General features: G+C 43.4%; 1 protein-coding gene across 2 annotated transcripts; it reads left to right on the top strand.

Annotated features, from left to right (window-relative positions):
• Positions 1-78,766: 78,766 nt before the first annotated feature.
• On the top strand, positions 78,767-143,619 carry LOC142596545 (transportin-1-like). 2 transcript variants are annotated; one of them, XM_075725730.1, is made up of 23 exons: positions 78,767-78,871; positions 82,759-82,834; positions 103,124-103,273; positions 107,749-107,855; positions 108,963-109,096; positions 111,574-111,655; positions 112,366-112,488; positions 116,184-116,302; positions 120,166-120,226; positions 124,475-124,643; positions 126,763-126,915; positions 128,670-128,895; positions 129,863-130,034; positions 131,552-131,638; positions 132,416-132,523; positions 132,748-132,906; positions 133,598-133,685; positions 134,772-134,870; positions 135,099-135,194; positions 138,014-138,089; positions 138,872-138,971; positions 140,439-140,513; positions 143,512-143,619. In XM_075725730.1, exons 1-23 carry the CDS (start codon positions 78,767-78,769, stop codon positions 143,617-143,619), a joined length of 2,673 nt encoding a protein of 890 aa, XP_075581845.1. The 2 variants fall into 2 exon arrangements, with proteins under 2 accessions (XP_075581845.1, XP_075581846.1); XM_075725731.1 differs by lacking the exon at positions 135,099-135,194.
• Positions 143,620-144,179: the final 560 nt, after the last annotated feature.

The raw sequence follows: 144,179 nt of genomic DNA, 5'->3' as shown, positions 1-144,179 counted from the left end.
ACCTGTCCTAATTCTTCTCCCCACCTCTACGTTCTGCTTTTATAAAAGCATGGCAGGGGGGGATTTTCTCTTCCAGTATTTGAAAAATACTCTTACATTCAATCACTCAATTTATGCACCACTTCTGATCATTCTGATACATTTATGCCCAACATGAAAAATATTATTGGTATCTACAATGATGTAAATGACAAATAAACAGATATTTGAGTCCATCCTATTACTGATGCTGGTGATCAACCTTGGTATTGTTACATACTATGTAACATGAACTTCTTTTTCTTTTTTTTTTCAAGTGAGAACCTGGAACTGTCTTAGCATGTCTTAAATGTCACTTTTCCTAGACTAATTGTATACACGGATGAGTAGAGATAAACACATGTACTCATAAACACAATACCATTTGAAGGAAAAGAACCCCACTAGTAATTTTTCTCCCACTATAGCACAGGTTGGTGCAGACTTCAGTAGTGGCAGATGATATATGAAATATATCAATTTGCATATGACAGCTTCTCTCTTTATTTGAGCAATGGCCCAGTGAAGCTTGCTGAAACATTCAGGATAAAGTTTGTGAAGCCTGTAACGAGATTCTGTTAGGAGAAGCCCTATAGCAAAATTCACAGCAGATTATGTTATGAATATTATCAGCCTCACTGGAAAACATTTTCTTGTCTGCATTGGTTAAACCACATGCTATTAGCACCAGTATCTAAAAACCAGGCTATAGATATCTATAGCATAAATATACTGCTTGTCAATACATATGGTTATTATCTTTTTATCAGTTAAATGAGTATCTGATAAATGCCTTTTCTTAATTAAAAAACATATATATTGCACTTCTAAAGAGTTAATCATAAAATCATTTTTTCTTAACTTACCAGTTATTGAAGCTGGAACGAGTCTTGCCCTAAACTCTCTACCTGCTCTCATGTTGCTAATCGATCTTTCTCTATCTCTCTCTCCCCTCCCCCCTGTGCAGAGGTTGCAGTAAACTTAGAAAACTAGCAGGGACAGTGTTTCAAATTACTTAAGAAAGAGAACAGGAACAATCATTTCGTTCTCTTTTTTTCAGATGAGTACAGTACCTTCAGAAAGAAGGAAGGAAGGGAGGGGAGAGGAAGTTAACAACCCTTTGCTTTCCTGCAAAAAATAAGGAAACAGCAGATAGCAATCTCATTTTCTCCCAAACAAAATGTTTGGAAAAATAAATATAACCAAACCAAAAGGAATTCCTCAAGTATTATATGTGCATTATTGGCTTCATAAAACCTACTTTACAGCTTGTTATGTGCAACTACATTAATGCAATTCAATTTCCCATGTAGTGACTAGGAATAAGACACCCATATCTTATGCAGAACAGTTAGCCATAAGCTTGTACGGATAATGCAGGCTTTTACTTTAAACAAGGAGCGATCATATATGTATACACATCTCTTGTTTCCACAGTGATATAAGTAAAAAGATTCCTAAACCCCCTCTTTACTATGATCACAAGAAAACATCAGATTGGACATTTACAGACCGCTGTCAAATGAAAAGGGGGATAGAGAAGATCACAAATATGGTAAGGATCATAGCTTGATACTGGAGTTGCAGTAACAAGTAATTTATCTCAAAGACTAGCAATATAGAAGGCATCATGATTTAGCCAAACAAAAACTATGTGCTATGTTCTAGGACAGATTTTATACTTTGTTTCTTTCTTTCCCTGTTCAAGTCTCGCAATCGCTAGCCCTTGTTCTCGTGGGCGACTTCAACTTGCCGGACACCTGCTGGAAATACCATACAGCAGAGAGGCAGCAGTCTCAAAAGTTCCTAGAGCATGTGGGGGATAACTTTCTGACACAGCTGGTAAGAGCCTATGAGGGGAGGTGCCTCGCTTGACCTGCTGTTTACAAACAGAGAAGGGCTTGTGAGAAATGTCGAGGTCGGAGGCCGTCTTGGGCTTAGCGACCACAATATGATAGAGTTCTCGATTCTGGGCGATGTAAAGAGGAGGGGCAGCAAAACTGTTACCATGGACTTCCGGAGGGCAGACTTTGGCCTGTTCAGGACACTGGTTGGGAGGCAGTCCTAATGGGCGAAGGGGTCCAGGAAGGCTGGGCCTTCTTCAAGAAGGAAGTCTTAAGGGCGCAGGAGCGGGCTGTCCCTGTGTGCCGTAAGACCAACCGGCGGGCAAAACGACCGGCCTGGCTGAACAGGGAGCTTTTGCGGGGACTCAGGGAAAAAAGGAGAGTCTACCGCCTTTGGAAGAAGGAGCGGGCAACTCAGGAGGAGTACAGGGATCTTGTTAGGTCATGCAGGGAGGAAATTAGAAAGGCAAAAGCCCAGCTAGAACTCAATCTGGCCAATGCTGTAAAAGATAATAAAAAATGCTTTTACAAGTACATTGGCAATAAAAGGAGAGCCAAGGAGGATCTCCATCCTTTGCTGGATGTGGGGGGGAACATTGTCACCAAGGATGAGGAAAAGGCTGAGGTACTTAATGCCTTCTTTGCCTCTGTGTTTAACAGCCAGACCGGTCATCCCCAGGGTATTCAGCCCCCTGAGTTGGAAGACAGGGACAGGGACCAGAATGGAGCCCTCATAGTCCAGGAGGAAGCAGTTAATGACCTGCTATGCCACCTGGACACTCACAAATCTATGGGGTCAGAGGGGATCCACCCGAGAGTACTGAGGGAGCTGGCAGAGGAGCTTGCCAAGCCACTTTCCATCATCTATCAAAAGTCCTGGATAACAGGGGAGGTCCCTGATGACTGGAGGCTTGCCAACGTGACGCCCATCTACAAGAAGGGCTGGAAGGAGGACCCGGGGAACTACAGGCCTGTCAGCCTGACCTCGGTGCCAGGGAAGATTATGGAGAGGTTCATCTTGAGTGATCTCAACGGGCAAGTGCAGGTCAACCAGGGGATCAGGCCCAGCCAGCATGGGTTCATGAAAGGCAGGTCCTGCTTGACCAACCTCATCTCCTTCTATGACCTGGTGACCCGCCTGGTAGATGATGGAAAGGCTGTGGATGTCATCTACCTGGACTTTAGTAAAGCCTTTGACACCGTCTCCCATAATATTCTGCTTGGGAAGCTGGCAGCTCATGGCTTGGACGGGCGTAGTCTTCGCTGGGTAAAAAACTGGTTGGGTGGCCGAGCCCAGAGAGTAGTGGTGAATGGTGTTAAGTCCAATTGGCAGCCGGTCACGAGTGGTGTTCCCCAGGGCTCAGTTTTGGGGCCAGCCTTGTTTAATATCTTTATCGATGATCTAGATGAGGGCATTGAGTGCACCCTGAGTAAGTTTGCAGATGACACCAAACTGGGTGGGAGTGTCGATCTGCTGGAGGGTGGGATGGCCCTGCAGAGGGACCTGGACAGGCTGGACCAATGGGCCGAGGCCAACTGTATGAGGTTCAACAAGGCCAAGTGCCGGGTCCTGCACTTGGGTCACAACAACCCCATGCAACGCTACAGGCTTGGGGAAGGGTGGCTGGAAAGCTGCCTGGCCGAAAAGGACCTGGGGGTGCTGGTCGACAGCCGGCTGAACATGAGCCAGCAGTGTGCCCAGGTGGCCAAGGCAGCCAACAGCATCCTGGCTTGTATCAGGAATAGTGTGGCCAGCAGGAGCAGGGAGGTGATTGTTCCCCTGTACTCGGCGCTGGTGAGGCCGCACCTGGAATCCTGTGTCCAGTTTTGGGCCCCTCAATACAAGAAAGACATTGAGGTGCTGGAGCGTGTCCAGAGAAGGGCAAGGAAGCTGGTGAAGGGTCTGGAGCACAGGGCTGATGGGGAGCGGCTGAGGGAACTGGGGTTGTTTAGCCTGGAGAAGAGGAGGCTGAGGGGAGACCTTATAGCTCTCTGCAACTCCCTGAAAGGAATTTGTAGTGAGGTGGGTGTTGGTCTCTTCTCCCATGTAGTTAGTGATAGGACGAGAGGAAATGGGCTTAAGCTGCGCCAGGGGAGGTATAAGTTGGATATTAGGAAAAATTTCTTCACAGAAAGGGTGGTCAAGAATTGGAACAGGCTGCCCAGAGAGGTGGTGGAGTCCTCATCCCTGGAAGTGTTCAAAAAACGGGTCGATGTGGCACTCTGGGACATGGTTTAGTCTAGTCTACCCTTGATTGGTTTAGTGTGGACTTGGTAGTGTAGGTTAATGGTTGGACTGGATGATCTTAAAGGTCTTTTCCAACCTAAACGATTCTATGATTCTATGATTCTATGAACATATGCAGATGAAATACTCTATAAGCAGCTGGGAGAAGTCTCATGATCGCTAGCCCTTGTTCACGTGCGGACTTGAACCTACCAGATGTCTGCTGGAAATACAATACAGCAGAGAGGACACAGTCTAGGAGGCTCCTGGAGTGTGTGGAAGATAACTGCCTGACACAGCTGGTGAGGGAGCCAACTAGGGAAGGCACCCCGCTGGACCTGTTGTTTGTGAACAGAGAAGGACTGGTGGGAGATGTGATGGTTGGAGGCTGTCTTGGGCACAGCAATCATGACATGATAGTTTTCGATCCCTGGAGAAGTAAGGAGGGTGGTTAGCAGAACTGCTACCTGGGACTTCCGGAGGGCAGACTTTGGCCTGTTTAGGAGCCTGGTTGACAGAGTCCCTTGGGAGGCAGTCCTGAAGGGCAAAGGAGCCCAGGAAGGCTGGACGTTCTTCAAGAAGGAAATCTTAAAAGCACAAGAGAAGGCCGTCCCTATGTGCCAAAAGACGAGCCGGCGGGGAAGAAGACTGGCCTGGCTGAACAGGGAGCTTTGGCTGGAACTCAGGAGAAAAAGGAGAGTTTATGACCTTTGGAAGAAGGGGCAGGCAGATCAGGAGGACTACAAGGATGTTGTGAGGCTGTGCAGGGAGAAAATTAGAAGGGCCAAAGCCCAACTAGAACTTAATCTGGCTACTGCAGTAAAAGATAATAAAACATGTTTCTACAAATACAGTAACAACAAAAAGAGAGCCAAGGAGAATCTCCATCCTTTGTTGAATGCGGGGGGAAACACAGTGACAAAGGATGAGGAAAAGGCTGAGGTGCTTAATGCCTTCTTTGCCTCAGCCTTTAATAGTAAGAGCAATTGTTCTCCAGGTACCCAGCTGTTGTGAATATTTTTTTTTTACAAGGCTTTGATTTATCAGCATGTCCTGGTTTCAGCTGGGATAGAGTTAATTTTCTTCCTAGTAGCTGGCACAGTGCTGTGGTTTGGATTTAGGATGAGAATAACGCTGATCACACACTGATGTTTTAGTTGTTGCTCAGTACTGCTTATGCCAGTCAAGGACTTTTCAGCTTCCCATGCTCTGCCAGGGGCACAAGAAACTGGGAGGGGGCACAGCCAGAATAGTTGATCCAAACTGCCCAAAGGGCTATTCCATACCATATGGCGTCATGGGCAGTATGATCGCTGCTCGGGAACTGGCTGGGTATCAGTCGTCGGGTGGTGAGCAATTGCATTGTGCATCACTTGCTTTGTATATTATTATTACTATCATTTTTATATTGTTATTATTATCATTACTATTTTCCTTTATTTCAATTATTAAACTGTTCTTATCTCACCCCAGGAGTGTTTCTCACTCTTACTCCTCTGATTCTCTCCCCCATCCCATCGGGGTAGGGGGAGTGAGCGAGCGGCTGCGTGGTGCTGAGCTGCTGGCTGGGGCTAAACCATGACACAGCAATTTAGGATTTATTAGTATTTTTGAGATAGATCACAAAATTAGGTTGTATAATTCTTCACAGCACTTAGGCATCAGCCAATTTAACAGAGTGATTCAGTGGCATTTGTTACAATCAAAATAGTGACTTAGTTAAAGGTTCGAGAATGGCAAGGGTGACCCGAAACTTACAGCAGGGTTGCACACACAGATGGGGTTTAAATCAAATCACACACACACACACACACACAGACAGACAGACCGACCAACAAACAGCTCTAAATAAAATCGCACACACCCCGAGGTTAACCTGTGATTAAAATTTCCCTTTTCATGAGTTGCATGAATTACTCATTTTTATGTGCCAGCATTCATCAACGGACGGTCGGTGAACCTCACGAAGTCAGGCCTTTGAGCCCTCACGAAATCATCGATGGACAATCCTTCAATCCTCGTGAAATCTACCCTGAGAGGCGTCCCAGCTCAGGGGGAGATACTGGGTCACACAGCCCGCTGAGGTCCTTGAGAGCTCAAAAGGTCTCCCTTTTGGATCGTTATTTATAGGATCTGGAGATGATTGGCTTTGGTCAGTATTTTACATTCTGGCCACAATTCAGGGAGCAGATGGCCCAGGTGTGACCAGGGAGTGCCTGACACCCAAGTCACTGCACTGGTGACCAAGATAACAGCACAATAGGGCTTATCCTGAGATCTCAGGGTGGCCTGGGGGGCTGCACCACACACCAGTCCCCTGAGCTGGAAGACAGGGACAGAGAGCAGAATGAAGCCCCCATAATCCAAGGGGAAATGGTTAGCGACCTGCTACACCACTTGGACACACACAAGTCTATGGGGCCGGATGGGATCCACCCAAAGGTACCGATGGAGCTGGCAGAAGCGCTCACCAAGCCACTTTCAATCCTTTATCAGCAGTTCTGGCTAAGCGGGGAGGTCCCAGTTGACTGGAGGTTAGCTAATGTGACGCCCATCTACAAGAAGGGCCAGAAGGAGGATGCGGGGAACTACAGGCCTGTCAGCCTGACCTCGGTGCCAGGAAGGGTTATGGAGTGGTTCATCTTGAGTGCCATCACATGGCACGTACAGGCCACCCAGGTGATCAGGCCCAGTCAGCATGGGTTCATGAAAGGCAGGTCCTGCTTGACCAACCTGATCTCCTTCTATGACCTGGTGACACACCCCCTAGTGGATGAGGGACAGGCTGTGGATGTCATCTACCTGGACTTTAGCAAAGCCTTTAACACCATCTCCCACAGCATTCTCCTGGAGAAAATGGCTGCTCATGGCTTGGACGGGTGTACTCTTCATTGGGTAAAAAACTGTCTGGATGGCCGAGCCCAGAGAGTTGTGGTGAATGGAGTTAAGTGCAGTTGGCAACCGGTCACAAGTGGTGTTCCCCAGGGCTCCGTTTTGGGGCCAGTCTTTAATATCTTTATCAACGATCTGGATGAGGGGATTGAATGCACCCTCAGTAAGTTTGCAGATGACACCAAACTGGGTGGGAGTGTCGATCTGCTGGAGGGTGGGATGGCCCTGCAGAGGGACCTGGACAGGCTGGACCAATGGGCCGAGGCCAACTGTATGAGGTTCAACAAGGCCAAGTGCCGGGTCCTGCACTTGGGTCACAACAACCCCATGCAACGCTACAGGCTTGGGGAAGGGTGGCTGGAAAGCTGCCTGGCAGAAAAGGACCTGGGGGTGTTGGTCGACAGCCGGCTGAACATGAGCCAGCAGTGTGCCCAGGTGGCCAAGAAGGCCAACAGCATCCTGGCTTGTATCAGGGATAGTGTGGCCAGCAGGAGCAGGGAGGTGATTGTGCCCCTGTACTCGGCGCTGGTGAGACGAATGCCATGTTGAGTTTTGGGCCCCTCAGTACAAGAAGGACATTGAGGTGCTGGAGCGTGTCCAGAGAAGGGCAAGGAAGCTGGTGAAGGGTCTGGAGCACAGGGCTGATGGGGAGCGGCTGAGGGAACTGGGGTTGTTTAGCCTGGAGAAGAGGAGGCTGAGGGGAGACCTTATCGCTCTCTACAGCTACCTGAAAGGAGGTTGTAGTGAGGTGAGTGTTGGTCTTTTCCCAAGTAACAAGTGATAGGATGAGAGGAAACAGCCTCAAGTTGCACCAGGGGACATTTAGATTGGATATTAGGGAGAATTTCTTCATGGAAAGGGTTGTCAGGCACTGGAACAGGCTGCCCAGGGAAGTGGTTTAGTCCTCATCCCTGGTGGTATTTAAAAGATGTGTAGACGTGGTGCTTAGCAACATGGTTTAGTGGTGGCCTTGGCAGTGTTAGGTTAACGGTTGGACTCAGTGATCTTAAGGTCTTTTCCAACCTAAATGATTCTGTGATTCTATTATTCTATATTTTGACAACCAACAACATATTTTGAGAACTGGCTGGCTGGCTGGAATTATTCTTGAGATAACTTTAGCCCATTGTGCTCCACTGTTGTTTTGTTTACTTGTATGTGTTCCCCTAACTTTATCTGTCATTTGAAGTTCACTTATAGTGAGTAGATGCTCTCTTTTATCCCCACTAATTTTTTTTCTTTCTAATATTCTTGCCAGTAAACACCTTCACGCTGTAGCTTGGGTTGTGTTTTCAGTTAGCCTTGTAATGTGGTACCTAAAACAGTGCTGCTCGAGGAGCAATTCAGTGTTGTGTTCTGTGAAAGACAGTAAATCAAAAGGCGTTTCAGTTGGCCCTCTCCTATAAATTGTGCATCCAGACTTTGCTGTAGGAGCAATAGCTAGATGAATGTTGCTGAAGTAAACGGATTTATTTCTTTAAATCCAGTGTTAATGGGAGGACAAGTTGGTACGCTATCCCATAATTTCTTTTATTGTACAATAATGAGAATTAATAAGCTGCAAACCAAACATAGGAAGTAGCTCTTTGGCACCTGTGTTCCTTCATGCGGTTCCTGATGCTATTTCCAGGAGATATCTAGCAATTATTTGACTGGAGAGGCTTTCATTTTAATATTCAGCAACTAAAAGCTTGATTATGGACATCAGTAGTTGACAGAGCAGCGCAGGTGCTACAAGTGATCTCTGGACTTATAACATCAGTGGTGTTTCCTGGAATGGGTGAAAGCTTAACAGGAGGGTGAATTTTAAAAGCAAAAGAATTCAATGCACTTAGGGTATGTACTGTAAATGAAGTACTTGATACTCCCTTGGGAATGGAGGCCTCAATAAAACAGAGTTCTAGTGCATACCAAGCACAAAGAAAGTAAAGAGGCATGGGAATCCACCAAATTAATGTATTGTGCTGTGGGGTCAGTCTAATAGCTGAAAAAGCTTGATTTGGTTTTGAAATAGTTTTTCTAGTGTCACCACAAGTTCTTAAAGATGATAGAAGCTTCCAGGCTTTTTAAGTTTGTTTTATTTATTTATTTGCCAGGCGTGCCAGGTTAATGAGACCTTGCAGACTGCTATTAGATATAATTTTGTTTCTCTCCATCGGGAACACATTGCAGAAGTTTAGTCGAAAACCTATACTGGATCATTCTTATATAAGTCAGTGAGAGTATGTGATAGTCTGTGTAGTCCTCTATGAAGGACTTCATTGTCATGGATGCCCCTTACTTCTTCAAATAGCAGATTTCACTTTTTTGGGGATTGCAAAGCTAAGCAGCTGGCCACATACATCCATGTGGCAGCTTCACCAGGTTATAAGACTGATATTCTGATTGAAGGAGGCTGTGAGAGCCCCCTACTTCAGCAAGGAGAGCAGGAGATGTAAGGTCTTTGCTAATCCCGCCTCAGGTCCCATTGTCAGTAGCCTTTCCACCACCCAAGTGCTCAGGAGGTACTTAGTTGCCCCATCCAAGGCCAGGTAGAGTAATCTTGCTTCCCAGGGTGCAGCCACTGTAATACTTGACTTGCTCTTACTTCTGCCCATTTCTCCCAACTGCTGCCAGAAAATCACAACCCAAGGAGGAAGAGGCACTGAAACTGTAATTTTCATGCCAGAAAATACTTTGCAAGATCATTGCCTATGCAATTTCTGACTGTGGAGAAATAAAAGCATAGCCAAAATCATTAATATCTAGAGTCATGCAAACCAAGTCACAACAGATGACACTATTTATGATATTTAACCAAGTTTTTAAGGGACAAATTCATCTGTTTTTTCAGAACATATTTCTGGAAGAAGTTTTATCCTGTTTTTTTTCACCTTTTCTTGCTGTGCTGTTACCAAAATGAATCTACAAACACAAATTCAGAAAGGTACAGTCCCAGCCTCAATGTAGATAAGTGAGCAACTTCAAGTGTAAATGCTTCCCCGGTCCAGTAGATAGTCTCTGTAAGGCAGAAGAGTGGCCACGAAAAAAAAGCATATTTGTGGTCATGGTCAGGGTAAGCACTGAGGAGCAGGAAGATTCCACTAGTGCCAGTCTATACGATCAGACTAGGTCTTCAACTAGACTAACATCTATGATGTTAAGGACTTGATTTCTTTTTTTTTCTTTTTTCTTTTTCTTTTGGTTTTTTTTCCTTTTTATTGCAATAGGGAATACATTGTGCTTCATAGGCTCTTTCCAATCATGGCACTCCATGGTCAGCATGCTAAAAAAATTGAGGGGAGGGTTTCAAACAGTAGTCTTTGTGCCACTATCCAGTGTAGATAGGAAAGAACACATAGGTAACTGCAGCAGCAACAGTATTCAACTACATCCTGAGAAAATGAGACCAGAGGCAAAAAACGGAGACATTTACTGGTTTGCTTGATTGCTTCAGGGCAATAACCATATACATCTGAACTGTCTGTGAAAAATATAAGATTAATATCTTCCTTCCGGTCTACAGTATGCCTGTGGCATTTTAACTGAGTAAAAATAATACACTTAGAGACAAAAAAACTGAAGGACACCAAGTTGTTTTCCATAAGTCACACTCTGCTGTGCTTTCCTGGCTTCTTTTCTGCATTGAATGTTTACTGTAGACTGTTCAGGAACAAGCTGGCAGAATAATAATGCGATGAGAGACATGAAGAGCTAAATCTAAAGGACTCCCTTCTGTACTGCAGCATGTGAAGAACATGGCTCTAATTACCAGTATTCAGGAATGTGTTGCAATTTGTTGTATTGCTAGGCATTAAGCCTGCATACATTGTTACACAATAATATATTTCCAGGGGTTTTTTTAATTATTGCAGTCATACTGTATGTATTTCATTTAGTTTCTCAGATTAGAAATTATTAGAATATTAGAAAATATTCTGAAGATTTTACACTACTACCTGTCTTTTATGATCATAATATAATAAGAGTATTCTCATGACTATGTTCTTGTACAGCTAATTTACCACTCTGTCATCTGAATATTTTGATTTTTGAGTCAGGTAATATCTAATCAACACTTTAATGAGCTATTAGCATTTGCAGACTATAACATTTGGACCAACCACATATGTCAACTGTTTGGGGGAGAGAAAAGTGGAATCATAGAATAGAATCATAGAATTGTTTAGGCTGGAAAAGACCTTTAAGATCATCCAGTCCAACCATTAACCTATCATTGCCAAGTCCACCACAAAACCAATTAAGGGTACACTAGACTAAACCATGTACCAAAGTGCCACGTCTACCCATTTTTTGAACGCTTCCAGGGATGGGGACTCCACCACCTCTCTGGGCAGCCTGTTCCAATTCTTGACCACCCTTTCCGTGAAGAAATTTTTCCTAATATCCAATCTAAACCTCCCCTGGCACAGCTTGAGCCCATTTCCTCTCGTCCTATCACTAACTACTTGGGAGAAGAGACCAACACCCACCTCACTACACCCTCCTTTCAGGCAGTTGTAGAGAGTGATAAGGTCTCCCCTCAGCCTCCTCTTCTCTAGGCTAAACAACCCCAGTTCCCTCAGCCGCTCCTCATAAGACCTGTGCTCCAGACCCTTCACCAGCTTCCTTGCCCTTCTCTGGACACGCTCCAGCACCCCAATGTCCTTCTTGTACTGAGGGGCCCAAAACTGGACACAGGATTCCAGGTGCGGCCTCACCAGCACCGAGTACAGGGGGACAATCACCTCCCTGCTCCTGCTGGCCACACTATTCCTGATACAAGCCAGGATGCTGTTGGCCTTCTTGGCCACCTGGGCACACTGCTGGCTCATGGTCAGCCGGCTGTCAACCAACACCCCCAGATCCTTTTCTGCCAGGCAGCTTTCCAGCCACCCTTCCCCAAGCCTGTAGCGTTGCATGGGGTTGTTGTGACCCAAGTGCAGGACCCGGCACTTGGCCTTGTTGAACCTCATACAGTTGGCCTCGGCCCATCGGTCCAGCCTGTCCAGGTCCCTCTGCAGGGCCATCCTACCCTCCAGCAGATCGACACTCCCACCCAGTTTGGTGTCATCTGCAAACTTACTGAGGGTGCACTCAATCCCCTCATCCAGATCGTTGATAAAGATGTTAAACAAGACTGGCCCATGTACTGTAATGTCCATTTAATGTACTCTAACACCTGAAATTACTTAACATGTTTACAAGCTTAGTTTGGGCATGTAGTGTTCTAAAATATGTTGCTTTTCAGAAACTTCAGAAAAATATCAGGAAAAAGCAATTTTTGTATATTTTTCCCTGTGTAGTGATGCTTATTACCTTGTTAGATCTCATAATATGACAGTATTTCTTCTAGAAGCCTGACAGAACAGTTCAAGATGAATTTGAAATTAATATGAATTTATCTAATTTTTTGTCCTGGTTTCGGCTGGGATAGAGTTAATTTTCTTCCTAGCAGCAGGCACAGTGCTGTGTTTTGGATTTAGTAGGAGAAGAATGTTGATAACACACTGATGGTTTAGTTGTTGCTCAGTACTGCTTATGCTAGTCAAGGACTTTTCAGCTTCCCATGCTCTGCCAAGCACACAAGAAGCTGGGAGGGGGCACAGCCAGAATAGTTGATCCAAACTGCCCCAAGGGCTATTCCATACCATATGACGTCATGCTCAGTATATAAACTGGGGGGGGGGTTGGCCGGGGAGCAGCGATCGCTGCTCGGGAACTGTCTGGGTATCGGTTGACGGGTGGTGAGCAATTGCATTGTGCATCACTTGCTTTGGATATTATTATTATTATTATATTGTTACTATTATCATTATTATTTTACTTTATTTCAATTATTAAACTGTTCTTATCTCAACCCAGGAGTGTTTCTCACTCTTACTCCTCCGATTCTCTCCCCCATCCCATCGGGGTAGGGGGAGTGAGCGAGCGGCTGTGTGGTGCTTAGTTGCTGGCTGGGGCTAAACCATGACATTTTTGTAATCAGTCTGCAGTTGCAATCATTTTCATTTTAGTTATTTTAGTCACCAAACCTGGCTAACATAGAGTCTATCTTATATGAAGTAAAATAGTAGTAATGATTTTCGAGATATACTTTTGTCCTTTAGTTTGTGATATTTTTCGAAAGCATTCAGTGTTGGCCAGATTTTGCTACAGTTGAAGTGCTATGGGCACTTCAAAAGGGCCCTTTCTGAGAGCAAAATAAAGATATTGAACACCCACCACTGCTGCTACCAAATATTGCACCTTTGATTTATAGCTGCTAGGCTGTAAAGCCAGGAAAACTCTTGGGAAATCAGTACTTCACATCTGTGTGAATGATGATAAATTGTGTCTCTAAGGCTTTTTTAAACTCTCTGTGCTTCAGAGAAAGAAAGAAAGAAAGAGAGAGAGAGAGAGAGAGAGAGAGAGAGAGAGAGAGTGAGTGACGGATGCGCTTGACCCCTTAACCAAACTAACAGTAGTTTGGTACAGGCTCCAAAGGAGGCAAAGGCCTGAGCTGTAGCCAGGCCAAGAACTCCTCTAGTTTCAATCTCTTCTCTGAAAACCCACAAAGAAACAGTGTGACACAGTAAACATCAATACATATGAGTTTGGAACACCAATCATGCAATTAATGCATAAATAACAGGTGGATTTTCCAAAACTCATTTATCAAAAAACAAAGTTAGTTGTGGGTACGAGGAGTCTCATGCCTACCTTTTCATCGCATGTGATTTGACTATGAGCCACCCACTTTATTCCATAAATACGACAGCCTAAGTGAGCCTTCTTTGAGCTCTCTCTGCTAGGCAGCGTGGCTGCATGGCAGTGATCTCCCCTTGAGCTGGGTGCCTCTCAAGGTTCCTCCTCAAGGCAGAGACACCTTTTACCAATGGCAGAACCTTGGATGAGCCCGATTTGAGCCCCCCCCCTGAAATGCAGCTAGACTGCTGCCAGGTAACTCTCCCCTTGAGCAGGGATGCCTCTCAAGTTTTGAGATTCCTCACCTGAGACTCAGAGATCCTTCCTTGCCCGAGGCAGAGAGATCCCTTACTCCTTGATGTTGAGATCCCTTATTCCTCGATGTTGAGAGATTCCTTGCTGCAACAGACCCTTGGTAAGTGACTAATACCTTGGTTAAACTTTGTAAGTTTTACTAACTCAATTTTCCTTTGTACCTTTCTTCCATGCAGTAATTAATAAGGTGAACCTCGCCATCAAACTTATTCAACTTATTGAATTGGCAAACCCCTGTTACACTTTGTTAAATTCCATCAAATTCATTGAACTCTGACAAATTATTATTTTATCTCAGTAAGATATATTGCTGCTTCTCTCTTTTGAGCGACGTGCATTCCACTCATCTGTGACAGAAAGAAAGAATCATAGTGTATTGGGTTTGTGTGGCAAGGTTTTGGTAGCAGGGGGGCTGCAGGGGTGGTTTCTGTGAGAAGAAGCCAGTTCCAGCTGACTCCAAGACGGACTCGCCACTGGCCAAAGCTGAGCCCATCAGTGACAGTGGTAGCGCCTCTGTGATAACATAGTTAAGAAGGGGTAGAAATTGCTGTGCAACAGCAGCAGGAGTGAGGAGTGAGAATATATGAGGGGAACAACCCTGCAGACACCAAGGTCAGTGAAGAAGGAGGGCAGGAGGTGCTCCAGGCACCAGAGCAGAGATTCCCCTGCAGCCCATGGTGAAGACTATAGTGAAGCAGATTGTCCCCCTGCAGCCCATGGAGGTCCACAGTGGAGCAGATATCCACCTGCAGCCCAGGGAGGACCCCATGCCGGAACAGGTGGATGTGCCCTGAAGGAAGCTGTGACCCCGTGGAGAGCCCATGCTGGAGCAGGCTCCTGGCAGGACCTGTGACCCCGTGCAGAGGACCCAATGCTGGAGCAGTCTGTTCCTGAAAGACTGCAACCCATGGAAAGGACACATTGAAAGGACTCATGCTGGAGCAGTTTGTGAAGGACTGAAGCCTGTGGGAGGGACCCATGTTGGAGAAGTTCATGAAGGAACCTCACACTGGAGCAGGGGAAGAGTGTGAGGAGTCCTCCCCTGAGGAGGAAGGAGCGGCAGAGACGACGTGTGATGAACTGACCCCAACCCCCATTCCCCATCCCCCTGCGCCACTCAGGGGGAGGAGGTAGAGAAAATCGGGAGTGAAGTTGAGCCCAAGAAGAAGGGAGGGGTGGGGGGAAGGTGTTTTGTGATTTGGTTTTATTTCTCATTATCCTACTCTGACCTTTGACTGGCAATAAATTAAATTAATTTCCCCGAGCTGAGTCTGGTTTGGTAATTGCTGAGTGATCTCTCCCTGTCTTTATCTTGACCCATGAGCTTTTCATCACATTTTGTCCCCCTGTCCAGCTGAGGAGGGGGAGTTATGGAGTGTCTTGGTGGGCACCTGGCATCCAGCCAGGGTCAACCCATCACACATAGAATCATAGAATCATAGAATGGTTTGGGTTGGAAGGGACCTTAAATATCATCTTGTTCCATCCCTCTGCCATGGGCAGGGACACCTCCTACTAGATCAGGTTGCTCAAAGCCCCATCCAACCTGGCCTTGAACACTTCCAGGGAGGGGGCATCCACAGCTTCTCTGGGCAACCTGTTCCAGTCTCTCACCACCCTCACAATAAAGAATTTCTTCCTTATGTCTAATCTAAATCTACACTCAGTTTAAAATTGTTACCCCTCGTCCTATCACTACATTCCCTGATAAAGAGTCCCTTCCCACCTTTCCTGTAGGCCCCCTTTCAGTACTGGAAGGCCGCAATAAGGTCTCCTCGCAGCCTTCTCTTCTCCAGGCTGAACAACCCCAACTCTCTCAGCCTGGCCTCATACCGGAGGTGCTCCAGCCCCCTGATCACCTTTGTGGCCCTCCTCTGGACCTGCTCCATGTCTTCCTTGTACTGGGGACCCCAGAACTGGATACAGGGCTCCAGGTGGGGTCTCACGAGAGCGGAGTAGAGGTGGAGAATCACCTCCCTCTTCCTGCTGGCCACACTTGATGCAGCCCAGGATATGGTTGGCTTTCTGTGCTGCAAGTGCATATTGCTGGCTCATATTCAGTTTTTCATCCACCAATACCCTTAAGTCTTTCTCCACAGGTGTTTAGGTTGGTGTTTGGGGGTGTTTGTATCTTTGGTTTGGGTTTGGATTTTCTTGTATTTTGGGGTTTGTTTTGTGCCTTGACACTTGGGAAATACCAGGCAGAGCAAACACTGTACTCCTGCAGTGCTCATTCATTCGATGCTCCCACTGACTGCTGTAAGACTTCCCCATAACTGGAGATAATTGTGTTAGGTCCCACATGTATTAAAGGCTACAGCCAGTAGCCAATGTAAACTAATTGATTGCATGTGACAGAGCATATGGATTGACACATGAGCTCACAGGAGTTCAAAGCAGTTATCAATAAATAAAAAGTGAGCATTAAGACATCTAGCCAAGAATAATTAGGGGAAAAGAAAAGCAGAGCTCTTAGGTCTGTTAGATTTCCTGTATTCTTCAAACAGTTTAAAAGGCTTTTCGTTTTGATCCTTGGGGTTTTTTATTTTAACAAAACAGTTTTGCTGAGACTGCTATTGTTTTGTAGAAAAGCATTTGGTTATAACTTAAAGCACAGGAAAAGTACCCATTTACAGGAAAAACCTCAGACTACACTAGAAGTCTTGACACTGGGATTTCTTTAGCTGTACATTTCCCTTTTGCTCATCAGGGCTGCTCGCTTTGGTTCATACACCAAAAATATACCCTGATACAACACACTGCTGGTGGTCATCCTGTATATGCGTAACACCAGAATATCCCTTCTAAGATGTTATTACTCAGTAAACAGTGTTTCAAGGTTCCTGAATATTTCTGGAGTAATTATGTGTGTGTGTGTTTTTGTAGTGATTGATAACAGGTCTATTTTGGGGGGGGAGTTTTAATTATTTTTTAAAGTCAGTTGAGAGTTTTGACTGGCAACACTTGGTCTTAGGCAACAGTCATTAAAAAGGAGGATGGAAGAACAAAATGGGGCTGAACTGAAGACTGCAGTTACAGCATAAGTATTATCTCTGGACTGTTAGGCTTGCATGATTGTGTGTTGAATTTTTCTGCAATTTTTTTGTCTCCTGTCAGCTACATAGATGAAATGCTGGACATTTTCTCCTCCTGCTTAAGGTAGAGCGTTGGAAATGGACCGCAGCTGGAAGCACCATTCAGAGTGACCCTCTGTATACTGTTTGCTGCCTTTTGCTGTCTCCTTCCAAGAAGAAATCTTTCATGAAAGTTGCTGTTAGGTTGTTGTGGTTTAACCCCAGCCAGCAACTAAGCACCACACAGCCGCTCGCTCACTGCCCCTGCCCCGGTGGGATGGGGGAGAGAATCGGAGGAGTAAGAGTGAGAAACACTCCTGGGTTGAGATAAGAACAGTTTAATAAATGAAATAAAATGAAGTAAAATAATAGTAGTAATAATAACAATTTAATAATAATAGTAATAATAACATACAAAGCAAGTGATGCACAATGCAATTGCTCACCACCCGCCGACGGATACCCAGCCAGTTCCCGAGCAGCGATCGCTGCCCCCCAGCCAACCCCCCCCAGTTTCTATACTGCCCATGATGCCGTATGGTATGGAATGGCCCTTGGGGCAGTTGGGGTCAGCTCTCCTGGCTGTGCCCCCTCCCAGTTTCTTGTGCCCCTGGCAGAGCATGGGAAGCTGAAAAGTCCTTGACTGGCATAAGCAGTACTGAGCAACAACTAAACCATCAGGGTGTTATCAACATTCTTCTCATCCTAAATCCAAAACACAGCACTGTGCCAGCTACTAGGAAGAAAATGAACCCTATGCCAGCTGAAACCAGGACATAGATCCAATTACTTTATGCTGTTCCAAGTCTTCTAACTTAATTGGACTGGTTCATTCTTTCTCACTAATGTATATCACAGTTGGTCCCTTTTCACAGGGACAGATTAGCCCACTAAAGCATCATTAGTGGTGCTGTATGGTTTCCTCCTCACTGGGCTGTCCCTTTGAGAAACTTTCTCAGCAGTGCAAACTCAGTCACACTATTGGGCCTAGATAAAAACATCTGATCATAGTTCCCATTCTTGTGGAAGTTTCAGATCAAGAGAAAATCAAATCCTTTGGCTATAGAAGTTCTCTAGTCTCCACCCTCAGCTGCATAGGCTGCTCCCCAGGCCCTGGCACACTCTTCCTGTATTGCTTTTCTATATAGAGGCAAGACCCAACAACACAGTGGTAAAGTGAATCCAGACATATGCCCTGGACAGAAATTGCAGTGAGCTCCAGTACGTGCCATCTTGGGGAAAGTTCCCTAGAAGCTGAACAGTCAGTCTACATACAGCAGTGTCCTTTTCAGTCTGTCATAAGGCATCTGACAATGAGTAGGTTAATAAACTGGGAGAAAAGAAACCCAAATGAGCTCCTGAATCATCCATTAGCATGGGGATGCCATCACCCAAGCCTGTTGAACCCTTTGCATACATGCTGTTTGTTTTTCTTCTATTTGTCTGAAACCACCTACAATGCAAATATTGTTAGCTTACATGAAAAACATCACCAACTATTTTTCTTGTAATCACTGTTTTTCTCCACATTTACAGAAAATAAAATTATGGATATTAGAAACCTATTTTATACTGCAAAATAACATAACAATAAATCCAGGTTTTCTTTGTCTCCTGAATCAACTGCTGTCGTGGGTTGACCTAGGCTAGCCGCCAAGGTGCCCACCAAGCTGCTCTATGACACCCCCTCCTCAACAGGACAAGGGGACAAAACATGATGAAAAGCTCATGGTTCAAGATAAAGACAGGGAGATCACTCAGCAGTTACCATCATGGGCAAAACAGACTCGACTTGGGGAAATTAATTTATTGACAATCAAATCAGAGTAGGGTAATGAGAAATAAGGACAAATCTAAAAACGCCTTTCCCCCACCCCTCCCTTCTTCCTGGGCTCAACTTCACTCCCTACTCTTCTAACCTCCTCTTCCCAAGTGGTGCAGGGGGGCAGGGAATGGGGGTTGTGGTCAGTTCATCACATGTTGTCTCTCCTGCTCCTTCCTCCTCACACTCTTCCCCTGCTCCAGCGTGGGGTCCCTCCCACAGGACACAGTCCTTCATGAACTGTACCAGCATGGGTCCTTTCCACAGGCTGCAGTCCTGCAGGAACAGACTGCTCCAGCGTGGGTCCCCCACGGGGTCACAGGTCCTGCCAGGAGCCTGCTCCAGCGTGGGCTTCCCACGGGGTCACAGCCTCCTTCGGGCACATCCACCTGCTCCAGCATGGGCCTCCATGGGTGCAGGGGCACAGCTGCCTCACCATGGTCGTCACCACAGGATGCAGGGGAATCTCTGCTCTGGTGCCCGGAGCACCTCCTCCCCTCCTTCTTCACTGACCTTGGTGTCTGCAGGGTTGTTCCTCTCACATATTCTCACTCCTCTCTCCAGCCGCAATTGTGCAGCAGTTTCTCCCCCTTCTTAACTATGTCATCACAGATGCGCTACCACTGTCACTGATGGGCTCAGCTTTGGCCAGCGGCGAGTCCGTCTTGGAGTCAGCTGGCACTGGCTCTATTGGACATGGGGGCAGTTTCTGGTGTCTTCTCACAGAAGCCACCCCTTCAGCCCCCCTGCTACCAAAACCTTGCCATGTGAACCCAATAAAATTGCTTTTTAATAGAAAGTTGTTAGATCACTTATGAAATAGTTCCTTTTTATTATTTTAAAACTTAACATGTTAAAACTTCAGGGTTCTTATACAGGCTTCATCTCCTAAATCATGTGCATTCCCAACTCAAGCTTGAATTTTGATTTTGTGTGCAAGAGGAATATATATTCAGGTTTATGACACATCTCTGCTTAGCCAGTCTGGATGTCTATTTTTCACGGTGCTTGAGCTCACTGAAAAACTGTGGTATTCTGAGGATATTACAGTTTGTGTGTGCAGTAGGAACTCAGACCAATAGAATAGACTATTTCAGTTGGAAGGCACCTACAATGAGCATCTAGTCCAACTGCCTGACCACTTCAGGGCTGACCAAAAGCTAAAGCATGTTGTTAAGGGCATTGTCCAAAGGCCTCAAACACTGACAGGCTTGGGGCATCCACCACCTCTCTAGGAAGCCTGTTCCAGTGTTTGACCACCCTCTCCGTAAAGAAAAGCTTCCTAACGTCCAGTCTGAACCTCCCCTGGTGCAGCCTTGAACCATTCCCCCGCGTCCTGGCACTGGATCCCAGGGAGAAGAGCTCAGCACCTCCCTCTCCACTTCCCCTCCTCAGGAAGCTGGAGAGAGCAATGAGGTCGCCCCTCAGCCTCCTTTTCTCCACTCTAGACAAGCCCAGAGTCCTCAGCCACTCCTCATAGGACATGCCTTCCAGCCCTGTCACCAGCTCTGTTGCCCTCCTCTGGATGCATTCAAGGACCTTCACATCCTTCTTAAATTGTGGGGCCCAGAACTGCACGCAGTACTCAAGGTGAGGCTGCACCAGTGCTGAATACAGCAGGATCATCACCTCTTTTAACCGGCTGGTTATGCTGTGTTTGATGCACCCCAGGATGCAGTTTGCCCTCCTGGCTGCCAGGGCACACTGCTGACTCCTGTTGAGCCTGCTGTCACCCAGCACCCCCAGACCCCTTTCTGCAGGGCTGCTCTCCAGCCACTGCTCTCCCAATCCATACTTGTGCCCAGAGTTACTCTGTCCTAGGTGCAGAATCCGGCATTTGGACTTGTTAAATTTCATCCCATTAATCATTGCCCAATGCTCCAGTCTATCCAGATCCCTCTGCAAAGCCTCCTGTCCCTCAAGAGAGTCAACAGCACCTCCTACAGAATCATAGAATCACAGAATGCTTTGGGTTAGAAGGGACCTTTAGAGGTCATCCAGCCCAACCCCCCTGCAGTGAGCAGGGACAGCTTTAACCAGATCAGGTCACTCAGAGCCCCATCCAACCTGACCTGGAATGTTTCCAGGGATGGGGCCTCCACTATGTCTCTGGGCAACCTGTTCCAGTGCTTTACCACCCTCACTGTAAAAAATTTCTTCTTTATGTCTAGTCTAAATCTATTCTTCTTTAGTTTAAAACCATTACTCCCAGTTTGGTATCATCAGCAAACTTGCTAATGGTGCATTCAACTCCTGCATCCAGATCACTGATAAAAATATTGAACAGGACTGGCCCTAGAACTGAGCCCTGAGGAACATCGCTGGTGACCGGTCACCAGCCAGATGCAGCCCCATTCACTACAACCCTCTGAGCCCTGCCCTTCAGCCAGTTCTTCACTCAGAGCCACGTGAACCTGCTCTTCCCACAGCTGGACAACTTGTCCAGAAGGATGCTGTGAGGAACAGCATCAAAAGCCTTACGAAAATCCAGAAAAACTACATCCACCACCTTCCCTTCATCCACTAGGCTCGTGACCTGATCATAGAAGGAGATCAAATTAGTTAGACAGGACTTTCCCTTTGTGAACCCATGCTGACTGTGCCTGATGATTGCATTGTTCTTTAAATGCCTTTCAATAGCACCCAGTATGATCCTCTCCATAATGTTTCCAGGCACTGAGGTTAGACTAACAGGTACACCTGGCCTTTCCAACTGCTAGCCTAGGCAGAGCCTATGTTGAAAAAGCTAGCTGGATTTATTGAAATGGCTGTTTTTCATGTAAAGTCTACTTTCAGGATGTAACTGAATCAGAAACTGAATGCTGGATACTGGCTATGTCTTGATTTTCTTCATTCTAAGTAAACAGAATGATTCTGGAGTCATGCTGGAAAAACCTGGAGCCTTAAATGTCCCAGATGAGGGAGAGGGAAGGTCCCAGGAGGGGAGTGAGAGGTTTTTGCTAACAACAGAAATAAATGGCAGGATTGTTTGGGGTGGGTCTGATTCTGATTCAGAACCTAGGAAACAGATTCTCCATGGGTGAAAATTGTCATGTAGCAACTTACAACAGCAGGGAATATGCCCTAAATCTGAGCGAAGGAGAACCAGATCAAAATTCAATTTCCACAGTACTGTCTGAATATCTGCAGGATTGATGTAGCTAAAGAAAAATACCAGAATTTTATCTTTAAACCAGATACAAATCAAGTCATTCTGCAAGGGAGGGATTAGCTAAGCTCAGGAAAAAAGAGGGACTCTCCTTGTAAGAGCACATGATTTGGATCTCTTTCCACAGGATGGCATTTTTCAGGAATGTGATTCAGCACAGAATTAAAAAAACACTCAAAAAAGGTGATTTTTTTTTCTTTTTCTCAACAGCTAGAATCACTGACGAGCTCTGTGCCATGCTGAGCAGGATGGGTGGGGGATGAACGGTCATAGTCTTTGACTGACAGCTGCCCACGCTGTGCCAGTTCTTTGCATCTACATCATAGAAAGGCTAAACCGCTCCTTTAGCATGCATAGCCAGGGGTGGAAAGTGGCACATGCTCAGGCATCATGGGAATGCCACCGTGTGTCTGTGTAAAATGAGGGTCCCCCACTCCCTAGCAAGGGACAGTCAGACATTTTCATAACAAATTCAGTTAACCATTTTTGCACTGGCAGATCTAAGAGTATTTGATACTTGAATTTCAGTACTATTTTTTCAAGTCCATATATTTTTCATTATTTATCATGTTTGATTAGTGTTAGTCTTCATTCAGTTCAGAAAAATTAGATTAATCAGATATACCATTCTTATAAATCAGGTTTGGTATCATGTATTAGTTCTTACAAAATCCAAAACAATAATTGTCTTTCAGTAACACATTCATCTGAAAGATATTTCTATAATCTTTAGGTTTATAAACCTTTATTTTATTGGTTTTGGGAGAAGTAAAATTTGGATTTGAACTACCTATCAGTTACTTTCAACATTTTTATTGTGACTAGCAAATAGCACACTCTTAAAACTTCTTTAATTGTGGTGGTGTGCTCCCCCACCTGACCTTTTCCCATAACCCTGCTCAAGCGATAACCACCAGTGGCGGTCGTGATGGATGTGTCTGGTCAGCTCAAAGTGGATTTGGGAGAGACAGATAACAACACAATAGCCAAGGGCTAATTTCTGGCAATATGTCCACCTGACCACAGTGCTGGTCAATGTCCAACTCAAGCCAAATTTGGAAGAAACTAACATCTGCAATCAGTATGCAAATATGACTATCAGTCAATCATCTTACTCTATAAATAGTGGACAGCCCAGGGCCCCTTGAGCTCTCCTGCACAGCAGCAGGCTGCACGCCAGGATCTCCCCTTGAGTAGGGACACCTCTCAAGGTTATTCCTCGAGGTCAAGAGATTCCTTGCCACAACAGATCCTCGGTAAGTGACTAATAGCATGCTAAACTTTGAAGTCTTAGCTAAGTGCTATAAAGGATTGATTGCTCATATATAATCCTTTAGACATAAACCGTTGACCGAGTCTGGGACTAGGATTGGATCCAGCTGCACCTAGACTCCTCTCTGAGGAAGGAGTTTAGAAAGCAAGGGGGTCCTTTCTGAACCTCATAACTCAACAGGAGGGTCTCCCTGACAGTTTTGTCTGACCCTGTCCTCTATGCAGTAAATAACCAAGTGTACCTTGCCATTGAATCTTGTTAAACCACTGTTGCATTTACCATTGAACTTAGTTAACTCACTGGTTTATATCAATATATTGTTGCTTCTCTCTCACTCCATCCGTGACATTAATGCACTAATAAAAAATCAATTCACAGACTATGAAGAAGACATTTTTCTTTTCATTACCCCATGGCTGCCTGTAACATAGATTCTCTTTTCATCTTCTTTGCCAACAGCTGACACTAAACCAGATACATGGAGAGATCAAACACACAGAGATCCTCTGTGTGTTACCACTAATAATTTGCTCCCATAATCCACTAAGCAAACAGTCCTCTTAGTCTCTGGTGTCTCTCATCATTTTCACAAGCTTCATAAAACGCAATGTCACTAAAGGATAAGATTTGAAGCACTTTGCAGTTGCAAGATAGATCACATCCTATTAGAGAATAAAGCAGGAGGGGCAAGAACGAGCTTCCAGTGGCAGACGGAATGAAAAGCCAAGACAGAGGTGCATTGTTTAGGGCAGCTGGGTTGCTTTCATGTGCCTTTCACCACTTACCTGAAGGATATTGGTTACAGCCTGTCACGAGGCCCTAACACACCCCTCAGGGCAGGAAGGGTCCCACAAGCCCATCCCCAAGGACCATGAGCTAGACCTGTACTCTTCTCGCCCACCCTCAAGACAGGGTCAGCATCGTGCTACCGCCCACCCCCAGATCAAAATCTGTCCTGCTGAGTGGGGGGAGGTAGTTACCCAATGCTCCTTGGCATGCCAGAGTGCTTGGAATGATCCCACAAATCCAGCCGTATACAGTAGGAAAAGCCATGTTTGCTCAGGCTCTCAGTTGTATGGTGCTTTTCTTTGCTCAAGCCGGAAAAAGCATGTAAGTAATATAATTTTTTGGTATCCCGGTTACAGACCTAAGTCTCAACAGTTGGTATTTGGTGTGCTTTGTATACTGCTGTCTAAAGCCAAGTCATTTCTTTAGACAAGCTGATCTTTTCCCAGATAACTTAAAGAAAGCAAGTATATTTTAAATACAGTTCTTTTCATTTGAATTGGAGCATTTTTAAAAGTTTCTTTTTTATTCCTGCAGGTTTTTGTCTCTGCTAAAAGTTGTTTTAGTCCTTTTAGGTCTCAGCTGATATTGTTCTGATTTTTCTGAAATCAAACCAGAGATAAACTTGATATATGTGAGGAAAGCATGGGTTTCTGAAGGGCAAATTATGTGATGCATTTTAACAAAAAATGTCTATACTGCTAAATTTCTACATTGCTAGAGCTTTTTGTTTTCATGCAGAATATTTAGGGGTTGAAGTATTTCCCCAGTTATTCCACTCAGCGTTAAGGCTCAGTGTCTGAGATGTAACCAAAGCAGCCACTATGTATTAGCAATGTTGTGCAACCGTTTTTGAGAAGGGAAATGAAAAACAGCACATTCAATTTGAAACTACAGGAGAACTAAATGTCAGCACAAGAGAGGTAAATTGGAATTTAACCGGGACAATAAGGACTTAATCTGTTATTATTGCCCAAAATGCTAATGAGTTTTAGTCAAATCTACAAATCCAGGGTCTCTTATCATCATGCCTGATCACGAATCCCTGCTTCGAGGGATAACCTGTTACTACTAAGGCTTTGGAGTAAATTGTTAACCATTTAAGAAAGAGCTGTTGTAGTGGTCAAAGAGTTTCACAAGAAGCTCCACAAAACAGTGGGGATACTTAATTGTGGCAGTACATTTTCAGAGAAAGATTCAAAGATATATATGTGACACCGTATCTTTAGTAAGGAATAGCAGCAAATGTTCTTAAAAAAGCTTTAAGGTAGTAAAAATCCACTACACCTTCTATTTGTCTTGAACTTCTTATTTATTTTCAGTTCTGATTCACATTTTCTACAGCATCCAAGTTCAAACTAACTGTATATATTACATATGTTCATCATTTTTAATTTGAAAGAAGATTCTTTAGAGAGTTGTTTGATGCTGGTTCTGCATTTACCTCACAGGGCAGGGATAAATTCAAGCTCCCTTTTCCTTCTTCAGCTTGCATATACATGAAAGAACGGTTACAATCTGGCTCTAGTTGTGGGAAGGAATTCTTTACATGGGAGTTTAATTAGGAATAATAAGACATTTTAAACTGTGAAATAGTCTCCTAAAGGCAATGGTGGAAACTCCAATACTTAGGACATTTAAAGGTGACTGGACAAAGCAGTGGAAACTATAATGTAGGAAACAAGCAAGCCATGTGGACAGAAAGGCATTAGGCATGAGCTAATGCTTATTTTCTACATTTACATTTCATTGTATGGACCTGCAGTAGCACAATGCTGCAAGTTGACATCAACTGAGAATTATGACAATCCATAACAGCATGAGTATGCGAGCTCTCCACAGCTGCTGGGGAACCACTGCACAGCTGGGGTTAGTGGGATTGCAAAGATGTCCATCAGGCCACTTTTAGCATTTCTTGTTCGCCATAACTGGACACATCTCTCTCAACACTGGTAGAGCTGCACTTCCATAAAAGCACGTATCTCCTGCAGTCTCTTTCCACTATTGTAAAATGATGAAAAATTAATGTTATACTACATCTGTTCCTCACAAGGGCATTATTTGGGCTTCCAGGAATCTATGTAATGTCAAGGTACTTTGCCTGAAGTCAGCTCTCTTCTATGGGGATTATAGGTGGTGAAAGTTAACTTCAAGAAATGTGTAAGTATACAAAAGCTTAGTAAAACTGATGAAACAACCAGTGTCACTCCCTCTGAATCTGGCTCCTAAATGAACTTTCTGGGTTTCCCAAGAGCACTTTGGCTCAACAACAAAAATGTTGTGCCCCACTTTTCCTCAACTGGAATAGGTGTGCTACTGAAAATACAAGAGGGACAGAGCACAGACTCAGACATCTGTGCAGGAACGTTCCTTTTTAGGGGAAAAGATAGAACTGGTCTGATGCTGTAAGCATGTTGTGAGCCTTCCCATTTTGTTTCCAAACTCCTAGTGAAAGCACAGAAATACAGGAGTTGACCCAGCACTTCAAAGCAAACCAGCATTTGCGCTATATACTATGAAAGTCACTGCTGTTCCTCTGTGAACTGTTAAACATTCATGGGTTGTTGGTGAGAGCCTGTGGTTATTTTTTCTCCCTAATGTGCTCTGGTTATCTAAATATGACCCCTAGTGTTCAACTTGGATGGCAATAATCTAAGAAAATTAAAGCCCTTACTAGGCTTCCCTTAAGAAGAGGGCCATCTTTTCTAGTTATCCCAATATCCTATAAAAAAAAAAAAAAAACCACTAAATTATTCTTGCTTGTGGAGTACAAATTGTTGAAGATACACTGTTTTCAAGGCATAAAACACTGAACAATCACATCCAGGTTTTAGAGATAATTGTTACAGGCAGGGAATAATCTACATTGAAAAATTTTATTGCAACATTATCCCATCTCCAGAAAAAGGAAATATTAAGTAATGAAGTTGCTAATGGTGGAGCATCAGTGGAAGTTGTCATACACTGCTATGCATTACATTACAAGGACAGTGATGAAGACTCTATGGTTGATACAAGAAATGGTGAGATAGGACTTTTTATTTTTGTTTCATTCCTGATGCTGCCACTAATTTTCTGGTATGCTTGTCAACAGGTCATTTAATATCTCTGTTCTTCTGTTTCCTTCTTGACAAAGGGCACAGACACATTTTTTTTGTTTGAAGGTTATGAGGTTTAACAATTGTCTGTAAAGTTGCGTGACATTTTGGATAAAAAGAAAAATAAAATTGAGTTTCCACTTGCTGTTTTTAAACTATGGGACAGGGAAGAAAAAGAATATATGTAATTTATTAGGTTGTCCTGGTTTCAGCTGGGACTGTCGTGGTTTAGCCCCAGCCAGCAACTCAGCACCACGCAGCCGCTCACTCACTGCCCCTGCCCCGGTGGGATGGGGGAGAGAATCAGAGGAGTAAGAGTGAGAAACACTCCTGGGTTGAGATAAGAACAGTTTAATAAATGAAATAAAATGAAGTAAAATAATAGTAGTAATAATAACAATTTAATAATAATAGTAATAATAACATACAAAGCAAGTGATGCACAATGCAATTGCTCACCACCCGCCGACGGATACCCAGACAGTTCCCGAGCAGCGATCGCTGCTCCCCGGCCAACCCCCCCCAGTTTCTATACTGCCCATGACGCCGTATGGTATGGAATAGCCCTTGGGGCAGTTTGGATCAACTGTTCTGGCTGGGCCCCCTCCCAGTTTCTTGTGCCCCTGGCAGAGCATGGGAAGCTGAAAAGTCCTTGACTGGCATAAGCAGTACTGAGCAACAACTAAACCATCAGCGTGTTATCAGCATTCTTCTCCTACTAAATCCAAACCACAGCACTGTGCCTGCTACTAGGAAGAAAATTAACTCTATCCTAGCCAAAACCAGGACAAAAATATACAGCTAGTTTTACAGAGGGGCAAATTCGTTACAATACATTTTCATCTGCAGAAAGGCAAGTGGAAAAAAAAAGAGGAAATGAAGGAGGAAAACAGAGTTCTGGCAGTTTAGGGCACTAAATCTCTACTTTTGGAAAATACCCTTTGTCAAAAGAGCAGGGCATGAAAGGCAGACAGGAGAAGGCCAGGATCAAGTCACCACAGGAACAGAGCCAGGCAATGAATTGCAGAATGGGCTCTCAATTATTCATTGTTACACCCCCCTAATGTTGGAATCTAGCAGCAGCTGGTTCCCCAAAAGTTCAATAGATCTTAAAGGACTGTGAAATTTGGCCCTGACGGGCTTAACATGCAAAGTATTATTTCCACATTTTGCAGAAACAGAAATCAGTGATATCTCTCAGCCTACCACAGAAACTAACTGCATAGAGATTAGATGTTTTTCTTTTTGGTGTGCTATATTTTAACACCATTTTACTATTCTCCTTTACCTAATTAATTCAGAGTTAGAGCTTAAGGATATGGGAAGAAACCTTCCAAAACACAAAATGCAACTCTTCTCCAACATTTTTTAACTGTAGCTTTGCTGGCAGTCAAGAGAGACTAGCAGGGGTTTTGTCCCTTCACTTGTACCCATTCATGTAGTGCAACTTCCCCAGCACAGCTGCACCAGTCACATCTGTAGCACAAACTTCTTGAAGTGTAGGAAGAACAGGACTATTTCTATCAGTGGTGACACTGATTTGTGCTGCTTTGGAGAGTTCATCAAACTCTAGCCTAAATCTCTCTCCTCCAGTTTCCCTTCTGTAGCATTGAAAAAAAATTCTGTAAAAGTGGATGAAGTCTTGAGCAACAGAGAAGAGCCAGGGGCTGCTGATGTGTTAGGAACCAATAGGGAAACACCTGTGAAATGCCTCAAAGGAATTAGGGCTTATTCCTCTAAAAAGGTGACATGGCTAATAGCCCAGCTGAAGTGTCTCTATACCAGTGCATGCAGCATGGGTAACAAGCAGGAGGAGCTGCTAGCTACTGTGCAGCTGGAAAGTTATGAGCTAATTACTATTGCTGAAATGTGGTGGGATAAATCGCATGACTGGAGAGCTGCAATTGATGACTATAAACTGTTCAGGAGGGATAGGCAAAGAAGGAGAGGTGGGGGGGTTACCCTCTATGTAAAAGACTGGATTGACTGCACAGAGCTGTCTTTGAAAACCAGTGATGAACAGGTTGAGAGCTTATGGGTAAAAATTAGGGGCCACACCAACAAAGGAAACATTGTGGTTGGTGTTTGCTATGGGCCCCCTGACTAAGGGGAGCCTGTAGATGAAGCGTTATTACTTCAACTACAGAAAGCATCATGTTTGCAGTCTCTGATCCTGCTGGGGGGACTTATCACCCTAACATCCGCTGGAAAAGCAGCACAGCAAGCTGTAAGCAGTGCGGGAGACTCTTGCAGTGAGTTGAGGATAACTTTTTAATCCAGGGGATAGACAGCCTGTCCTGGTCTTGGCTGGGACAGAGTTAATTTTCTTCCTAGTAGCAGGCACAGTGCTGTGGTTTGGATTTAGGATGAGAAGAATGCTGGTAACACACTGATGGTTTAGTTGTTGCTCAGTACTGCTTATGCCAGTCAAGGACTTTTCAGCTTCCCATGCTCTGCCAGGGGCACAAGAAGCTGGGAGGGGGTACAGCCAGAATAGTTGATCCAAACTGCCCAAAGGGCTATTCCATACCATATGGCGTCATGGGCAGTATACAAACTGGGGGGGTTGGCTGGGGAGCAGCGATCACTGCTCGGGAACTGGCTGGGTATCCGTCGGCGGGTGGTGAGCAATTGCATTGTGCATCACTTGCTTTGGATATTATTATTACTATTATTATTATATTGTTATTATTATCATTACTATTTTACTGTATTCCACTTATTAAACTGTTCTTATCTCAACCCAGGAGTGTTTCTCACTCTTACTCCTCCGATTCTCTCCCCCATCCCACCGGGGCAGGGGGAGTGAGCGAGTGGCTGCGTGGTGCTGAGTTGCTGGCTGGGGTTAAACCATGACACAGCCTCAACCAGAGGAGAAGTGCTACTGGGCCTGTTGCTCACCAACAGGGAAGAACTAATTAGGGATGTCAAGATTGGTGGCAGCTTGGGCTGCAGTGATCATGCTCTGGTGGAATTCAGAATCTTGAGGGATATGGACCAATAGAGTCAGGATGCTGAATGTTAGGAGAGCACTTTCAGTTGTTTAAGGAATTAGGGGATGGGACCCCATGGGAAATTGCCCTCAGGGACAAAGGAGCTGAACAGAGCTGGCAGTTCTTTAAGGATGTTTTTCTTGGAGCGCAAGAGCTCTCGATTCCCATGTGTAAGAAATCAGGCAAGGAAGACAGGAGACCAGCATGGCTGAGTTGAGACCTGCTGGTCAAACTAAAGGGCAAGAGGGAAATGCACAGGCAGTGGAACCATGGATGTGTATCCTGGGAAGAACACAGGGATGCTGCCCAGATGTGTAGGGATGGGATTAAGAAAGCTAAGGCACAGCTGGAGCTGAATTTGGCAAGTGATGTGAACAATAATAATAAGGGCTTTTACAGGTATGTTGTCCAAAAAAGGAAGATTAAAGAAAATGTACCCCCCCAATAAATAAGACAGGAGAGCTGGTGACAACCGATACGGAGAAGGCTGAGGTACTCAACAACTTCTTTGCTTCAGTTTTCAAGGGTAATTTCTATTCCCACATGTCTCGAGTCCCTCAAGACACAGACTGGGGGAACAAAGTCCCTCCCATCATAGGAGAAGATCAGGTCGAGACCGCCTGAGGAACCTGAACATACACAAGTCCATGGGACCTGATGAGATGCATCCCAGAGTCCTGAGGGAATTGCCTGATGTAGTTGCCAAGCCACTCTCCACCATATTTGAAAAGTCATGTCAGTCAGGTGAAGACCCTGGTGACTGAAAGAAGGGGAATGTTGTGCCCATGTTTAAAATGGGTAAAAAGGAGGACCCTGAGAACGACCAACCATTCTGCCTCACCTGTGTGCCTGGGAAGATCATGGAGCAGATCCTCCTGGAAGACATGCTGAAACATATAGAAGGCAGAGAGGCAATTAGAGACAGCCAACATGGCTTCACCAAGGGCAAATTGTGCCTGACTGATCTAGTGGCCTTCTACAATGGAGTGACTGCATCAGTGGACAAGGGAAGAGCTAAGGATGTCATCTACCTGGACTTCTGTAAGGCCATTGACATGGTCCCAGACAACATTCTGGCCACTAAATTGGAGAGATATGGGTTTGATGGATGGACTGTTAGATGGATAAGGAATTGGCTGCATGGCTGTGTCCAAACAGTTACAGTCAAGGGCTCAATGTCCACGTGGAAACCAGTGACAAGCGGTGTCCCTCAAGGGTCCATACTGGGACCAATACTATTCAATATCTTCATCAATGACATAGACAGTGGGATTGAGTGCACCCTCAGCAAGTTTGCGGATGACACCAAGCTGAATGCTGTGGTTGATACTCTAGAGGGAAGGGATGCCATACAGAGGGAACTTGACAGGCTAGAGAGGTGGGCCCGTGTGAACCTCATAAAGTTCAACAAGGCCAAGTGCAAGGTCCTGCACCTAGGATGGGGCAACCCCCAATATCAATACAGGCTGGGGGATGAAGGGATTGAGAGCAGCCCCACAGAGAAGGACTTGGGGATATAGTGGTGGATGAAAAACTGAATATGAGCTGTCAGTGTGTGCTAGGAGCCCAGAAAGCCAACCGTATCCTGGGCTGCATCAAAAGCAGCGTGGCCAGCAGGTCGAGGGAGGTGATTCTGCCCCACTACTCTGCTCTGGTGAGACCTCACCTGGAGCCCTGCGTCCAGCTCTGGGGCCCTCAGCACAAGAAGGACATGGACCTGCTGGAGCGGGTCCAGAGGAGGCCACCAAAATGATCCGAGGGCTGGAGCACCTCTCCTACGAGGCCAGGCTGAGAGAGTTGGGATTTTTCAGCCTGGAGAAGAGAAGGCTGCGAGGAGACCTTAGTGCGGCCTTCCAGTACTTAAAGGGGGCCTACAGGAAAAATGGGAAGGGACTCTTTATCAGGGAATGTAGTGATAGGACAAGGGGTAACAATTTTAAACTGAAAGAGTGTATATTTAGATTAGATATAAGGAAGAAATTCTTTACAGTGAGGGTGGTGAGGCACTGGCACAGGTTGCCCAGAGACATAGTGGAGGCCCCATCCCTGGCAACATCCCAGGCCAGGTTGGATGGGGCTCTGAGCACCCTGATCTGGTTAAAGCTGTCCCTGCTCACTGCAGGGGGTTGGGCTGGATGGGCTCTGAAGGTCCCTTCCAACCCAAAGCATTCTATGATTCTATGATGAGAGATGACTACATGTTATTTCTTTGGAAAATCTGGGAAATCTTTTAAGAGAAATGGCAAAATATGTGATGCATTCATAGAAATTCTGCAGACTATGACCAATTTAAGCAATGGCTTATGTGGTGGGTTGACCTTGGCTGGACACCAGGTGCCCACCCTGCCGCTCTATCACTCCCCCTCCTCAGCTGGACAGGGGGAGAAAAATACCATGAAAGGCTCATGGGTCAAGATAAGGACAGGGAGATCACTCAGCAATTACTGTCATGGGCAAAACAGACTTGGGGAAATTTGTTTAATTTATTGCCAATCAAAACTGAGTAGGGTAATGAGAAATAAAACCAAATCACAAAACACCTTCCCCCCACCCCTCCCTTCTTCCTGGGCTCAACTTCACTCCCAATTTTCTCTACCTCCTCCCCCTGAGCGGTGCAGGGGGACGGGGAATGGGGGTTGTGGTCAGTTCATCACACATTGTCTCTGCCGCTCCTTCCTCCTCACACTCCTCCCCTCCTCCAGCGCGGGTCCCTTCCACGGGAGACAGTCCTTCAGGAACAGACTGCTCCAGCGTGGGTCCCCCACGGGGTCACAGGTCCTGCCAGGAGCCTGCTCCAGCACGGGTTCTCCACAGGGTCACAGCCTCCTTCGGGCACATCCACCTGCTCCCCCATGGGCCTCCATGGGTGCAGGGGCACAGCTGCCTCACCATGGTCGTCACCACAGGATGCAGGGGAATCTCTGCTCCGGTGCCTGGAGCACCTCCTCCCCTCCTCTGCACTGACCTTGGTGTCTGCAGGGTTGTTTCTGTCACAGATTCTCACTCCTTTCTCTAGCTGCAGTTTGTGTCCTGGTGTTTTGGGTTTTGGATTGTTTGGGTTGTTGGGTTTTTTTTTTTTTTTCCTTCTTAAATATGTTATCCCAGAGGCGCTACCACCGTCACTGATTGGCTCGGCCTTGGCCAGTGGCGGGTCCATCTTGGAGCCGGCTGGCATTGGCTCTATCGGACATAGGGGAAGCTTCCAGCAGCTTCTCACAGAAGCCACCCCTGTAGCCCCCCCGCTACCAAAACCTTGCCACACAAACCCAATACAGCTTAAAAAAACCAAAACTCAGCCTAATTTCATAAATCCAGGAGTTACACCCACACCCTAAAAACTAAATATAGATATTTCCCTCAAGTTGGCATTTGATATTTAATACTTTGTAATGAGATGCTAAAAATGGTATTTTTTTTCTATTATTCCTGCAGCACACACATTTTTCAATGCATTGAGTGGAAATAAGTCAATTTATATATTAAGCAAGCAATGAAAAAGGGTACAGTGAAAACATAGAATCTTACAGTCTTTTATGTTCCAACACACACAGTGGCAGGTCTTACTCTAAGGTGCACATAGGTCATTGCTTCTTTGTGAAAAGTGAGTAAAATAAACATGGGTATGTCAGAAGTAATTCTCACAACAATGTACAGGTAAGCTTTTCTGTCTCAGCAGAGGAAACACCTGTGTGGGGTCAGTTGCTGTGGCATCCTTGTGGAGTTGCCTGTCTTCCAGCTGGTGATTCCAGGTGACCAGAGCACAGGTGCTTCAGGGAAGCCTCTCTGCTCACCACAGGCAAGCCACCGCAAAGGGACTGACAGACTCTTTTGAAACTGTTTTTTCTGATATGGCAGGGAAGATTTCTTCAGTGTCCCCTTCCCAAAAATTCAGCCATACTGTTTATGATTTAAACACAGATTCACATTTCTGTATGAATCTTGAGTGAGTATATTTCCTCATTGCCACCATCCTCACAACTACACTTTCCATGTCTGTAGAAAAAGCCAACTTTAATTACAAAACAAATTAATTGTGTTTTTCAGACTCCAACTACCATTTCAAAGTTGTGTCAAGATGTACCATATTGATTTTTTTTTTTTATTAACTGCATATTAATAAATCTGCCTGGGCAACTGGCAGCCTGGCTACAACTACTATCTATGGTGAATAAGACCTTAGCCTCCAGACAAGAGAAACAAAGCGCTGGCCATGAGCCAAATGCTCTTCTCCCCCATCACTGTATGTCATTTGGGTATTGCTGATCTTTTGCTTTCTTTTTCTATTTCATTAGCCTTCTGTCTGACTTCATTGCTGTCTTGCCCTTCATCCTGGAGCCTGTTTTGCAGGTGAGCTTTGTAGTTGCTTGACCTTCAGCCTTGCCTCTAACCACAGCTCCTGCACAAGTTCTTGGAAAGGTGCAAGTTTCTCTGCTTCCTTACTAGGACTCACCCTCACTTATCTTGTGGCTTCTGGAGATCTGTCTTGTCCTAGCATGGCCCCAGTCATTGGCCATGTCTGCCCATATCTAAATAAATATTGTCCCGCAACAGGAAGTGGGTTATGGTGTTACATCTGCCATGCTGAAAATGCTGTAGTGAGGGTTTTCACTTGTTCCTTTTTCTTATGTAAACTTCCAGCTCAAGGTAGCTCAAGGTAGCTAAAGGAGTCAGCTACTAGGGTACCTGATACAATGTGAAGTGAAATGTGAGTGTTGACAGGCCAGGGAATTGTCTGAACAAACAGGTTTTCTAACACACCTCCATACTCTTCAAGGCAGAGTGGGAGTTGAGATGCCTTTCATCACTGTGAAAGTCCTAAAATGGGCAGTAGAAACAGACCCCTTTTTGCTGCAGCAGCTTTATTACCCTTCACTGGCTCTTCTGCTCTTTCAGACATTTTTGGTGTTAAAGAGACTAACAGAGAGAGAAAATAAATTAACAGAGGATGGTAATTCTGGCACCAACTGAACAAAGGCTTTTACTGTGCTATGAGCACAGAAATCTTTCATGTGGTCTCTAGAACAGAATTAATTTCCAAGAGGTTTCTGAAGGCAACCTTGCATCTCAAGTGATTGATCCTCTCATTTTACCTCCTTCCAGCTCTCCCTCACTCAGTTGCACAGATCCTTGTCCATTAAGCAATGGATTCTTAAAACAGAGGGCTGGCTGGCGCAATAAAGTACAATGAAGATAATCTATTGCAGCATTTCATTACAGTGGGTGTAACAGACTGGAGCCCTTATGAATTTGGTCTTCACTGAGTGCCCAAATCTCTCCTCGGAAGAGCACAGCAAGTCCATGCCAGAACAATTTCTGGGCTCAGAATCACATTTACCCATCATGAACCTGATTTGCTTGACTAATGAGATAAGCAGCTAGAGTAAGGGTTAGGCTGAATTTTTCTTTCTTCTTTGGAATAAATAAGAGTTATTATATTTATTTTGGAATAAATGTGTCTTATAAATGTTCAAGGCACATTGACAGACAAAAGGCTCATAAACCCAAAAAGGTCCTATGATTTATTAACAGAGTCTTACCAAGGCAATTTAGTGATGAGAATGGAGTGAAGGATGAAAAGTAAAAGTCTTCCTTTTCTGTTCATCTTGTGTAATGCAAGCATATATACATGAAGAGGAAGAAAAAATTCAAACTGTCTGGCAATCTAATATATCATCGATGTGTCATCGTTTGTTGATATCCCCAGAGAAAGAATTTCGCTATAGCCTGGGTGTTTCAGTGATAAGGAAATAAAATTTGGATTTACTATTCTGGTTATTACAGAGATATCTTTACTATCAGAAGCCAGCTTCCCAAATACCCAACTCCTGAACTGGTGCCTCCTTTTCTCTCACAAACCAGACCTCTTTCTGTTCTTCAGCGCTCTTGTTTGTGATGTCTTTGGACATCACAGGGGGCAGAAATTTTGGGAACTCTTTAGGAAGATGGTTTCCCTGGCATTTTGTTGCTTGTGGGCTGGTTCAGAATTGGCATCTTGAAGTTTCAAAAGACATGGAGAAGAAGCTAGGTATATGTAGAGGAGGTAGAAAGGGGATAGGTATGGGAAAAATGAAATTAAACAAATAAATTTTTAGGTAATTAACTATACCTGTAGCATTAATCAGCCTCTGGTGGCTCATTGTCCTGGTGAAGCAAATATGTGTCCTTTTGTTCTATTAAGTCTATGTAATTATGTACTCCTGCTTCATGGTCTATCTATCTAATTTATTTCCAACCACTTCTTTTCAGATGGGACTTTCCATAGTTGAATGGTTTATAACTTTAAAATTTTCACTCTGATTCTATTCAAAACCTAATCATAGAATCATAGAATGCTTTGGGTTGGAAGGGACCTTCAGAGCCCATCCAGCCCAACCCCCCTGCAGGGAGCAGGGACAGCTTTAACCAGACCAGGGTGCTCAGAACCCCGTCCAACCTGGCCTGGGATGTTGCCAGGGATGGGGCCTCCACCACCTCTCTGGGCAACCTGTGCCAGTGCTTCACCACCCTCACTGTAAACAATTTCTTTCTTATGTCTAGTCTAAATCTATTCTTCTTTAGTTTAAATCCGTTATTCCTTGTCCTGTCACAACGGGCCTTGCTAAAAAGATTGCCCCCATCCTTCCTGTAGGCCCCCTTTAAGTACTGGAAGGCCGCAAGAAGGTCTCCTCGCAGCCTTCTCTTCTCCAGACTGAACAATCCCAACTCTCTCAGCCTGTCCTCGTAGGAGAGGTGCTCCAGCCCTCAGATCATTTTGGTGGCCCTCTTCTGGACCCGCTCCAACAAGTCCATGTCCTTCTTGTGCTGAGGGCTTATCTTTTTTTTAATCTTATCTATCATCAGCTTATCTTTGATTGCTCCAAAGCCTCACATTAATCCTTTAGCACAGGGCCAGTGCAAACTTTTTAAGCAAAGTAGCTGGAAAAAAAGTAAAAGCAATTTGTCTAAAACTGTTTTTACATTCTTATGCTCCAGAGAAACTTCCACAAACAATGCTACATTATCATTTTAAATAATTAACCAGTCAGTATACAGACTTGCTTTGGTTGCCATGTTAATTAACAGATAGCTATAAACTAGAAAAAAATGCTCTTATCAGCATTTGGAATTTCAGCAAGCACTTCCTGATGTTATCAGCACTGCAATTTTCTACCCCAAAATTAATAACTGGAATTATATATCATCTTATGTCACAAAACTATCCTGGAATTCAGGTAAACTGAATCCTGCTCTTTTATTATATTTTCCATAATATTAATTTCCCAAATATATCTAGATGTTTACAGGCTAAATAAACATTGTTTTAAGTGTCTCGGGTACCTGTTGGAAGACTGTTTTTGAAAAACTAGTTGAACTGTTTATCCAAGAAACAAACCACCAAAGCAATCAGTCAGATTTGATAACTCAGATATTATCATACCTAGCAGGAAAATAGCAAACCACTTAAAAAGATAAATTAGTCTTTTTATTGTAATATCTTTATATTTTATCAATAAAATAATGCATATCTCTTATATTAACAAAATGGTGGTTCTTCTCTTTCTTTACATTTTTTTGTTGAATATGTTATCATGTCTCTAAACACTAAAAAGTTAGTTTTTAAAAGTAAATGTCAGCCATTCTATTATTAGGAGTTAGAAGGTATCCAAGCAATTAGGCCAATATGTTTGCATGTATTGGACTAAAACGGGTTAATCTTTAAAAAACTGAAGATATTTCTTATCCTGTGGCCAAACATTCTCTTCACCCACTCAAAAAGTAAAAGAACCAGTAAGTAGGAAAAAAAAATGCTGTATAAGTATGCAATTCTTCAACTGATGAAATGGGACAAGGAGCCCCATTATAAATAAAAGGCCTCAATATTGTTATGTTGCTGTCATCTGTCCTTCCTGATGGGCTACTTTCAGCATTTATTTCATTAATTTGTTACCAGTATAAATCCATTTTTTACAGTTATGAAGGAAGGGGAGCTGTGCCTTTTTGTTTATAGTACAGAATGTTTTCTTAATCATGGCATTAAAAATAGTTTCATGAATGCACAGGAGTACAGGATACAACACAGTGCAATCTGGGTTAGGGTCATCAACAGATTATCTCCAGGTTATAGCAGGATTATGCAATTACCCCTGTGAAATGTAGATGTGTTAAAAATTAAAAATTAATCAGATTTTACAAAAAAATATTATTCAGTCAAGATAACAACTGTTGGCCTACATGTATTTAAGTCATGATGCATTTTAGTGTGGATTTCATATTTCATAGAATCATACAATCGTTTAGGTTGGAAAAGACCTTTAAGATCATCCAGTCCAACCATTAACCTACCATTACCAAGTCCATCACTAAACCAATTAAGGGGAGAGTAGAAATTTCATGTTTCCTGGCTTGGTAGCTGGATTATTTTTAATGAAAGTAAAAACTAGGAATCATTAAGGTTGGAAAGGACCTCTAAGACCATCAGTCCAACCATCAACCCAACACCCCCATGCCCACTAAACCATGTCCCCAAGTGCCACGTCTGCCCATTTTTTGAACCCCTCCAGGGATGGTGACTCCACCACCTCTCTGGGCAGCCTATTCCAATGCTTGACTACCCTTTCCATGAAGAAATTTTTCCTAATATCCAACCCAAACCTCCCCTGGCGCAGCTTGAGCCCATTTCCTCTCGTCCTATTGCTAGCTACTTGGGAGAAGAGACCAACACCCACCTCACTACAAATTCCTTTCAGGGAGTTGTAGAGAGCAATAAGGTCTCCCCTCAGCCTCCTCTTCTCCAGACTAAACAACCCCAGTTCCCTCAGCCGCTCCTCATAAGGCCTGTGCTCCAGACCCTTCACCAGCTTCATTGTCCTTCTCTGAACACGCTCCAGCACCTCAATGTCCTTCTTGTATTGAGGGGCCCAAAACTGGACACAGTATTTGAGGTGCGGCCTCACCAGGGCCAATTATAGGGGGACAATCACTGCCCTGCTCCTGCTGGCCACACTATTCCTGACACAAGCCAGGATGCTGTTGGCCTTCTTGGCCACCTGGGCACACTGCTGACTCATGTTCAGCCAGCTGTCGACCAACACCCCCAGGTCCTTTTCTGTCAGGCAGCTTTGCAGCCACTCTTCCCCAAGCCTGTAGCGCTGCATGGCGTTGTTGTGCCTGAAGTGCAGGACCCGGAGACAGTGTCAAAGGCTTTACTGAAGTCCAGGTAGATGACATCCACAGCCTTTCCTTCATCCACCAGGCAGGTCACCAGGTCATACAAGGAGATCAGGTTGGTCAAGCAGGACCTGCCTTTCATGAACCCATGCTGGCTGGGCCTGATCCCCTGGTTGACCTGCACTTGCCTGTTGAGAGCACTCAATATGAACCGCTCCATAATCTTTCCCGGCACTGAGGTCAGGCTGACAGGCCTGTAGTTCCCCAGATCCTCCTTCCAGCTCTTCTTGTAGATGGGAATCACACTGGCAAGCCTCCAGTCCTCTGGGCCCTCTCCTGTTGTCACGAATGCAGGTTTGTGAATCCTGCAGATTATGTTAATTTATCGTGAATGAGTGACTTTACACAGTTTGATTCAGTAGCAGTTTAGAATTTACTTGCAGCAAATCGCAGGATTTGACCGTAACATTTTAATAGCACTCAGGCATCAGGGATTAACAGAGTGATTAGACAAAATTGATCAAAACAGTGACTTAGTTACAGTTTCCAAGATGGCAAGGTTCACTCTATTACTACGTGGAAGCGCATAAAGGAAAATTCAGTTACACTGAGTTGGAATGATTCACAGAGAGATAGTGTATGCAGGGGATAAGGAGGACCCTCCCGTTGAGTCACGAGGTTCAGAACAGACCCCCTTGCTTTCTAAACTCCTTCTCAGGGAGGAGTCTGGGTACGGCTGGGTCCAATCTTAGTCTCAGACTTGGTCAACAGTTTATAGGAATAAGGATAATGCAGCAGTATAAGACTCGGTTTGAAATTAAATGGTACATCTGCAGACTACTTAAACTGATTCACACCTGCATACACACAGACATGAATACATATATATCTGGTATACCTGTTAAAAATTCCCCTCGAGTTCAGTGAAATACTCACATCAAATGTCTTGGCATTTCTCAGCGGGCGAGGGTTGAGCCTCGAGGAGTGAAGGGTTTCAGCCCAGGCTCCACTGTCGGTCTTCGGCAATGGATCTCTGGTTGTAGCAAACTTTCAGAGTTTGCTGGCTCTGAGAGGCGCCCTGCTCAGAGGGAGGTGCTGGTGCAGCCCGCACCAGTCCAGGAGAGCTCCAAGGGCCTCACTTAGGACTGCTGTTTATAGGATTGTGAGACAATTGGCTTTAATCACCAGTAAATTTCCATCCATATGCAGCCACAGTTTGGGTCGGTAGTTGCTGGGATTCCAGTAACGATGATACCGCTCTGTTTCAAGGCTGTCAGGGGTAGCAGTTTGTTCTCGCTCCCCTTGTTAGCCATAATATGAATATTTTGATAAAGGACAGGACCGCTCCCTGCTTCAGTCATGTAGGAGTTTCTGGTACAATTAAGGGGTGCTTAACTGACCAACTCGCTACACAAAGGCTGCGGCCTGGAATTCCTGAGGTCGTAAAGTGGTTGATGAGAAAGAGGAATAAGGGGGGGATGCACCACCACAGAGGATAAGGGCTAGGCAGCAAAGATGCATCACCCTGGATTTCATCTTGAGTTGGCAACACAAATAGCCAGGGTCTTCCTGGATTTCTCTGTGGATGAATGGATTGAGAGCAGCCCTGTGGAGGACTTGGGGGTACTGGTAGATAAAAAGCTGGACATGAGCCAACAATGTGCGCTTGCAGCCCAGAAAGCCAACCGAATCCTGGGCTGCATGAAAAGCAGCGTGGCCAGCAGGTTGAGGGAGGTGATTCTGCCCCTCTACTCTGCTCTGGTGAGACCTCATCTGGAGTACTGCGTCCAGCTCTGGAGCCCTCAGCACAAGAAGGACATGGACCTGCTGGAGCGGGTCCAGAGGAGGTCACAAAAATGATCCGAGGGCTGGAGCACCTCTCCTACGAGGCCAGGCTGAGAGAGTTGGAGTTTGTGGTGGGTTGATCTTGGCTGGCTGCTAGGTGCCCACCAAACCTCTCTATCACTCCCCCTCCTCAGCAGGACGGGGGGACAAAATAAGATTAAAAAACTCATGGATCAAGATAAAGGCACTTTACTAAAGAAAAGCAAAGACCGTGCACAGAAGCAAAGGAAACAAAAAGGTTTATTCTCTGCTTTCCATCAGCAGGCGATATCCAGCCACTTCCTGGGAAGCAGGGCCTCAGTACACGTAGCAGTTGCTCCAGAAGAGAAACGCCTTAATAACAAATGCCCCCCCCGCCCTTCTCTTAGCTTTTATTGCTGAGCACGATGTCATATGGTATGGAATATCCTTTTCCTCACTTTGGGTCAGCTGTCCTGGCTCTGTCCCCTCCCAACCTCTTGCCCACCCCCAGCCTACTGGCATTTGGGGGTGAGGGGGGCAATGTTGGCAAGACAGCCTTGATGCTGTGGGAGCACTGCTCAGCAGCAGCCCAAACACTGGTGCGTTATCAACACCTTTCCAGCTACCAATACACAGCACAGCGCTATGAGGGCTGCTATGGGGAGAGTTAACTCCATCCCAGCCAGGCCCAATACACTGCTATATCCTAAAGCACTGGCTTGCTAATGGTGATGTGTAAACCTAGTTGAGGTGCAGAGCATACCTGGTGAAGCTGTCTTGGCCCTGAAGAAGCAGCCAGGGTGTCACTGCGTGGTGCTCCTGGGTCTGGCGTGCTGAGGAGCCAGGGCAGAGCTGGCTGCGATGCTGATGCAGGGTCCTGCCTGCCTGGTGAGCCTGGTTGGGTGAGAGTCCTGCCATCACCAGCAGCACAGCTGGCAGGGCAAAGGAGAGGTGGTGACAGGTCTGGGAGGCTGAACACAGTGATCTGTGGAATGCTACTGATTTTTCAAAGAGTGTCTTTGGCTAAAAAGACTTTGGGAAAGGCTGCCTAGAAATTTCAGAGGTTATTATTGGTTTGTGTGATAGCTGGAGGTCCTGCACAGAAAGAATGCACTGTCTGTGGGGTCTAGAGTGATTACCAAATCCTTTAAAAAGGGATCAGGAATAGCTTCTGGATAGTCTGGATACAAGGGACACCCAAGAACACATCTGTATGCGCCCCAGAATGTTCTGATAAAAATTCATATTGTAGTATTCTGCCTAAATTATAGAATTATTTTTCTTTCTCACAACTCTGCTCAAAGAGATGACAACGAATCCTCATCTAGGAAATGAAAAACACCAAATTCCTTTTGTAATCAGGTCAGATAGATTTGTTCTAATTTTGACACAGCTTTGATTTCTGTGTGCCCTCATACTCTATTGTTAAGAAGAAATACAATTACTGATCCATTAGCATACACGGTCCCAAAGTGCTCAGCCACGATGACATAAAAATAGAGAAATTGCTTACTTACATTCCAGAAAGTCATATTTGTAAATAGCTTAATACTAAAAGCCAAAATGATGACATGACAAATGTAAATTGCACAAAGTATAACTATATTATGAAACATCTCAGTGTTACAAATGGGATTAGGTCGCGTTTCTCCTCTGTTTTTAATCTTTTTGTTATGCTTACAGATTTAAAGAAGAAGTTGTATGTGTTTTACAATTACAGCTTAAAATGTGTTACAATATCCAAGTTATATCCAGGTCTAGATAGCCGGGAAAGATGTATAGTAAGTATAAAATTATGACATCATCCCTAACTAACTCTGGCTTCATCAGAAGCATTGGCAACATTCCCACATTTTATATGGTGCTAGGATTTCACTCATTGCCCAATGGAGACCAAAAGGCACCAACTTATTTAATATGGGAATATCCACTTAGATATAATCATGAGCTCAAATATTTAGTAAAATGCTTATGTTTAACTTCAACAAATTATTCCAAAGGAACTCTGGGTGATTACAGTACTGCTGTGACAGCCACCTTTGAAAAATCTAATAGCTTCTCTTGAGCAAGGCATCATCAGTATAATTTAAAAATCATCACTCTTCTCCCCAATAAAAATGGCTGTTGAACACAGTGAATTCAAAGCTGATTTCAAAACAGAAGATAGAATGATGAACATGTTAGGCATGAGAGAAAAAATGATTCTCTCTCTCCCCAAAAAAGAAAGAATAAGTAATTGGACTTGTGTTTACTTAGATATTGGAAATTTATCAAAGGACAAACATCCCTGGAAAGTGTTCCAGTACAAACTGTAAACATTCTTGGTAAGGAGACATGTTTAGAAAGACATTAACTGACCTTTCCTGGACAAAATATCCCGCTGAACTTCTTTAAGAAGTGTAAGTAGAGATAAACCTGAAAAAAATCCTCACAGTTCAAAACAGTCATTAACTGAGCTAAGTTAATTTACAGCATTTGAGGCACTGAGTTTGGCTGAATGGCAGCAGAGCTCTTGCTTTGGCACATATTTCTTCAAGATCCCCAGAGGCATTCTGACTGCTGGCCAGAATCATCCTGGAGATTACTAAAGGCATTTATTGCACAACCTTTCTTATGCTCTCTGTTGCAGTTTGAAAGCAATAATAATTTCACTGCTTGGGACCAAATTGTGGAGTGGAGACTATGCAATGTCCTCTTATTCCTTTTGTGTATCTTTGGGCATGGAAGATTGTTAGTTCTCACCTCCATCTCAAAGGTGGAGGAGTGGGGAGGTGTCGTGGTTTAGCCCCAGCCGGCGACTAAGCACCACGCAGCCGCTCGCTCACCCCCCCTGCCCCGGTGGGATGGGGGAGAGAATTGGAGGAGTAAGAGTGAGAAACACTCCTGGGTTGAGATAAGAACAGTTTCATAATTGAAATAAAGGAAAATAGTAATGATAATAATAACAATAAAATAATAATAATAATGATACACGAAGCAAGTGATGCCCAATGCAATTGCTCACCACCCGCCGACCAATACCCAGCCAGTTCCCGAGCAGCGATCGCTGCTCCCTGGCCAACCCCCCCAGTTTCTATACTGCCCATGACGTCACATGGGATGGAATAGCCCTTGGGGCAGTTTGGATCAACTATTCTGGCTGTGCCTCCTCCCAGTTTCTTGTGCCCCTGGCAGAGCATGGGAAGCTGAAAAGTCCTTGACTGGCATAAGCAGTACTGAGCAACAACTAAACCATCAGTGTGTTATCAACATTCTTCTCATCCTAAATCCAAACCACAGCACTGTGCCTGCTACTAGGAAGAAAATTAACTCTATCCCAGCTGAAACCAGGACAGGAGGACATGGTAGTTGTGGTTCTCTCCCTTCTATCTCTGCAAGCCTGAGCATTGGGAAGGATACTTCCAGAAAGGAACACAGTGGGTCTTGGAGAGGTACTTTGTACTGCACCAGGCACACTTCCTTTGGAGATGTGGAAGCTGAGAAATGTGCCCCATAAGGGATGGAAGTCAGTTTATATCTTTCAATTTTAGCAGCACTGTCTTATTAGATAATGTTTTCATTCACAAAGAGAAAGTCTATACTCTTAATCTATTTTTGTACAAAGCCTGTGGTTCTCTTTCATTGGCCTACAATAAAAGGCTCCCATGATCTTCATCCAGTGCTATTTTCTAGTGTTGGTTGTTGAAAGGAAAAAAACCAGCCACAGCGGGCAGAATTTTATAATTCTGGAATTTTTTTTAATAAAAAATTAATATAAGCAAGAAAATCTTAGACACAGAAATTTCTAGTTTCAGTTTGTTCAAGGCTGTGAAACCCTATTTCTCTTCTCCAAGTTCTTAACAGATTGTCTCCAGTCCCAAGAGGTTCTACATGGAGAAATTCTTCAAGTGCCCCCCATGCTCTGTCATATTCAGATTGTGTATTAGTTTATATTTATCTCCTTTTGTCATAAAGGAATATCAAATTACTTTGGAGCTTATTACTAATCTTGCAGACCTTAGAGTCCGTATCAGTTTCCTGGCATTACTGCAAAAACTTTTTCCCACAAGCTTCTGAATTGACAGATTTCTGCCAACCCTCAAATTTTCTTGCAGCCTGTTTTGTACAGTTCAATATTAAATTTTTAAACACAACATTTTGTTTTTTGCTGTTTTATATTGCTCCCTATATGTCTATGACCAATTATCATGACCACATGGATCATCAGTGGTTTCAGTTTGGAAATCATTTCCCTGAGCTAATAGCAGAGCTTGACAGCCAACACGCCTATTCCATAAGACATGTTGCTTACTAGTGAACATATTTTTCCCAACTGTATTGGGTTTACATGACAAGGTTTGGGGGGGTGGGGGGTGGCTGCAGCAGCTGGGAGAGAGGAGTGAGAATATATGAGGGGAACAGCTCTGCAGACACCAAGGGCATCGAGGAAGGAGGGGAGGAGGTGCTCCAGGTGCTGGAGCAGAGATTCCCCTGCAGCCCCTGGTGCAGCCCATGGTGAGGCAGCTGTGCCCTGCACCCATGGAGGCCCATGGGGGAGCAGAGATCCACCTGCACCCGGGGAGGAGCCCACGCCAGAGCAGGGGATGGGCCCGAAGGAGACTGTGACCCATGGGAAGCCCGCGCTGGAGCAGGCTCCTGGCAGGGCCTGTGGCCCCGTGGGGAGAGGAGCCCATGCTGGAGCAGGTTTGCTGGCAGGACTTGTGACCCCACGGGGGACCCACACTGGAGGAGTTCATGAAGAACTGCAGCCCATGGGAAGGACCCATGCTGGAGCAGTTCATGGAGGACTGTCTCCTGTGGGAGGGACCCCACGCTGGAGCAGGGGAGGAGTGTGAGGAGTCCTCCCCTGAGGAGGAAGGAGCGGCAGAGACGATGTGTGATGAACTGACCGCAACCCCCATTCCCCGTCCCCCTGTGCCGCTTCAGGGGAGGAGGTAGAGAAAATCAGGAGTGAAGTTGAGCCCTGGAAGAAGGGAGGGGTGGGGGGAAGGTGTTTTGTGATTTGGTTTTATTTCTCATTATCCTACTGTGATTTGATTAGTAATAAATTAAACTAATTTCCCCAAGTCGAGTCTGTTTTCCCCATAAGGGTAATTGCTGAGTGATCTCTCCCTGTCCTTATCTCGACCCAGGAGCCTTTTGTTATATTTTCTCTCCCCTGTCCAGCTGAGGAGGGGGACTGATAGAGTGGCAGGGTGGGCACTTGGCATCTAGCCAGGGTCAACCCACTACACAACCTCACTTAAGTCTATCAGTTCTGAGACCTGCGATTTATAACCACAAAATTGAGGACTTCTCATTCTTATCTGTCATCAGTGTTCAGCCATTGTCTTTTCTTGTTTCCAGCGTTGTCCGTTATTTAACAATCACCTTGTAGGCACTGTTTGTATTTACATTTTTGTTCTTCCCTTTCATCACTGAGAGCAGTAAGAGCCATAACACTTGCATGCCATTTGTCCTTCAATGAAGGTGGTTGATGTACATTCTTCTCCCACATAAAGAGCAGTTTAATGAGATTTGAGTGCTGGTTTTGGTAAGAGGCCAGTGAACTAGCAGTATACTGACCTCTTCCTTTAACCTCCTTTTCATTCATTGCATGTTGACATGTGTAAAGCTTAGAGCTAAATATTTAATGATGTTTCCATGATTCCACACCCAAATTTTCACTCACAAGTATCTTTATGCATACAGCAGGCTTACTAAATGTTATTTGATTTCCAAAGTTCATCACGGAAACTGAATATGCAGACATAGATGCACAGCTGTGTACAGGTCCTATGCCTCACCTTCTAGAAATGATCTTTGATTTTACATATTTTGAAGTATCTTTAAAAATATTTCAATAGTTAAGATTAATTTGTTTACTATTTTTCTATAAGTGGTTAAACATGACTTTAAAAAACATACTACATGTTTGGATATTTCTTCACATGTTGGACCATACCTGTGCTGGTATTTCTCATATTTGCAAGATAAAATTCCAGAGGAATACCAGAGTCTTTTAAACTCCATGAAACTGATTTTTAGACCTGGCTTGCATTAAGTAATGGATATAAAAGGGTTAAAGCAGACTACATCTATAAAAATTCTACACTAAATCAAACTATGCTGGAATGTAACAGTTGCTGCCTTCGTGAGCCTCAGTGCTATTTGCTGATGCAGCTCAGTGCAGTTAAACCACCACAAAAGAGACATTTCAAGAGCTCAGTGTTCAAGCATCTCTTGGATGAAATCCATAAAAGAGCAGAGATGAACGGAGTAATAAATCCTGGAGACATATATGCTGGTGCCATGAAATCCTATCCACAGTCACAATTAAACTATCACAGAGGAAGTCTACTAATGTTTTTCCTTTTAATAAAAAAACTAATCACAAAAGCAACAAAGTAAGAGAAGACAGAAATTTTTTATAATGATGATGTTTTATTTCCAGTTATTAATATTTCATAATGGTGAAATATATGACTTCCTTTCTCCCCATAAAAGCTGAAACATAAAAAATATGCCAATAAAGGCCAGGCCCTTTGTCGTGGTTTAGCCCCAGCCAGCAACTCAGCACCACGCAGCCGCTCGCTCACTCTCCCTACCGCAGTGGGATGGGGGAGAGAATCGGAGGAGTAAGAGTGAGAAACACTCCTGGGTTGAGATAAGAACAGTTTAATAATTGAAATAAAATAAAGTAAAATAGTAGCAGTAATAATAACAATATAATAATACCAGTGAAACAAAAATTAGCGGATACTATTCTTCAAAGTCCGAACCTCTCCATAGCAGGAAACGGAGTATTCAGAAAGTTCCCGAAATAAAACTCAATAGCAACAAAGTTACTATGAAGCAGGCATCCTTTATTACAGCGCTGGGCAGCACTGGGGATCATTCCACCATGAGTGCTCCAACGATTTGGCAAACTTCCAAAGATTATATACTATAAAGTCATACACAGTCATAGGATTGCCAAGAATTCATATACATAAACATGAGATTTCCTGGAACTCATTAACATATGCAAATGTCCAAGCTGCATGCGTAGTCATCCTCTTTGGTGGTCTTTAGGGGTCCTCCGGTGGTCTCCGATAGTCTTCCTCACTTGTCCACTAGTTGAACTTTGGGCCTCCTTTGTCCATATATGGTCACTGAGTTAGCTCATCAGTCCTTTGGCCTTGGAATGTTACAAAACCAGTTCCTTGAGTGCTCATCTTGGCGCAGGTGTCCTGAGTCCATGTTATCAGTGCTTTACACAGGAAGCCTAAGGAGCTTGCTCAAGGTCTGTTTTAATTGTGCCAGACAAGGAGTCACCTTCTTCGAAATATCTGTCCTGTTTATCGACTCTGCTCAGCAAATAACTAAAACTGTCTGAGTCAGGGATTGTCAGGGGTTTAGCCCCTTTCACTAGTAATAATAATATCCAAAGCAAGTGATGCACAATGCAGTTGCTCACCACCCGCCAACTGATACCCAGCCAGTTCCCAAGCAGCGATCGCTGCCCCCCGGCCAACCCCCCCAGTTTCTATACTGCCCACGACGCCATATGGGATGGAATGGCCCTTGGGGCAGTTGGGATCAACTGTTCTGGCTGTGCCCCCTCCCAGCTCCTTGTGCCCCTGGCAGAGCATGGGAAGCTGAAAAGTCCTTGACTGGCATAAGCAGTACTCAGCAACAACTAAACCATCAGTGTGTTATCAGCATTCTTCTCATCCTAAATCCAAACCACAGCACTGTGCCTGCTACTAGGAAGAAAATTAACTCTATCCCAGCCAACACCAGGATACCCTTAGAGATTTTATATACAAAGAGGCAAGCCTGAAAGATTCTGCATATATCCACTAATGTACTGGCATTCATAAATTCCATAGGAGTATCTAAGAGCTGGCTGTATATACCTGAACATCTGAAGGCAGCTTATGGCACTGCAGATTGAAGGTTTCTATCTCATTAAAATCTACAGAAGACTTCCAAGCTTAAATAACTAAAAAGTTGCAGCCTGCTTTTTGCAAGGCCATGAGTCATAAAGAGTTGAGGACATGCTTTTCAGGGCTGGGCATAATAATGGACGAATAATTCAGAATTTTGTTTCTATGCTGCTGGCCATCTGTGTGCTTACATTTTCCTGAACATATGCTTTTATAAGAAGTGATACTAGCAATACCATCATAATGTGGAGCATGTTCCTGGTGAAGAGTGCAAGCAAATTTCAGACTTAATTTTGAATGCGTGGTCTGATTTATTCTCCAGTCCCCCAGTCAAAGGGTAGCTTCTGTTGTGTGACAGATACAGGAAGGATTTCAATGTCTGTGCATATAGATTTTAAGATATCTGCACATCGTGGGACTATCTCTTCCCTACAATTTCATAAAGTTATTTCTTCCCAAGAAAAGCAGAGGGATCAGTGGGTTTTGCAGTTGCCTGCTGGTGAGTAGGGCTATTTTATGTGCCAGACTTTCTCTGAGAATCCTGTGGAATGCACTTGCTTCCTCTGGTCGGAGCATGAGATCTTGTGGAAGGGGCATTTTGGTTTGTGAGAGGAAATTCAGAGGAGTCTTTTCCCTTTGCTACAGTTTTGACCCTTTGTACTGAATTTGGTATATCTGGGGAAACACATGGGCCTTTTTCTGCACTATATCCCAGGAAGAACAAGACTCTAACTTGCCAAGACTACCTGGTGGATTCAGTGCAAGATATTTTTAAAGGAGTTTAAGAATTTGAGTTTTACTAGTCTTTTCACGCTTCACTGTATTAATTCACTTCACTGTCTTAAAGTCGCAGGAGCAGGCTGTCCCCATGTGCCGTAAGACAAACCGGCAGGGAAGAAGACCAGCCTGGCTGAACAGGGAGCTTTTGCTGGGACTCAGGGAAAAAAGGAGAGTTTACCACCTTTGGAAGAAGGAGCAGGCAAGTCAAGAAGAGTCCAGGGATCTCATTAGGTCATGCAGGGAGAAAATTAGAAAGGCAAAAGCCCAGCTAGAACTCAATTTGGCCAATGTTGTAAGAGATAATAAAAAATGTTTCTATAAATACATTAACAACAAAAAAAGAGCCAAGGAGAATCTCCATCCTTTAATGGATGCCAGGGGGAACATTGCCACCAAGGATGAGGAAAAGGCTGAGGTACTTAATGCCTTCTTTGCCTCTGCCTTTAATAGCCAGACCAGTCATCCCCAGGGTACTCAGCCCCCTGAGCTGGAAGACAGGGACGGGGAGCAGAATGGAGCCCCCATAATCCAGTAGGAAGCAGTTAATGACCTCCTACGCCACCTGGATGCTCACAAGTCTGTGGGGCCAGATGGGATCCACCCGAGAGTACTGAGGGATCTGGTGGAGGAGCTTGCCAAGCCACTTCCCATCATCTATCAGCAGTCCTGGTTAACAGGTGTGGTGGTGCATCCCCCCCTTATTCCTCTTTCTCATCAACCACTTTACGACCTCAGGAATTCCAGGCCGCAGCCTTTGTGTAGCGAGTTGGTCAGTTAAGCACCCCTTAATTGTACCAGAAACTCCTACATGACTGAAGCAGGGAGCGGTCCTGTCCTTTATCAAAATATTCATATTATGGCTAACAAGGGGAGCGAGAACAAACTGCTACCCCTGACAGCCTTGAAACAGAGCAGTATCATCGTTACTGGAATCCCAGCAACTACCGACCCAAACTGTGGCTGCATATGGATGGAAATTTACTGGTGATTAAAGCCAATCACCTCACAATCCTATAAACAGCAGTCCTAAGTGAGGCCCTTGGAGCTCTCCTGGACTGGTGTGGGCTGCACCAGCACCTCCCTCTGAGCAGGGCGCCTCTCAGAGCCAGCAAACTCTGAAAGTTTGCTACAACCAGAGATCCATTGCTGAAGACCGACAGTGGAGCCTGGGCTGAAACCCTTCACTCCTCGAGGCTCAACCCTCGCCTGCTGAGAAATGCCAAGACATTTGATGTGAGTATTTCACTGAACTCGAGGGGAATTTTTAACAGGTATACCAGATATATATGTATTCATGTCTGTGTGTATGCAGGTGTGAATCAGTTTAAGTAGTCTGCAGATGTATGATTGTCCTGGTTTTGGCTGGGATAGAGTTAATTTTCTTCCTAGCAGCAGGCACAGTGCTGTGTTTTGGATTTAGTAGGAGAAGAATGTTGATAACATGCTGATGTTTTTAGTTGTTGCTCAGTACTGCTTATGCTAGTCAAGGACTTTTTCAGCTTCCCATGCTCTGCCAGGCGCACAAGAAACGGGGAGGGGGCACAGCCAGAACAGTTGATCCCAACTGCCCCAAGGGCTATTCCATACCATACGGCGTCATGCTCAGTATATAAACTGGGGGGGGGTGGCCAGGGAGCAGCGATTGCTGCTCGGGAACTGTCTGGGTATCAGTCGGCGGGTGGTGAGCAATTGCATTGTGCATCACTTGCTTCGTGTATCATTATTATTATTACCATTATTATACTGTTACTATTAGCATTACTATTTTACTTTATTTCAATTATTAAACTGTTCTTATCTCAACCCAGGAGTGTTTCTCACTCTTACTCCTCCACTTCTCTCCCCCATCCCACCAGGGCAGGGGCAGTGAGCGAGCGGCTGCGTGGTGCTGAGTTGCTGGCTGGGGCTAAACCACGACAGATTTAATTTCAAACCGAGTCTTATACTGCTGCATTATCCTTATTCCTATAAACTGTTGACCAAGTCTGAGACTAAGATTGGACCCAGCCGCACCCAGACTCCTCCCTGAGAAGGAGTTTAGAAAGCAAGGGGGTCTGTTCTGAACCTCGTGACTCAACGGGAGGGTCCTCCTTATCCCCTGCATACACTATCTCTCTGTGAATCATTCCAACTCAGTGTAACTGAATTTTCCTTTATGCGCTTCCATGTAGTAATAGAGTGAACCTTGCCATCTTGGAAACTGTAACTAAGTCACTGTTTTGATCAATTTTGTCTAATCACTCTGTTAATCCCTGATGCCTGAGTGCTATTAAAATGTTACAGTCAAATCCTGCGATTTGCTGCAAGTAAATTCTAAACTGCTACTGAATCAAACTGTGTAAAGTCACTCATTCAGAACAAATTGACATAATCAGCAGGATTCACAAACCTGCATTCGTGACAGCCTCATTTTTCATTTTTATGAATTTTGACATGTGTGTCAACCAGCTCCTTTGGAGCCCCTGCAGCTTGCTGCCTCTGCTGCCATTGCTTCCCTTGCTCCCCTGGTGCGAGTATTGCGGGGAGACAAGCCCGGCCTGGGGAGCCTGGCAGTGCCCAGAGGGAAGGGAACCTGTGAGGGGCCTGTTTGTGCCGGTGGGTCTAAGGGACAGGTACTACTGAGGAGGTAAGAGAGCTCCTCATGGGTGGGTATGTGCTGCCCGAGGGGTTGGTGGCCCTTCACACTAGTGCTTCTTTGAGGGACGTGGTGGCAGGTCGGGGGAAAGGGGACTGTGTGTGGGTGCCCCTGAGGGGGGGGGAAATGTCGCCCCCGTCCCCAGGCAGGAGGCAGTGCCTGGGCGTGAAGCCTGTGTGCATGTGTCTCCAGCAGCGAGCCACGCGGAAGCAGGGGGCCGGCAAGGAGAAACGGCCCTGTACATGGGAGCCAGGGAGAGGCCGAGGGCGGGGCCAGGCGGCCATTTCACTGCCGTCTCTATCACATCCGAGGCCACGGACCCCAGACGAGGCCGCCGTTGCCAGGGTGACCGGCCAGTGGCGCCCCCGCCCTCCCCCGCTCGCCGAGCCCCGCCCCCCGCCCTCCCCGCCGGCCAATCGGAGGGGTGGTGGCAGCGGAGCGAGGTTCCCTTTGTTCAGCCATTTCAGGAGCTGGAGCGGGTTCGGGTACGGAGTCGTGGAGGGAGAGGATAGGCTGCTCCCTCGTCATTCCTCTGCTACCGGGTTTTGGGATGGTGTGGGTAGGTGTTTGGGCTGCGATGGGTGGGACGGGACGGGACGGGACGTCGCGCCGCCGCTGGGAAGAGAGTCGTGCAGGCCCCTTCCCCTCCCGCTGTTGCCGCGGGCTCTGTCGCCTCGTGCCGGTGGATGGATGGATCAATAGATGGGTGGGCAGCATGAGGGGTGTCCGGGGCCTGAGGGGTCGCGGTCGGAGGACCGGGCACCTACCCACCCCTCCAGCTCCCTCGGCTCCTCCCGGTGCTACAGCTAGTGCCGTCCCCGCAGCCGGGCCGCAAGCTCTGCCTTTGCATCGAGCCGGAAAGTGAAAGTCGCCTCGGGATATAAGAAAGTGGCCATACTTCCTGCCTTTTTTCTGGGGTGTGTAGGGTCCCTGCTGTCCAGATCTGGCTAGGTGGGATTTCTTTAATTTTTTTTTTCCAAGAAATATTCGAGAGGAGTGAAATCCCGTGTTGGTCTTGTACTTTTGTTTGTTTGCTTGGGGAGGTTGTTAATTTAGGCGCTCAATGGAAATAGCTGATGAAACTTGTAAAGCCTTTGTGGGGTGACTGTACAAAGGGCCTAAACGCTTTTTGGATTGGTATAAATGGATTGCTTAGTCTTTGAGCTCTTTATCTCCTTGCTATGAAGGTAACAATTCCTCTCACTTGAATTTATGCTCAGGACCTGAGAGATCCTCCTACCGTGAGGCTTGTTTGCTATGCGCTCTGGCTGCCACAGGTTCATAACTTGTTTGCTTGCCTTCTTGCATGTCCGAGTAGTCCTTAATGTGGTATTTGAATACTTCACAGATACTGTTCAATCCTTACAACACTCGTTGAACAAAAAGTTCACTTGTGTCCCTTCAGTATGTGAGTAATTAAACAAACAAAAAAAAAAAACGCATGCCCAAAATCATACAAGGAACCTTTGGTAGAATTGGAAACTGAGCCCATATTTCTAATCCAGAGTCTCAGCTACGTTTAAAAATGACAGTATATGGTCTGTTTCTAAAAGTCCTTGCTTTACATCTGCTGTGTGAACTGTAGTTATTTTTGAGTTATATGTGGGAGGATGGAGGAAAGCTGCCCACAATTGGGAAGAATAATTTCTATATGATCATAATTACTTGAGAATGCATCTCTTCAAATTATCTAGAGAGCTTATACTCAAAGCAATATAATACAAAGGGATAACTATCATCCTGCAAAAACAGGGTTAAAAAACAGTTTACTCTCTGTCTTAAAGGAGTGTCCTGGTTTCGGCTGGGATAGAGTTAATTTTCTTCCTAGTAGCAGGCACAGTGCTGTGGTTTGGATTTAGGATGAGAAGAATGTTGATAACACACTGATGGTTTAGTTGTTGCTGAGTACTGCTTATGCCAGTCAAGGACTTTTCAGCTTCCCATGCTCTGCCAGGGGCACAAGAAGCTGGGAGGGGGCACAGCCAGAACAGTTGATCCAAACTGACCAAAGGGCTATTCCATACCATATGATGTCATGCTCAGTATAGAAACTGGGGGGGGGTGGCCGGGGAGCAGCGATTGCTGCTCGGGAACTGTCTGGGTATCGGTCAGTGGGTGGTGAGCAATTGCATTGTGCATCACTTGCTTTTTATATTGTTGTTATTATTATTATCATTATATTATTATTATTATTATTATCATTTTACTTTATTTCAACTCTTAAACTGTTCTTATCTCAACCCAGGAGTGGTTTTTTTACTCTTACTCCTCCGATTCTCTCCCCCATCCCATCGGGGTAGGGGGAGTGAGCGAGCGGCTGCGTGGTGTTTAGTTGCTGGCTGGGGCTAAACCACGACAGTCTTTTTTGGCGCCCAACGTGGGGCTCGAAGGCTTTGAGATAATAACAGATTAACCAGAGTGTATTAAGGAATCTGTCAACAGTTGCTGGTCACGATATTAGTTCATCTGATCTGTACCATGTTCTTTTCTTGGCTGTGCATGTTAAAGCTTGGTGTTGGTCTGTGCGTTGCGCTATGCTCTGCAGTGATTAAGGATGTTTTGCTTGGGAGGTTCCTTATCAAAATCCTGACCTTGAGCATTGTTTTGTATCTGGGTTTTATACACAAGTCATTACTGTACTTCGGGTACCACCTCATGGAGAGAGTTAGCAATTATACCTTTTCCTCGGAGACGTTTGTTGTGGAGGAAATACAGAATGGCACCTTCACTGCCTTCTTCTATAATGCTTTCTCCCTCATTACAGAAAGTTTTCAGTATTTTGAACACCCCTGGGCAGTTAAGATACTTCTATTGATACTTCTTGGGAATATTGTTTCGGTTTTGACAAAGGTTAGTAAGCAATTTAAGAATATCATCCAGAGATCTGCCCCAAGGCTGGATAGTTATGAGTGGCAGGGTGTGTGGGATCGTATGCGCAAGTACCTAGGGCAGTGGGGACCTCCAGTGTTTTGGAACTTCACCCCTGAACAAGTGCAGAATCCTGAAGAGCTAGTAAAGTATTTGGAAGAAGTATGTTGTCACCCTGGCAACTCCAAAGAGACACAACTCATTGCAACATGCTGGGGACTGGCCCATGCTTATAGAGCCCTGTTCAACACTAATCAGTACCCTTAAGGGAAGGAGAGGGTCTCTGGATCGGATGACAAAACAACAGGCACTGTGGCTACTCCAACCACAGCCATGGGCACTGCGGCTACTCCAACCACAGCTACAGGCACTGTGGCTACTCCAACACCCACCACAGGTACTGCAGCTACTCCAACCCCAGTGACAGGCACCGTGGCTAAAACAGAGAATCAACCCGCGCCGGTGTCAGTTGCCCCTATACAGAAGAAAAAATACACAAGAAAATCGGCTCGTTTAGTAAGGGATGAAGATGAACCAGGGCCATCACGAGAACCAGAGGAGGAAGAACCCATAAATGAGATGGTGACCACCCGATCCCTATCCCTGAGTGAGCTGCCAGATATGCGAAAAGATTTCAGTCGTCATCCAGGTGAGCACATCATCACCTGGCTGCTCCGATGCTGGGATAACGGGGCCAGTAGCCTGGATTTAGAGGGTAAGGAAGCCAAGCAGCTGGGATCCCTTTCCAGGGAAGGGGGCATTGACAAAGCAATTGGAAAAGGGGCAAAAACTCTCAGCCTCTGGAGGCGACTCCTGTCAAGCGTGAAGGAAAGGTATCCCTTCAAGGAGGATGTTATATATCGCCCAGGCAAATGGACCACCGTAGAGAAGGGTATCCAGTACTTGAGGGAGTTAGGCGTGCTGGAGGTGATTTATAGTGACCTGGATGATGAGCAGTTACCCAAAGATCCAGATGAAGTCAGGTGCACACGACCCACATGGCGGAAGGTGGTACGGAGCGCACCAGCATCGTATGCCAACTCGTTGGCAATACTGGCCTGGAAAGATGACGAGGCACCAACGGTGGATGAAGTGGCTAGACAACTCCGGGAATATGAAGAAAGTCTCTCTCCCTCCCTACGGGCCTGTGTCTCGGCTGTGGAAAAACTGTCTGAAAAAATGTGCCGAGAGTTCCAACAACTCAGGATCTGTCCTACTCCCCACCTGTACGGACCAGTGTCTCAGCCATTAGGAGTCAACGTCCCTATGCTCAAGAGAGAGGATATAGAGGATACACACCACGGGGCACCCTGTGGTTCTACCTGCGTGACCACGGAGAGGACATGAGGAAGTGGGATGGAAAACCCACCTCGACCCTAGAGGCACGGGGGCGTGAGTTGCAAGGAAAAACTTTTACAAAAGGCGGTTCTCCCAGGAAAATTGCAGCTCCAGTTTCCAGTGAGCAGTTCCCCGGACAGAGAAGGAGGGCTAATTCTACTCCCGATCTTAATCAAGGGACTTTTGATTCACATTTACAAGGAGTGAACAACGAATACTATGACCAATGTTAGAGGGGCCCTGCCTCCAGCCAGGTGGAGGAAAGGGACAACCGGGTTTACTGGACTGTGTTGGATTCGATGGCCTGGAACGTCAGACCCACAGGAGTAGAAGGCTCCAGTGGACACTGGTGCACAGTGTACCCTAATGCCATCAAGCTATAGAGGGGCAGAACCCATCTGTATTTCTGGAGTGACAGGGGGATCCCAACAGCTCACTGTACTGGAGGCCAAAGTGAGCCTAACTGGGAATGAGTGGCAGAAGCACCCCATTGTGACTGGCCCAGACGCTCCGTGCATCCTTGGCATAGACTGCCTCAGGAGAGGGTATTTCAAGGACCCAAAAGGGTACCGGGGGGCTTTTGGTATAGCTGCCTTGGAGACGGAGGAAATGAAACAGCTGTCCACCTTGCCCGGTCTCTCGGAGGACCCTTCTATTGTGGGGTTGCTGAAGGTTGAGGAACAACAGGTGCCCATTGCTACCACAACTGTGCACAGGCGGCAATATCGCAGCAACCGAGACTCCCTGATTCCCATCCATAACCTGATTTGTCGACTGGAGAGCCAGGGAGTGATCAGCAAGACTCGCTCACCCTTTAACAGTCCCATATGGCCAGTGCGAAAGTCTAATGGGGAGTGGAGACTAACAGTGGACTATCGCGGCCTGAACGAAGTTACGCCGCCGCTGAGTGCTGCCGTGCCAGACATGCTAGAACTTCAATACGAACTGGAGTCAAAGGCGGCCAAGTGGTGTGCCACAATTGATATTGCTAATGCATTTTCCTCCATCCCTTTGGCAGCAGAGTGCAGACCCCAGTTTGCTTTTACCTGGAGGGATGTTCAGTACACCTGGAACCGACTGCCCCAGGGGTGGAAGCACAGCCCCACCATTTGCCATGGACTGATCCAGACAGCACTGGAACAGGGTGAAGCTCCAGAACATCTGCAGTACATTGATGACATCATTGTGTGGGGCAATACAGCAGAAGAAGTTTTTGAGAAGGGAAAGAAAATAGTCCAAATCCTTCTGAAGGCTGGTTTTGCCATAAAACAAAGTAAGGTCAAGGGACCTGCACAGGAGATCCAGTTCTTAGGAATAAAATGGCAAGATGGACGTCGTCAGATCCCAATGGATGTGATCAACAAAATAACAGCTATGTCCCCACCAACTAGCAAAAAGGAAACGCAAGCTTTCTTAGGCATTGTGGGTTTTTGGAGAATGCATATTCCAAATTACAGCCAGATCGTAAGCCCTCTCTATCAAGTGACCCGGAAGAAGAATGAATTCAAATGGGGCCCTGAGCAACAACAAGCCTTTGAACAAATTAAACGTGAGATAGTTCATGCAGTAGCCCTTGGGCCAGTCCGGACAGGGCAGGATATTAAAAATGTGCCCTACACTGCAGCCGGGGAGAATGGCCCTACCTGGAGCCTCTGGCAGAAAGCACCAGGGGAGACTCGAGGTCGACCCCGAGGGTTTTGGAGTCGGGGATACAGAGGATCCGAAGCCCGCTATCCTCCAACTGAGAAAGAGATATTGGCAGCATATGAAGGGGTTCGAGCTGCTTCAGAAGTGGTTGGTACTGAAGCACAGCTCCTGCTGGCACCCCGACTGCCGGTGCTGGGCTGGATGTTCAAAGGGAGGGTCTCCTCTACACATCATGCAACTGATGCTACGTGGAGTAAGTGGGTTGCACTGATCACACAATGGGCTCGAATAGGAAACCCCAGTCGCCCAGGAATCTTGGAAGTGATCATGGACTGGCCAGAAGGCAAAAACTTCAGAATATCACCAGAGGAGGGGGTGACACGTGCTGAAGAGGCCCCACTGTATAATAAATTGCCAGAAAATGAGAAGCAATGTGCCCTGTTCACTGATGGGCCCTGTCGTCTTGTGGGAAAGCATCGGAGGTGGAAAGCTGCTGTACGGAGTCCTATACGACAAGTGGCAGAAACTGCTGAAGGAGAAGGGGAGTCGAGTCAGTGTGCAGAGGTGAAAGCCATCCAGCTGGCTTTAGATATTGCTGAATGAGAAAAGTGGCCAGTCCTTTATCTCTGTACTGACTCATGGATGGTGGCAAATGCCCTGTGGGGGTGGCTGCAGCAATGGAAGCAGAGCAACTGGCAGCGCAGAGGCAAACCCATCTGGGCTGCCGCATTGTGGCAAGATATTGCTGCCCGGGTAGAGAACCTGGTTGTAAAAGTACGTCACGTAGGTGCTCATGTACCCAAGAGTTGGGCCACTGAAGAACATCAAAACAACCAGCAGGTGGATCAGGCTGCTAAGATTGAAGTGGCTCAGGTGGATCTGGACTGGCAACATAAGGGTGAATTATTTATAGCTTGGTGGGCCCATGATGCCTCAGGCCATCAAGGAAGGGATGCAACATATAGATGGGCTCGTGATCGAGAGGTGGACTTAACTATGGACAGTATTGCACAGGTTATTCATGAGTGTGAAACATGCGCTGCAATCAAGCAAGCCAAGCCGTTCAAGCCCTTCGGGTATGGTGAACGATGGCTGAAATATAAATATGGGGAGGCCTGGCAGATTGATTCTGTCACACTCCCAGAAACCCGCCAAGGCAAGCGCTATGTGCTCACCATGGTGGAAGCAACCACCGTAGCTGGAAACATATCCTGTGCCCCATGCCACCGCCCAGAACACCATCCTGGGCCTTGAAAAGCAAGTCCTGTGGTGACATGGCACCCCAGAAAGAATTGAGTCAGACAACGGGACTCATTTCTGAAACAACCTCATAGACACCTGGGCCAAAGAGCACGGCATTGAGTGGGTATATCACATCCCTTACCATGCACCAGCCTCCGGGAAAATCGAGCGATACAATGGACTGTTAAAGACTACCCTGAGAGCAATGGGTGCTGGGACATTCAAACATTGGGATACACATTTAGCAAAGGCCACCTGGTTAGTCAACACCAGGGGATCTGCCAATCGAGTTGGCCCTGCCCAATCAACACTTCTACGTACTGTAGAAGGAGATAAAGTCCCTGTAGTGCACATGAAAAATATGCTGGGGAAGACAGTCTGGGTTATTTCCCCCTCTGGCAAAGGCAAACCCATTCGTGGGATTGCTTTTGCTCAAGGACCTGGGTGCACTTGGTGGGTGATGCGGAAGGATGGGGAAGTCCAATGTGTACCTCAAGGGGATTTGATTTTGGGTGAAAATAGTCAATGAACTGAATTGTATGATATTAATTGCTCTATAATCCTGTATGTTATCTCTTAACTGTATGTTAATGTTAAGTATATAGCACTGTATGTTTTGGTTGCTATATGCCACATCAATGGTATTATAGTGAGAATTGCCCAGCTTAAGGAAAATGAACTTTGATGAAACCGTGTTGGAATGAGAACTGGCTTCAGCATGCAACAACTCAACACTGCACACCACCACTCCAGCTCTGAAAGACCGATGAAACCCAAAGTCATGGGCTAAATGAACTCAATGGACATTTTACAGGAATGGGCCATAGACGATGGGAATGATATCTGTGTGTATATATCAAGACAGGATAGGGAAACCGGTGGTGATTAATTAGAACACATTGTAGAGGGGAGGGCCTGTGCATGACGTAGATGGTATAGAATAAGGGGTGATACTGTCCTGGTTTTAGCTGGGATGGAGTTCATTTTCTTCCTAGTAGCAGGCATAGTGCTGTCTTTTGGATTTAGAATGAGAATAACGCTGATAACACACTGATGGTTTAGTTGTTGCTCAGTACTGCTTATGCCAGTCAAGGACTTTTCAGCTTCCCATGCTCTGCCAGGGGCACAAGGAGCTGGGAAGGGGCACAGCCAGAACAGTTGATCCAAACTGCCCCAAGGGCCATTCCATACCTTACAGCGTCATGGGCAGTATGGAAACTGGGGGGGTTGGCCAGGGAGCAATGATCGCTGCTCGGGAACTGTCTGGGTATCGGTCAGTGGGTGGTGAGCAATTGCGTTGTGCATCACTTGCTTTTTATATTGTTATTATTATTATCATTATTATATTGTTTATTATTATCATTTTACTTTATTTCAGTTATTAAACTGTTCTTATCTCAACCCAGGAGTGTTTTTTTTACTCTTACTCCTCCGATTCTCTCCCCCAGCCCATCGGGGTAGGGGGAGTGAGCAAGCGGCTGCGTGGTGCTTAGTTGCTGGCTGGGGCTAAACCACGACAAGGAGGAAGGCGCTTGTTAGAATTAATATTGACTTGTCACAGATGGAGTGAGAGTGTACTTCACTCCTAAGAGAGAAGCAACAATATATTGATATAAACCAGTGAGTTAACTAAGTTCAATGGTAAATGCAACAGTGGTTTAACAAGATTCAATGGCAAGGTACACTTGGTTATTTACTGCATAGAGGACAGGGTCAGACAAAACTGTCAGGGAGACCCTCCTGTTGAGTTATGAGGTTCAGAAAGGACCCCCTTGCTTTCTAAACTCCTTCCTCAGAGAGGAGTCTAGGTGCAGCTGGATCCAATCCTAGTCCCAGACTCGGTCAACGGTTTATGTCTAAAGGATTATATATGAGCAATCAATCCTTTATAGCACTTAGCTAAGACTTCAAAGTTTAGCATGCTATTAGTCACTTACCGAGGATCTGTTGTGGCAAGGAATCTCTTGACCTCGAGGAATAACCTTGAGAGGTGTCCCTACTCAAGGGGAGATCCTGGCGTGCAGCCTGCTGCTGTGCAGGAGAGCTCAAGGGGCCCTGGGCTGTCCACTATTTATAGAGTAAGATGATTGACTGATAGTCATATTTGCATACCAGCAAGACATCTGGGTCCCTGCTCCAGACAGCCCTTGGCTACTATGTTGCCATCTGTCCCCAAAGTCCAGCGTAAGCTGGATGCAGCCATCACGACCCCCACTGGTGGTTACTGCTTACGCAGGGCGGGGGAAGCACACCGCCACGTGACTAAGGACCATTTTTACCATTGGTTATAGGCAGTGACACAGACTTCAGTGACTTCCAAAATTGATATAGATGTAAGCACAGCTGATAAATTGAGCTAAGCATGCCTTGTGAAAGGTGAAAATAACATTAATGATGGGTTTATGAATGTAGGCTTTCATTGGATTATCTGACATACATTTTTCTAGTATGTTTATTTAGATTCCAGTTTAGGAGTGCTTGTATGCAGATATTCAAGATAACAGGTATATGTGCCGAATTTTACGTTCATGGTGTAAATCAGAGCAACCCCAGGGACTGAGCTACCTTATAATCAGGTGGTAGGTACGCACAGAGCTGTCCAGCAGACTGGCAGAGCAGGAGTAGAGTTTAATTCAATCAAGTTTCCTTCCTACTCCTGCTTCTGGCACACCAAGCCACAAAGGAGGGTAGCAGAAGGCCAAGTATAATCGTCCTTCACCAAAGCTGACATTCAGAATCTGTACAGTTTAAAGATCAGGGCTGAAATCAATACTGAGATTTTATTTTTGAAATGTCTCATTGATAGAGATCTCCTTTTTGTAGTGTTCTTGTCACTTTTATATAAAAATTTGGACCACAGGTTTGTGAAACTTGCGCACTGATCAATGCGCTATTGTCAATGGAGTTGTGCTGGTGATATGCAATGGGGAGGATTTTTCTTTGTTTTTTGAAAGGGCTAGGAATGGTTTTTTTCATTATTTTCATGTCTTAATTATGTTGCAACTTTGATTAGTTTTGACCACAGAAATGAATTTTACCAGATAATTCAGTTCCAGATTCTATGAACATTTAAATACATGTAACAGTAGTATGTTTTGATCACCTATTCCACTTCTTTAAACTGTTTCATAGTATTGATTTGGATAGCTTGGATAGGTTTTTGTCATGGTTTAGCCCCAGCCAGCAACTAAGCACCACGCAGCCGCTTGCTCACTCCCCCTACCCCAATGGGATGGGGGAGAGAATCGGAGGAGTGAGAGTGAGAAACACTCCTGGGTTGAGATAAGAACAGTTTAATAATTGAAATAAAATAAAGTAAAATAATAATAATAACAATATAATAATAATAGTAATAATAATATACAAAGCAAGTGATGCACAATGCAGTTGCTCACCACCCGCCAACCGATACCCAGACAGTTCCTGAGCAGTGATCGCTGCTCCCTGGCCAACCCCCCCCAGTTTCTATACTGCCCATGACGCCGTATGGTATGGAATGGCCCTTGGGGCAGTTTGGATCAACTGTTCTGGCTGTGCCCCCTCCCAGCTCCTTGTGCCCCTGGCAGAGCATGGGAAGCTGAAAAGTCCTTGACTGGCATAAGCAGTACTCAGCAACAACTAAACCATCAGTGTGTTATCAGCATTCTTCTCATCCTAAATCCAAACCACAGCACTGTGCCAGCTACTAGGAAGAAAATTAACTCTATCCCAGCCGAAACCAGGACAGTTTTCTATATCTTTTGATAGATTTCATATCTATGTGATAGTTATTAAAAAAAATTTTTTTTTTATATATGTATGTGTAATATGCAGAAGCTATAGGGGCCCAAAATCAGGGCTGCAATTCATAACAATTTTACTTTTAAAATATCTCATTAGTAGAGATACACTTGTGTAGACCCAGTGGTTTAGGGTTTATGTATGTGATCTGTCATATACATGATAAATCAGTGTACATAATTATCTGTTTATGCATGTACATATGGATGCCACAGAATGTGGCATCTTTTAATGATATAGAAATAAACTTCCAAACATCACTTTTAGCCTCCAGAACGTTTTCCTTTCCAAACCAGACTCTGGATTGTAACTTAAACAATTAAAAAATTCACTGTTAATTTCCTGTGTACTGAATGCTTTTGAAATTTTGAGTTTGGGGGGGGGGGGGGTTTTTTGTTTGTTTGTTTAATGAGTCAAATCTGAGATAAGGCCTAAGGTCAAACAAAATTCATGTGTAAATAAAACTTATGCTTTTTAAGCCTTGAGTATAGAATATAAAGTTTCTGTTAAATTATTCCCCTATTTAATAATTTAATTTTATATAGCATTTTGTACAAGCCATTGTGAAATCCCTTAAACATTCAAAATATGCTGATTATGAAGAACCTGCCATTAAGGGCATTTACTTAAGTAATTGATCAATGCTAAATATAAAAGCAGAGGGAAAGGCAAGACAAAACGTTTTTGGCAGAGAATAGAAAATAGTAGGTGAGTAGGTACAAATATGCAAGAAAATTGTTACTCTATTAGAACCCGAAAAGGAAATACTTGTGAAAATGATGGTGAGGTAGCACAGACCAGGGGTTTCCAAACCTTATTAGTGGGTATATGATCATCATTGGTAACTTCTGGCATCCAGGGTCACATGTTTTTCTAACCACACAAAACCAGACCCTTATCTATGGCTCTTCTCCTAGCTTTCCTACTGCATGTTCCCATCTTCCAAGCTAGGATTGCAGTCCAATACTCTCACTCACCTTCCCCATCTATTCATGCACCCACAGAATTTTGCACTTCAGCCGTATCCTTTCCCCTGCACACATCCAAATCATGAATCTTCACTTCCAGCAAGTACGAAGTGGAACCTCAGCTTCCCATGTGTGCATGCCATCACCCTAATCATGGTCTTCCTACTTCACCATGTCTTGGTCTTCTTCCTGTGTCCAAATGGATGCCTGTATTCCAGTCTGTTCTACATCAGTTGAGCTTGAGTCCATTCCTAAAAAACCAAACAAACAAAAACTCACACACATAAGCCAGCCTTAAATTTAAATAAATTGTTTCACACAGGATTTTGCAAATTTATGTATAGGCAAGTTTAAGCTAAACTGGTATAACTTTCTTGTGCAGTCAAGCCCTGAGCTATGTGTTTGGAAATCAGGAGGGACTTCACTGCACTCTATTAGGTGTAATGTAGGTAAGTGGAGTTGGCATAAGAGGTGAAAGCTTCAGTTGTTGAATCAGGTCCATAAGTAGTTAAAAATAAAATCAGGTTTGAATGGACCTTTTGAACAAATGAGAACCAATTGCATTAACAAGAACACTGGAATCATGTAATTACATTCTTCACTCATGTGTGAGAAACTAGTCAGCGCTAGGTTGAAAACACTGGAGTCTGAAGCAGAGATGCTTTTGGAGCCCCATGGAAAAGGAATTAAAGTAAACAAACTGATGAGAGGAAATGATTGGTTTTTAAAAAAAAATAAATCTATGGTTGTTTCATGTTTCTCTCTAACACAGGAGTGTATACACTAGTGCAAATATGTATGTGTTTGTGTGTTATGTCTTCAGATATCTGCTTATCTTAAAATCTTTTAGCCTTTGATATGTAAAAATTGAGTTGGTCATTTGCTCACATTACCAAACATCTTCAGACAGCTTCCCTTCCAAAATTCTCCTCTCTGTAGAAGACTTTCTATAGACTTTCTCTGTTTCTTGACTAAAAACTGGGTAATGCACTGTAATTTCACACAATGTTTTGCTTCTGGAGAATACTCTATTACAGTTGTTCTCTGAGCCAATGAGTACTTGTAATATATTTTACAATTTATGATGATAATATATCTTTCAGTTTAGCAAGGAAGCATATTTTAGGTTAGGCACTGTCCATTTTAGTGATTCTCTTAATTTCTCAGTGATTGCACAGAATCAAAATGGCAAACAAAAATTAAATAAAGCACAACTGGCAGTATTTTCACAGCTTCCTTCATTTGGAGTGTACATTTCAAGGTGTGCTTTGTTTTGTTTGCTACTTATGTTTGCAATCCTCTAAAATGTGGATTGGAAAAGATGATACTGATAAGAGAATTTTATGAGACGGAGGTGAATCTTACATGTAACCACCGCAGAGTTCAGTCTCTCTTTCATTAATAGTTGTACAATGAGTTTGAAAGATGAGATATAGGTTTCTCTTAGATAAGAAAAAAATTAATATAATATATGAAGCTGCATGCTTAAATATTAAACCTTTTTAGAATATGGACTTTTATATCTGTGCATGAGATTCAATGTCTGCTGATTCTCAGATTATTGCTATTGCTTTGTTTCTTTTATGCTAGGTAACAGGGCTAATGGAGTATAGTGAGGCTTTGATAACCTCAGCTCCACTGGGGTGGAACTCTCCTTCTTTTTAAAAAATAAGCAAATAAGATAGCAGAGGCTGCCTTTTGAGGATTTTCTTGTAGGTCTTGCTTTGGATAAGCGTATTTCAGGATGTTTCTAAATTCAGAAGTAATGCAGATTTAATTGGACATAAAGATGATTTAAAACTTTCTTTACCACATTTCTTGAAGCTTTGGAGAAAGAGTATACCCTTGAAAACAAATAACTATCCTAAATTATCTGAGGTCATACAAGTTGAGCTTATACTATGATAGAAATTTTAAAAGTTGGTCTGTGAGTTATTTGTAATCTGAGTTGCTATTTCCACAAATAACAGATGATACTTGGATTTTTACATTAGAACCAAATATTTCTACATGTAGGGAAAAAAATAATAGAAAATAACATTTAGCAATTTGGCAGCAGTAAGAATTAATTTATATTTTTCATCCAGTTTTCTTGATGCTTGTATTGGGTTTGTGTGGCAAGGTTTTGGTAGCGGGGGGGTTACAGGGGAGGCTTCTGTGAGAAGCTGCTAGAAGCTTCCCCTATGTCTGATAGAGCCAGTGCCAGCCGGCTCCAAGACGGACCTGCTGCTGGCCAAGGCCGAGCCAAACAGCGACGGTGGTAGCGCCTCTGGGATAAGGTATTTAAGAAGGGGAAACAAACAAACAAAAAAACCCAACCAAATAAACAAAAAAACCCACGGGGACACAAACTGCAGCTGGAGTGATGAGTGAGAATATATGAGGGGAACAACTCTGCAGCCCCCAAGGTCAGTGCAGAGGAGGGGAGGAGGTGCTCCAGGCACCGGAGCAGAGATTCCCCTGCAGCCCCTGGTGCAGCCCATGGTGAGGCAGCTGTGCCCTGCACCCATGGAGGCCCATGGGGGAGCAGAGATCCACCTGCACCCGGGGAGGAGCCCACGCCAGAGCAGGGGATGGGCCCGAAGGAGGCTGTGACCCATGGGAAGCCCACGCTGGAGCAGGCTCCTGGCAGGGCCTGTGGCCCCGTGGAGAGAGGGGAGCCCATGATGGAGCGGTTTGTTGGCAGGACTTGTGACCCTGTGGGGGACCCATGCTGGAGCAGTCTGCTCCTGAAGGACTGCAGCCCATGGGAAGGACCCACGCTGGAGCAGTTCATGGAGGACTGTCTCCTGTGGGAGTGACCCCACGCTGGAGCAGGAGAAGAGTGTGAGTCGTCCTCCCCCTGAGGAGGAAGGAGCGGCAGAGACGACATGTGATGAACTGACCGCAACCCCCATTCCCCGTCCCCCTGCGCCACTCAGAGGGAGGAGGTAGAGAAAATCAGGAGTGAAGTTGAGCCCTGGAAGAAGGGAGGGGTGGGGGGAAGGTGTTTTGTGATTTGGTTTTATTTCTCATTCCCCTACTCAGTTTTGATTGGCAATAAATTAAACTGATTTTCCCCAAGTCGAGTCTGTTTTGCCCATGACAGTAATTGCTGAGTGATCTCTCCCTGTCATTATCTCGACCCATGAGCTTTTTCTTTATATTTTCTCTCCCCTGTCCAGGTGAAGGGGAGTGATAGAGCAGCTTTGGTGGGCACTTGGCATCCAGCCAGCGGCAACCCATGACAATGTTCTTGTTTGATTTCTGCTATTACCTTTGATAATAATGAAGTGTTAGAATTGAGAGATTTGATGATAAAGTGATAAATAAGGAGGTAAGGGGTACATTTCAGAAGTTACCCAATATAGAAAAATTTGATATCTGTGATAAAACATTACATCTGTCAGAAGAAATTCTAGAAAAGATGCTATAGTATGTGCTTTTGAGCTCTGGAACATCCCTTTCAGCATCTTCTGTGCAGATTACAAGAGATATCTCAAATTCACAGGAAATTCAGCAAAGTGGTCATATACAGTGTAATATTTTCATTGCAATTTAATCCTTGGGACCTCCAGAAGATGATGTTAATTTAAGGTAATAAAATTCATAACACTCTTGTCACAGTATTGTATAGATATGCTAGTTATAAGCATGTGTGGGACTGAACTCTGCTTTCCTCAGTTAGACTTTGAAGTTCAATTTTGAAATTCTGAAGAAATACTTAAACTTAGTGTTGGTATTATTCATACTGAGAAACGTTCATAGAATCATTTAGGTAGGAAAAGACCTTTAAGATTGTCCTGGTTTTGGCTGGGATAGAGTTAATTTTCTTCCTAGTAGCAGGCATAGTGCTGTCTTTTGGATTTAGTAGGAGAAGAATGTTGATAAGACGCTGATGTTTTTAGTTGTTGCTGAGTACTGCTTATGCCAGTCAAGGACTTTTTCAGCTTCCCATGCTCTGCCAGGCGCACAAGAAGCTGGGAGGGGGCACAGCCAGAACAGTTGATCCAAACTGCCCCAAGGGCTATTCCATACCATACGGCGTCATGGGCACTATAGAAACTGGGGGCGGTTGGCCGGGAAGCAGCGATCGCTGCTCGGGAACTGTCTGGGTATCGGTCGGCGGGTGGTGAGCAATTGCATTGTGCATCACTTGCTTTGTATATCATTATTATTATTATCATTATTATACTGTTACTATTAGCATTACTATTTTACTGTATTTCACTTATTAAACTGTTCTTATCTCAACCCAGGAGTGTTTCTCACTCTTACTCCTCCGATTCTCTCCCCCATCCCATTGGGGTAGGGGGAGTGAGCGAGCAGCTGCGTGGTGTTTAGTTGCTGGCTGGGGCTAAACCACAACAAAGATCATCGAGTTCAACTGTAAACCTAATACTGCCAAGTACACCACTAAACCATGTTCCTAAGTGCCACATCTACATGAGTTATAAATACCTCCAGGGATGGGGACTCAACCACCTCCCTGGGCAGCCTGTTCCAATGCTTAACTACCCTTTCTGTGAATTAATTTTTCCTAATATCCTATCTAAAGCTCCCCTGGTGTAACTTGAGGCAGTTTCCTCTTGTCCTATCACTTGCTACTTGGGAGAAGAGACCAACACCCACTTTGCTACAACCTCTTTTCAGGTAGTTGTAGAGAGCAATAAGGTCTCCCCTCAGCCTCCTCTTCTCCAGACTAAACAACCCCAGTTCCCTCAGCCGCTCCCCATCAGCCCTGTGCTCCAGACCCTTCACCAGCTCCGTTGCCCTTCTCTGGACACCCTCCAGCACCTCAATGTCTTTCTTGTACTGAGGGGCCCAGAACTGGACACAGTATTCCAGGTGCGGCCTCACCAGTGCTGAGTACAGGGGCACAATCACCTCCCTGCTCCTGCTGGCCACACTATTCCTGACACAAGCCAGGATGCTGTTGGCCTTCTTGGCCACCTGGGCACACTGCTGGCTCATGTTCAGCCGGCTGTCGACCAACACCCCCAGGTCCTTTTCAGCCAGGCAGCTTTCCAGCCACTCTTCCCCAAGCCTGTAGCGTTGCATGGGGTTGTTGTGACCCAAGTGCAGGACCCGGCACTTGGCCTTGTTGAACCTCATACAGTTGGCCTCGGCCCATCGGTCCAGCCTGTCCAGGTCCCTCTGCAGGGCCATCCTACCCTCCAGCAGATCGACACTCCTACCCAGTTTGGTGTCATCTGCAAACTTACTGAGGGTGCACTCAATCCCCTCATCCAGATCGTTGATAAAGTCATTAAACAGAACTGGCCCAAATACTGCACCCTGGGGAACAAATACCGAGTTGAATATGGCTCATGTGCACCTGACACTAATCTTGGTATGCTTGAAAGAGTTTTAAGCTGGCAAAAAGCACACACTGAATTACAGTGACTCAAGAATAACTCCTGCCTTTGAATACCCACTTACCCCCTTGGAATAGATTTGGCCTGTTATAATGAGTGGGGCTTGTTACCCAGGGCAGTGCATTCCACTTTGACCTCCCAATCCATAGTTATCCTTTATTTTCCATGTCTTACAAAGACATGATATAAGAGATCTAAGTACTCTAGAATTTGGAGAAAGAAGCTTATGTCCTGGTGGGGAGTGATGGGAAGATTATGCTATGTTAGACTTCAGCTGATATATCTGATATCTTCTGTCACAAATTCAGGAGGTGATGATTTTCTCAAACATCCCTCCATTCAGTTTCAGAATGTTTTATGACTGTCACCATTAAGAATATGTACTACCATTTTCATAATTAGCATGTGTGATTACAGTGGGGCAAAGCATTAGCAACACAAGAACTTTCCATTTGGTATCTCTATCTGCAGAAATGAAATCACAGCACATTTGAAGAGATGATGCATCCAAATGTATCCTTGTCCAGAAGATTAGTTGATCAAAGGCATTTTACATCGAGAGATCTTTGCAGGTTTGCATTATGCCTACCACTTGTTCAGTCAGCTGGACTTTTTAATGAATTATAAGAAAAGTGTTTCATCCTATCAAAATAGAATTCAAAGTGTTTGTCGTGGTTTAACCCCAGCCAGCAACTCAGCACCACGCATCCGCTCGCTCACTCCCCCTGCCCCGGTGGGATGGGGGAGAGAATCGGAGGAGTAAGAGTGAGAAACACTCCTGGGTTGAGATAAGAACAGTTTAATAATTGAAACAAAGTAAAATAGTAATGATAATAATAACAATATAATAGTAATAATAATATCCAAAGCAAATGATGCACAATGCAATTGCTCACCACCCGCCGACCGATACCCAGACAGTTCCCGAGCAGCAATCGCTGCTCCCTGGCCAACCCCCCGAGTTTCTATACTGCCCATGACGTCATATGGTATGGAATAGCCCTTGGGGCAGTTTGGATCAACTATTCTGGCTTTGCCCCCTCCCAGTTTCTTGTGCCCCTGTGTCCTGGTTTCGGCTGGGATAGAGTTAATTTTCTTCCTAGCAGCAGGCATAGTGCTGTGTTTTGGATTTAGTAGGAGAAGAATGTTGATAACACGCTGATGTTTTTAGTTGTTGCTGAGTACTGCTTATGCTAGTCAAGGACTTTTTCAGCTTCCCATGCTCTGCCAGGCGCACAAGAAACTGGGAGGGGGCACAGCCAGAATAGTTGATCCAAACTGACCAAAGGGCTATTCCATACCATATGACGTCATGCTCAGTATAGAAACTGGGGGGGGTTGGCCGGGGAGCAGCGACTGCTGCTCGGGAACTGTCTGGGTATCGGTCGTCGGGTGGTGAGCAATTGCATTGTGCATCACTTGCTTTGTATATTATTATTACTATTATTATTATATTGTTATTATTATTATTTTACTTTATTTTATTTCACTTATTAAACTGTTCTTATCTCAACCCAGGAGTGTTTCTCACTCTTACTCCTCCGATTCTCTCCCCCATCCCATCAGGGTAGGGGGAGTGAGCGAGCGGCTGCGTGGTACTGAGTTGCTGGCTGGGACTAAACCACGACACCCTGGCAGAGCATGGGAAGCTGAAAAGTCCTTGACTGGCATAAGCAGTACTGAGCAACAACTAAACCATCAGTGTGTTATCAACATTCTTCTCATCCTAAATCCAAACCACAGCACTATGCCTGCTCCTAGGAAGAAAATTAACTCTATCCCAGCCAAAACCAGGACACCTTGCTGATGATTTCCAAATTGGTGAAAGTTTAATAGGTTTCTGTCTCTGCAGCTGACTGTAACATATGTCTAAATTGAACCCAACAACTGCAATAGACTTGGTTTTCAGTTCTGACTTGTATGTAAGCCTGTGCTATGTGTTGATGCTTATAAACCTAATTTGCATTAAGTCTTAATTAACCATTCTACAAAACATCAAGTGTTTGTGCATGCTGTGGCCCATCATCCATTTTATCTGCAATGGTGTGGTGGTTTTGCACCTTCGTATGTATGGAAACTATATTGCTCTATGTCAAGACTGGAGGCAGCCTGGGCTGCAGTGATCACACATTGGTGGAGTTCGCAGTCCTGAGGGATATGGGACAGGCGAAGAGTAAAGTCAAGACCCTGAATTTTAGGAAAGCAAACTTCCAGCTGTTCAAGGAGTTAGTCAATGGGACCCACTGGGAAACTGCCCTCAGGGACAAGGGAGCAGAACAGAGCTGGCAGAGCTTTAAGGACACTTTCCATAGAGTGCAAGAGCTCTTGATCCCCAGGTGTAAGAAATGAGGAAAGGAAGGCAAGAGATGGGCATGGATGAGTGGAGACCCGCTGGTCAAACTAAAGGGCAAGAAGGAAATGCATAGGCAGTGGAAGCAGGGACAGGTATCCTGGGAAGAGTACAGGGAAGCTGCCCAGTTGTGTAGGGATGGGGTCAGGAAGGCCAAGGTGTGGATGGAGCTGAACTTGGCGAGGGATGCAAAGAATAAGAAGGGCTTCTACAGGTATGTCAGCCAGAAAAGGAAGGTTAAAGAAAGTGTATCCCCACGATGAACATGACCGGCAAACTGGTAACAACGGACGAGGAGAAGGCTAAGGTACTCAACAACTTTTTTGCCTCAGTCTTCACTGGCAGTCTCTCTTCCCACACCTCTCGAGTGGATGGACCTTAAGGCAGGGACTGGGGGAGCAAAGTCCCTCCCACTGTAAGGGAAGATCAGGTTTGAGACCACCTGAACATACACAAGTCCATGGGACCTGATGAGATGCATCCCAGAGTCCTGAGGGAATTGGCTGATGTAGTTGCCAAGCCACTCTCCATGATATTTGAAAATTCATGGCAGTCAGGTGAAATCCCTGCTGACTGGAAGAAGGGGAATGTTGTGCCCATATTTGAAAAGGGAAGAAAGGAGGACCCTGGGAACTACCGCCCTGTCAGCCTCACCTCTGTGCCTGGGAAGTTCATGGAACAGATCCTCCTAGAAGCTATGCTAAGGCACATGGAGGACAGGGAGGTGATTCGAGACAGCCAGCATGGCTTCACCAAGGGCAAGTCCTGCCTGACCAACCTAGTGGCCTTCTGTGATGGAGTGATTACATCAGTGGACAAGGGAAGAGACACAGATGTTGTCTGTCTGGACTTCTGTAAGGCCTTTGACACGGTCCCCCACAACATCCTTCCCTGTAAATTGGAGAGATATGGATTTGATGGGTGGACTGTTCAGTGGATAAGGAATTGACTGGATGGCCGCATCCATAGGGTAGTGGTCAACGGCTCAATGCTTGAATGGAGATTGGTGATGAGTGGTGTCCCTCAGGGGTCCGTATTGGGACCAGTACTGATTAATATGTTCATCAGTGACATAGACAGTAGGATCAAGTGCACCCTCAGCAAGTTTGCAGATGACACCAAGCTGAGTGGTGCAGTTGACACACCTGACGGACAGGATGCCATCCAGAGGGACCTGGACAAGCTCAAGAAGTGGGCCCATGGGAACCTCATGAAGTTCAACAAGGCCATGTGCAAGGTCCTGCACTTGGATCGGGGCAACCCCCAATATCAGTACAGGCTGGGGGATGAAGGGATGGAGAGCAGCCCTGCGGAGAAGGACTTGGGGGTACTGGGGGATGAAAAGCTGGACATGAGCCGGCAATGTGTGCTTGCAGCCCAGAAAGCCAACCGTATCCTGGGCTGCATCAAAAGAAGCGTGGCCAGCAGGTCGAGGGAGGTGATTCTGCCCCTCTACTCTGCTCTGGTGAGACCTCACCTGGAGCCCTGCGTCCAGCTCTGGAGCCCTTAGCACAGGAGAGACATGGACCTGTTGGAGCTGGTCCAGACGAGGGCCACAAAAATGATCAGAGGGCTGGACACCTCTCATATGAGGAAAGGCTGAGAGTGTTGGGGTTGTTCAGCCTGGAGAAGAGAAGGCTGCGGGGAGACCTTATTGGGGCCTTTCAATACATAAAGGGGGCTTATAAGAAAGATGGGGACAGACTTTTTAGCAGGGCCTGTAGCGATAGGACAAGGGGTAATGGTTTTAAAGTAAAAGAGGGTAGGTTCAGACTAGACATAAGGAAGAAATTTTTTACAATGAGGGTGGTGAAGCACTGGAACGGGTTGCCTAGAGAGGCAGTGGAGGCCCCATCCCTGGCAACATTCCAGGCCAGGTTGGTCGGGGCTCTGAGCAACCTGATCTGGTTAAAGCTGTCCCTGCTCACTGCAGGGGGGTTGGGCTAGATGGGCTCTAAAGGTCCCTTCCCACCCAAACCATTCTATGATGATTCTTTCCTCTATTCTGTTTGGATACATGAGGAGCAGAGCTATTCATTAAATAAAGAAGGAACATACTTCTGTCTGAAGAGTGTAATTACAAGCTTTCAGGTTATGCGTACTATTTCATCTGCTCAATGGGATTCCACAGTGCAGGTTTTTATGGACATTATTTGAAAAAATAAATACTGCTCTTCACTTTGGGAACAGAAACCATGAAATTGTGGACAGTGATCCCACAACAATGATGAGCCAGAACAGCTCTCTGTTTCTCACAAGCAACAGTCTAGATTTCCTGAGCAAGTGCATTATCATAACTGTAGGTACTCTCAGAAAAAGTCCATCATCAAGTTGATATTCCATTAAGAGCAAATAATATTACAGATTGATTTGCCTCTAATATTGAAATGTCCAGTGTTCCAGGAAATTTGAGTTCAGCTTCATTACAAGATGTCGTACTATGGGATCAATTGGACATGTACACAATTTCAAGTATGATACGCAACATAAGTCAAAACCAATTATAGAGAAAGTTAACATAATTTCTCTTAGTTTCTTCAGCTTCTTATTCTACTTGTAGACCTACCAGCTGTAGGGAATGATTGAGAATAGGAAATGAAGGTCAGATAACTGTACCCAAATCTGAAATTATATTATCTGAAAGCCCATACATTTGCTGCTTTGAATGTTGCTAACAAATTGCTCCTTACGGACAGAAGAAATTCTTCTATAAAACAAAGTTCTTTTTTAAGATAATCTTAACCATACCAATGAAGCAGATTCTTAGTTTGGTACATTCCACAAAATGTTTTACTTGAGCCCAAGGCTTACCATTGTACATTGGATTATGTTGTATTTGTCTTACATTCCATTAGGTGGATTTCCTGTTGGTACTGTCGTAGTCAGCCTTTTGTCATCCTCTAACATCAAAGAACTCTTAAAAATGTTTTTGTGTCCTTAGTTACCAGAAGAGATCCCGCTCCTGCATATGGGAACTTAATACTATTTGTGCAAATCTTATGATGAAGTCCTGTGTTCAACTTCTGGGGAATATTCTTTACATAATCTCACTTTCAACAGTAAAATTAGTTACTGTTGCATTAGCCAGAAAGTAGTAAGCTTACAGCCTCTTATGGGTAATATTTTAAAATAATTCTCTACAAATATAAAGTAATGTTGAAGTCCCATCTTAAAAATATTTTTATAAAGTTTCCTCAGACTTCTGTTTAAAACAATCCATCAATTTACTTGTGTTCTATCATAATAACTAATCAGTTCTGGAAAAGTAGAAAATTAACTTCATAGATGTTTCAGTCATGGACAGAAAATCCTTTCAGACCATCTTTCCATCTGCCGCCTCAGTAACCTCTCCCATGCTTCACAGGGTCAAACTATCTTCTTCTAAAGACTATTCAAATAAATCATTGTGTAATAAATATTAATCTTGTATCATATGGCTGAACTCAGGAAGACTGCACTAAATATTTTAGAATGGATTATTGTTTGATATGCTGGGTGTGAGGACTACCAGTACTTTTTTAAGTGAAAGCTTAGGGCATGTCTCCAGGCAGAATGTATTGCAAAATAATGCAGTGATAGCTATTCTACATGAGCTCCTTTGCATAGACACAGTTATTCTGTGTTATAACAGCTTTTTTTCTGATTAGCTTAATTCACATCTTTCTCAGCCTGAAATAAGAGTGTTTAGGCAGAATGCTATTATGGAATATCAGTTATTTCCTCTGTGCATACAAACCTTCTATACATAGAGGTACAGAGAGACACTATAAGCAGTCTGCATGGAAACTTGGAAGCCTGGAACTTAGCAATGGATCAGATGATTGATTCCCATTATAAAATACCAATATTACATTGCCTGAACTTTGTGACAAGAAGGAAGGTAGCTCATTAGAATTCTCTCTAAAAGAAAAAAAAATCCAATATTACCAATGTAGTAAAACTAAAGACAGGAAAAAGTTTCTAGATGGTAAAGTGTCTGAAACTGTCTAACAATTCTGAAATTAGGACAAATTTGAGAATTAATTTTGATTAGAGAATAATTATTTGAAACTAGTTTCAAAACTGCTAGCAGTGAGAAGTTGTACTTCCCAAAGGTACAGCTTGGAGGCTATGGCATTTGAGGGATGGGACATCTTCCTACTAGTTCAAATCTCTTTTCTGGCTGGGTGTTGGCAGGGATTTGTACCAGAGTCTCCTATTTCTTTTTTCAGTGCACTGAGACTACTGGAGGGGTGGGGAGGGTATTCTGTTGCTATAAGTCTTCTATTTGTGCTGTCTACATTTGTCTTTTAAGTATTAACTGTCAATTATTATACAGGATGCTGATTAGGAAACAGTTTGTAATACAAGTTCCCGTTAATGTCTGTTTATAATATAATGGAAAACAACTTAACAGGAGAGATTAAAAGACCTAGCACCAAGTACACTGTAATGTGATGGTAAGGATACTTCCAGAAAAAAATTGGGTTCATCACCCTAAGAAGCAGCAAGAATTGAAGTCTGCCTCATGCATTCAGAGCTACTACTCTAACTATTGGATTTTGAATGATAGCAATGCTATATATTTTAGCCATTCCTTTTGTTTCCTTGTATGAAAAATGCCAGAAATGTGTCATTTCAGCCTGATCTAACAGGACATTCTGAGAGAGAAAGGGAAGAGAGTATTGGCAACAAAACCAAAGATAAAAAATTTACTTGTGGGCTCTTTGTGGATACTTGAGTAGAACAAGGCAAGGTTTGTGGAGAGATAAATAAAGATATAGATTAGTTAGCTGGGTTTTTTGATAATCTTTTAATATTATGTACTGTTGTGATACTAGTGGATTCTGGATAGTGTGTAACATTTGAAGCTTGGATAACAGAGAAATCAAAGATTAGCCTCAGCTTTTGTGCAAGACTCCTGTCTTCAGTGAACATTTGTCTTCTTAACATATATAGGTGCAGCGTTTCAAATTTATTTCTGGTGCATTCTACTGATTGAGTGGGATGAACTAGGCCATCATATGTTTTGATGAGTAGCTTTCCTGCTTCTGCCTGGTACTTAGTTTAACACTGATTCCTAATTCTTTTTTACACAAGAAGATTCTTGCTTGAGGGAAACAGGTACTAAGAAACAAAGGATATGGAAAGAAACAATTTTCTCATTTTTTTCTATAATGTTCTTTGCTTTCAATCTGATTTTTTTTCTTGACTCAGTTAAATTATTTTCCCCTCTCCTGCTTCCTCAAAGAATTTAAAGGATTAGAGATGGGTAAGAATAACTTCAAAGTAATGATCAAGAAGAGAAAGTATCCAGCAAGATGAGTGTCATGGTTTAGCCCCAGCCAGCAACTCAGCACCACACAGCCACTTGCTCACTCCCCCTGCCCCGGTGGGATGGGGGAGAGAATTGGAGGAGTAAGAGTGAGAAACACTCCTAGGTTGAGATAAGAACAGTTTAATAAGTGAAATAAAGTAAAATAGTAATGATAATAATAACAATATAATAATGATAATAACAATAATAATAGCCAAAGCAAGTGCTGCACAATGCAGTTGCTCACCACCTGCTGACCGATACCCAGCCAGTCCCCGAGCAGCGATCGCTGCTCCCTGGCCAACCCCCCCAGTTTCTATACTGCCCATGACGCCATATGGTATGGAATAGCCCTTGGGGCAGTTTGGGTCAGCTGGCCTGGCTGTTCCCCCTCCCAGTTTCTTGTGCACCTGGCAGAGCATGGGAAGCTGAAAAGTCCTTGACTGGCATAAGCAGTACTCAGCAACAACTAAACCATCAGGGTGTTATCAACATTCTTCTCATCCTAAATCCAAACCACAGCACTATGCCTGCTACTAGGAAGAAAATTAACTCTATCCCAACTGAAACCAGGACAATAGTCTAGTCTAGTCTAGTCTAGTCTATGCTATATACACAAAAATTGCTAATTTTGACCCGAGATTTCCTCTGATATATTTTGCGGCTAAGCATAAGATATTCAAAGTAGTTTCTTTTCAGTTTCTTTCCCCCCTTCTTGTGTAGTTGGTCCTATTCCCTCTTTACATGTGAAATTGAGAACTTATGAAATCTACCCAGAATTAAACCAAATCACATAGAAGTAAAGCAGACGGCAAAGCAGGTACCACGTTCCTAACTCCTGGGTCTGCATTCGCATCCCCGCTTCTCCTCCGTGGGTGGCAGCCTTCTAGCTCGCTGCCAGGAGCTGCGGGTGCGCGGCCTCAGCTGTCCCGAGGAGGCCGGACTGGGGCTCCGCTTCGCCCCTCGCCTGTCAGGGCTGCTGGAGCTTTCTCTCTGTTTTCGGGTGGTGGGGGGGAGGGGCTGTGGAGGAGGCGCCCCGTTTTCCGCCGCCCGCGATTGAGGGGCTCGTGTTTTGTCGCCCCCAGGCTCCTGACGGTGTGGGACGCACTGGGGAAAGGCTGACGACAGTGCTGGCGGGCCCGAGGCGGCTCGGGCGGGCGGAGGCGTGGCCAGCGCTAGGACCCAGGAGGACGCGAGGCGGCTCTTAGGGCCAGATTGCAAATTCGTCGTGACTCAGTCTGGTCGGTGCGGTGTACAGCGGGTGGCGGCAGGAGCAGGTTAGTGCTGTCCGTCTGTGGGGCCGGGTTTGGCGGGGTGCGTGGGTGAGAGTGGACCGGGTGCCGCGCAGCTAGCTAGCTAGCTTGCTTGCTTGCTTCCTTCCTTCCTCCCTCCCTCCCTCCCTCCGCCCGGGGCCTGCTGCGCCGCTAACCGCGGCTGCTTGTTTGGAGTTTTTCAGCAAGTCAAGATGGAGTATGAGTGGAAGCCCGACGAACAGGGGCTTCAGCAGATCCTGCAGCTGCTCAAGGAGTCCCAGTCCCCGGACACCACTACGCAGAGAGCCGTGCAACAAGTATCCTTGGTCGAGGCCTACGCCGCGCGGGCGGGCAGGCAGAGCAGGGCCGCGGCGGCCCGGGCAGACGCTGGGGAGGCCGGGGGCGCCGAGTGGGGGCAGCGCGGCCACAGGCCGGCGCTGCGGCAGGCGGTGGCGGCCGGGCCTGCCCGGGGAGCCGTCACAGCGAGCGCTGTGGGCCGAGCCTCCGCCGGAGCGGGTGGCCGTGGCGCGGCGTTTGAACCGCTGAGGCGGCCTGTGGGCCGCGGGGCCGCCTTCCCCTGCCGGGAGCCCAGGCACCTGTTGCGAGCCTGGAGCCAAGGTTCGTTTTTTTTTCTTTTTAAAGTCCTGGCTCTGGCGTGGCTGCTTCGGTATCTGCTGCTTTCCCAGGTTACCCCACGCTGGGCCGCTGCCAGCGCCTAGCTCTCAGCTGCGGCGGGAGCGCGGCCCTCGCCGTGGCGGATCCTACGAGAGGGCGGGGGAGGGGGAGCGGGGGGGGGGGTCGCTGCCCGCCGGGCTGAGTTGGCGGTGTGGCACGGGGTACCTGTCGCCCCTGAGGCAAAGCAGGGGTGAGCAAGGGCTTCCTAAGCTAATCCGGCGCTGGGATTCAAGGCGAAAGCCGTAGCTGGTGGGAGGAGTGTCCCCGGTGGAGCCGCTGCCTGCATGCTCTCGTTGGCCTGCTGGTTCTGACACTGTATTTTGCTACGTTGTGAGGATGTTTCTGCTTGCCTAGAATCCTGAGCCTGAAATACTTCTCGTTACAGTCTTTACATTTCACGAGAAGGGGGAAATCTACTGTATGCGGCTTCTTGTGCAGCTTTGCAGTGCATTTTATGTTAGTGTTGTGGATTGTTGGTTTGTTGTTTGGGTGTCATGTTGTAGTGTCTGTCGTTCCCCCCCCCCCCCCAATCTCTCTTGATTGTAATAAGTGATGAAATAGCAAGGTTTTAAGGAATAAAGATTGAGAGAGGAAAATTTTACATTAAGACTAATAGAAGCATAAGTCTTGGAAAAATAAAGCTCTCATCTACTGTCTCCTACTCCTTGAGCTAACTATATAAGTGCTTTAAAATATCTAGAAGTCCTGAAAGGATATCCTCCTATGAAGAATATGAGTTTAGCATCTTGATCCCTTTTTATTTAATACATTTGCTTGAAGGTCTTCACAGAAAGCAACAGAATTCATTTATATAGGTAAGAATATATATATATATATATGTTATTTTAGGAGTTTAGCTTGAAGCCAAATTTGCTTGACTTCTAGGCTTTCCTAACAGATGCAGTCAAACTTTGGAAGGCTTCTGTTCTTATCTGAAAGGTGAAGGTAATTTTCATCTTGTTCTTGCAGCTATGTTTCAGATTCTTAAGATGCTATTGCTTCCTTTAACAAATACGATACAGAAGTGGCTAAATAAAGCATCCTGATAATGCCCCAAACTTAAACAAGTGCTCTTCTTTAGTATTTCAAATACAAAAGTGTTTATAGCGTAGCTTTCATGTAAAATTACATTTTAAAGCTCTGCTCCAAATAATGGCATCCAGTTTGTTTTTTGAAAATAGCAGTGTATGTGCAGGATGGGCAATAGAAATGCTGTCTGTCTTGAAGATGAGTAGAAATTTACTGAACAAAAGTGCTGTTAACTGATGCTTGAAATTCTTCTTAAATGGCAGTGGTAACTCCCTGCTGTGCTGAAATACCTGTGTTTTCAAGGAGGTCCTCATATGTTCTGTAAAGGTTAGATAAGTGGCACATTTTTACCATTGTATTATCAGTTTGGGAAAATGTTCTAATACAACTTGACAGGCCATGTCCTATAATTAAAAAAAAAAAAAAAAAAGTGTTCTTTGAGACTGTTTCCACAAAAAATTGTGATGGCTGTTGTATTGTGGAATGCTACTTAGTAGCATGTCCAAGTAGGATGGTGATTAATGGCTTCAATTTTAAAGTACTTTCAGTCCATAATTCTTTAAATAAGATTATCAGTGTGTTGACTCTCATGCTCTTTATGACACAGTTTTGGCATATTTAGGTGTTTAGAACTCAAATGTAATAAAGTGAGTAGCATAGGTTAGCCAAAACCCTTTGTTAACAAAAGTTATGAATTGGTAAGGCTTTCAAACATTTTACAAATGAAGATATAGATATTTCTTGGAGTAAAAAAGAAAAAGTTAAAGTGGGTGAAGAAATTGATAAGAAAATATGGCCTATAAGCTATTATTTGATTCCTAGACCAACTAGGTGTTTTCTAATTAATTTTCTATTTAATACTGCTCTTTCATTTCTTTCTGCTTGCTTCTGCTGCTGTTTCTTATTTGAACCATTGGAATTCACAGTTGTTAGTAATGTTTGACTGACTATTTTGGTGATTATGTTTCTGAAGCTTGTAGAAGAAGAAAAAAAACTTCTAAATGTGCTACCCTACTTGGCTGTTCCTTAAAGAGCTCTTTGGCATGGCACCTTTGACAACAATCTTTGGATGTGTATTTCTTCATTTCTAGGGGCCATGTAGAATGTTCTGTATTATTTTCACTTGCTGTGACCATCCTTCTGTTTACATTTCATCTCCTGTGTGTTTCACAGCAAAGGAGCTTGTGGCTGTGATAAGTACGCTTTACTCTCTTATTAAGTGGAAAGAGGGCAGGTTTCTCTAGCAAAGTTACTACTTGATGCAAGCAGTCTAAATATCTAAAAATGAAGTTTCTTAAGTTTACGATTGAGACACTGGCTATTGGTCATTGGAAGGGCCATCAATGTCCTAACATAGATACATTTGGCTAAGGTTTAGCAACTTTGAATATTTAGAGATTTAGCTATACAGCAAGTAAAGTAAATGCCTATGAAGCAAATAATCTTCTAAAAATATTTTTTTGTTGAATATCCTGATTGTTTGCCATACTGATGATATCCAGTAGGTTTAGTAACTTAAAGATGACACTGCATGCTTATGACTTAAAATACTGTTGAGCATAATACTAATTAATACCAGGGTGTGAGAACAGGATACAAGGAGGATGTCAGATTACTGTTCTAGCCAAGCAGTGGCAGAATACTTAGAAATTTGAGGCAGAAGTAATGACAAATTTTAGAAAAACAACTACATACTTCTAGCTGTTCAGAAACATAATCATTCTTCCTGCAGTTTCCCAAAGGACATAGTGAAGAGGCTGGTATTGCTAGTAAGATACTTATTCAGAGAGGTGTCACTCTAGAAAATCGGTTTGTGTACAGAAGGATATTTTATTTTTTAAGAGACCATGGATAATCATGAACTTCTTGGTACAAATATCTGGGCATTTACAGTTAAACAGACTCACTGTTGAAAGCTCAGGCTGTGGCTAGTTAGCATCATAAAGTATATGACTAATTAAAGTGAGTAGTTTATCAAAACCATAATAGCTGTTGTATTTTAATGCTGAAATGCTTTTATTTATTGTGGAGAAAAAAGTGATGTATTATGGGATTGTGTCCTTGGATTCCTTAGGTTTGGCTGGCTTCTAAGTGTAAATATTGAAATCTAAAACTCTACAGAGGAAGGTGGGGGGGTTGGTGGTTTTTTGTTTTTGTGGTGTGTGGGTTGGTTTTGTTGTGGGGGTTGTTTTTGGGTGTGGGGTGGTTTTTTTGGGGGGTTTTTTTTGGTTTTTTGCTTTAAAATATTTTTAAGGATCTATTAATTTCTGTCTCTCCCTGGATTCTTTTTTTCAGATTTCAACATAACTAAAAGCTACCGCTTCAGTATGAAAATTACAGAAACTGTTTTCAGATTGTTCATACTCTGTATGTTGTGAGCTTATAGTCACAGCTGTTTGAAATGATGCAGTAGTACATAACTCACTCAATAATCATAGTATCCAGAAAGCTATAAATGCTGTGTGTGAAGATTCAAATTTCCTTAAGTTTCTCTCTTCAGAAACTAGAACAACTCAATCAGTATCCAGATTTCAACAACTACCTGATTTTTGTTCTTACAAAGTTGAAGTCTGAAGGTAAGTTCTTTAGATGTTGACTGTTTTATTCTATTTTTTCTTTTTTTAATTTATTTTATTTAGCTTGAAAGAAATAGGAAGGTGATTTCTGTAGTCGGTTTGCTGGTTGGTTGCTTTCCATAGTCATGTAAAACTCTCTATCCTCTCAGGGGTCTTTGTGGAAAAAGATCTGATAACATGTTGGTGCTTGTAGTTTCAGTCTAGGAATAGATTTCATTCTAAATGTCCTATGAAATCTTCCCAGAAATGTGGGAGCATGATACTTCTATCAGACTATAGCGAAATTGTGAAATAACTTTGCACTTCATGGTGGTGAATCATGACTATACATATTTGTTGTGGTTTAACCCCAGCCAGCAACTAAGCACCACGCAGCTGCTCACTCACTCCCCCTGCTCTGGTGGGATGGGGGAGAGAATCGGAGGAGTAAGAGTGCAAAACACTCCTGGGTTGAGATAAGAACAGTTTAATAATTGAAATAAAGTAAAATAGTAGTAGTAGTAATAATAACAATATAATAATAATAATATACAAAGCAAGTGATGCACAGTGCAATTACCACCCGCCGACGGATACCCAGCCAGTTCCCGAGCAGCGATCGCTGCTTCCCGGCCAACCCCCCCCCCCAGTTTCCATACTGCCCATGACGTCACATGGTATGGAATAGCCCTTGGGGCAGTTTGGATCAACTATTCTGGCTGTGCCCCCTCCCAGTTTCTTGTGCCCCTGGCAGAGCATGGGAAGCTGAAAAGTCCTTGACTGGCATAAGCAGTACTGAGCAACAACTAAAACATCAGCATGTTATCAACATTATTCTCATCCTAAATCCAAACCACAGCACTATGCCATCTGTGATTGTGATCTCCCTAGTAATCAACCCGTTAAATATTTTGAAGATCACGTACTAGAGTTGTCAAAAGACCATGTCTGTCAGAATCTTCATTCTGAAGTCTTAATTCTAATAAAATGTTATTACTTACTGCTGGCTTATTTTTATGGACACTAGTACAAACTGTTTATGGCATACTGTGTAGCCTCATCCAGTTGGTAAATTCAGGCAGTTCCTTACTAATGATCAGGGGGCGTGAAAGACTTTCTTTCCAGTGTACTACAGCTACTGATTTGTGAGGCCTTTGCCAGTGAGAGAGACTTATTTCAGGATTTCTTTTGGCACATCTTCTGTTTGTTTGTACTTAATGTGTTTGTTTTTGGGAGGTTTTGGGTTTTTTTTCCCCCCTAGTGTCCTGCTACCAGTGCTTTTTCTGCCTTCTAGTGCTTCACCTCTGAGTTTTTGAATGTTTACTTTTTTGCACTTTGATTTAGATTTTACTTACATGTGGCCCTGTAACGTTCAAAGCATCAGCAAGAACATTTATACCACGTTTGAACAAGTGTTTTGGTTGTGCTGTCAACTTACTTCAGGAGGAAGAAAAGAGAGGAGGAAGAAAGTATATTTGAAGGCAGGAGTATATCCAAAAGTTTTTGTGTGTTCTGTGTAGGAAATCTCCTGATAATTTTTAAGGCCTTGGGGGAATACCTCAAGTTTGAGAGAGAGAGTGCACTTTTAAGACCTGAATTGGCCAGGATATTACATTTTTGAGCAAGGTACTAGTGTAGATAGAAAGTATTCAATACTTACTTGTATGCTATCATACTTTAATTGTTCATGTGCTTTATACCATTAATAGAAAAATGGAGTAAGTCTGGTAGTGGGATTTGGAGTTTGTACAAAGGATATGGCGAGAGGATTGTTCCATATCTCTCCCCCCCAAATATATTTTCTAACACTGCCTTACTTGCCAATTTCCCTTTCTTCATTCTGTTCACCACTTGAGCTTGAGGTTCTAGATACTGATGTGTGTTTAGTGATGTATCAGAATCTCTTTGCAACAGATCTCCTTAGATTATCCGATAGTCTTTTTTTCCCCTTCTTAATGTTTACATGCATCAGTCTGTCTGGAATGGAATGAAGGGTAGGAGATGCTAACCGTTGTAAAAATGGTTGTTTTAAAGTAGTAAATCTTGGGGGGGAAATTGGGATCTAGCAGGTTGAGGGGGGCAAGCAAGCTGGGGAGAAGTAGCAAGTTAACCTCTAAGAAGAGGTGTTTGGGATCAGACTGCACTGATATCTCTCATAGGTACATCAGGTAGGTCTTTTGTGAGACTTCTGAGAAGCAGTTGTTGCTTCAGAGAAGCTCTTGTCCTGCCTCAGTGACATTTTTAGTCATAATCTTTTGTCCAAGGCAGCTGTTTTTAACTTTTGTATTTCTAGTTCAGGAAACTTGCAGACTACTGAAGGTGCCATAATTTCATAGTACTTTTCATAGTACTTGTCAAGTTCCAAATATCCTGTTACCTTGCTTGGGTAGGACTAATGAGGGATGAGAGAAGACTGTTGGTTGGATTTGCTTTGAATCCAACCAACAGCCCTCTGTTGTCCCTCATTAGTCCTGCCTAAGCAAGGTCAAGAGACCTTTAGAACTGCTATTCAGTAGTTACAATATTCTTGCATCCCCTTTTGGACCAGTAGAGGAAAATGTGATGGACTCATCAGGTGGATAACCGTCTTCAGTACGACTGGGAAAGTATTCTTTCCTCTCCCCTCCTGAAGAGGGTTCTGTTGGCAGTCTGTCCTGCAGCCTTCCCAAGGTTGTTGGCTAGGGGAAAGAGCTGGTGTGTTTACACTGCAGACCAAAGTAGAGATACTCGTACTGTTGGAAGTTCACACTTTTGTTATGGCCATACTGTCCCAGCAGAAGGAGCCATGGAAATAAGCTTCCAATATCACTGACAGCTTATTCAATGGAACTTAAGGTGGTTTGATAGCTAGTGCATGAGAAAGACCTTGATTTGATAGTAGGTGTGACTAACCTTTGATTCAGTTTTTGCCACTGTTGAAACAGCTGCTGAGAAAACTGTACTTAAAGAATCATTTAGGTGACAGCTCCTGAACGTGGAAATTCTGTAACGGTTGATTAAAATGTGTGTTAAATACTCTTATTTTACTGCAGTGGAGGTTATACCAAGTTGCCTGCAGAGGCATAAGACTGGCCAAAGACAAATAACTTTGCAAGCAAAATTTTATTTGCGAGCAAATAACTTTGCTTGCAAAGCTGTCTGTTTCACTGAGGCCTGCCTCTAAGATATCTTATGGGTAGGTTAGGGATTTGCTTTGTTTTAGCACAAGAGGTATTACTTTTCAGTTGCAAAAAGTGTAACTTTGTCATGGTTTAACCCCAGCTGGCAACTAAGCACCACACAGCGGCTCACTCAGTCCCTCCTGGTGGGATGGGGGAGGGAATCAGAAGGGCAAAAGTGAGAAAACTCATGGGTTGAGATAAAGACAGTTTAATAGGGAAAGCAAAAGCCACGCATGCAAGCAAAGCAAAGCAAGGAATTCATTCGCTGCTTCCCATGGGCAGGCAGGTGTTCAGCCATCTCCAGGAAAGCCGGGCTCCATCACGCATAACGGTGACTTGGGAAGACAAACGCCATAACTCTGAATGTACCCCCTTCCTCCTTCTTCCCCCAGCTCTATGTGCTGAGCATGACGTCATATGGTGTGGGACATCCCTTGGGTCAGTTGGGGTCAGCTGTCCCGGCTGTGTCCCCTCCCAACTCCTTGTGCCCCCCAGCCTGCTCGCTGGTGGGGTGGGGTGAGGAGCAGAAAAGGCCTTGACTCTGTGTAAGCCCTGCTCAGCAATAGCTAAAACATCCCTGTGTTACCAACACTGTTTCCAGCACAAATCCAAAACATAGCCCCATACTAGCTACTGGGAAGAAAATTAACTCTGTCCCAGCCAAAACCAGCATAAACCTTTTTCCTCCAGTGTTAGCTTTGTCGGGTTCCTGTGTCTGAATGCTTATGACTTGCTGGATTTAGGTCTGTTGTGTTACTCCTACACGTATATGTGTTGTTTTTTCTGTTTTTAAGCTTCTGTGGGCACTGTTAAGCTGCCAAAACTTGTTAAGCTTGGGTCTTCCTGGAAACAGGTGTTACCCTGCTACAATTTCATCAGTGGAAGTATATGGCCTGGCTTGCAGCTATGACATATGCATGCCCTAGCTTTAAGCACTTCCTTTCTTTAAACTGCTGTGTATTTCTAAAGACAAACCCTGATCTTAAAAATATCACAGACTATAGAAAATATTGAAGAAAGAGCATGCAGTTCTAGAAGTTGGACAGTAGGCAAACTGATGGAATAAAATATGATCCCAAGCCATTAAAGATTGGGGTACAGGTCTCTAGAAAGTACTTCCCAGGAGGCATGGTGCTTGGAGATCTTCCCTAGTTGGGTGAGATGGAGTCCAGATTAACTGAAAAATATCTGAATGGAAGATGGGGTTTTTTTTGTTTGGTTGGTTTTTTTAGTGTCCCCTGAGCTGAGCTCAGAATCCTAAAGGCCTCTCTTCTGCTAATGAGTTGTTTTCTGGAGTGTGTGCATGTTGGTGCCGCTGCTTCTAAGATCACTTCCTTTATTTTATATGTGTGTGGTGGGTTGACCTTGGCTGGCTGCCAGGTGCCCACCAAGCTGCTTATCACTTCCCTTCCTCAACTGGATGGGGGGAGAAAATATGAGGAAAGGCTCATGGGTCAAGATAAGGACAGCAAGATCACTCACCAATTACCATCATAGGCACAACAGACTCAACTCAGGGAAAAATTAATTTAATTTATTGCCAATTAACACCAGAGCAGGATAATAAGAAATAAGAACAAATCTTAAAACATCTTCCCCCCACTCCTTTGTTCTTCCTGGGCTTGACTTCAGTCCTGATTTCTCTACCTCCTCCCCCCAAGTGGCACAGGGGAATGGGGGTTGCGGTTAAACGCTTTCTCTGCTGCTCCTTCCTCATCATGCTCTTCCCCTGCTCCAGCGTGGGGTCCCTCCCATGGGACGCAGTCCTCCACAAACTTCTCCATCGTGAGTCCCTTCCCACGGGTTGCAGTTCTTCATGAACTGCTCCAGCATGGGTCCCCCACAGGGCTGCAGGTCCTGCCGGCAAACCTGCTCCAGCGTAGGCTCCTTTCTCCATGGGGTCACAGGTCCTGCCAGGAGCCTGCTCCAGTGCGGGCTTCCCATGGGGTCACAGCCTCCTTCGGGCACATACACCTCCTCTGGCGTGGGGTCCTCCATGGGCTGCAGGGGCACAGCCTGTCTCACCATGGTCTTCACCACGGGCTGCAGGGGAATCTCTGCTCTTGGTGCCTGGAGCACCTCCCCCCCTCCCTCTGCACTGACCTTGGTGTCTGCAGAGCCGTTCCTCTCGCATATTCTCACGCCTCTCTCTTCCGACTGCTGTTGCCCAGCAGTTTTTCCCCCTTCTTAAATATGTTATCCCAGAGGCACTACCACCATCGCTGATGGGCTTGGCCTTGGCCAGCGGTGGGTCTGTCTTGGAGCCGGCTGGCACTGGCGCTGGCTCTGTCGGACACGGGGGAAGCTTCTGGCATCTTCTCACAGAAGCCACCCCTGTAGCTCGCCTGCTACCAAAGATCTTGACACAAAAACCTACTTCAGGAGGATAATTCTGTCAGTTCCCTTGAACTTTATTATTACTTTTAACCTGGAATTACACCTTGCTTTATCTCATCACAGCATCCTGAACTTTGTGAATGAGAGGTGGATCTGGCATATGCTAATTTATCAAAAGATGGTGGCTATTGTCATTCACCAAGAATACTCTTCAATCTTCAGAAACTCAACTTGTGAGTTAGGGAGCATTGGGTGTGATGACTATCGTAATCTTGCCATAATATTTTGTTGACGCGAGGTTGTATCACCATATGCTGAGATCATGCTGTCTACTTGCATCAGTAGAGACTACTGTGTTGTCTCTTGGTAACATTTCTCTATTGAACTCTAAGGATAAACTAAATTGAGACTTCGTAATCTCTGCAGACTATTCCTACTATGTTTATGCCTGTATCCTTTCCTTGAATGAGGTCTTCGCAACTCTGAGAGAGCAGAAAAGGAAGCTGTCTTTATATGGTGTCAGAATTAACGTGGCATTCTATTTAGCCTAATATGGCCTTCATGTTGGTGGATGTTTTATATTAAAATTGCAAGAACAGAAATGGTGTCAAAGCTTACCACTTCTTAGGTAAGATATGTTATACCTAATGCCTCTCTATGTGGTGAAAAAAGAACAGAACTACTGATGAGAGGATCTATTCTAGTTAAGATTCCAACTGTCCATCCTTACTTTCAAAACATATGTCCTTTTTCAGATCTACCTTTTATCCCTGTTAGACAAGAGACAGAGGACACAGTTAGTTTGCACACAGTTCCTGTAAAGTTTTGAGTTTGACTTCTTTTACCCTGTCCTTTAGGAGTGTTGCTGGGCTCTTGGCAGGACCTAGGCTAAAGGGAACATATATTGAGACAAATGCATGATGTTCCTGATCACTTTCTGCTGGCCCATATAGCCATAGTTATCTATCTTGATGCAGCTATACAAAGTCCTTGTGATCACGATCTTGGATCATGTTTTAGTGACTGATTCTTCACCCAATCCTAACGTGCGAACTCTAGTCTTTGGTTTTACTAGAGTGTTATCTCAGTAGATTGATCATGGCCTGGTGTGAGGCTATCATACTCAAGGATCAGAATCCTCAAGACTAGTCTGAAGGTAGATGAACTGGGATTGAGAATACTGCTTGAGTACTGCCTTTGTCATTAGCTTTAAGGATGGTCTTTTAATTTTATTTCTAAAATGCTTTGGATTTTTAAAACCAATTGAAGATAGAGCAGTGTCTCTGAAACTCTTGATCTTGTTCATATGATGACTTAGTCATTCAGAGTACCTTACTTTGACATAGAATATTGCCATGGAGGGAGGTCCTGTCCCCATCCATCCCTTGCTGGATGTGGGGGGGAACATTGTCACCGAGGACAAGGAAAAGGCTGAGGTACTTAATGCCTTCTTTGCCTCTGTGTTTAACAGCCAGACCAGTCATCCCCAGGGTATTCAGCCCCCTGAGTTGGAAGACAGGGATGGGGACCAGAATGGAGCCCTCATAGTCCAGGAGGAAGCAGTTAATGACCTGCTATGCCACCTGGATGCTCACAAGTCTATGGGGCCGGATGGGATCCACCCGAGAGTACTGAGGGAGCTGGCAGAGGAGCTTGCCAAGCCACTCTCCATCATCTATCAGCAGTCCTGGTTAACAGGGGAGGTCCCTGATGACTGGAGGCTTGCCAACGTGACGCCCATCTACAAGAAGGGCCGGAAGGAGGACCCGGGAAACTACAGGCCTGTCAGCCTGACCTCGGTGCCGGGAAAGATTATGGAGCGGTTCCTATTGAGTGAACTCAAGAGGCAAGTGCAGCTCAACCAGGGGATCAGGCCCAGCCAGCATGGGTTCATGAAAGGCAGGTCCTGCTTGACCAACCTGATCTCCTTGTATGACCTGGTGACCCGCCTGGTAGATGATGGAAAGGCTGTGGATGTCATCTACCTGGACTTTAGCAAAGCCTTTGACACAGTCTCCCATAATATTCTCCTTGGGAAGCTGGCAGCTCATGGCTTGGATGGGTGTAGTCTTTGCTGGGTAAAAAACTGGTTGGGTGGCCGAGCCCAGAGATTTGTGGTGAATGGAGTTCAGTCCAGTTGGCAGCCGGTCACGAGCGGTGTTCCCCAGGGCTCTGATTTGGGGCCAGCCTTGTTTAATGTCTATATCAGTGATCTACATGAGGGGATTGAGTGCACCCTCAGTAAGCTTGCAGATGACACCAAACTGGGTGGGAGTGTCGATCTGCTGGAGGGTAGGATGGCCCTGCAGAGGGACCTGGCGAGGCTGGACCGATGGGCCGAGGCCAACTGTATGAGGTTCAACAAGGCCAAGTGCCGGGTCCTGCACTTGGGTCACAACAACCCCATGCAACGCTCCAGGCTTGGGGAAGAGTGGCTGGAAAGCTGCCTGGCGGAAAAGGACCTGGGGGTGCTGGTCGACAGCCGGCTGAACATGAGCCAGCAGTGTGCCCAGGTGGCCAAGAAGGCCAACAGCATCCTGGCTTGTATCAGGAATGGCGTGGCCAGCAGGAGCAGGGAGGTGATTGTTCCCCCGTACTCAGCACTGGTGAGGCTGCACCTGGAATCCTGTGTCCAGTTTTGGGCCCCTCAATACAAGGAGGACATTGAGGTGCTGGAGCGTGTCCAGAGAAGGGCAACGAAGCTGGTGAAGGGTCTGGAGCACAGGGCTGATGGGGAGCGGCTGAGGGACCTGGAGGTGTTCAGCCTGGAGAAGAGGAAGCTGAGGGGAGACCTTATAGGTTTTATAGGTCGTATAGGGGAAATGGGGTCAAGCTGCGCCAGGAGAGGTTTAGATTGGATATTAGGAAAAATTTCTTCACGGAAAGGGTGGTCAAGCATTGGAACAGGCTGCCCAGAGAGGTGGTGGAGTCCCCATCCCTGGAAGCGTTCAAAAAACGGGCAGAGGTGGCACTTGGGGACATGGTTTAGTGTAGTCTACCCTTGATTGGTTTAGTGTGGACTTGGTAGTGTAGGTTAATGGTTGCACTGGATCACTGGATGATCTTAAAGGTCTTTTCCAACCTAAACGATTCTATGATTCGAAGTTTTTGTTTCAATACAAGTCACCACAGATGGTAAATTATTTTCTGGTAATAATGACACTAACAATTCATATAGCTCAGAAAGCAGAATTTGAAATGGCTTTTTATAAACTATTATTGGGATCCAAAGCAGTCTTTTGGGTTTGATGTGAATGTTTTCTGATGAGCGTTGGAATTTAATTTGATCTGGACAGCAGTTTTCATTAATCTGTTCCATTATGAACTTTCTTGGTGTGTTGGTGTTGAACGATCTTTGAAGCTGAGCAAGAAAAAGATCATTGTGTGAGGTCAGGTGTTGATTAACCAGCTTCCAGTTTAAGGAAGGTATTTTTGAAAAGCAGGATTAATCCTGAGAAGTGGTTCAGGAGCTTTAACTGTTTAACTAAAACAAATACCCCCCTACTACCACCACCCCCAGTACCATCATCCTACATGATGTCATTCTTACATACACTAAAATAACTGCCAAGGAGTGAATCTGATCAGATTACAATTCAGAAGTCAGGTCAGATTAATGTACTCTTACAGTTTAAAATACTGCGTAACATATGTAGTGTCCTACTTAAACAACAGTGAAACTTTTTTTTTCCCTTTGTCCTGGTTTCAGCTGGGATAGAGTTAATTTTCTCCCTAGTAGCAGGCACAGTGCTGTGGTTTGGATTTAGGATGAGAAGAATGTTGATAACACCCTGATGGTTTAGTTGTTGCTGAGTACTGCTTATGCCAGTCAAGGACTTTTCAGCTTCCCATGCTCTGCCAGGGGCACAAGAAACTGGGAGGGGGCACAGCCAGAATAGTTGATCCAAACTGCCCCAAGGGCTATTCCATACCATATGATGTCATGGGCAGTATAGAAACTGGGGGGGGTTGGCCGGGGAGCAGCGATCGCTGCTTGGGAACTGGCTGGGTATCGGTCGGCGGGTGGTGAGCAGTTGCATTGTGCATCACTTGCTTTGTATATTCTTTTATCATCATTATTATTATTTTCCCTTCCTTTTCAGTCCTATTAAACTGTCTTTATCTCAACCCACAAATTTTACGGTTTGGTTTTTTTTTTTCCCTGATTGTCTCCCCAATCCCACTGGGGAGGGGGAGAGTGAGCGAATGGCTGTGTGGTGTTTAGCTGCCTCCTGGGTTAAACTACAACAGTCCTTTTTGCCACTCAAGGTGGGGCACGAAGGGTTTGAGATAACAACAGATCTGACCAGAGCATGTTAAAACAAATTTCTGTTAAGCATTCATTATACTAGTTTAATAGTCACTGGTCACAATGCTGATTCATTTGCTCTCAGAGTTGTTGTGTTTGTCCTCAGAGTTGTGCTATGTAACACCTTACTTGCCATATGCGCTCCCTGTCGTGCTGTTTAATCCAGCTCCCAGAGGTGATAAAGTTATCGCTTTGCTGTATTGTGTAACACTGGCTTATGGTATGATAAAATTATCGGCTCAGCACTGCCATCATTCCCGTACTTCAGGAGCTTTGGGAGTCAGTTCTTGGAAGCTATTAATAATTACACTTTTTACCTCTTCTGCTCGGAGAACCAGTCTATGGGGGAGGTAGAAGGGGACACTTTCCCTTTTTCCTTCAGGCTAGTTACACCAGCTCTTGAGAATTTTGAATATCCTTGGGATGTTCAAACCAGCATCCTCCTACTGCTATGTCTCCTGAATGCAGTTCAGGTCTTGTTTACGGTTAAACAACTATTTAAGAATATCATCCAGAGATCTACCCCCACGATGGGCACTGTGGCTGAACTAGTGAACTAACTTGTGCCCGTATCAGTTGCCGCTATACACAAGAAGAAATACACAAGAAGATGGGCTTGTTTAGTAAGGGATGTAGATGAACCAGGGCCATCATGAGAACAGGAAGAGGCAGAACTCATAAATGAGATGGTAACCACCTGATTTTATCCCCGAGTGAGCTGCGAGATATGGGAAAAGATTTCAGTCATTGTCCAGGTGAGCACATTGTCACCTGGTTGCTCTGATGCTGGGTGTGGTGGGTTTGATCTTGACTGGATGCCAGGTGCCACCAAGCTGCTCTATCACTCCCCTCCTCAGCAGGACAGGTGGGGAGAAAATGAGATGGGGGAAAAAAAATAAAACAAAACCAAAAAAACCCTTGTGGGTCAAGATAAAGGCAGTTTAATTAAAAAAAAAAAAAAAAAAAGCAAAGGCTGTGTGTGGAAGCAAAAAAAAAGGAAAGAAAGATTTTTATTCTCTACTTCCCATCAGCAGGTGATGTCCAGCCACTTCCTGGGAAGCAGGGCTTCAGTACGCATAGCAGTTGCTCTGGAAGACAACTGTAAATAACGAATGTCCCCCCTTCCTCCTCCTTTCTTTTAGTTTTTATTTCTGAGCCGACATCATATGGTATGGAATATCCCTTTGGTTGCTTTCGGTCAGCAGTCCTGGCTCTGTCCCCTCCCAACCTCTTGCCCACCCCCAGCCTACTGGCATTTGGGGGTGAGGGGGGGGAATGTTGGCAAGACAGCCTTGATGCTGTGGGAGCACTGCTCAGCAGCAGCCCAAACACTGGTGCGTTATCAACACCTTTCCAGCTACCAATGCAAAGCACAGCGCTATGAGGGCTGCTATGGGGAGAGTTAACTCCATCCCAGCCAGGCCCAATACACTGGGATAATGGGGCCAGTAGCCTGGGATTAGAAGGTAGGGAAGCCAAGCAGCTGGGATCTCTTTCCAGGGAAGGGGGCATTGACAAAGCAATTGGACAAGGGGCACAAACCCTCAGCCTCTGGATGTGACTTCTGTCAAGCGTGAAGGAAAGGTATCCCTTCAAGGAAGATATGTCACCCAGGCAAGTGGACCACCATGGAGAGAGGTATCCAGTACCTGAGGGAATTAGGTGTGCTGGAGGCGATTTATGGTGACCTGGACAACGAGCAGTTATCCAAAGATCCAGATGAAGTCAGGTGCACATGACCCATGTGGCAGAAGCTTGTACAGAGCACACCATTGTCATATGCCAAGTCGTTGGCAATACTGACCTGGGAAGACAGAGGGAACCAACGGGGGATGAACTGGCTGGCTAACTCCGGCAATACAAAGAAAGTCTCTCTTACTCCCTATGGGCCTGCGTCTCGGCTGTGGAAAAACTGTCCCGAGAGCTCCAGCAACTCAAGGAGGATGTGTCCTACTTTCCACTTGTATGGACAAGTATCTCAGCCATTGGGAGTAAGTGTCCCTCTGCTCAAGAGAGAGGATATAGTGGATACACACCACGGGGCTTTACCTGTGGTTTTACCTGTGTGACCACAGAGAGGACATGAGGAAGGGGGATGGAAAATCTACCTCGACCCTAGAGGCATGGGTGCGTGAGTTGCAAGGAAAAACTATTACAAAAGGCGGTTCTCCCAGGAAAATTGCAGCTCCAGTTTCCAGCGAGCAGTTCCCCAGACAGAGTAAGAGGGCTGATTTTACTTCTGACTTCATTAAAGGGACTTTTGATTTGCATCTAAAACGAGTAACGAATACTATGACCAAGATTAGAGGGGCCCTGCCTCCAGCCAGGTGGAGGAAAGGGACAACCGGATTTACTGGACTGTGTGGATTCGATGGCCAGCCACATCAGACCCACCGGAGTAGAAGGCTCTAGTGGACACCGGTGCACAGTGTACCCTAATGCCATCAAGCCTTAGAGGGGCAGAACCCATCTGTATTTCTGGAGTGACAGGGGGATCCCAACAGCTAACTGTACTGGAAGCTGAAGTGAGCCTAAGTGGGAATGAGTGGCAAAAGCACCCCATTGTGACTGGCCCAGACGCTCCGTGCATCCTTGGCATAGATTACCTCAGGAGAGGGTATTTCAAGGACCCAAAAGGGTACCGGTGGGCTTTTGGGATAGCTGCTTTGGAGACAGAGGAAATTAAACAGCTGCCCACCTTGCCCGGTCTCTCGGAGGACCCTTCGATTGTGGGGTTGCTGAGGGTCGAAGAACAACAGGTGCCCATTGCTACCACAACTGTGCACAGGCAGCAATATCGCAGCAACCGAGACTCCCTGATTCCCATCCATAACCTGATTCGTCGCCTGGAGAGCCAGGGAGTGATCAGCAAGACTCGCTCACCCTTTAACAGTCCCACATGGCCAGTGCGAAAGTCTAATGGGGAGTGGAGACTAACAGTGGACTATCGCGGCCTGAACGAAGTTACGCCGCCGCTGAGTGCTGCCGTGCCAGACATGCTAGAACTTCAATACGAACTGGAGTCAAAGGCAGCCAAGTGGTGTGCCACAATTGATATTGCTAATGCATTTTTCTCCATCCCTTTGGCAGCAGAGTGCAGGCCCCAGTTTGCTTTTACCTGGAGGGGTGTTCAGTACACCTGGAACCGACTGCCCCAGGGGTGGAAGCACAGCCCCACCATTTGCCATGGACTGATCCAGACAGCACTGGAACAGGGTGAAGCTCCAGAACATCTGCAGTACATTGATGACATCATTGTGTGGGGCAATACAGCAGAAGAAGTTTTTGAGAAGGGAAAGAAAATAGTCCAAATCCTTCTGAAGGCTGGTTTTGCCATAAAACAGAGTAAGGTCAAGGGACCTGCACAGGAGATCCAGTTCTTAGGAATAAAATGGCAAGATGGACGTCGTCAGATCCCAATGGATGTGATCAACAAAATAACAGCTATGTCCCCACCAACTAGCAAAAAGGAAACACAAGCTTTCTTAGGCGTTGTGGGTTTTTGGAGAATGCATATTCCAAATTACAGCCAGATCGTAAGCCCTCTCTATCAAGTGACCCGGAAGAAGAACGATTTCAAATGGGGCCCTGAGCAACAACAAGCCTTTGAACAAATTAAACGGGAGATAGTTCATGCAGTAGCCCTTGGGCCAGTCCGGACAGGGCAGGATATTAAAAATGTGCCCTACACTGCAGCCGGGGAGAATGGCCCTACCTGGAGCCTCTGGCAGAAAGCACCAGGGGAGACTCGAGGTCGACCCCTAGGGTTTTGGAGTCGGGGATACAGAGGATCCGAAGCCCGCTCTACTCCAACTGAGAAAGAGATATTGGCAGCGTATGAAGGGGTTCGAGCTGCTTCAGAAGTGGTTGGTACTGAAGCACAGCTCCTGCTGGCACCCCGACTGCCGGTGCTGGGCTGGATGTTCAAAGGGAGGGTCCCCTCTACACATCATGCAACTGATGCTACATGGAGTAAGTGGGTTGCACTGATCACACAACGGGCTCGAATAGGAAACCCCAGTCGCCCAGGAATCTTGGAAGTGATCATGGACTGGCCAGAAGGCAAAAACTTCAGAATATCACCAGAGGAGGGGGTGACACGTGCTGAAGAGGCCCCACTGTATAATAAATTGCCAGAAAATGAGAAGAAATATGCCCTGTTCACTGATGGGCCCTGTCGTCTTGTGGGAAAGCATCGGAGGTGGAAAGCTGCTGTATGGAGTCCTATACGACAAGTGGCAGAAACTGCTGAAGGAGAAGGGGAGTCGAGTCAGTGTGCAGAGGTGAAAGCCATCCAGCTGGCTTTAGATATTGCTGAATGAGAAAAGTGGCCAGTCCTTTATCTCTATACTGACTCATGGATGGTGGGAAATGCCCTGTGGGGGTGGTTGCAGCAATGGAAGCAGAGCAACTGGCAGCGCAGAGGCAAACCAATCTGGGCTGCCGCATTGTGGCAAGATATTGCTGCCCGGGTAGAGAACCTGGTTGTAAAAGTACGTCATGTAGATGCTCACGTACCCAAGAGTCGGGCCACTGAAGAACATCAAAATAACCAGCAGGTGGATCAAGCTGCTTGACTGACGCCCGAAAGCCATTGCCAGAAGGAATGCGGCGACCCAGCCGGAGCTCCCGCACAAACATGCAGCCGTCCAGGTCTGGCTGCAGGGAGTGCCTGAGCCTGTCGCTTGTACCGGAGGGCAGCACAGACAACAGCTGTCTTCAGTGTGACCAGGTGAATGGTCTGCTCAGCCTGGTGGCAGAGCTGAAGGAGGAGGTGGAAAGGCTGAGGAGTATCGGGGAGTGCGAGAGGGAGATAGATTGGTGGAGCCGCACCCTACCATCCCTGGGGCCAAGGCAGCAGGCGGAGGAACCACAAGGAGCGGAGGATCCCCTACCCTCTTGCCACCAAGCAGAAGGAGGGGACCTAAGAGACAGCGGGGAATGGAAACAGGTCCCTGCTCACGGCAGCACGCAAACCCCCTCCCGGCCTCCCTCACCTTCCCAGTTGCCCTTACACAACAGATATGGGGCTCTGGAAGTTGAGGGCCAGGCAAATGAGGATGTAGGTGAAGGTCTGTCCAGGGGCTTGCCTAGGGCGAGTCAGTCAGCCCCACGCATTATGAGGGTAATTAAGAAAAAAAGGAGGGTAATTGTCGTAGGCGAATCTCTTCTGTGTGGAACAGAGGGCCCAATCTGCCGACCAGACCCATCCCACAGGGAAGTCTGCTGCATCCCTGGGGCCCGGGTTAGGGACGTTACTAAGAAACTCCCTTTTCTGGTACAGCCCTCTGATGATTGCCCACTGCTGGTTATGCAGGTTGGCAGTGATGAGGTTGTGGAGAGAAGTCCAAAAGCAATCAAAAGAGACTTCAGGGGACTGGGACGATTGGTTGAAGGATTGGGAGCACAGGTAGTGTTTTCCTCAATCCCGTCAGTGACATGGAAGAATACTGAAAGGAACAGGAAAGCTCAGCTGACTAACAAGTGGCTCAGAGGCTGGTGCCTCAGTGGAATTTTGGTTTTTTTGCTCGTGGGGAGGTTTACACGGCACCGGGCCTGCTGGCGACACATGGAGTTCAGCTATCTCCAAGGGGCAAAAGGATTCTCGCTCATGAGTTGGTGGGGCTCGTTGAGAGGGCTTTAAACTAGGTTTGAAGGGGACATAACCAGGCTCACTAGAGAGGAATCCAAGGGTGGCATGGCAACGTTGGGGGTGAAATCGATAGCCCAGCTCAAGTGCATCTACAGCAATGCACGTAGCATGGGCAACAAACAGGAGGAGCTGGAAGCCCTTGTGCAGCAGGATGGCTATGGCATAGTCGCCATCACAGAAGCGTGGTGGGATGACTCTCATGACTGGAGTGCTGCACTGGATGGCTATAGGGTCTTCAGAAGGGCTAGGCAAGGAAGGAGAGGCGGTGGGGTGGCTCTGTATGTTAGGGAGTGTTTTGACTGTGTAGAGCTTGACAGTGGTGATGACAAGGCCGAGTGCTTCTGGGTAAGGATGAGGGGCAAGGCCAGCAAGGCGGATGTCCTGTTGGGAGTCTGCTATAGACCACCCAACCAGGATGAAGAGGTAGATGAAGCATTCTGTACGCAGCTGGCAGAAGTCTCACAATCGCTAGCCCTTGTTCTCATGGGGGACTTCAACTTGCCGGACATCTGCTGGAAATACAACACAGCAGAGAGGCAACAGTCTCGGAGGTTCCTGTAGCGTCTGGAGGATAACTTCCTGACGCAGCTGGTAAGCGAGCCTACCAGGGGAGGTGCCTCGCTTGACCTGCTGTTCACAAACAGAGAAGGACTGGTGGGAGATGTGGTGGTTGGAGGCCATGTTGGGCTTAGTGACCACGATATGATAGAGTTCTCGATTCTGGGCGATGTAAAGAGGAGGGGCAGCAAAACTTTTACCATGGACTTCCAGAGGGCAGGCTTTGGCCTCTTCAGGACGCTGGTTGGGGGAGTCCCTTGGGAGGCAGTCCTGAAGGGCAAAGGGGTCCAGGAAGGCTGGGCCATCTTCAAGAAGGAAGTCTTAAAGGCCCCGGAGCAGGACGTCCCCGTGTGCCGTAAGATAAACCGGCGGGGAAGAAGACTGGCCTGGCTGAACAGGGAGCTTTTGCTGGGACTCAGGGAAAAAAGGAGAGTCTACCGCCATTGGAAGAAGGGGCAGGCAACTCGGGAAGAGTACAGGGATGTTGTTAGATCATGCAGGGGGAAAATTAGAAAAGCAAAAGCCCAGCAAGAAGTTAATTTGGCCAATGCTGTAAAAGATAATAAAAAATGCTTTTAGAAGTGCATCAACAATAAAAGGACAGCCAAGGAGAATCTCCATCCTTTGCTGCATGTTGGGGGGAACAAGGACAAGGAAAAGGCTGAGGTACTTAATGCCTTCTTTGCCTCTGTGTTTAACAGCCAGACCAGTCATCCCCAGGGTATTCAACCCCCTGAGCTAGATGATAGGGATGGGGACCAGAATGGAGCCCCCATAGTCCAGGAGGAAGCAGTTAACGACCTGCTACACCACCTGGACACTCACAAGTCTATGGGGCCAGATGGGATCCACCCGAGAGTACTGAGGGAGCTGGCAGAGGAGCTTGCCAAGCCACTTTCCATCATCTATCAAAAGTCCTGGTTGACAGGGGAGGTCCCTGATGACTGGAGGCTTGCCAATGTGACGCCCATCTACAAGAAGGGCCGGAAGGAGGACCCGGGGAACTACAGGCCTTTCAGCCTGACCTCGGTGCCGGGAAAGATTATGGAGCGGTTCCTATTGAGTGAACTCAACAGGCATGTGCAGGTCAACCAGGGGATGAGGCCCAGCCAGCATGGGTTCATGAAAGGCAGGTCCTGCTTGACCAACCTGATATCCTTTTATGACCTGGTGACCTGCCTGGTGGATGAGGGAAAGGCTGTGGATGTCATCTACCTGGACTTTAGCAAAGCCTTTGACACACTCTCCCACAGCATTCTCCTAAGGAAGCTGGCGGCCCATGGCCTAGGCAGGTGTACTCTTCACTGGGTAAAAAACTGCTTGGGTGGCCGAGCCCAGAGTGTAGTGGTGAATGGAGTTAAGTGCCGTTGGCGTCCGGTCACAAGCGGTGCTCCCCAGGGCTCTGTTTTGGGGCCAGCCTTGTTTAATGTCTATATCAATAATCTAGATGAGGGGATTGAGTGCACCCTCAGTAAGTTTGCAGATGACACCAAGCTCAGTGGGAGTGTCGATCTGCTGGAGGGTAGGATGGCCCTGCAGAGGGACCTGCACAGGCTGGACTGATGGGCCGAGGCCAACTGTATGAGGTTCAACAAGGCCAAGTGCCGGGTCCTGCACTTGGGTCACAACAACCCCATGCAACGCTCCAGGCTTGGGGAAGAGTGGCTGCAAAGCTGCCTGGCTGAAAAGGACTGGGGGGTGCTGGTTGACAGCCGGCTGAACATGAGCCAGCAGTGTGCCCAGGTGGCCAAGAAGGCCAACAGCATCCTGGCTTGTGTCAGGAATAGTGTGGCCAGCAGGAGCAGGGAGGTGATTGTCCCCCTGTACTTGGCACTGGTGAGGCCGCACCTGGAATCCTGTGTCCACTTTTGGGCCCCTTGCTACAAGAAAGACCTTGATTTGCTGGAGCGTGTCCAGAGAAGGGCAACGAAGCTGGTGAAGGGTCTGGAGCACAGGGCTGATGGGGAGCGGCTGAGGGACCTGGGGGTGTTTAGCCTAGAGAAGAGGAGGCTGAGGGGAGACCTTATTGCTCTCTACAACTGCCTGAAAGGAGGTTGTAGTGAGGTGGGTGTTGGTCTCTTCTCCCAAGTAGTTAGCGATAGGACAAGAGGAAATGGGCTCAAGCTGTGCCAGGGGAGGTTTAGGTTGGATATTAGGAAAAATTTCTTCACGGAAAGGGTGGTCAAGAATTGGAACAGGCTGCCCAGAGAGGTGGTGGAGTCACCATCCCTGGAAGTGTTCAAAAAACGGGTAGATGTGGCACTCTGGGACATGGTTTAGTGTAGTCTACCCTTGATTGGTTTAGTGTGGACTTGGTAGTGTAGGTTAATGCTTGGACTGGATGATCTTAAAGGTCTTTTTCAACCTAAACCATTCTATGATTCTATCATATCTGTGTGTATATATCAAGACAGGGAAAGTGGTGGGGATTAATTAGAACACATTGGAAAGGGTAGGACCTGTGTGTGATGTAGATGGTATAGAATAAGGGGTGGATCCTGTCCTGGTTTCAGCTGGGATAGAGTTAATTTTCTTCCTAGTAGCAGGCACAGTGCTGTGGTTTGGATTTAGTAGGAGAAGAATGCTGATAACACACTGATGGTTTAGTTGTTGCTCAGCACTGCTTATGCCAGTCAAGGACTTTTCAGCTTCCCATGCTCTGCCAGGGGCACAAGAAGCTGGGAGGGGCACAGCCAGGAGAGTTGATCCAAACTGCCCCAAGTGCTATTCCATACCATGTGATGTCATGGGCACTATAGAAACTGGGGGGGGGTTGGCCGGGGAGTGGCTGGGTGTCAGTCAGTGGGTGGTGAGCAATTGCATCGTGCGTCACTTGCTTTGTATATTATTATTTTTTTCCTTCTTTTTATGTCCTATTAAACTGTTCTCTATCTCAATCCACAAATTTTGCTTTTTTTTCTTAATTCTCTCCCCCATCCCACTAGGGTTGGGTGGGAGGGTGCGAATGGCTGTCTTGTGTGTAGCTGCCTACTGGGTTAAACCACAACAGCCCCCCAATAAAGGTGTCTTTTTTTTTTGTTGTTGGTTGTTTTTTTGTAAGTTGGAGGTATTTAGCCAGCTGTTTGTAGCCTTTCCTTAGTATAACTGAAGAGCTCAACGTAGTCTGCTGCAAGGGGTATTTCTTTGTATGCTTTTGTTAAGTCATACTCTCCTACTCAGTGATGTTTGCTTTGTTGTTTCTCATGTCAGATCTAAGTGTACTTTAAAATGGCAGTATCAAGCATCCCTGTGTGGTGTTTCCCTAGAGAAAGGGAAGGTGTTGCTAGCGTGATTTCTGAATGCGCTTCTGTCTACCTAGCAGTACTTGACTCAGTGCAGTTCTGAGGTGCTTGAGCCTAGTGTTTGTTTCACCATGCCTTTTCATCCTCTATTCCTTGGAATATAACTTCCTGGATTGCTAAAAGAACTGGGATGAGGGTAGTGTTTATCCATTCGCAGACTGTGATATAATGATTATGAGCATGGTTCATATTTTGCTGTGTTATTCTTGTGATATTGGCAAATTTAAATGTTAGGGTGAAACTCTTTTTAAAGCAGAACTGCTCTGTCTGCTGACTTTAGTCTCAGAGCTTAGAAATAAGCTGTCATTTTGTGTCTTTTAACTAGTGATATGGATTTAATATCTACAGATACTAGTCATTATTTTTGTCACATTTTGTGTCACTGTTGTGCATGAAGATTTCTGATCTGTTAATGAGAAATTGGCTGTCTCTTAAATGAGCTAAAACCAAAACATGAGGATGCCACCAGAGCAGTGTCATATGAGAAGCAGAAGATGAGAATACGGTAGACACACCTTTGTGAGTTTCCTAGCAGAAAAAGACCTTTTTTTGTGATGCTGGGCTTTTAAGTAGCATAAGCATAAGACTTCTAGCTTAAACTGGTATGGTTTACTGTCATGTCAGAAGCAAAAATGGGGATGTTTCAAAACATTTGGTATATCTGAATATATATGCATACATGTATAGGTCTTGTTATAAAGCTGGACTACTTTGTTTCTCTAACTGGTACACTTCCTTGCTAGTAAGGCTTCCTCCCCTATAATGCACAAATTAATTCACCAAGACAAAAACCTTCTCTCATTTTTATTTCCTAATTTTTATTTCCCCCTTCCCCCCTCCCCCCAATTGATGAGCATATTTGGAAGGAGAGGTAAGGAAATAAAGATTAATATCTCTCACTATAAGCTTTGATCTTGTTGCATTGTTCTAGAAATCTGCTTTATCCTCCGAGCTGTTCGAAGTTTGAATGTAAATTATTTTCTGCTGCAGATGAACCGACACGTTCCTTGAGTGGTCTCATCTTGAAGAATAATGTAAAAGCGCATTTTCATAACTTTCCAAATGGGGTAACTGACTTCATTAAAACTGAATGTCTGAACAACATTGGTGATTCCTCCCCATTAATTAGAGCTACTGTAGGTAAGTTGACTCTTATTGCTGTCTTCTGCACACTAAAAATGTTAATGATATAAGTGAGAGCTGCACTACTGAGAGTTATTAAACTCCTAAAACTGTTTGCTTCTGATAATTGTCACAACTGCGCCATGTTTTTATGCTGATATTAATCTTCACTGTGAATATATGTCACACTTATTTTTGCTTCTTATTCTCTTAAAACTGATTTAGCAGTTCAGTTCATATCTCTTGAAATATATATAAACTAGGGTTGCCTGTAATTGGAACAGTGACATAAAAGATGCTGTCATGACAATTACACTTTTGTTTTTAACAATTTCTGACATCCCACTGGAGTCTGTTGTCTCATGTGTTTACTGCTCAACTGCTGTACTTGTTGATATCTCACTTGACAAATGTGAAATCTAACAGATTCTGTAATACTGATTTGTAATTAAGGTCGTTACAAATCAAAGACCACCTTTATAAAGATTTTCAGTTTCCAGTTTCTAACCTTGCAGCTTAGTGTGTTGGTGAGAAGGAAAGGACTTGTTTAACTGACAGCTGTAGCCCAAACCTGTCAAAAAGCTGCAAGCTACTAAACTGATTATTTCTTTACTTTGATTATTCTTCTGATGTCCTTGTTTCTGTGTCTGTGTTGCAGAGAAAGGCACAAAGGCAAATCTCTGGTGTCTTCTGTTCCCTGCTGGCTAACTAAAGAAGCAGGCGGGTGGGAAATATTTCACATTTGAAAGGAGATGAAGCTCATTAGAAGCCCATGTAGATTTCTTTTAACATGAACATAAGTGCCTAAAACTTTATTTTATATGGCTGTTTCCTCATTGTTCTTAAAACCTTTTGCAAAGCTTCAAATGCTCTATTGCCTCTTTAAGTTCTTGATAGTCATAGAATCATAGAATCATTTAAGTTGGAAAAGACCTTTAAGATCATCCAGTCCAACCATTAACCTAACATTACCAAGTCCAGACTAAACCAATCAAGGGTAGACTAGACTAAACCATGTCCCAGAGTGCCACGTCTACCCGTTTTTTGAACACTTCCAGGGATGGGGACTCCACGACCTCTCTGGGCAGCCTGTTCCAATGCTTGACCACCCATTCCGTGAAGAAATTTTTCCTAATATTCAATCCAAACCTCCCCTGGCGCAGCTTGAGCCCATTTCCTCTCGTCCTATTGCTGACTACATGGGAGAAAAGACCAACACCCACCTCACTACAACCTCCTTTCAGGTAGTTGTAGAGAGCAATAAGGTCTCCCCTCAGCCTCCTCTTCTCTAGGCTAAACACCCCCAGTTCCCTCAGCCGCTCCTCATAAGCCTTGTGCTCCAGACCCTTCCCCAGCTTCCTTGCCCTTCTCTGGACACGCTCCAGCACCTCAATGTCCTTCTTGTACTGAGGGGCCCAAAACTGGACACAGGATTCCAGGTGCGGCCTCACCAGTGCCGAGTACAGGGGAACAATCACCTCCGTGCTCCTGCTGGCCACACTATTCCTGACACAAGCCAGGATGCTGTTGGCCTTCTTGGCCACCTGGGCACACTGCTGGCTCATGTTCAGCCGGCTGTCGACCAGCACCCCCCAGGTCCTTTTCAGCCAGGCAGCTTTCCAGCCACTCTTCCCCAAGCCTGTAGCGTTGCATGGGGTTGTTGTGACCCAAGTGCAGGACCCGGCACTTGGCCTTGTTGAACCTCATACAGTTGGCCTCGGCCCATCAGTCCAGCCTGTGCAGGTCCCTCTGCAGGGCCATCCTACCCTCCAGCAGATCGACACTCCCACTGAGCTTGGTGTCATCTGCAAACTTACTGAGGGTGCACTCAATCCCCTCATCCAGATCGTTGATAAAGATATTAAACAAGGCTGGCCCCAAAACGGAGCCCTGGGGAACACCACTCGTGACCTACTGGACTTAACTCCATTCACCACTACTCTCTGGGCTCGGCCACCCAACCAGTTTTTTACCCAGTGAAGACTACGCCCGTCCAAGCCATGAGCTGCCAGCTTCCCAAGGAGAATATTGTGGGAGACGGTGTCAAAGTTTTTACTAAAGTCCAGGTAGATGACGTCCACAGCCTTTCCTTCATCCACCAGGCGGGTCACCAGGTCATAGAAGGAGATGAGGTTGGTCAAGCAGGACCTGCCTTTCATGAACCCATGCTGGCTGGGTCTGATAGAATCATAGAATTGTTTAGGTTGGAAAAGACCTAAGACCTAAGAAAAGAAAAGATCATCCAGTCCAACCATTAACCTACACTACCAAGTCCATACTAAACCAATCAAGGGTAGACTAGACTAAACCATGTCCCAAAGTGCCACATCGACCCGTTTTTTTGAACACTTCCAGGGATAGTGACTCCATCATGTCTCTGGGCAGCCTGTTCCAATGCTTGACCACCCTTCCCTTGAAATTTTTCCGAATTTCCAGCCTAAACCTCCCCTGGCGCAGCTTAAGCCCATTTCCTCTCGTCTAATCGCTCACTATATGCGAGAAGAGACCAACACCCACCTCACTACACCCTCCTTTCAGGCAGTTGTAGAGAGCGATAAGGTCTCCCCTCAGCCTCCTCTTCTCTAGGCTAAACAACCCCAGTTCCCTCAGCCGCTCCTCAGAAGGCCTGTGCTCTAGATCCCCCGATTGATCTGCACTTGCCTGTTGAGTTCACTCAGTATGAACCATCTGATATTTATTTGTTTGTTTGTTTGTTTATTTTTGTCCCCACCAAAGTGTCTCTTCATCATTTAAAAAAAGGAAAACAAAACAAAACAAAAAACCCCCAAAATACAAAACCCAACCAACTAGCACAACATTAAATGGCTTCTCTGCAGATCTTTACAGAAAGCTTGTAATGACATGTATGGCCTGAACCGCATGTGTCTCTCTTGCAAGGGGACGATGGCTTCAAGTCGCTTCTTGCCTACACATCTGGAAGTGTTTCCTCCTAGGTTATCCTCTTGCTGTCTAGGATAAGCCTTTTTGAAGAACGTTTAAAGTAGTTTTCAAATAGTCTTTCCTTTAGCTGTGAAAGCTTGCACATATAACAAGTACAGACAGACCATTTGTCATCTTCTGAAAACTTCTAGGATCTTGAAAATATTTTAAACCAACTCTTTTCCAAAATTACCAACCCCTTTAAGACTTATGACTTCTCTCACATGTTGGTCCAGAGGAGTTCCAGGAATTTCATTCTTAGGTTTGTTTCTCAATTTGTGTTAATTCTACAAACCTGTGTCAGATCTAAGTCAAAGAGACAATTTTGCAATTTAAGTACTTTGTCTAGGAGGCAAGAACATTCATTCAGTTTAATTTTTTTTAAAAAAGCAGATCATTAAGATCCAGCAACAATAAAATATGTATTTTCTTTTAATGCATCTGATATTCTTTGCAGGACCGTAATATTCAGGAGATATAGTCTTTAAGACTCCATAGAACTCCATAGGCTTTTGGGAATCTTTTCTATTCAGTTGCAATTATGAAGACAACTGGATACAAACTACTTCTGGAGCTGTAAAATTATGTTTTACCTCTGTCTTCATTTTTGCCCTCTGTCTTCTTGGGTTCTCGGGCCTTATTGCATCAAAGGAAACACAATACAAAATATCTGTGTGTCTTGCCCAGAATGTCCTTTGCTCTGTAATGTTGTCCTGTATTCTTGTATATTTAATAAGAATTTTAACATTTTATTCCAAAGAAAAAGGATATATGGTGATTAGCTCAATGAAAAAGCTTCAGAAAGCTTTTTTTCATCACTTGTCACTTGGGAGATTACTAGTTGAGGCAAAATGGACTCATAGTTGGTCCTAGTTCATAAGCAGCCTTCCCCATTTCTGTCACCTAATTGCTTTTTCCTGGGATTTCTGTATGTGCTGGAAATGGAATTAGTGACTCTTTGGGCCATACTGTCTGTTTGCTGGATCTGAATCAGCCAACCCCTACAGCTGATCACTGGATGACCTGCCATAGTGTGTAAGCTCTTAGGTGTCTCAGTCTTAGAATGCGTCCTTAATGTTTTGTATAAACATAGTAAAGTTGTGAACACAGTTTACCATTGGGTTATAAGTTTATTGAATGACAGCTTCCCATGTTCATGCTTTTGTATCATAATAAAGAGGAGGTGACTTGAGGTGGATACTCTAGGTTTACTGGAGGTCAAGATTTGTACAGTTTTTAGTAAACTTAGAGCAGAACCTGCCCTGCAGTGTTTGGGCATGATTATTTCCTTAACTGGAATTACTTTGTGCTTAACTTCTCACATCTGAGCCCTTCATGGTAGCAGGAAGGAACAACCTGCCTTTGTATTTCAAAGCCCTTCAAATACCATTTGTAATTAAATGTACTTCCTCTTTTTATGCTTGTCAGCTCTTAATAAAACAAGAAATTTCTTAACTCCTTAGATCTTTGAGAGGAGTAAAATGAGAAAAATTAGTGTGAAACCTGTGAAGATATACAAGATCTCGTTTCCTTTATTCCTCTGATTCACTTAGGCATTCTGATAACAACCATTGCTTCGAAAGGGGAATTGCAGAATTGGCCTGAACTCTTACCAAAGCTTTGCAGCCTGTTGGATTCTGAAGATTACAATACCTGTGAGGTAAGGAGACTTATTTTGAAATGGATTATCATCTAAATTTGATTATTTCTTGTCTCTCTTCATAGGTACTGTATAGATGTATTGTATTTTGTGTGTGTGTATGCATGTATATAATCTCTTCAGAGAACAGTGGCTCAAATTTGATACTTTTTATTCTACCTGCATTCCATGTTCTTAGTGTTCATTCAAATGAATTTGTTTTCTCTGCATAAAAGCAGAATAAGACTGTAGATGGGTAGTCATAGCATCTCAGCTGAGAAGTGTCCTAAAGTTACCACTTTGTGATGCCCAGTCTTTTAGGCATCATCAAGTTGACCCTGAATTTTCTCTTACTAAAAAAGTAGTGTTGTTCATTCTTCTTATAACTTAATCTGGAAATGTGATCTGTCACTGCTATATCAGGTTAGTGTGAAATGAATTTTTTTGTTCAGTGTTTATGAAGGAAAATAAATAAATACCAGCTCAACTGTTTTAAGCTATGGAGAGAAAAAAGTATTGTCTGATTTTTAAAAAATAAAAATCTGTGATCACACAATTTTAATTACTTGATGCTGTCTTCATAAGCGTATAAAGCATTTTGAATAAAATAATCCTTAGAGATATGACAGTGGTCCAAGATGTCATGCTGTTATGTAGTGTTTTAGTGCTTTCTTACAAAAAAGAAAAAAAAAAAAAAACAAACCACAACACTTGAAAATGAAACTCAAATTGACCATCATGTCCAGAGTTTTGTTTTGCCCTATAACAAACCATTAAAGGAAATAAAATTGTGTATGAAATTAATTTGGATGCTTCTGCAACTTGTCATTTATTTTTCAAATAAGATCTTGTTTAAGCATTTTTAAAAATATGATTGAATAAATGAGCATTGAATGCTAAAATTCAAATTACCACTTCTTTATTATAGACTCATCCAGCTTGAGAGCTTACAGATGACAGTATAAAGTGCTTAAATAAAAAGCCTTTAAGGGTGTTTTAATTTAACTCCATATTTAGTTAGCTACATTTACTGTGGTGTTGTACTAAAATTACCTGTTCTGTACAAAACCTGAAATGTTGCTTTCTTCAAAATGTAAAAGAAGAGTTTTTTTTTTTTTTTTTAAACAGGGTGCATTTGGTGCTCTTCAGAAGATATGTGAAGATTCTGCTGAAATTTTAGATAGCGATGTATTGGACCGACCACTCAATATCATGATACCTAAATTCTTGCAGTTCTTCAAGCACAGCAGTCCAAAAATAAGGTAGGTTTAGGTGTTGTACTAAAGTTACCTGTTAAAAATTTATTGACATGAGCAGTGAGGTTGATATTTTGTAGATCAGTTTAAAACATGCTTAGTCTTTTTTTTTTTTTTAATGATCCTGCATGCGTAAATGTGAGAAGGCACAGAGATTTCATGCATCAGTAATTTCCACGCTTATCTGCTTATTTAATAGATCAGCCTTACCTCTTTATACATCTTCCAAATCTAGAATCTGTCTGACTTTGAAAATCAAACTGTTCCTTTTAAGATTTTGCATATTATTATGAAAATTTCAATGCAGTGGTTAGAATTTCATATTCTGATTAGAAAGAACTATCTTGCGTTCATTTTGTAATGACCGCAGCAATGGGAGAGTAAAAAATTATTTGCTGATAATAGTTTCTGAGTTCTTGCAGAAAAATATTTTTCTGCTTTAACTGCACCAAAATTAGAAAGCTCTTTATCTTTCAGTTGGATCAAATTAAATGGGTTCAACATCTTTTTACTTTAACACAGTATTAATTCTCCAAAGTAACAGAAGTATAGGATAGAAGATAAATTCCAGAATTAACTTGTTCTTGCTAATATTTATCAACAAGAACAGTAGCTTTTATCCTGAAATGAGCCAGCAATGTGCCCTTGCCACAAAGAAGGTGAATGGTATACTGGGCTGGAGTGTTGCCAGCATGTGAGGTGATCCTTCCCCTCACCCTCCAGGTGAGGCCACACCTGGAATACTGTGTCCAGTTCTGGGCTCCCCAGTACAAGAGAGACATGGAGCTACTGGAGAGAGTCTAGTGAAGGGCCACGAAGATGATAAAGGGTCTGGAGCCTCTCTCCTATGAGGAAAGGCTGAGGAGAGCTGGGACTGTTCAGCCTGGAGAAGAGAAGGCTCGGGGGGGGGGGCTCATCAAGGTATATAAATACCTGAAGGGAGGGTGCAAAGAAGATGGAGCAAGGTTCTTTCCAGTGGTGCCCAGTGACAGGATAAGAGGCAACGGGCACAAACTGAACCACAGGAGGTTCAGGAGGTTCCCTCTGAACATCAGGAAACACTTTTTCTTACTGTGGGAGTGATCAAACGCTGGCACAGGTTGTCCAGAGAGGTGGTGGAGTCCCCATCCTTGGAGATATTCAAAAGCTGTTGGGATGTAGTCCTGTGCAACTGGCTCTAGGTGGCCCTACTTGAGCAGGAGGCATTGGACAAAAAGACCTCCAGAGGTCCCTTCCAACCTCAACCATTCTGTGTGATTCTGTGAAATGTGTTTTTGAACTCCTGTTTGAAAAATATATTGAAAGATTCTACAACTTGGAGGCGGCAATTATTGCCAACAGTAGTAGATGGTGAAGACTAAAAGGAAGAGTATAACTAGGAATATATCGTGATAGGATTTAAATAAGATTTAGAAATTCACCTAAAATAGATGTGCACTAAGAAAAATATATAACCAAGCATGAACTTGCACTTGTGGAAAGATAAGCTTAATACTTCATTGGAGCTGGGAAAGATGGAGAAAAACCTCCTTTTTTTCCTTATCACATTAAACGGAGTCTTTCACTTCTTGTATGCTGTGATGTTTGTGGCTTTGAGATAGTTAAACCAGTTTCAACTTTAAAGCAGATCACATGCTGACCCACAGCCTGGTTTCAGTACAGAATGATGAAGTATGAAGAATATTAGTAGTATCAATAAAATACTTTATATTTAAAATCTGTCAAGAGATGACTTTTGAACACTGTTTTATGAGACTGTCTTCCAAGAAATGTCTGAACAGACTTGACGTTTGGAGATACGTTAGTAAAAATACTTGAATGGATCTTCAAAGGCTTTTAAAGGTAGTTTTGCCTTGTGCCTTTACTTACGTAATTTGGCTTTTGTATCTCTGAGAATGAAAAAGACTTTTAAGTAATGGCTTTGCATGAAGTGGAATAGGAGAACCAATTACTTTTAGTATGGTTCTACCACAAGTGTTTTAGTATGTATCCTAATGCAAGTGTGTATTTGTTCTAAGCTACAACTATATTACTGATGCATATTGGTCTCATTAAATGCTAAAAATATTGTAAAGGTAGTTGGATATTTAGCAACGAAGAAGGGCATGCTAAGATTTCACCATGTTGACTTGTATGGAATTGTTAATATCAGAGAAGATCGATAATCATAATATACTGAAAAAGAACATCCTTACATACTGTTCGGAACAAATGTGTCAGGTATAGTCATCCTGCTCTGGTTTTTATTTACTGAATACTTAATTTTAAGTTATTTATTAGATATATCAGAGTATAAGGTGGTACTTAAAAATGTGGTTTAGTAATTTTTCTTGGTAACAATATAGATGTGCAGATTTGTTCCCTCTTGCCTCTAGAAGATGCTTGGACAATGTGACTTGCTTCCTAATGTTTTTGATGCCTATGTACAGTTTAGAAAATGTTTAAGTCATGAAAAATGTGTATTTTAACTGTTCCATTTGTAGGTCTCATGCTGTTGCATGCGTCAATCAATTTATCATCAGCAGAACTCAAGCTCTTATGTTGCACATAGATTCTTTTATTGAGGTGAGTGTGCATTCTTGGTTGGGGGGGTTAAGTCAAATTACATATCTGATTTATCAAGAGCTTTGAATAATGTTTTACAACCACCACTACCCCCAAACTCCACATTGCTGGCTTCCCATTCTTAGCTTCAATCCCCATGGATCGAAGTTCATTCTGTATGCTTATGCTCTCCCAGCCCAAAAACTAGTATTTTGAAAGATGCTTCCTTTTCATAAATAGAGGAAACTTTTGTTGCATAAAGGTACTGGCAGCAGTCTGTCACTTACCTGTGATGGAGAGTTCAGTACAGGGATCATCATGTCACTGAGTCTGGATGATGGGTCTCTCTGAATACTACTACCGAATGTGGAGTAGAAGGGTGATATTTTGGGTTATCTAGAGTATTTTATTTGCTGCTGTTATGTACTGAAGGAGTTTTCTAGCTTCAGAACTTCATTAATGTTTAGGGGAAAAAAAAAATAATTCGGGAAATAATGTTCTTGTATCTAATGTACACATGACCAAAACACTGGGTAACAATACACATTGAGAGTCTGAAGAGTTCATTTGCTAAACCGTATGTCTTTAAGAAATAATATGGTATTCTGAGGTGTGGGGTGGGAGGGTACAGAAGTACATGTTTGCATACTTTAGTTTGACAGTAATGTCAATTTAAATATAAGTTGAACTAGATGAATTGAGGCTTTTCAACTGGTATTACATTCCAACAGAACCTTTTTGCACTGGCTGGTGATGAGGAGCCTGAAGTACGCAAAAATGTTTGCCGTGCTCTGGTAATGTTGCTGGAAGTTCGAATGGATCGCCTGCTTCCTCATATGATTAGTATAGTTGAGGTGAGTCTCATTTCCCAGACTGCATGCTGAAACATGTTTGGGGTTGCAGAAATAATAACAAATTAAAAGCATTCATCAGAACAGTTATGTTACTCTTGCACTTGCCTGCTCTTCGTTTTCCTCTTGCGCTTGCCTACTTTTCATTTTCCTTCAAGATTGATGTTGTGAAAGTTTCTTTTTAGCTAATTGCCAACTTGATGCTGTATTTGACAGCCAAGGCATGTGGCAGTTGTTCATTCTTCATTAAGTTAATTGATCCTGAAATGGCCAGGATCAGCTATATCATGGAGCAGCCAGGCATTGCCTGACCACAAGTGAGAAGATCATGTTAAAAATCTTAGTTCTAGGGCTGATACTGCTACAGTTTACACATTGAAGCTGTCACCTGTTTTGGATCTTTTGACCACAACAAGGATAAGGAATGTTATTTTATATAGCTGAAATGCTCTTTGAGCTACTAATGAAGTTACCTGCCATTGCATTCAGTTGTAGAATAGTAGTAGTTAGTGTCATTTGATAGTTCCTTTATCATTCTAGATTAGTGCAGATTTGCCTACCAGAGGACCAATCAGCTGGTTTTTGTCTGCTCAACTGTTTGAGTTGTAATTTCCATGTTTCTGGGAAATACTGGCAGTTTCTAGGTAGCCTTTACATATGCTACTTGCTAGACTGGAAATATAGCTAAGATCAGTATGTTTCTTATGCAGATTTCATGTGGACAAGTGGGTCATAACCCAGTGTCAAATTCCATAAGGACTAGGTCCAGACAACATGAAGAAGGTGTTCAGGTTTTTTTGCTCCTGGACAAAGGCATTAGAGAGACATAAAATTGAAGTGACCTGTGACAGCCTTGGCCTGCTGTCTAGTCTTCCTCTGCGTTGTCTGGAATTCCATGACACCAACCCTGGCAGACATGTTCTCATGTAACACAGGACAAGTAGCGATTTTTGGTACTTGATGTGTTTTTTTTTTTTTTTCTTTTGGTTGGTTGGGTTTGGGGTTTTTTTGAGAGAGAGAATAAAGCTTTGGAGATTATATTGTCAACAAGTGATAACTTATCTGGCTCTTCACCCTCCTAAGATCAGTAAGGAACTTCTGGACTTTGCAGGTAGAAATGATGTCACCAACCAGAAGAAGATCCAAGACTGTATTCTCATTGTATCCAGTATTTTGTTGTTGGGAAAACTATTACTAGGCTGCTTCTCTACAAAAGACAGTAGTAGTGAATTTTTGTTCTATAACAAAATTTAGACTTTTTTTCCCCCAGTTTTGGGACTACTGTTACTGATTTCCCCAGTTCTTGAAGCTTGAATACCTCCAAGCTGAATGCTGCTGATGGTGGCTGCTCTAACTGAAGGAAGTCTTAAAAAGAGAGAAGCTTGTATCCACATGATGGTTTTTTTATGCTTATGGAGAATCACTTTTAAAGTAGTTAACAATATTAATGATCCAGTAGTGATTCTAAGACAGAAGGTCTTGGCCAGCATCATGCTTTTGAAGCAGACAGGTTTAGTATTAACTTTCTTGCCAAGTTGGAATGGTTGAGTTTGGATTTCAGTGGGTTTTTTGAGCATGTACTTCCAGGTGAACAGAAGCGGATGTGGGTTTTTTTTTTTTGTGGTGAGGTTGGGTTTTTTTCTCCTTCTTTGTCTGAGAACATGACAACAGGATATGTCAGGAGTAGACTGACCTAACAGATTTCAGTTATTAGATTTCACTTGTATGTTCATAGAGCATATTTAGCCAAACACATGGCTCCTAAGATCTTTCTCAGTAGAAGTCCTGACTTTTTATTATACAATGCATGAGATTACTTGTAATGAATGGTGTATTAATGTTATGAAGTTATAACACAGAAACTCAGCTTGTTACTGAAGTCATAAGATTGTGTGCATCCTGTTGCTTTCTTCAGATAAAGACGTCTGTTACTGCTCAAAGGATGTGTTCTTAATGCTTTGTTCATCACGCTATTCTTTTCTTGATGGTTTGACATAACAGTGTTGTGTTAGTCTTGTTACAGAGTCCGCAAACCAGTTCTGAATAATCTTCCTATGCTGTTTTGTAATTTATTGTTATGAAGCAACTATTTCCATTGCCTAAAGTCAGTAGAACTTTATATATAGCTTATCATTAAATTTACTTATTAAAATTTGGCATGATAATATTAAAAAAAAAAAAAGCCTTCAAATACTCTTCCCACACTTTTACTTCGTTACTAGTATCACTGTTCTTACTATGGGGGCCTACAGGAAAGATGGGGAGGGACACTTTATCAGGGAGTGTAGTGATAGGATGAGGGATAATGGTTTTAAACTGAAAGAGGGTAGATTTAGATTAGATATAAGGAAGAAATTCTTTACTGTGAGGGTGGTGAGAGACTGGAACAGGTTGCCCAGAGAAGCTGTGGATGCCTCCTCCCTGGAAATGTTCAAGGCCAGGTTGGATGGGGCTTTGAGCAACCTGATCTAGTAGGAGGTGTCCCTGCCCATGGCAGGGGGGTTGGAACTATATGATCTTTAAGGTTCCTTCCAACCCAAACCATTCTATGATTTCCAGGCTGTGTATATGGCTATCTTATACCACCAAATGTAAGTAGCCTTATCAATCTACTGCTATTTAACTTCATGGTGCATATACTATAATACATACTTAAAGAGGAAATGACAGCGTGAGGAGCACCTTCAAACAGAGATTACTTTTTGTCATTCTGGTTTTGTCTTTGTTGTATCCAGTTATTTGTCACAAAATAGTGGATTTTCAAGCCCTCTGGGGAAAAATGCCAAATCACTTCAGGTGCATTAATGAAGCCTTGCTTGCAATGGGTAGGACATTTTTCAACTTTTTCAAGATGTAATCTGTTGACAACTCAGAATAGAGCAGTATTTCTGTTATGGGAGTTCTTAATCACAGTAGTGATCCTTTAGGAAACACTTGCAGTTTAGTGCAGTTCTGTAGGAAGGGGTGTGTTCGTGGTAAATCTTGCATCCCTGAAACGCGTAAGAATAATATAGGTCGCCCCATTCTATTTAATTTTGAGAATAAAATGGTATTCTGAAGAAGGATTTCTTTTGCTCATTTTAAATCCATGTGTGAGGAAAGGTAGCCGCATGACTTCCATGCGGATTCTAAAATGAGTGGAAGAACCAACTGTTAAGATTTGATACCGAATCTCTGAATTGCCATTCATGCTAGGAAAAAATGAGACTTTTTTTCCCCCTGTTATGGGTTCTACTTAATTGCATCCTGTCAGGTAATCAAGATTTGAAAGGGAAGCTTTTTCATTGTACTGGATATAAAAAGTATTTCCATCTTACTAAGTGTATAGTTGTACCTTTTTATTCAAAAGGGCAAAGGGGGGGTGGTAAAATAATAATATTAAAAAAAAAAAACCTTCTCGGGAAACTGCTGTTTATTATCTTGGTTCTCTGTCTATAGTTTCTTGGTAACAATGTTCTCACTTAAGCAGTGAAGAAACTTAGAATCTGAATCATCTAGCATTAAGAAATAAGTCTCTTGGCTTATTCTCACCATAGCCTTAAGTAGTCTCTTATATCTGTTTCTTCCCCTTGCCCCAAAGAAACAAAATTACTGTGGTAGCATAGTCTGTTTTTGCAAACACAATTCACGATGTTGATAGTTTCTTCTGGGCACTTAATACTTATATCTTATACAAGTCACTTTTTTATGTTGTGCAGTATATGCTTCAAAGGACACAGGACCAAGATGAAAATGTGGCTTTGGAGGCTTGCGAGTTTTGGCTGACCTTGGCTGAACAGCCAATTTGTAAAGATGTATTATGTCGGCATCTTACTAAGTAAGTATTAAGAATTACAACTCCTAGTTATTTTGAAATAGTCATCTTAAAACTTTAGTTGGCTTGTTCCTGGTTACTCTTATAGAGGAGTGTATCTAGCTTGCTGTATGCTTAGAAGGAGTTTCCTGTAGCTAGTTCTTGTGCATATTAAATGTAGCACAGAGGTCCCTGAAAAGACTTCTGAGGATTTCAGACTCATCTCCAGAAACAACCTAAACTGTGTCACTGGTGCTTTACCTCAAGCTTAACAGCCTGTTAAGCATCAGATGGTTGCAAAAGTATACTAATGTGCACTTAAGCTTAAACAAACAACTCCACATGACATTACCTGTAATATCTGGTGTACCATGAACACATTGTCTTGACAACTGCTATTGTGAGCAATGCATCTATGTGCATAGTCATGCCAAGGGTTCCTCATCTTTATGAAGAACATAACAAAATGACAAGATCATTCAGATTTAGGAATCAATTTCATATCAGTTGCCACTGCAATTTAAACTTGAAGAAAGCATGTATAATGTGTTCCTTCATACTTCTTCAGACTGACAGTAGTTTTTAAGTTTCAAAAAAATTTTTTTGGTAAGTTTCAAAAAGTTATTCTAAACGTTAACACGTAGATCCTTGATTGAACAGGAATGAATATCCATGTTTGGGATTTAAACATCTGCATGTCTGCAACAGTGCTTGTAACTCTTTTCCAGACTAATCTGAAGACTTTTGCAATAGGAAATCAATTCTTCAGTGTTCCCAGGAAATGGAGAGTCTGGTTTTGACATATGCATGGAAGGTTTTTGAAAATACTAGAGCAGTTCTGTCTGTAATTCTGTTCTTCCAGTCAAGATGTTGAGAGAAGAGATGCATTCTTTTCATCAAATATGACCATTTTAGATGTAAAGCAATTTAAAAAAAAAAGGGGGGGGGTGTCAAAATTTCAGTTTTCATAAACAATTAGAAAGCAGAGAATTGAGATTAAAACACCTACTACTGTAGCAGTACAGGAATAGGAGTTGATAACAGGAGAACCAATGTTATGAGAAATGATTTTTAAGTTTTAAAATGTTTTTACTTGCCTTCTACACTTATAGCTCAAAAGGCAAAAGAATGATAGCACAGTTCTTGATTCTACCTACCCCCTTCCCAACACACATATTAATACTAGTCACCTTCTCAGTATAAAACTTAAACCTCTTCTGGCCTACATGAACATTGATATTGCAACAGCTTCATCCTCGGTCGTTGTGGTTTTTTAAGAAGCTTTTAAATTTCTAGAAAACCAGATAAGAGTAACATTACATATCTCTTGCTTTCAACAAATATGACATTGAAAGATAACTTGTTTGTTGGCAAGTCCTTTTTGATTAGGGAGCTATATAAATTTGCCAATACTTGATGATAATCTTAATTTTTTTCTATTAGGTTAAGTGGGACAAGATCTTCTAAAAACCTGTTTGTTTAATACCTTGTTCCATTTTGCTCCTGTACACTTTCTTATAAAATACATAGCTCCTGCATACTTCATGAAGTATGCTACAGAAATGCCAATGAATGGGTGTTAATCCGAATACTTACTATTCTTTCGTTAAAAGTTCAGAAGGTAACGTGCTATTGAGATGTGTGAATATTATTGCTGGCCTGGCTACCTTCAGAAACAGTACTCCTCAGCTGCAGAATATACAGGGATTTGAGTCTGTCACTGGTGCTGGGTCAGTCCATAGTGATTTCAGTATTAGCTTGATTTGGCTTGTAATACATATTTTTATTTTTATGGATTTATTTTTGTAGTGAATGTGTTTTTTATGTGAAGTATTTGACTTTTTCTTTTCCCCTAGTACTTCCCCCCCGCATACATCAGTACTATTGGAGTCCCATGGCCATAACCAGTTTAATAACTAAGTAAAGTTCTGATATAGACTAATGACTTGACTAATGTCAAGATCTCTGCAATGTTGGGGACTTGTCTTAAGGGGTGATACTTGAAGTAATCACAAAAGGATAGGAGGGCTTAATGTAGTTAGACTTCCATCCTTAAGAGTAGTGAGGTAGTCTTCAGCCACAGGTAAATAAAGTGCCAAATACTATTTGTGAGAGCCAGCTTAACTTGTTTATCAAGCATATTTTGGGAGTTTGAATTCTTACTGAAAAGCTTTAGACTTAATTTCTGAAAGGTGCTTCAGAATAAATTTCATCATGTGGAAGAATATCCTGTTTTTAAAGTGTAAAACTCAATTGTGCCATCTGGCTACCTCTAGTTAGAAATTAACACGTTCAGATTACAAAGTATTAATGAACCTCATGAAATGAAGTATGGTTAAGGTACTAGCTTTTGTTATCAGGCTAAGTTTTTGTTTGGGTTTTTTTGTCTGTTTTGTGGTGGTTGTTGTTGGGGGGGGTTACAACCAAAATTATGGCATGGGTAACTGAAAACCAGCTTGCTTTATTTATGTGTTATTTTGACACAGAATCATAGAATATCTTGAGTTGGAAGGGACCCATAAGGATCATTGAGTCCAACTCCCTGCTCCTCACAGGACTACCTAAAACTAACCCATATGACTAAGAGCGTTGTCCAGGTGCTCCTTGAACTCTGACAGGCTTGGTGCCGTGACCACTTCCCTGGGGAGCCTGTTCCAGTGACCAACCACCCTCTCAGTGAAGAACCTTTTCCTAATGTCCAATCTGAACTTCCCCTGAGGCAGCTTCATTCCATTTCCTCGTGTCCTATCGCTGGTCACCAGAGAGAGGAGATCAGCACCTCCCCCTCCGCTGCCCCCCTTTGAGGAAGTTGTAGACTGCGATGGGGTCACCCCTCAGCCTTCTCTTCTCCAAGCTGAACAAACCAAGTGACCTCAGCTGCTCCTCATAAGTCTTGCCCTCGAGATCTTTCACCATCTTGATCACCCTCCTCTGGACACACTCCAATAGTTTCATGTCCTTGTTATATTGAGGCACCCAAAACTGCACACAGTACTCGAGGTGAGGCTGCACCAGTGCAGTGTAGAGTTGGGACAGTCACCTCCCTCGACCGGCTAGCTATGCTGTGCTTGATGCACCCCAGGACCCGGTTGGCCCTTTTGGCTGCCAGGGCACACTGTTGACTCATATTCAACTTGCCATCAACCCAAACCCCCAGATCTCTTTCCGAGGGGCTGCTCTCCAGCCTCTCGTCCCCCAATTTGTACGTATACCCAGGTTTACCCCATCCCAGGTGCAGAATCCAGCACTTGCTCCTGTTAAATTTCATGTGATTGGTGATTGCCCAGCTCTCTAGTCTGTCCAGATCTCTCTGTAAGGCCTCTCTACCCTCGAAGGAATCCACAGCTCCTCCTAGTTTAGTATCATCAGCAAACTTAATGTACATTTGATTCCTGCGTCCAGATCATTTATAAAAACAGTAAAGAGCACTGGCCCTAAAATTGAGCCCTGGGGAACTCCACTGGTGACTGGCCGCCAGCCTGATGTAACCCCATTTACTACAACTCTTTGAGCCCGATCTGTCAGCCAATTGCTCACCCAACATATTATGGACTTGTCTAGCTGTGTGCTGGACATTTTGCCCAGAAGGATACTGTGAGAGACCATATGAAAAGCTTTGCTAAAATCCAAAAAATCCCACATCTACTGGCTTCCCTCGGTCAACTAGATGGGTGACCTTGTCATAAAAGGAAATTAAGTTGGTTAAGCAGGACTTTCCCCTCATGAACCCGTGCTGGCTATGACCAGTGACTGCATTGTCTCTCAAGTGTTTTTCAATAACTCCCAGAATGACCTTCTCCATAATTTTACCAGGCACTGAAGTGAGACTGACAGGCCTGTAATTACCAGGGTCTTCCTTCTTGACGTGTATCAATATTTCTTTGTAGGCTGATACCTGTGCTGGTAAATGGTATGAAATATTCAGAGATCGATATTATTCTGTTGAAGGTAAGCATTGATTTCTTTTATAATCAGTAAGAATATCTGGTTAGATTCTGACTTGTAAATCACAATGATTGAGCTGGGTAGGCCAAATCTGGTCTGCCATCTGTTCAATGGAGATTTAGCTTTCTGGGGCAAGGTGTGCTGTTCCAAAAACTAAATGCGACTGTTGCCATGTTGGAAAATAATCTGTGGGTTTTCCTGCTTTGCCTCTGTCCCTGCCCAACTAACGTTGGCAGAGCTGGGATACTTTTAGCCATGAATTACTGCAGAAATGCAGCCTAAAAAAATGTTCAGAATTAATTCTAATGCCGTTCCAGCTTGAACTACACAACTTTTTCCATCACAACGCTTTAGAATGTGTCTGTATACTAGAATTTCTCTATCTCTTCTTCCTTCTAATTATAGAATAGAATCATAGAATCATTTAGGTTGGAAAAGACCTTTAAGATCATCCAGTCCAACCATTAACCTACCATTACCAAGTCTATCACTAAACCAATTAAGGGGAGAGTAGAAATTTCATGTTTCCTGGCTTGATGGCTGGATTATTTTTTAATGAAAGTAAAAACTAGGAATCATTAAGGTTGGAAAGGACCTCTAAGATCATCAGACCAACCATCAACCCAACACCACCATCCCCACTAAACAATGTCCCAAAGTGCCACGTCTACACATTTTTTGAACGCTTCAAGGGATGGTGACTCCACCACCTCTCTGGGCAGCCTGTTCCAATGCTTAACTACCCTTTCCATGAAGAAATTTTTCCTAATATCCAATCTAAACCTCCCCTGATGCAACTTGAGGCCATTTCCTCTCGTCCTTTTGCTAACTACATGGGAGAAGAGACCAACACCCACCTCACTGCCCCCTCCTTTCAGGTAGTTGTAGAGAGCAATAAGGTCTCCCCTCAGCCTCCTCTTCTCCAGACTAAACAATCCCAGTTCCCTCAGCCGCTCCTTACAAGGCCTGTGCTCCAGACCCTTCCCCAGCTTCCTTGCCCTTCTCTGGACACCCTCCAGCACCTCAATGTCCTTCTTGTATTGAGGGGCCCAAAACTGGACACAGTATTCCAGGGGTGGCCTCACCAGCGCCGAGTACAGGGGCACAATCACCTCCCTGCTCCTGCTGGCCACACTATTCCTGATACAAGCCAGGATGCTGTTGGCCTTCTTGGCCACCTGGGCACACTGCTGGCTCATGTTCAGCCGGCTGTCAACCAACACCCCCAGGTCCTTTTCTGTCAGGCAGCTTTCCAGCCACCCTTCCCCAAGCCTGGAGCATTGCATGGGGTTGTTGTGACCCAAGTGCAGGACCCGGCACTTGGCCTTGTTGAACCTCATACAGTTGGCCTCGGCCCATCGGTCCAGCCTGTGCAGGTCCCTCTGCAGGGCCATCCTACCCTCCAGCAGATCGACACTCCCACCCAGTTTGGTGTCATCTGCAAACTTACTGAGGGTGCACTCATTTCCCTCATCCAGATCATCGATAAAGATATTAAACAAGGCTGGCCCCAAAACTGAGCCCTGGGGAGCACCGCTTGTGACCGGTCGCGAACTGGATTTAACTCCATTCACCACAAATCTCTGGGCTCGGCCACCCAACCAGTTTTTTACCCAGCGAAGAGTACACCTGCCTAGGCCATGAGCCGCCAGCTTCCTTAGGAGAATGCTGTGGGAGAGTGTGTCAAAGGCTTTACTAAAGTCCAGGTAGATGACATCCGCAGCCTTTCCCTCATCCACCAGGCAGGTCACCAGGTCATAGAAGGAGATCAGGTTGGTCAAGCAGGACCTGCCTTTCATGAACCCATGCTGGCTGGGCCTCATCCCCTGGTTGGCCTGCACATGCCTGTTGAGATCACTCAAGATGAACCGCACCATAATCTTTCCCGGCACCGAGGTCAGGCTGAAAGGCCTGTAGTTCCCCGGGTCCTCCTTCCGGCCCTTCTTGTAGATGGGCGTCACATTGGCAAGCCTCCAGTCATCAGGGACCTCCCCTGTTAACCAGGACTTTTGATAGATGATGGAAAGTGGCTTGGCAAGCTCCTCTGCCAGCTCCCTCAGTACTCTCGGGTGGATCCCATCTGGCCCCATAGACTTGTGAGCGTCCAGGTGGCATAGCAGGTCGTTAACTGCTTCCTCCTGGATTATGGGGGCTCCATTCTGGTCCCTATCCCTGTCTTCCAACTCAGGGGGCTGAATACCCTGGGGATGACTGGTCTGGCTGTTAAACACAGAGGCAAAGAAGGCATTAAGTACCTCAGCCTTTTCCTCATCCTTGGTGGCAATGTTCCACCCCCGCATCCAACAAAGGATGGAGATTCTCCTTGGCTCTTTTTTTGTTGTTAATGTATTTGTGGAAACATTTTTTATTATCTTTTACAACATTGGCCAGATTGAGGTCTAGCTGGGCTTTTGCTTTTCTAATTTTCTCCCTGCATGACCTAACAAGATCCCTGGACTCTTCCCGAGTTGCCTGCCCCTTCTTCCAATGGCGGTAGACTCTCCTTTTTTCCCTGAGTCCCATCAAAAGCTCCCTGTTCAGCCAGGCTGGTCTTCTTCCCTGCCGGTTCATCTTACAGCACATGGGGACGTCCTTCTCCGGGGCCTTTAAGACTTCCTTCTTGAAGAAGGCCCAGCATTCCTGGACCCCTTTGCCCTTCAGGACTGCCTCCCAAGGAACTCCCCAAACCAGCGTCCTGAAGAGGCCAAAGTCTGCCCTCCGGAAGTCCGTGGTAGTGGTTTTGCTGCCCCCCACCTTACTTTGCCAAGAATCGAGAACTCCATCATATCATGGTTGCTAAGCCCAAGATGGCCTCCGACCACGACATCTCCCACCAGTCCTTCTCTGTTTGTGAACAGCAGGTCAATCGAGGCACCTCCCCTGGTAGGCTCGCTTACCAGCTGCGTCAGGAAGTTATCCTCCAGACGCTACAGGAACCTCCGAGACTGTTGCCTCTCTGCTGTGTTGTATTTCCAGCAGATGTCCGGCAAGTTGAAGTCCCCCATGAGAACAAGGGCTAGCGATTGTGAGACTTCTGCCAGCTGCGTACAGAATGCTTCATCTACCTCTTCATCCTGGTTGGGTGGTCTATAGCAGACTCCCAACAGGACATCCGCCTTGCTGGCCTTTCCCCTCATCCTTACCCAGAAGCACTCGACCTTATCATCACCACTGTCAAGCTCTACACAGTCAAAACACTCCCTAACATACAGAGCCACCCCACCGCCTCTCCTTCCTTGCCTAGCCCTTCTGAAGACCCTATAGCCATCCAGTGCAGCACTCCAGTCATGAGAGTCATCCCACCACGCTTCTGTGATGGACACCAAGTCGTAGCTATCTTGCTGCACAAGGGCTTCCAGCTTCTCCTGTTTGTTGCCCATGCTACGTGCATTGCTGTAGACGCACTTGAGCTGGGCTATTGATTTCACCCCCAACGTTGCCATGCCACCCTTGGATTCCTCTCTAGTGAGCCTGGTTATGTCCCCTTCAAACCTAGTTTAAAGCCCTCTCAACGAGCCCCACCAACTCATGAGCGAGAATCCTTTTGCCCCTTGGAGATAGCTGAACTCCATGTGTCGCCAGCAGGCCCGGTGCCGTGTAAACCTCCCCACGAGCAAAAAAACCAAAATTCCACTGAGGCACCAGCCTCTGAGCCACTTGTTAGTCAGCTGAGCTTTCCTGTTCCTTTCAGTATTCTTCCATGTCACTGACGGGATTGAGGAAAACACTACCTGTGCTCCCAATCCTTCAACCAATCGTCCCAGTCCCCTGAAGTCTCTTTTGATTGCTTTTGGACTTCTCTCCACAACCTCATCACTGCCAACCTGCATAACCAGCAGTGGGCAATCATCAGAGGGCTGTACCAGAAAAGGGAGTTTCTTAGTAATGTCCCTAACCCGGGCCCCAGGGATGCAGCAGACATCCCTGTGGGATGGGTCTGGTCGGCAGATTGGGCCCTCTGTTCCACACAGGAGGGAATTCATTTCCTTCAAGAGTAATTTCTTAACAATAAGGATACTTTGTGCTTTTGTGCGAGCTTATCTCTCTTTCTTCTATTTTTCCCGTCACTTTTCTGGTAAATACTGTAGGAGAATATAGGAACAATGTCATTTTTACTTAGCTGGGCAGCACAAGTGGGATGTGAATCTTTCATACGTTTATAAAATCTTGAACTAAAATTTACACTACGTTCTTAACTTCCTTGAGTAATATAGTTGTACTAGTTTATCTGATAAAACATTTTGATGACAGGGGGATGTTGAAGAAGATGAAGCTATTCCAGATAGTGAACAGGACATAAGACCTCGTTTTCATCGTTCACGGACGGTAGCTCAGCAACATGAAGAAGATGGTATTGAAGATGATGATGATGATGATGATCTTGATGATGATGATGATACTATTTCTGACTGGAATTTAAGTATGTCAAAGTAATGTGTAAAATGTTTTAAAATATAGCTACTTGCATAATAGAAGAACCACAGTAAAAAGAGGACTTTGTGTATAGGAATACTGAGGCTTTGCTTCTGAATAGAAAAAGAACTATCTGCTGATATAATTGGTGGTTGGGGCAGAGGGGGAGTCTTGCAGGTGACATTTTGGCTATGTAACTGTATTGACAAAAGCTAGCCATCTGTAAGCTTATTTCGAATGTGGCCGGTAGAGCTGCAAACATCTACTGGATGCAATTCAACAGAAGCTTTGGACTTTGAATTTTAATTCTACAAGATGATAGAAATCATGGATCACCTGTTTATTAAAAAAAAAAAATCTTAGACTTTGTTCTCTGCTTGAGGAAGCTTAATAATGCTTTCTTTTACTTCAGTCTTTCCTCTAAATCTGGTTTGTGTGTTTGATTCCCCCCCCTCCATTTGAACATGCTACTACTGACAGCCATTACCAGTAGTTCAGATGTAGTACAGATGAATGTACCTTGAAGCTTATGGAACAAACAACTTTGAGATATATCTAAAGTTTTTAAATTATTATTATTATTATTTTAGAAGAAATTAAGCACAAATATGCTTGCTTTTGTAAAGTTTTTTTTTAATAGTTTTAAATTCATAATGCTGTTCTTGTAGTCATTGTTGTATGTAGAGATTGCAGAATTAAATACATATTTTCTGAAAAACATAGCTGAAATGACAGAGGGTGCCCTGTGGTCCACAGTTTTGGCTAAGATGGTGAGGTAGCTAAAACTGACTAGGAAAGAGAGATAACAGAACAGTTAAGAAATCTATTTTGATGTATGTCATCTGGACTTGAGAGAATTTGGATTATCTGAAATTCAGAATTGTGTGCCCTATTTCTTATCCAGTGTTCTATATTTGACTTCCAGTTTGAACAGAGAGGAAACATCAGCACAGCCTGACAATTAGCAGCATTGCTTACTAATGAGACCTGGTAACTAAATATGGGAGCCTGCCTTTTTTTCCTCTAGTAGAAAGCTGAAACAGTCTTAGCTGAAAGCAGCAGGTGCTGGTCTTAGGGAGACTGTGCTGTTTATTACTGCTTTGCAGTGGAGATCTGCTCTGAGTTGAGGGCTCATATTTTGTTTTATTCAAACCTGTTGGACATCATCTAGGAGCAGAGCAGAAAAAGTTTTGTATTTATTATCTATTCTAGTAGTTGCTACCTCCCAGCTGAAAACTTATCTGTGTCCTGCTTGGGCCCACTAGTAGTTTAGGTCTAGTTTAGGATTTTTGCATGTTACATTTGCTGTGTATATTTTGCCTGTTTACTTGCCTTGTATATACTTTTGTTCCAGTTGGATCATTTCTGACAGATTAAGAAGGGTCTGAGATAATAATAAGCAAAAAAAGTGCAGTATAAATTCTGTAATATGAGCATTTTTTATAAATCCATCTTAGCATTATTTTTCTAGACATGACAACACCACAGCAGAAAACCAGAGTAAGGATTTCTGAATCATGTTTTGAAGTTGTTCTTTTATGAGCTTTTGTGTGTTAAAAATGAGATTAAAAACTTTCAAACAAATTTCGAGGTGGTGTTCTTTGTATTGGTGCATCACAGAACTAGGAGTAAGATATAAAAGCTCAGAGCAGAGGCCAGCAAATTTCTTTCTCTAGAGCTGATTTTGCCTTTTTTTTTTTGCTTTGAGACATGGATCATGTTTGAACCCTTTCTTTTTAATCAGTTGCTAATATTTTTAGGCTATTTCTCCTTAGTTTCTCCAGTATGTTACGTTCATGTCAGACCTTCCCTCTTCTGTAGTGTTACACCATCCTGAAATTATGTAGTGTATATAATGTTGCAATATAATGGTGTGGTTCCTGTCAGTGAGTGTTTTAATATCCCCAGTGTATAAGTCCTTTTAGTGGCTATAAAAATGCTGCAAAATTGGATTTGTAAGAGCTGTGGCTTTGTACCAGAGCACAGTGGATGCCTGTGTATTGTAATGGAGTGGAAGTATCTTTCCTCCTAATACCCTGGCAGCTCAAAGCTAAAATGATGATATTACTGTCTAACTACAACTGCTTGTATAATAAGCAGAGATTAACACTGTTAATTCCCCTCAGGGAAATGTTCTGCTGCTGCTCTAGATGTCCTGGCTAATGTATTTCGTGATGAACTTCTGCCACACATCTTGCCCCTTTTGAAGGAATTGCTCTTCCATCCCGAATGGGTAGTTAAAGAATCTGGTATCCTTGTTCTTGGAGCAATTGCTGAAGGTAAGGCAACAGTGCATATCAGGTTTCTGAATTTCTGATTGGTTCCAAAGCAGCTCTGTGATTCCTTCTAGGTGAATTTACTTATGCAAACAAGTATATGTCCTTAGCTGATTTTGTTTTAGTGATTAATCTCTACATCTACTAGTTGGTGGCTACAGTTACTTGTTTAATTTTTCATTTTCAAATCTATGCATGTTTCGGAGGCTAAATAACTTAGGGAGGAATAAAAGAAATTATCTTTCTTAACTCTACAGCATATATTTATTGGTCTCTCATGAAGTACTACCTTGATTTGATACAAGAGGAATATTAAATAAATTTGAGCCTTACATTTCATTCAGTGTTTTCAGAAATGGAGAAGACTGGTCCTGTGACTTTAGTGCCCTGAGCTGCTTTTTGTGGATGGTTCTCCAATTTAAATGTGATAACTTCCATTTCTTTGTATTTACTCACAGGCTTGGCTTTTTGCCTGTATTTACAGCATCTCTGTCCATTTTGCAAACTGAAGGAATATGTTTGGGTCTGTGCCTGGATTATCTATCTCTTCCCACAGTGCCTAGTGAATATACTTTTTCTTTGTTGATAGAAAACTGTTGGTTTTGATTTCAAGTCAAGCAAGGTAAAAGTATTTCTGGCAAATCTCAGTATATTACTGTCCTTGCTGACTTGAAGTGTGTAGCTTTTATTGCTGGGCAGTATTTGTGTGATATTAGGAGAAAACAAGGAAGAAAATTAAATTTCTTAAGGAATCCTTTTTAATGATATGATGACTTGTTATCAAGGCCTAATCGTTCTCTACTTGTTGTCTTGGTCACTCTGAGTAGACTGGCATAAGACTTCCAAGCTTTATAAATGTGCTGGTTTTGGCTGGGACAGAGTTAATTTTCTTCCCAGTAGCTAGTATGTGGCTGTGTTTTGGATTTGTGCTGGAAACAGTGTTGGTAACACAGGGATGTTTTAGCTATTGCTGAGCAGGGCTTACACAGTCAAGGCCTTTTCTGCTCCTCACCCCACCCCACCAGCAAGCAGGCTGGGGGGCACAAGGAGTTGGGAGGGGACACAGCCGGGACAGCTGACCCCAACTGACCCAAGGGATGTCCCACACCGTATGACGTCATGCTCAGCACATAGAGCTGGGGGAAGAAGGAGGAAGGGGGGACATTCAGAGTTATGGCGTTTGTCTTCCCAAGTCACCGTTACGCGTGATGGAGCCCGGCTTTCCTGGAGATGGCTGAACACCTGCCTGCCCATGGGAAGCAGCGAATGAATTCCTTGCTTTGCTTTGCTTGTGTGTGCGGCTTTTGCTTTCCCTGTTACACTGTCTTTATCTCAACCCACGAGTTTTCTCACTTTTACTCTTCTGATTCCCTCCCCATCCTGTCAGGGGGGAGTGAGTGAGTGAGTGGCCGTGTGGTATTTAGTTGCCAGCTGGGGTTAAACAATGGCAATAAACTAATTTTATTTGGATGTTCTTGCTATACTCCATTTAATAAAGCAGAATTTCTGGGGATTGGGGAAGCACTGAAGTAGAAATGTAGTTGAAATGATTGTAAATTTGATTTGGGATTTTAATCATTGTTTATGGTGAGGTTTCTTTTTAGGACTGAACATAAATTAGGTAGACGTGCTTTGTATTTTGTTAAAATGTATTACTACATGATAGAGGATGAAAATATGTCCCTTCTAGGAAATAACAAGAAGTTCTCTTACATTTTCTAATTCTTGTACTGTAATAGCTATATTTTTCCTTCTAGGCTGCATGCAGGGTATGATTCCATATCTTCCTGAGCTGATCCCTCACCTTATTCAGTGCCTCTCAAACAAAAAGGCTCTTGTGCGTTCCATTACATGCTGGACTCTTAGTCGCTATGCACACTGGGTAGTTAGTCAACCCCCAGACACATATTTGAAGCCATTAATGACTGAGTTGCTAAAGCGTATTCTGGATAGCAACAAGAGAGTACAAGAAGCTGCCTGCAGGTGAGCCAAAGGTTAAACAAAAAGCACTGTCCATGGCATTGCTTTTTTGTGGGAAACTATTTTAATGCCTTTATCAATGAATGCATGACTCTATTTCTAGCTCTTAATGTATTTTATTTTTTTCCTTTTAAAATGGAGTAGGTTCAGCTGCTTCTGAAGTAGTCACAAATTACTTGGAGTTGTAATAAAATGAAGAAAGTTAATTTATATTTCTCTTGTCCAGTTTGTTTTCAGAGTATATGAATCACCAAACTAAACAATCTATTGCAGTAAAATAAATTATCTGTATGTGACACCTGTTTATTTTCATTATTTGAAGTTTTATTGACCAGAAATCTGGCTTTTATATGCCTATGAACAAGGTCAATACTGATAACAAAGGAAAACTATCCTATCATTGCATTAGTGATGTTTTTTATATTTAGCTCAGGATTACCAAAACATTTGGGTTACAGTTATTTCAAGGGATATTCCCTTTATCTTGAAAGGAGATCCTTGGAGGTAAGATTCCCTTCTCCCCCTTGTCTGCTGATATTTAAAAAAAAAAAAAAAAAAAAAAAATGGACACATCATTAATGGAATGGGTACACCTCTTGTGCAGGAAGCTCAGCAAATAAAGCTTTTACATGTCAGTTTGTGTGGGGCAGGAGTGTACACAGCAGACTGCCAGGAAAGTTTCTTCATAAAGCAGAATTAGATCTGTAACATGTATACGTAACAGGTTTTACAGGAATATTTTTAAATTTTGCTCATGACAATGTAAGAGCTGAATCTTTGTGTTCAATCAAAATAGATTGAGTTTATCTCAGTAATACCATTTTGAAAACATACCTTGGATGAATTTGAGGACTAAATACAGTTCTATGTTTAAACAGAAATGGGTAGCGTGGGGTGTTTTGGGGTGGTCTTGTTTTGTTTTTTCCAATATACTGACTGACCTGTTTGGGGTGGATTTTTTGTCATTCAGTGCCTTTGCTACTCTAGAAGAGGAGGCTTGTACAGAGCTTGTTCCTTATCTTGCGTATATACTTGACACTTTGGTCTTCGCATTTAGTAAATACCAGCATAAAAACCTGCTCATTCTTTATGATGCTATAGGAACTCTAGCAGATTCTGTAGGACATCATCTAAATAAACCAGTGAGTATACCTTGTGTTCTGTAGAAGCACTTGTCATATATTGAAAAACTGGTTCGGTGGTTTTTGTAGTGTGCTTTACATGTTATAAAACAGAAATGCTGACCTTTCTGTGTGGGCTTCAATAATAATGAATATTTACATGTAAAATACATAGACTGCATGTAATTTTCCCACTACACAAATATTCCCCATTTTGAATAAACAGTTGTGTGTGTGGTGGCTTGTGAAATGTGCTTCTCATTATCATGACTTTTTTTTTTTCCTCATTCTCAGAATTTTTCAGCTCAGAGGAGATCTGTTTCATATCTATATTGATATATGTGACTTTAAAGAAATTGGTGGAATGTGTGTGCTAATTTCTAATGCCTGATTTTTTTTGTTTGTTTGGTTGGGGGTTTTTTGTTTTTTTCATAACCACTTTCAGTATAGCAAAGCTGCTCTGTGTGTCTCTCCAATGTATTGGAGCACATCAACATTAGAAATTGCTTTATCAGAGAGTGGGACAGATGTGCATTTTGTCCAAAGGATTTTGTTTTTATATACAAAGCACAGATAACACACAAGCAAATATAGTGGGTTTTTTGTAGTGTACATATGTTCATTAATAGGATATGCATACATGTCACGTGCATCTTATGATGGATATTGAAATTTGCTTTATTTCTCTATAGTGCTTCACATGACATAGACACACTAGAATAAAACAATTTGTGTTGTTGCCATGGCATTTTACTTGCCATCCAAGACTCCATACCAAAAGGACATCTTTTTCAATCTCTCTCTGGCCCTGGCCAGCTTGACATTTGACAGCACCAGGAGGAAGCTAAATGGGAGCCCCTGGTGATGGTGGGACTTTCTTCAGTCACTTAGAATATTGTGTCTTTGGACATAGCATTAGCTGGCAGCATCTGTTGGCTCTTTGGATACTTTCTGGGAGCAACAGTACTACAGGGGTGCCTTGCTTAATGTCCTTGTGACTGTGACAGCAGTGGCAGGGAAGATGCAACATGTTTATATAGAATTGGTAAGTGCGCCCTTCTGGAGGGATGGAAAATTACTTTCTTCATGGATGGGTAGTTGCTTGAGGAAGAGGTTTCAGGGGGGATAGGGTTGTAGCATCAGGGCAATGGGAGACGGTTGAGAAAAGCAGGTGGCAGGTGCACAGCCAGATTGCATTGCTGGTAAAAACATTTTCTGTAGGCCCTGAGGCAATCCTATAGATTTGTAACAACCCAGGCAGCTCTTAAAAGTTGCTAGACTGAAGCCAAACCTGGAGGAAAAGATTCATTCTGCAAAGGTACTTATGTGCCTCAGCAAAAAATCTTAAGACATAAATTGTAAATTCTAATATTAAACTACTTCTACACATTGCAACAATGATTGAATTACAGTATATCAATTTTCTTTTGCTGAAAGAGTAGAATATATCAATTCTTAATATATCAATTTTCTAGCTTTGAAATAAACTAACATGCAATGAAGTGTTTCAGTAGCTGATGCATTTCCATCCTAAACAGGAATATATTCAGATGCTAATGCCTCCATTAATCCAGAAGTGGAACATGTTGAAGGATGAAGATAAAGATCTCTTCCCTTTATTAGAGGTAAATGTTAAAACTTGAATATGTTTTTATCAACTTTTAGGAATTACCCCTTTTACTAAAGATGCTCCTACTAGGAAGTATGACTATAAAAGGTGACAGTGTTAGGTATTTCCCATTATGGAGAAAATATTATGACTGTAGTGAGAAGATCTTGTGACTGACAAAATGTCCTTAGGTTTAGCAGAAATCTTTTAGATTTTTTTTTCTGCCATTCTTGAGTGTTTTCTTTGGGATTCTTTTTTTTTTTTTAAATTGTTCTATTCCCCTGTTCTTGTCTTCTCTCTCTCCTTGCTCTCCCTTCATCCCTCCATTAAAACTATTATCAGACAGGCTGAAGGTATGAACCAGACCATGTAGTCTATTCTCTGTACTTTCCAAGTGTGAAGCAGGAAAACACTTCTAGAGAAATTAGTTTCGTAACTCTTGGGTAATGTTACAGCTTGTACATTGTCAAGATACTGAAGTTTAGTGTAAGTGCTAGCTGAATTATAGTAACTGTCTTCATATGAACTTTCTTGGCCACCTCTAAGAAGATGCTGCTTCTGAGAAATTTTCTCAACTGACATATGTAGGAGAGAGTAACAATTAGCTGACAGTTGCCTTGGCTCAGCTAATCGGTACTGCCTTTCTAGGTTGTTTTTACTTAATTAGTTCCTTGTGGGTATACTTAAAATGCTTTTAAATTACTTCTCCCAAGTAAAAGGTACTTTGGGGAGGTGAGGAAAGTTAGCGTGTGTCTCTTGCTCTTCTTTTTTTTATTATTTTATTTTATTCCAGTGCCTGTCGTCAGTTGCTACTGCCTTGCAATCTGGCTTTCTTCCATACTGTGAACCTGTGTACCAGCGTTGTGTAAATCTGGTGCAGAAGACTCTTGCACAAGCCATGGTATTTTTCTATTGCTATTCCAATGTTTTCAGAATATCTCCTTAAACCAATGTAGTATCGATATAAAGTTATGGGTTTGTAGGGAGATTTGTAGTATTAACCACTGAATATTTAAATGAAGCTGCAGTTCTGAAACTAATTTGTTTTGTTTTGTTTTTACTTTTATGCATACACCTAAGAAAAATCTAATACTCATTTTGAAAATGTGTACTTATTTGTTGCAGTTGCACAATGCTCAGCCAGACCAGTATGAGGCTCCAGATAAAGATTTCATGATTGTTGCTCTTGATTTACTCAGCGGTTTAGCTGAAGGACTTGGAGGCAACATTGAGCAGCTAGTGGCTCGCAGCAATATCCTGACACTAATGTACCAATGCATGCAGGTGAGATGAGTAACCTGTTTAACCCTGTATTGGGCCTGGCTGGGATGGAGTTAACTCTCCCCATAGCAGCCCTCATAGCGCTGTGCTGTGTATTGGTAGCTGGAAAGGTGTTGATAACGCACCAGTGTTTGGGCTGCTGCTGAGCAGTGCTCCCACAGCATCAAGGCTGTCTTGCCAACATTCCCCCCCCTCACCCCCAAATGCCAGTAGGCTGGGGGTGGGCAAGAGGTTGGGAGGGGACAGAGCCAGGACAGCTGACCCAAAGTGAGGAAAAGGATATTCCATACCATATGATGTCTGCTCAGCAATAAAAGCTAAGAGAAGGGCGGGGGGGGCATTTGTTATTAAGGCGTTTCTCTTCTGGAGCAACTGCTACGTGTACTGAGGCCCTGCTTCCCAGGAAGTGGCTGGATATCGCCTGCTGATGGAAAGCAGAGAATAAACCTTTTTGTTTCCTTTGCTTCTGTGCACGGTCTTTGCTTTTCTTTAGTAAAGTGCCTTTATCTTGACCCATGAGTTTTTTTCATCTTATTTTGTCCCCCCGTCCTGCTGAGGAGGGGGAGTGATAGAGAGGTTTGGTGGGCACCTGGCAGCCAGCCAAGGTCAACCCACCACAAATCCAAGGATTTTCTTTCTTAAGAGAATTGGAAACACTTCTAGAATTGTCAGGTTTTTTTCTTCCTCTCTTTAGGATAAAATGCCTGAGGTACGGCAGAGTTCTTTTGCATTGTTAGGTGATCTGACAAAGGCGTGTTTTCAGCATGTTAAGCCTTGCATCGGTATGTTTCTTTTACATATTAAACAATTAACATGTTATACAAACTGATAAGAAACTCGTTTAGCCATTGTTTGTTCCATTTTCTGTGGTTTGCCTTGTCATGGTGTTGTAAGTTCTCATTTTCCTTTATCAGCAAGGGTCTGTAGTCTTTTCACCTTTGAACTGTGTGTTTAAGACATGATGCTGTTCTTGTAGACAGTGCAAAAGTTCATTTTGGTGCTTGATTTTTATAATGTAACATGCTTCCTGTTGTGCTGGAATACAGCAAAACAGATGTACTTAGACTTCAATTAGAACAGTTGCTTTCTTTGATAAGTTCTTTAATTTGTAGCTTTTTTGTTCTACTAGAATATATTGTTACATATATTATACACTGAAATTAGAAAACTTGGCTAGAGGGTAGGTTTTGGGGCTTTTTGTTTTGTTTTTCATTTCAGTAGGGAAGCTGCATCAGTTATACACTTCCACAATATTCACTGTCTCTTCCCTCAGATACTCTTGAGATACAGTTAACTTGGCAAATGAATGCTTGGATAGGCTTGGGATTTAAAATTTATTTGGCAAATGTTATAATCTATCTTTGTGACTAATATTTTATTAAAATTTAATCAAGGCTGTGAATTGCCTTCTAGGCTTCATTGTTGTTGGGTTTGGGGGGGGGATTGGCCTTTTTTTTTTATTATTTGTTGGGTTTTTGTGGGGGGTGTGGTGGTTTTTTGTTTGTTTGTTTGTTTTTGTTTTTAGCACAGCTTGAATACATAGCTATCCAGGTGTGTTTTTTCTTCCCCCACCCCTGGGAAGGGGAGAAAAAAGGTTTCTAGAGTTACATAAAGGTAAAGCCTATTAGAAATATTTTTAAATCATAGTTTGAAAATATTTGCATTGATCTGCTTAGGTTGTAAAATCCAGATTAATCTGATATATAGCAGAAATACAGCTCTTGTTAATTCAGGTGTAATGCTTTACAATAATTTAAATTTGCTTACACGATTTTTTAATAACACACACCACCACCACCCCAATCTTACAGTAATGGGACAAGATGGTTGTATCATGTGATGAGATTTTAAAATGTTGTTCTTTCTAGCTGATTTCATGCCCATTTTGGGAACCAACCTAAACCCTGAGTTCATTTCTGTGTGTAACAATGCCACCTGGGCAATTGGAGAAATCTCCATCCAGATGGGTAAGATTTTAAATTTTTTTTTTCTTTGAATCTTTGCATATTTAGAATGGTTTGTCTGGGTGATTTTTTTATTTTTATTGTTATTATTTTTAGTGATACTTTCATGTTTAAAATTTAAATTAAATTTGATATTCTTGTCCTTGACAGTAAGTTCAATGTACCAGATCTAAATAGATTATGTATATTAATGGTCATTTTCTTCTGAATGTTTCTTTTTGGCTGTTTCAGGTATAGAGATGCAGCCTTATATTCCAATGGTGTTGCACCAGCTTGTAGAAATAATTAACAGACCCAACACACCAAAGACATTGTTAGAGAACACAGGTACCCAAAAACTGAACCATTCATGGTGAAGAGAATTAGAGAATTTTTTTTTATATATAATGATTTAAAAAATTGCATAGAACTTATTTTATTGCTATGTATTTGGCTTTTATAAGCAAAAACAACTCTTTTGCAGAAGCTCTTACAAGTCTCAGTCTTGCAGCAAAACATCTATCATATATCTAGATTATTAAAGTTATTGCTTTCTCACCTTTATAACATTTTATATTTATTTATCATCTAATTAAGTATTCTTCCAATTTTATTTATGTATATGACAAATGTATGCAGTAACACTTAAAGACTTAGTGGCTTTGCACTGATTTTAATATATGCATGTCCTTACACGTGTACTGTATATACATGTCTAGTGTTTGAAACAAATGTAATTGGCATATATAAAACAGATAATGAACTCTTTGAATTTACAAAAAATGCACTTTTTTTAAGAAAAATTTGTAGTAATATGCTCAAAAATCTAGATCTGTGATGGCAGTTTTACCACAACATAACTGAAATTACGTATAACTTCTATTACCTGGTCACTTAATAACAAATTTCTGAAAAGAAGTCTAACAGTGGCATGCACATTTCTATGTTCTGGCCAGCAGCTTTGCTTTCCGAATTGGGAGCAGTCCCCCAATGCCTTATTGATTCGGAATTTCTGAGGCTTGTTTCTTTTGCATTTATAGAGGGCATGTTCTGGTATGAAGTGTACCTTCCATACTTCAGCAAAACTTTATAAATAATTTAACAGGGTTCTGGTTTACTATTTTACTACTTGAGAATCTTTTGACTTTTTTCTGTTTGAAAAATGTCTTGTAAGAAAAATGATAGTTTAGTCATTATAACTGACATAATTGAAAGTGATGCAAATTCAGTGCTACAGTTACTTTTTTTTTTTTTTGAGCTAAGTATGAGATAAATTGGAGAGAGATTTTTTTCAATGCATATTTTTCCTCCAGTATTCTCTACACCCCACCCCCTCATTTAGTATGGAAGGTGAACTTGAAGGAAAAATTGCCTAGTTGTCTGGCATATTATAGGTACTGCTTTTTGAAAAGATAATTTTGGAGCAAATAAGTACTTGTTATGAAATACACCATGGAATATAAATTTTCTTTCCCCGTGCCCCAACCCCCTTTGTCTGCACTGATGGATGTGTAATACCTGTAACTGAGAAGCATCCAGTACTTAAATGTTTGCTTCCATCACTCCTAGAGAATTTTTTGAAGCATCCAAACACTGACTTTTTTTTAGTATCTTAATAGTTACTTTAAATGTGGATGCATAACTGCAAATAAATGTTGAATGTGGTATACTTATAATAAGTTTGTTGTGGGATATTGTGCTGCATGTCATTGGTACCTGCAAGAGTATTACTGTTTTCTGCTTTAGGTTGTTATGTAATGAGCTATGGAAACATACAAGACCACCTTAAGTTAAAGTAGTTGCATAGAAAATAATGAGTACATACCAAAAAGTTAAGCTTTGACAGAAATTTACTATTCCTTGTACAGACTGTAGCTGTGAGAACTTACAGATAAACCTTAAAAGTGTATTTTCATTTGAAAGTAGCACTTCAAATGCAGTTTTATAAGTTAGATCTGCCAAAAATTTGAGACACTGCATATTGAAATTGAGTAATGTCTGGGCAAAATAGTACATTACCAGTGAGCCGCAGCTTTCATGGAATGAGTACGTTTCAAACTGCTAGTATCCTACACTAAACTTGTATTGGAGAAAGCATCATCTGCTTTATTGCATGTTTCATGAAACTGTTCACAAATGCCTGTTAATTAGTGTTGCATAGTATGTCCCTTGAACATAGGTTTCCTTTCTCTGCTTCACATAAATCTGCTGGATTTTAGTATTATTCATGTATTTTGCTTCAAGTAATCCTGATACATTATTCCCCACCTTCTCCTTTTTCTAAAGATTAATCTTTCGTGAGTTGAGCAAACACCATTGAAACACATTTGCGTGATGATATTTTGTTCAGTCTGTCCCTCAGAACAAAGGACCACACTACCTAATCATCCAAAGAAGTGGTTTTGCTTTTCATGTGTCCTTATGCTTTTGTATCAGAAGTCAGATTCTTATACAACTTGTATGAGGAAGCCTTTTCTGAACAGGAGAAATATTGGGATTAAAAAATTCATTTTCTGTGGTCAGTTGCTGTGAGTTAGCAACCACTTTAAATTATCTACAAGATTATGAAGAAAACAAATATTTGGTGCTCTTTGAGAAGTGTTTAATCTAGTTAGCATTTATTAGATAGACCACAATATAATCAATGTAAAAGTATTGATAAATGTATTTTTACTGGTAGATAGTAGACCTATTAAAATCTTGAATTCAAAATATTGAAAAAATAAAATGTTTAGGACTACTTGATACTAAAACTGAAAATGGTTCATTCCTTTCTGTCAAGAGTATCCATAATAGTACTTTTTAATAAAAACTTTGAAGTGTATGGTAGGTAAATTTACTGTAAGAGATGATTCTGAAGAGGGCAGAACGACTGCTTACATCAGAAAGCCTTTGGATTTTAAATTGTGTTTTTTGGTGTTCTCTCATTTTCTTCTTTAATTTTTCTTTTACCCTGGAGAGTATACCATATATGTTGCTGCCCCTTATTTAGGGGGTGGTAATAAACAGCACTGGTGAAATCTTATGTTTACTATCATACACAGATTCTGTTGGCTTCTGTTTCTGAGTTATTTGTTGTTTTTTCTTTATTTTTTTCTCCTCCCCCCTCATTTGCTCATGTCTTGGTTGGCGTTTGGTGGTGTATAACCGTGATTGCATTACCTTAGCAATAACAATTGGTCGTCTTGGTTACGTTTGTCCTCAAGAGGTGGCCCCCATGCTACAGCAGTTTATAAGACCCTGGTGTGTATTATTCAATCTTTTTTTTTTTTAATTCATTTTTCTTCACTCTCTTTCTTTCTTCTATCTCACTTTTAGATATATTTTCAATTGGTTACAAAATCTCAATCCTTAATCATTGCCAACCATGTGACTAATCTTGTCCTATCAGGTTTGTGAGTTTTTAGTAGCACCGTCATGTATTCTTTATGTTGTGGCTAACGACTAATTTATGCATGGGATAAGATTGTCACATGCTTGCGTGTTAAAGCTTGACTATGAAAGAGTATTTTAAAATCCACCAGAAGGATAATACAATGCATGCAAATACCATAAAATTTAAACTGTGCATTACTTAAAGTTCAGTCTGAGGCTTGAATTGCTGTAAGGAATATGTTTCTAGACTTGTTATGTATAAAATAGCTTGCTTGCTGCTGTAAAAGTTAAATAACTGTTCTGTAAGTTGTATCTGACATAATTCATACTGCAATAGTATTATATGTTCTGCTTCTAATAATGATAGTTTCTATAAATATTTCATATACATGTTTCTTTTGTATTTAATGGAATACAGGTCACACTTTCTAACTGTGTATAGTGCAACAGGAAAGCAAGATTCTGGAGATGATGCCTAATGGGAATATAAGTAAAGACTGTGTGCAACAAGTATCTTTCTAAGTGTTCAAAATAGTGTTTCAGATAAGATTATCAGTGTGACTTATTCCATCAAATACTGTCATCTAGTTCTGACTTAATTGAATGAAAAAGTAATAGAATTAGCTAAGTTTTGCTCTCCAACTTACTAGGTGCACCTCTCTGCGAAACATAAGAGACAATGAGGAAAAGGATTCAGCATTCCGTGGGATATGTACCATGATCTCGGTCAACCCCAGTGGAGTTGTCCAAGTAAGATACATAAATAGATCTTAACTTTTTTCTTTACTCATGTGAAATTTAGTGAAAGCTGTATATGAAAATGTTTAGCTTGATGTTGATTCCCTGTAGTACATGCTGTAGCTGCTTTTTTGACGTCAAGGAGGCCAAAATGTTTATATTTCAAATGATACATATCATGATACTTAGGATTTCTGCTTCACTAATTAGCACTTACGGAAAGGAAAGGACAGTATTGTTAAATTAATTTTTTTTGTCTTTTACTTACAAAGAATATGTAAATAATGAACTTTAACTGTATTTTGATACTTCTCTCAGTCTTTATGTTGAGGATATGTATGAAAATAAAAGGCAAAAGTTGACATACTAAAACCTATTTTTCAGATGCAATCTAGGCTTTTAAAAAAAGAAACAGAACAAAAACAATAACCACCTCTTCATTCTTAAAACTTGGATAGGGAAGATTCTTTTTCAACTTTGGATATATTGCTTTAAATAGTCAATATGACAAGGAAGATGCATCTCTAAAATAAACGGTACATCTCAATATGACTTGCTCTTTAGTTTCCGCAGCTCCAAAGTAAAGCTGTACTAATGTAATATTTTCTAAGAGGAAAATGAAGGTGAATTTCCCTCTCTTCTGCCTGGAATCCTTCTCCCTGAAACACAAGAATTGAGCCTCTATCTTGTTTTGAACTTTTCAGTTCATTTCACTTATCCCTTATTCTGTACTTAGCATTTCCCTCTTCTGCTGTCCATTTGTTCTTTCACACAGCTTAAAGGGGAGGAGTAATTAAGGACTCTTCATTATCCCAGCTCTCCTCCTATGTAGTTGTTATCCTCAGTTCCTATCCAAAAACACGTGCATTATCAACTTAATCATTAACACTGATGTTTTAATGGTGTAGTAGGAGGTAACGCATGACAGCAGATGAACTAAATGTAGGGATTTTGGGGTGGCTTTAGTTTTGAACCTGTATGATAAACATTCTATGTATCCCAGAAACAACTTCTGTCTCTGCTTACAGAAATACAGCAGCTTTTTTCCCAACACGTGAGAGTGAGTTGTGAGTGTGGTCTTGAGTTTGTCAATTGTTATTAAGATGATTGTTTCTCAAACTCGGTATGTGCACTGAAAGAATTAGACAAGTGTGGTGTGGGAGGAGGTGTTTGTTGGTCCTGTTGTGTGGTTTGTTTTTTTGATTTGTGTTTTGTTTGGGGTTTTTTCTGTGGTTTTATTTAATCAAAAACCTGATTAAACAAAGCTATTCCTACACTCAGCTATTTCAACTTCCATACACTTAAGCATACAATAACTTACCATTATTGTCTGAATTAACTGGAAAATAAAGACATAAAACCAGAAGCAGTTGTGAATTAGGATCAAATACCCTGCATAATTCATAGAACGAACATCAAGCATTGTTTTCAGACCTATAAATTGAGGCTTCTAACCTATGTGATTGTTTAATCTTATAGGACTTTATTTTTTTTTGTGATGCTGTTGCATCGTGGATTAGCCCAAAAGATGATCTCCGAGACATGTTCTGTAAGGTAATATTTCTAGTATGACAGTATATCTGAACTGTGGTTGGTTTTGGATCTTCTGTTTCTTTCTTGCTTTCTGTTTCCACTATTAGCACTTACTGTATTTGTGGTCATGAAGGCTTTCTTGCAAAGTCATAAATGTTCAGACAAAACATCATAAAAACCTGAAGTTTTTTTTTACCTGTGTTTTCTTACATGCTTTCAGGTTATTCCAAAATTCTTTTTAACAGTGCTGAAAAGCTCACTTGAGATCTTATTTGAAAGGATAACCATCCTCAAAGAGCTTTTCATAATGTCCAGCCTACTATGTTTTGACTGGATTTGCAAGAACAGGGTTTTTTTTTTATACCACATATAAGACTTTTTTTCTGTTTTTTTTTCTTTTCTAGAAAATGAGATCTGTGTGGTTCAAGACTTCCCCCCCCCCCCCCCCCCCCCCCCGCCCCAAGATGCCTACTTTTTTGGGAGAAATATCTAGACAATTGCAAATGAAAAATCTTCCAGTGGTATCCTGATCTGTTTATCTTGCTTCAGCTGAAAATAAGTTTTTGGGGATTGCTTAATCCTCCTCAGAATCCCTCTTGGATAAGCAAGTCTTCAAGAAACTAATGTATGGTGACAGCCAAGAATGCATCCCTAGACAAAGTATCAATACAGTTTAAGCAAAAGGACTGTTTGCCTTTTGTAAAATAAACAATAAAAACCAACCAAACAAACAAAACCCAAAAACCCCACCCAGAAAGTATATATTGTGTCTTGGCACTAGTGTCTTAGGTTAAAAACCAGAACAAAATAAACTTATTTCACTTTCATGAACAGATGCTGTTACTGTTCAGTAGTGTGGCTCCCCTTGTATGTTGTAAAGTGAAATCTCTGTTTTGCAAAGGATGTATGTCAAAGTTAATGGTCCTCTTAAAGCTAAAATGGCGCATATTTCTAATTACATATTTGGGTCATGGGTCAGTATTGGCACTTTCTCTTCAAGTAATGCCAAGTGTGAACATCAGAACAGAATCTAGAACTTTTGAATCCCATCTTGAGGAGCAAAGACAGAAATCTTGCTGTCCTAGTTAGGAGACCAGTTATCTGAGAGGCTTTGAAGGAACATCAGGGTCAGGAAATGCATGGCTGTGAGTATTCTAGCATCAGCCGAAGGAAACAGCAAATACAAGCTTAAAAGAAAGTCCAGGATGCTGTCTGTGATGATTGTCCAAAGCAGTTTCAGTACATGTTTCTGTCCTGGTCCTTCATCATTCAATACTTGCTTCAATAAGCTACGCTCCTCTTTTTCAGATTCTTTCCAGGATATCCTTGTGGGATCTAATGCATTCAAACTAGACACAATGTTTCTTGGTCACTTGGCATAAGGACATCCTTGCTTTTTAAAGTGTATTCTTTTGTGCTTTTTGCCATGCAAGAAAGAAGACAAAGCTTTCTTCAAGTGATGGCATGCAAATTTTTTAGATTACTTCCTCATTGGAGTGAGTTTTTATGCTAGCTGAATACATGATTACTGTAGTCTATTCACATGTTTTTCCAACAATAATTGCGCCTTTTAGGAACAATGGAAAAAAACTTTTTGTAGTGCTATGAGGTCTTTCTCTTGCTAGTAGATTGTCCAGTGTTTGGTTTTTGGGGTGGGTGGGTGGGTTGGTTGGTTGGTTTGTTGTTTTTGGAGCACTAGAGCTGAGAGAGAAAATACCCCTTACAGGAGCATGGGTAGATGAGCTGCCAGTGTTGAGATCTGATACATACCCTAAGAATTGTATCATGTTTTATAAAAGCAAGATATCTGAAGGCTGTAGCTGAAGCTCACATGCTGTACTGGAAGATGATTTTTAAAAAGTGTTCCTTTTGTTGTACCTGAACATTCTTAGATTTTTTTGGTAGTTTCTTGGCAGCAGGCTAATCAGTCTCTTTGGGTTAGGAAAGAGAAGTGAATCTGCCTGTGGAAAGTCTCTTTCAGGGAGAAAAGCAGTAAATTAACTGGTGACACTCTAATGTTGTTATTGCTACATGCTGTTTAAGAACAGCTCTGCTTGAGAAAGTTGTGTTGAGGGTGAACTCAGCTACCATGAGCTTTAATTTTGACATTGCCTTTTTTGTGAGGATGTTTTCATGACAGACTGTTCCGCAATTTAGTATCCTTGAGTTTAAAAAAGAAAAACAAACCAAAACTTTAGATACTCTCTGCATTATTTTCTATTAGGAGAAGCCATTTCATCTGCTTTTGTTCTTTCATATGTTTGCCTTTTAACCTGCTGTTTTCAAGCTAAAATACTAAGAACTTTTTGACAGTATCATTCAATTTTCGTAATTTTCAGTTAATTCATTACATTGGAGGGTCCAGACTGAAACCTGTAGATTTTTTTTTTTTCTTCCCCTCTTATGCTGGCTTTTGACTGCTGTGGATCCCTGTTCTTTCAAAACACAAAAGATTTTAATAACTTCCTTTTTAGTAATAGTTGTCTACAGGTTCCATGGAAAAAACACAGCGCGCTCAGGATGCTTTTGTATTTGTGCTAGAAATTGACAGGCATTCATTCTGTCAAATGCTGGCAGTGGTTCTGGCTCAGCTTTCCTTCCAGAACATATTACATGTTTAAAAAAATAAAGGTGAATACAGTAATCTTAACATATAAACTGTGTCAATTGACAAAATGTTGAGCATTCTAAAATGGCCTAACTCTAGGTTGTAAGTCACCATAGTCATTAAAAATACATACACACATATATTTATATAGAATAGAATATATATATTTTATACTAATTTGTGTGGGTAGCTATGTTCTATATGTTACCCTTAACTGAAATGTTTTTTTTTTCTTTTAAGACGTTACTAGACTTCCTTTGTTTCTTAGTAACATTTAAATATTAAACTGGGGAATTCAAATGGACAGATGCACAATCCAGCAGTTTGTGGCTTACTGCATATGTTGCTAGTAAATAATGATCGTGTATCTGCTGTTTAATGATTATCTTGACTTTCCCCCCTCATTTGTAGATTCTTCATGGATTTAAAAATCAAGTTGGGGATGAGAATTGGAGGCGTTTCTCTGACCAGTTTCCTCTTCCCTTAAAAGAGCGCCTTGCAGCTTACTATGGAGTTTAACCTTATGCACTGTAGCTGCAGTCCCATAATTGGAGGTAAGCACACAAATCGTCCTTGCTAAACAGAACTGTAGAACAGACTTCCTCCCTGTTTATGTTATATGAAACATAATTAATTCACTAGACTAAATTTTTTCAGATATGCTGGAACAGATCTTTCCTTCCTATAAGAAGAAGAAAAAAAAAATGCTAGTGTACCTAAATGGTGGTAGCTGTAGCAAAAGCAGTTGTCTGACTCTGTTCTTTTATTTTTACAGAGAGAAAGAGTGAGTGTACAATATGCACAGTAGTGTATCAAGATAAGGTTGGAAGTGTAGGTGTAACAAAGTGCCTGTTCAGGTTTAATAAACAAAATGATGATTATAATCCTCAAGACTAAAGTCACATACTAAATACACACACTAAAGTCATGGGCTCCCTTACGTCTTATGAATTAGTAGATGGCAGATGTGGTCTAAGCAGGAATATTTCCCTAGGAAAGCAAGTTTGTTAAGATACTTTAGTCATGAGAAGTCCAATACGTTCCTAACCACATACTAGATGATCTTTGCACTGAATAGA

Source organism: Pelecanus crispus, chromosome W, assembly GCF_030463565.1.
Source record: "Pelecanus crispus isolate bPelCri1 chromosome W, bPelCri1.pri, whole genome shotgun sequence".
NCBI lineage: Eukaryota > Metazoa > Chordata > Aves > Pelecaniformes > Pelecanidae > Pelecanus > Pelecanus crispus.
The sequence above is the reverse complement of the archived record's forward strand: the minus strand, read 5'-3'. Positions and strand labels throughout refer to the sequence as shown.

Bases quoted from the DNA above. Each gene is read 5' to 3' on its own strand.
- LOC142596545 (XM_075725730.1), top strand. From the start codon at position 78,767: ATGGAGTATGAGTGGAAGCCCGACGAACAGGGGCTTCAGCAGATCCTG. The intron at 103,274-107,748 runs GTAAGTTGACTC...TGATTCACTTAG, and splicing joins ATTAATTAGAGCTACTGTAG to GCATTCTGATAACAACCATT. The intron at 130,035-131,551 runs GTGAGTATACCT...CATCCTAAACAG, and splicing joins GACATCATCTAAATAAACCA to GAATATATTCAGATGCTAAT.